The 144,179-nt window shown below is 43.5% G+C and overlaps 1 protein-coding gene across 2 annotated transcripts; it reads right to left on the reverse strand.

The window, feature by feature from the left end:
- Positions 1-10,455: 10,455 nt before the first annotated feature.
- Cdc5l (cell division cycle 5 like) lies at positions 10,456-59,563 on the reverse strand. Of its 2 annotated transcripts, none has more exons than XM_004653051.3 (16): positions 59,402-59,563; positions 56,398-56,501; positions 53,970-54,131; positions 52,872-52,999; positions 50,954-51,053; positions 47,976-48,194; positions 46,006-46,150; positions 42,235-42,423; positions 37,010-37,158; positions 35,815-35,977; positions 33,491-33,655; positions 32,690-32,770; positions 30,995-31,237; positions 25,736-25,933; positions 12,333-12,545; positions 10,456-11,205 (listed from the first exon to the last, which is right to left on the reverse strand). In XM_004653051.3, the coding sequence occupies exons 1-16, from the start codon at positions 59,444-59,446 to the stop codon at positions 11,101-11,103; spliced, it is 2,409 nt and encodes an 802-aa protein (XP_004653108.1). In that variant the 5' UTR covers positions 59,447-59,563; the 3' UTR covers positions 10,456-11,100. The 2 variants fall into 2 exon arrangements, with proteins under 2 accessions (XP_004653108.1, XP_045012361.1); XM_045156426.1 differs by lacking the exon at positions 59,402-59,563 and adding an exon at positions 56,958-57,295.
- Between the last annotated feature and the right edge of the window lie 84,616 nt (positions 59,564-144,179).

The following is a 144,179-nucleotide window of genomic DNA, read 5'->3' on the forward strand; positions in this document are numbered from 1 at the left end:
CCCTCTTTCTGTGTCAAATAAATAAAAATAAAATATTTTAAATTATTTGGGGGGGGGTGTTCAGATAGAAAGAATGGGTGTACCTTTGTTTTTTTGGCTGACCTGAAATTCACTATGTAGTCTCAGGCTGGCCTTGAACCCAGTGATCCTCCTCCCTCTGCCTCCTGATTGCTGGGATTAAAGGCGTGTGCCAACACACTCCACAGAGAGAAACAAAAGAATGGGTGTACCAGGGCCTCTGGCCGCTGCAAATGAACCCCAGATGTATGCGCCACCTTGTGCATCTGGCTTTACATGGGTATTGGGGAATTAAACTCAGGGTCCTTAGGCTTTGTAGGCAAGTGCCTCAACCACTGAGCCATCTCCCCAGTCAGCCATCTTTTTGAAGAAAGTTTGCTTGATTCTTCCTACCCCACAATGAAACCTGACAGGCATTCAGCTCCGAGGTTTATGCATTCATAGAGCCATGAGTGAAGAAGCAACTGTCTCTCAACACATTTCCCAGAAAAGGGCCTGGCATCCACATGTCCCCGCACAGAATCCCCTGGTTCCAGCCATCTTCTACACACCTCTTCCCATCCTCACACATGCACTCATTCCTGGGGTGTCCATCAGGATGCTCAGTTACAAGCAACAGAGACCCGTTTCAGTGGAAAGGGAGTGCACAGGCCATCTCAAGGGGGCGAGGAGAACCAAATGTAACAGCTACATCTCCAGTACCAGATGCACAAAATGGAGCATGCACCTGCAGTTCGTTTGTAGTGGCAAGAGGCCCTGATGTACCCATTTTCGCACCTTGTCTTTGCAAATAAGTTTTTTAAAGTGAATCCAGGCACAGTAGCACACACCTTTAATCTTAGCACTTGGGAGGTTTGCTAAGAACTTGAGGCCAGTCTGGGATTACAGAGTGAGTTCCAGGTCAGTCTGGACTAGAGAAAGACTACCTCAAAGACAAACAAAAAAGTAAAGATTGAAAAAACTAAGTTTCTGTGGGTCATATCTGTTGATATTTAATGTAGGAGAAATTAAATCTGAGAACATTTTCATTTTTATTTTTTAGAGAGAGAATTGGCACGCCAGGGCCTTAACCACTGCAACTGAATCCCAGACACTTGTGCCACCTAGTGGACATGTGTGACCTTGCGCTTGCCTCACCTCTGTGCATCTGGCTTACATGGGATCTGGAGGGTTGAGCATGGGTCCTTAGGCTTCGCAGGTAAGTGCCTTAACCACTAAGCCATTTCTCTAGCCCCTGAAAACATGTTTAAGGTACTCCATTCTTTGTAGGTAAGAGACCTGCAGGGAACTAGAATATGATCAAGAACAAAGAGAAAAACCACTCAACAGAAAGAAGACCCAGAAATGACAGGTGACAGAATTACCACATGAACATGTTAAAATGTCCATCTGTTACAAATATTCTGTGTATACTCAAGGATGAAAACATGGTGAGAGAAGTGGTGTTAAAATGAGCATAACTGGGCTGGAGAGATGGCTTAGCAATTAAGATGCTTGCCTGCAAAGCTTAAGGGCCCAGGTTCGATTCCCCAGTACCCATATCAGTCAGCTGCATAAGGTGGTTCATGCATCTGGAATTCGTTTGCAGTGGCTGGAGGCCCTGGTGCACCCATTCTCTCTCTTTTTTTTTCTCTCAAATAAATAAAATTTAAAAAGAATATATTTACTAATAACAGTTCAATATTTGCTGTCAAGATTTCACTATAAAGGACTGACAACACTACAGAAAATAAGTAATCCAAGTGTTGTGGGGAACAGAGACTGAGGAATTGCTGGGGCTTGTGATAAACAGCAAGATCTGGAATCAATGAGAGGCCTCATCTTAAGGAAAAACTGGAGGACAAGCAATGGAGAGGGATACCCCACATTCTCCGCTGGCCTCTTGCAGGTGCACTCAAGAGGCACTACATCAGTATACACACATGCACACACCACCCCCAACCCCAAGAGGCACTATATCAACATCCTCACATGTATACAGCATCACACACACACACCCTGCAATAGAACATACACAAAACAAACTGGGAGGGAATGAATAATTTTAAGGGCGTTTTTATTAACACTTTTCATACATATACATAATGAATTTTCATCAAAATCTCTTTCCATTACTTTTCTTTTGTCCCCTCCTCCATCTGCTTTCCCCTGAACCCCTTTTCCCTTCAAACTAGTCCCTCTTCTATTTTGATGTCTCATTCACCTTTTTTTTTTCCCTTGCCCTGCTACATCACCCATGACATGTCAAGGGACCCAATATTATGCATGTTATGTTCAGCTAACAATAGCCACTATGAGGCCATGAAGGCACCAGCCACTTGTTCTGGAAGACAGTATTCCAAAGCACCCCTCCCTGTTCTTCCTGCCACCTCTTCCACAGCGGTCCCTGAGCCTTGGAGGGTGTGATACACGTCTTATTTATTGCTAAACACAACTGTCTCTTCTTAGCACAGTGCTGGGTTCTGAGTTTCCCCAGTAGTTACCACCACCTTAAAAAAAAAAAAAAAAAAAAAAAGAATCTTCTCCAAGCAAAAGTGAGAGCAGCACTAATATACAGGGACAGAGAATGTTGCCAGTTACAAAAGCATTATATAATATTAAAGAGGGCAATTAACTCATCAAGACACAGTAATCCCTACTGTACGTGCAGACAGTGAAGCTCCTAAATAGATGAAGTAAAACCTGGCGGAACTGAGCATGCGCAAACTGGCAATTTATGGAACAAGTAGAGGGGAAAAAAAAAAAAACTGACATGGAAGACTTGGATTCTAGCCATCAATCCTACTCTAATGTACTTACAGAACACTGTAGTCTGCAAGAATACACATTGTTTTCAAGTGGACAGGACACTACCAAGACAGAACACAGGTGGATTATGAACAGAGTTTCAATAATTTGAAAGGACTGAGCTGGGTATGGTGGCTCATGACTGTAATCCCAGCATTTGGGAGGCTGAGGCAGGAGGACTGCAATGAGTTAAAGGCCAACCTGAAGACCCTGTTTCAAATAGAGCCTCCCCCTGCCCCTGAAAAAGAAGGACTGAAGATAAGTAAAATCATATAAAGGTAAGTTCTCAATCCAGAATTGGCCCAGAAATCAACAAGAGATTACTGTGCAGTAGACACAGAATGATTAATGTGCAGTAGACACAGAAAATTACCTAGGTGCAAACACCTAGGTAATTTTAAACTCTTCCTTCCTTATTCCTTTTCCTATGCTGTTCATGTTTGAGTGCAGGATCATGTGTGCCACGGTGTACACATTAAGGTCAGAGAACAACTTCTAGGTTAGTCCTCAATTTCCCCCTTGTTTGAGATGGGCTCTCTCATTCTTGTTCACTTCCTCCATTCACGAGCTTCTAGGGAATTCTCCCGTCTCCACCTCCCTTCTCAGTCTAGGCGGTTACAGTAACCCACCACAGCTTCAGGGGGCCTGAACCCCGGCATTCCACAGTTGTACAACAAGTACTTCATCTGCTGAGTCATATCCCACCACCCTTAATTTAAAATATTTTCTGCTATCCATAAAAGCAAGCAGGTGAACTTAAAATTTCTGTATTTAGCCTAGTATACCAAAATACTCATTTCAACAGGCAGACAAACAAAAGAATAAAAAAAAATTACAAAAGTCTTTTTCCCTACCAAGCCTTCAAATCCAGACTTTATAATTAACAACACATCTCGATCAAACCAGGCCTGCTCCAAGTTCTCAACAGCTCTATCACAGGGCTATACTGTACTAAACAGCATTAATTCAACATACAGTCAACAATCAGCTTTCACATTCTTTTTATTTGTGGTCCTAGGGATTGAACCCAGGGTCTCACACATGCTAGGTAAGCACTCCCTATTTAAGTTACATCATTAGCTCTAAAATAAGCTTCTTTTTTTTTTTTTTTTTTTTTTTGGGTTGTTCAAGGTATGGTCTTTCTCTAGCCCAGGCTGACCTGGAATTCACTACATAGTCTCAGGGTAGCCTTGAACTCACAGCGATCCTCCTACCTCTGCCTCCCAAATGCTGGGATTAAAGGCGTGCACCACCATGCCCAGCCAAAATGAGCTGTTTAAGAAACATGATCTTGTCTGAATTCCCTTCCTTGGCCCTATCTGTTAATGTGGGATAAAGGAGTCTCAAAGAAACGATGAAGACAGAAGGAAACACTAACAGGCAACTCGAGAGGCCAGGCTGCATTGAAAAGCACAGAATCTAAACCCCAGACTGGCACCAGAAACATCGCCCAGATGAAGTAAACAGCCCTGAATAGTGAAACAGTGTACAGCCTAGCGAAAGAAGGACACAGAAACAACTCCCTTACTGTGACACTGAGGAGCTACTAAAGGAATTCAAGGCGACTTCTGACTTGAGAGCGAATTCCAAAGCAATGGTTGTGGTGTCACGTTCACCCTTTGCTCTGCTATCACACTGGGGCTACCCCTCAAAAACACTTCTGCCTCATCAATGTCTCCACCTGCTTCTTGCTGCTGTAAGGAATACACAAGACTGAATATTCTGTGAATTTCTTTCTTATCCTTCTCAATGCTCCAGTCCTTAGGTGAAAGGGCTGTGGATGACAAGGGCCATCTCAAGAGGAGGTAGAAAGGTGAGAGGGCACACAAACTCACCCTTATCATGAACTCACTCCCTTGGCAATGGCATGGGCTCACTCACAAAGGCAGATCCAGACAGACCTTGCAAATCCACCTGTCCATGTTGGCACTGGGAATTAACATTTCCAACACCTGGCCAGTGCAGGGACACGCGCTACAGGGGACATGTCTGAGGCACCAATGAGCACTCTAAGTAGAAGGTCTGCATTCTTCTGAGCCAGACGACTTGCTGCCCACGTGTAGCTTCTCTGCAAGTGAGGCAGAGCACCCAGTGGGGCTCACCTGCCACAGGCTCCATGCGCATGTGAGATGCACGGCAGTGCTCAATCAGCAACGTGCCATACTGAATCTCCCGTGTTCAAACTGCTATCGGGATTTCATACAGATGAATGGATCCCCAACCCTGAATAATGCCATAATTATTGGCAAAGTCTATCAGAGGATGCATATTCCCTAAATCACAAGAAAACTAAAGCCAGGAAATTATAATCCGTTTGGGAAACAGACTAGTCAATGAGAAAGCATCAAAGATGATCAGGGCAGACTAGTCAGTAATTAACGGAAAAGCACAAGGATCCGACCCTATGAAGATGCAGACTCTCAAAGTATGCTGTCATGTAAGATACAAGAGGTGCCCTTGAAGACAAGGTTGGCAGGGTCAGTGTTCATGCTGCCCATTGAGAACTTGGGAGACACACAAGGTGGTGGGAGGTAAAGCATTTATTTTTATTCAAAGCCCACCCTGAAGAGACAAGAGACTATCTCCAAGCCCCATCTTAAAGGATTTCAGGGCATAAAGAGCTTTTAGAGGAGAAAGGGGGATGGACACAGGATGACATGGCAGAAAGTCCAGGGACTGGATGGGTCTGGGTCATGTTCACGTGACTCTTCTTTGCTCTCCAGTGGCAGAAACTCCTGGAGCCTCCCAACTCAGCCTGAAGAAGGGCTTCTCTTACGACAAAGGACTGGGGAAGGGCTCTAGGCCAAAAAGAAGGGAGGTGGCAAGGGACAGTCTCAAACCAACCCCTCACAAGTGGACTAAAATGAAAGTTAAAAAAAAAAAGAACAATTTAGTAAGCAAATATAAACAAAGAAAGAGAAATTCTCTTATCAAAGAAAATTAAATTCAAAGCAAAAATCAAGCAGAAAGATAAACTAAATGACAGAATAAAGATACACGAAAGGAAAAAGCTCTTACAAGCATGTCCTGCCTGCAACCTGTGGGCAACATGCATCCCCCAACAGGTATCTACACTTGTAGATTACATCACGTATCAAAATCAAAAGGATGAATACCCCTGACAGACAAACAATGAGCCTGAGAAATAACAAGTGTGACGAGAAGAGGGACTAGTCCGAAAGAAGGGATTCAGTAAGGGGGTTCTGCAGTGGGAAAGGAGGGTGGTGGGAGAGGATCACGATCATGGTATATTGTCTGTATGTATGGATGTTGTCAATAAGAAGTGTTTTGTTGTTGTTTTGAGGTAGAGTCGCACTTGAGCCAGGGTGGCCTAGAAATCATAGCAACCCTCCTATTTTGGCCTCCCAAGTGCTGGGATTAAAGGTACGCACCACCATGTCCAGCTAAGGATAAATTCTTTTTTTTGGGGGGGGGAGGTAGAGGGTTGAGGTAGGGTCTTGCTGTAACCCAGGCTGACCTAGAATTCATAATGTAGTTTCAGGGTGACCTTGAACTCAAAGGGATCCTTCCACCTCTGCCTCCTGAGTGCTGGAATTCAAGGCATGTGCCACCACATCAGACAATAAAATTTTTTTTAAGTTAGTTATGTACATAGTGTACATATATGTATATGTACAGCCATGATGGTGCCACTGCTAGTCTTCTCCCTGTCGTCCCCCCATGGGGATTGTGGCTGTTGCCTTGTGGGGGTGGCCATCAGTTACGGGGGAGAGGTAATGTCCCTGTTGTGCATCATGACCCAATTTATGGCTAACAATCTTTCAAACGTTTTTAAACAATTATAATGGTTAATCTCTGACTATCAACTTGACAGAATTTATAATCACCATGGAAACAAATCTCTTGGCATATCTGTTAGGAATTTTCCAGCTAAGATTAATTGATATGGGAAGACTCACCCTACGTGGGCAGCATTTCTTGGGCTGGGGTCCTAGACTATATAAATAGGAGCGAACCAGCTGAGCCACAGCATGCATTGCTCTGCTCCCTCCTCTTGATGTGACCGGTGACAACAGTGCTGTGCTCCAGCCATGTTTGCTCTGCCATCACTCTCTGGCACTGTAAAGCCAAATTAAACCCTTCCTCTCACAAACTGCTTCTAGTCAAGTATTTTGTCCCGGCAAAGGAAAGTAACTGACACAAATACCATAGGAGACTTTAAAATAAAATTATTTGTCCTACAGTATGTATAACCTCCCAACCCCTTGGAAAAAGTACATGCTTAAGTGTCACATGCAAAGTGAATATCATTTGAAACATCTATAGAATACCTCTTAAAAATGCTGGGTCCCCAACCTCAATAATTCTAAAAAGCAAAAATTACAGATGCACAAAATGGCACGTGTATCTAAAGTTCTTGTTTGCAGTAGCAAGAGGCCCTGGTACAGTTATACTCTCTCTTCCCAAAATAAATATTTAGAAAAAGAAAACAAAGCTATTGCACATCAAAATGGCCAAAATAACAACATTGTTTAGAGAAAAGCCCCCTCATTCTTCCAACAAAAACATTTGCTTATAGAAACAAACTAGACATCCCACTCAAAGTTAAGAAAAAAATTAGAAAACAAAATAAATAGCAGTAAATGAGAAACCTATTTTAAAACAAAACCACTAGTTTTCTGGAGGGAAAAGTGTTATCTTTAACAAGGCTAATTAAGCAGAAAATTGTGGAAGAGAAGGTACATTCTTTTTTGTTGTTGGGTTTTTTTTTTTTTTTTTTGAGGGAGGGTCTCACTCTAGCTTAGGCTGACCTAGAATTCACTACATAGTCTCAGAGTGGCCTCAAACTCACAGTGATCCTCCTACCTCTGCCTCCTGAGTGCTGGGATTAAGAGTATGCCACCACGCACAGCTGAGAAGGTAATTGAAAGTGTCAGAATTTACCAAAGAGAGATTTCTATTTAAATTCCTTAGTGACAAATGCTTGAATTTTAATAACATGACTTTTGGAAGAGTATAAATCACTTAAATTCTATAAATAATAAATGTAACAGTAATTTAAACTTGAAAGTTCCTGAAAATTAAAAATAGCTAAACCATTAATAACCATACAAGAAATGATTTCTGCCAGGCATGGTGGTGCACGCCTTTAATCCCAGCACTCAGGAAGCTAAAGTAGGAGGATCACTGTGAGTTTGAGGTCAGCCTGGTCTAGTCTGAGACCTTGCTTCCAAAATAGATAAAGATGGATTAGGCAGGGAGGCAGAGATAAATGATTTCTACACAGGGCTCTGAACTCAATTTTATAAGCACAGTCCTGCCATGCTTTACTTGCTCAATGCACAGAAAAATATATCCGGCCATCCTCCTTACTTGTAGAGCTAGTAAAGTCCGGGTGCCATAAATTGTGTAACAGCCCAAGACCTCTCTCGCCCATGTACAAACGTAACTTCCAGAATAACAGAGACACAAGCCAAACTGTCAAACAGCAACAACAGCAGGACAGTCACATTTAGGAGAAATGCAGGGTTGGATAGCATTAAGCTTGCAATCGGTGAGTTCTAGGTTTTCTTTGACATTATCCTTAATCTAGCACTACTTCTAACTTTCTAAAGAGGACTCTTATGCTTGGTGGTAGACCGATCCGATCATATTCCATTTCTAAACAAAAATGTAAGAACTGAACATGCTTTTCCATCAGTTAGGTAGCCCTAACCACTTAGGGAGTGTCCATGAGAGAGCATGATCAATGTGAATGCTAAAGGACTCGCTCACCAGTATCCCTCACACTTGTGCTGGCAAGGTACCCTGGGCTTCTGAGAATACCAACAAAGAATCATGGAATGTCCGTCCACCAGAAAACATGGCACTGCTATGTGACAAAAGCATCATAATATGTAGACTGCAATGAGACTGGCAGTTTTGAAACTGCAGTTCTTGGTGATTCTTCTAGTCTGTAAGTAGGTTCACTACTTCAAATTTTAAGGACAGTGGATTTTTTAAAATAGTATTAGATGGACTAACCCATATGATTTAAATCTACATAAATGCAAATGAAGTATAAATATCTTTCAATGAATCTAACTGGTTCTAGGAGAGCAGAGATGATTTAATATTAGAAAAATCTAATAACATAGGTCAACAACACACTAAATGAGAAAAAGTATACATTTTAACAGATGCCCAAAGAGTCCATTTAACAAAATTCCATACCTATTCTAATTCAAACTGTTTTAAAAACTGAAAACAGAGAAATACCAACATTCTGGATAGAGTATCTCACTCAAAATAGCCTACTTATAAGTACAATACAGTCCCTTAAACCAAAACAAAACACCTACTATTATCATGATTTAACATTATTCTAAACTTAGCCAACAAAATATGCAATAAAAATTTAATCAAACCATTAGAATATTATCATTATTCAAAGACGGTATCAACATATTTCTTAGAAAACCCATAAGAAATTACTAAAAAAAATTAAGTGGCTAGATGCCAGGAAAACTTCTCAACTGTTTGCTGTCCTAGTGTTGGTTGTGGATTACTGCATTAAGGCTACTGAATTAACTGGGCGCCCAACCTCTATGAAGTGAGACATTACACAGAGTATGGTCACAGTGATGGTTCTAAAAACAAACCTGACCTGTCCTTCCCTTGTTTAGGGACTTCTCATAGCTTCTCATCACACTTAAGTCAAAACCCCATGTTCTTTACCATGTGAGCAAATATAACCAGGATCTGCACTGATGCCATCCATGCTTGACTTGACAGTCTAGCCACAGGCCCCCTTTTCCTTCTATGCACACCACAGAGGCCTGGATCTCATAAGGACACCACTTTTGAGGAAAATATGTTACCTTGTATGTGCTGTCTTCACAGATCTCTCTGATCATTACTTTATAATGCCCTAACAAGTTCCAAAACTCATGGTCTACTATTTTTCCCTGTACATGTTTAGTATATCCTAATTAATGTGACCTCTGCCAGCATAAACTCTGTCATAATAAATGCTCATCTGTAACACTTCATATTTGGATTTTAACTATCTGTCACACAGAGAATGCCAGCTCACATCTGTCATGAACACTCAGGAGACTGAAGCAGGAGGAGCACTGCAAGCTCCAGGCCAGACAGGGTTACAAAAGCGAGTTTCAAACCAGCCTGGGCTACTGAGTACCTGGTCTCAAAATAAAGAGAACAGAACATGATTCATTATTCTCAACAGACTAGCTCCAGAAGAAAGAAACGAGCCTATTTTATTCAATGTTTTAGCTCTCAGAGTGGTGCAGAGCGTTTATTCTTAAATACCTGGTGAATGAATGAATGAGTGACTATATCCTTTCTCCCTTCTTCAGCTCCTAATAGTCTAAGATCGGGCAAATGTTTTTTGCTAAGTACTTATACACTGTTAGCCTATACTATGCTTGAAGCAATTGATATAATGTGCTACATCATTTTTTTTGTTAGCTTTTTGGTGCAGTTATTGTTGTCTGAGACAGTCTTAGTCTAGTCTGAATTGGCCTCAAACTCTTAGTCTCAAGTGATGGGATTGTAAGCATGTGCTACCATACCCAGCTACAATTAGGTCTTTCCACTTCTATCCATTCCCAAATTTTATGCTTACACAATTATTTACCCGTTAAACAAATAAGGACCTTTAATAAAAACCTGATGGCCTTGATAAGATTAATCTTTAAAATACTTTTTATTAAAAAAATATAAGAAGTCAAGAAAATTTAACTCCTTTAAATTATAATCCATGAACTTACATATAATTGGTAGAGAAAAGACCTTCCCTAATGCAATGGTGGGGGGGGAAGGGGAGGGTTATCCTTTAACAAGTCACTCTACCTTGTCAGTGTAGAGAAATGACCTTTCTGTGCCACAAAGGGCTTAAGACACCAACTATCCAAGAGTTACTCATTACCTGTAACACAGGGTACACAGCTGCTGGTTTGTGGGCACTCTACCTAATTGCTACTTCAAACAAAAGGCTAGATTCTCAATTGTTTACATTTACATTGTGTTTTTATTCAAGGGTTTACTTACAGGCAGTATTTCAGAGTTAGGCTTTTTAAATTAAAGGCCAAAACTGAAAGTAATTTTGCAAATATGACACTGGCAAAAGAATGATCGAGTTAATAATTTAAACCCTTATTCATCCTGGAGTTAAAAGTCTTTTAACACAGAATGTGGAAGATTGATACTTAAAATAAACAAGTGAAAAACCACAGATGGTAGGTAAATTTGTCAATGAAGATAAACATCAGTCTTAGCCTTGCAGAGTATGAAAACCAGCAATCAATCCTGTAACAGAACGTAAGCTGTGCTTCAGAATTTTGCCTGTAAAGTCTCTTTCTCCAGCAGCAAATCGGCGTATCTCTGCTGAAGCTCCTTTTCTCGTTCCTGCTGTCGTTGCACATCTTCTTTTAGACACTTGAAGACAGAAAAACATTCTAGGGTCACTTCACACCTAAGAGCACTGAAAATGAAAACCGCTGACAGCACGGTTTAACCTTACACAGAGCTGAGTCAATTCTTAATTCTAAGGCGGGGCTTGTCTCCCAAAGCGCACGCGCTCCTGTACTCTAGCACTACAGCTGTCCTTTGCTCTGGTCACGTGATGGCCATCTTGTAAAATCTCTGCTGCTATCTAAAAACACAAGCAACCACTGTCCTTTTGATACCCACAGCTGCACTGCAGTGAGCCTTGAGTTTCCTTTATCTGGGAAGGGACCAGAATGCATACTTGGGAGACATAACTAAATGAAACTTGGGGGTTGGAAAGATGGCTCAGTGGTTAAGTGCACTTCCTGCAAAAACAGGAGGGCATGCAATGACAGAATCACATCAATAGCTGGGCATGTCCTCCTGTTCCTGTAATTCTTTGTAGTTTTAAGGAATTATGTTTGATCTTAGCAATGGTATACAAAGTCCCACAGGGGAGAAAGACCAGAGGATCATTGGAGCCTGTGGTAAAAAGGCAAGCTCCAGAATCAGTAAAGGACTCTGCTTCAAAACAAGACCTGGCAGAAGAGCAATGGAGTGGGACACCTATTGTTCTGCTCCAGCCACTGTAGTAGGTGAGTGCTCACTCCCCCCGCCCCCGCTTATAGGTGAGCATATATATGCACATAGCCCCCCCCCCCCACATACACAGACAAAACAAAGTAAATAAAAGAAGCTTGGCCAAAGGAACCTGATGCTCTGGAATGACTGGCCAGGAACCAAGCAACGGGTTACAAAAAGGGACACTGCTTCAGTTCCCCAACAACTACATGAATGAGATGCAATGAAGCTTCAAGGGAAGAACTCACCAGGCTTACTTATTCTCCTACAGTGTTATTTACCCCTGTGTGCAAGACAGAAAATGCATATAGGAACAGCCTTTGCAGCCATCCTTTGCCTGTCTCCATCTCCACATGGGCAGATTGAGATTAGATAGTCTAACACTGGTCAGTACAATCTTCAGGAGATAAGCTACAAGGAGAATGGAAAGGAGCTAGGAGAATTCTTTGCAGCTCTCCTTCCAATCAATGCTTTGAGGCAATGCATGGTGTTACCTCTAGCCTCCGGGGAATAGCAGAATCTTCATGTTTCTTGAGTTCTTCAAAAGTACGTAACTCCAAGTGAGCCTGCTCAATTTGGTCCCACAAGTCGTTCAACTGTTTCATGAGTCCCATAGCACGAGACTGGTAACCTCCAAGCAAAATTTTCATCTTCTTTTCCATCTTTGCAGCTCTCTTGGCTTCTGTTGTCATGTGACCTCTGTTTATCTGGGAAATGGAGGAGACAGATCACATCAGCATACTTGTAACAGGGCTACAAAGTGGCCCTAGGCAAAAACCAACAGGGCTCCTCAACTACAATAACTCTACCACAATCATCTCCAATATAATAATTTTAACCACAATTCAATGTCAAAGCAGGTTAGAAGTTTACAATATGAAAAAATTGTTGTCTACTTTATGAAAATGACTTTTGGTCCATCTTCACCATTTGTATCTTAAAAATGTACTGCTGGGATGTGAGAGCAATCTGGCTGTGACATCTGTCACCCCGTTGATCACCAGGGTTGATTTGGTTAATTGGATGGTTCGCATTGCTGTTAGAAATCACCCAACCAAGAGCAGCTTCTAGGAAAAAGAGATTTATTTTGGCTTACAGGCTCAAGGGGAAGCTCCACGATGGCAGGGGAAAACGATGGCATGAGCAGAGGGTGGACATCACCCCCTGGCCAACATAAGATGGACCACAGCAACAGGAGGGTGTGCCAAACACTGGCATGGGGAAACTGGCTATAAAGCCCATAAGCCCGCCCCCCAACAATACACTCCCTCCAGGAGGCATTAATTTCCAAAAATCCATCAGCTGGGGAGCTAGCATTCAGAACACCTAAGTTTATGGGGGACACCTGAATCAAACCACCACAGATGGCTAGAAGGGTGACCCTTCCTACGTGTGACCCTCCCTAAAGTGCACTTGTTCTAAGAGGATGACCTCCCGAAGAGGAGGACTGGTCAAAAGTATACGAGTGGCTGCTAGAACCTCCCCACCAAAATTCACATGTATTCCATTTTTATACTAAATAATTTTCTACCTAGTTAGTATACCGTTGCTAAGATCAAACATAATTCCTTAAAACTACAAAGCTCCTGAATCCCAAGTCTTCCAAAATGGAATTCTTATCTGGAAAGGATTATACTAAGTCAGGTAACCCAGGCCCAGAAAGCCAAGCGCCACATGTTCTCCCTCATATGTGGATCCTAGCTACAGATGACTGGGTTTCTGTGTGAGAAGGAAAATACTTAGTAGCAGAGGCCAGTAAGTTAAAAAGGAGATATAAAGGGAAGAGAAAGGAAGGGAGGAGGGTACTTAATAGGTTGGTATTATATATATGTAAATACAATGATTGAGATGGGGAGGGGATATGATGGAGAATGGAATTTCAAAGGGGAAAGTGGGGGGGGTATTACCATCAGATATTTTTTATAATCATAGAAAATGTTAATAATTGAGAAAAAAATCCAAAAACCCCACAATTCTTAGAAACTACTAAGAGGAATGGTCGTCTCTCTATTGGATATGTATACTGGCATGGGTGGGCTGTCTTCTGGGATGGGATCATCCTAAAATTATGAGATAAGAACTAAAATTGTAAAAGCTGGGTGGGTATGGCAGTGCACAGTGCAATATCAGCACTCAGGAAATTAAAGAAAAAGGACTTTGCAGTTCAAGGTCAGTGTGAGACCATGTCTCATACCCCAGAACAACAAAACAAGTCCACAAAAACTCACCAAAGACCTACAGGGGAACAACTGACAGAGGAGTGATTCCAAGTAAATCCTGGAGCCTATGAACTGCGGCAGCAGCTCAGGGGCGCGGGACAAGGCGATGAGAAGGGAGCAGAAATGATGCAGAATCCATTTGCATGGCTTCTTTGGAAATACAGTCTGTGTTCTACAGTATTTTAATTGATCTGAAAAGTACGCCCCAACACCTAACACTTAGGATTGTGAGGTCAAAACCATAGGAATAATAATTCAGTCTACACTCATTTCTTCGTGCTAGCTTCACTTTCCTCCCTCTCTCTCTCAATGGGATTCCATCAAGTGACCTTTCTTTTTAAAAAGAAAACAGGTTTCTTTACTACACTGACTGGGGCAGTGAGCTGGGCAATAAGAGGACCACCTACCCAATAAAGTGATTTCTAAGCAACCAAAACTAGGAAGTTTCATGGTTATGATACCTTATAAGGTATAATACAAAATAATGTGTCTAAGAGTGCCTTACAATAAGGGAGACCATGTCATAATGTAAACACTTCTGTGTGATAGATAGAAATGTGGAGAGGGGGTTAAGTCAGCAGAAATGGCACCATGGGGTAAACTGTCCAAAGCAAAATACTGACACGGAAACAAATGCATGATTAGAAACAATGTGAACCAGAAAACATGGCCAGCTTTCCATGACAACTCTGAACCATCAATTTCAATGTACCACATCTGCTCTCAAAAGGCTTCACAGTATTATTTGTGAGAGTGCACTGAAGAGGACAAGCACAGTTCTACTAGGAAAGGAGCTTTTCACATCTATCTCCAGCTTAATCTGTTAAAAGTCAAAGTCAAACAAGCGGAGGAAGGGGCAACACTGCATGTAATTGCCTTGGAGTGTTAGGTGGAACTAAAATTCCTCTGTATAAAATAAATTCATTCTTTCAACATATTATATAAAGTTAAGCCGTTCTGCTTCTGAAGAATAAACCCATGTAAACTGCTGACCCTTTTTATAAAGAACCACCTTCCTCTAATGGGTAGAAATCAAGTACGTTCCATGGCATGGTACATCTTGTCAGAGGTCTGGGCAAAAACTCAAGGGCAGGCAGGCAGCATGCACAGCAGGTAGAGCCACTCTTCCCACCCAGCATACCACCCAGCTCTTTTGAGCTGCTGCACACTATCTAAGTTCTGTATTGCCATTTCTCCACCTGCAATGACAGGACAGTCACACCCAATGTTAAGAAACTTACATCAGATAACACACAGAAAAACCCTCAGCCACCTGGCACAGAATAAGACAGCAACAAATTGAGCTCTGGCTACAACAATGATGTTTGTATTCTTTTCTCTCATCACTAGAGGAGTGAGGAGGAAACTTTAAAATCTTTAAATTCCAACTTAAATAAGACTATGTGGATCCCCCTTCCTGGGGGGAAAAAGCAAGGAAACAGCTGTGACTTGTTTTAAGTGGGAAGTCTGCCTGTTGAGAACTACCATGTCAAATAAAACACACTGGACTTCTGTTCTGCAATGTAATGTTAGACCATGGATACCCAGTGTTGCCCAGTTTGATGAGAACCTTTTCTAACCACAAAGTTTAAAGGAGGCAAAGTGTCCAAACACATGAGCAGCAATTTTGCTCCAGTCCACAACCAGGAAAATAAAAACATACCCCAGCAAAACCTGTACACTGACATTGACAGCAACACTCTTCATAATAACCTATCCACTAGCAAATGGGTAAATGAAACATCATTTCTGCTATGGAATTCTACCAATCTAGAAAAGAAGTGAGGTATTACTAATCACAAATCTTGAAAACATACTTAGTCCAAGAAGGCAGTCACAAGAGCCGACATACTACATGATAATGTTTCTATAAAAATGTTCAGAACAGGCAAATCTATAGGTGCAAAAAGTAGATTACTGCTGTCAAGGGCTAGCACAGGTTGATGGGAAAGTGAGCGAGTGCTATAGGTTCAAGGCTTCTCTCTGGGGTGATGATAATGTTCTACAATTAACTGTAGTAATGGCCACACAGTTCTGAATACACTAAAAATGACCGAATTGTATATCTAATCATTGAGTTGTATGTTATGTAATATTGCTCAATAAGATATTATGAAAAAGAGTATCCATATAGTGGAAAGATTACTTAGGGCTGGAGAGATAGCTTAGTGATTAAGATGCTTGCCTATGAAGCCTAAGGACCCAGTTCGCTTCTCCAGGTCTTACGTAAGCCAGATGCACACAGTGGTGCATACGTCTGGAGTTCATTTGCAGTAGCTAGAGGCCCTGGCATGCCCAATCTCTCTGTCTCTAATAAGTAAATAAAAATAAAATTTTTAAAAAAGGTTACTTCAATGGAAAAATCCTTATTATCAGTTCTTAAGAGCTTTCCCTGCCCTTGAAAACCAACAGCAACAGTATTTTCTGATCTAGCCTCTACAAAGGTAGGATGAAGGGCTCAGCAGTTAAAGCCTTTGCTTGCAAAGCCTGCCTTGCCTGCCCAAGTTTAATTTCCTAGTACCCATGTGAAGCCATATGCAAAAAAGGAGTGTAGGCATCTGATGTTTGCTCACAGTGGCAACAGACCCTGATGTGCACGCACAAACACTTGCAAATAAATGCATAATTTAAAAAAAAAAAGGTGAAATGAAAAAAGTTGGAATTTATATCTTTTCTAACTTACAACACAATCATGGAGGAAAGGTAACATTATGAACTCACCTTCTCCCATTTCACATATGCCTGGAAGACGACTTTTTTAGACAAGTGGTTTTAAAGCTAACCTTGGAATGGCCTGGGGAGCTTTTCAAACCTACCAGTGGCAGTCCCCTACCCCCAGACTCTGATTTGATCATCTCGGACCTTGTGTCTTCCAACTCCCCAAGTAAGCTACGTCCCTAGCCACCCTTCAGCCCCCCTATAATGTTCTTTGGGATCACACGTGTCACTTGGCTACAAACTTCCAACTATGAGAAAGAGCCCACAGGTACATGGTCCTCTATGTCCGATATAAAACACCCCTACCTCGGTTTGCCTAGCAAAATGAACTTCGAGTTAGGCCTGTAATCCCAGCTACTAGGGAAAAGGATCCTAACTTTAGGGCCAGTTCAGGCAACTTAGTGAGATAATTTCTCAAAATAAAGAGGGCTAAGGATGCATGTATCTTGTAGAGCAGCTGCTTGGCACATACACAGCTCTGGGTTCGGTCAATCCCAGGACCAATGAGAGCAGGAGGAAGGAAGAGAGGGAGGGAAGAAGGAACTTCCAACAAAATTCTATCTTCCATCAGCCCGTTTTTAATTTTTTTAGTTTTTCGAGGTAGGGTTTCACTCCAGCCCAGGCTGATTTGGAATTTACTATGGACTCTCAGGATTACCACAATGCTCCTACCTCTCACTCCCAAATGCTGGGATTAAAGGTATGAGCTGGGCTGGAGAGATGGCTTAGTGGTTAAGCACTTGCCTGTAAAGCCTAAGGACCCCAGTTCAAGGCTCAATTCCCCAGGACCCACGTTAGCCAGATGCACAAGGGAGCGCACATGTCTGGAGTTTGTTTGCGGTGGCTAGAGGCTGTGGCATACCCATTCTCTCTAGCTGCCTCTTTCTCTGTCTGTTGCTCTCAAATAAATATATATAAATAAAAAGGTGTGAGCCACCACACCCAGCTGGTCAGCCTACTTTTTGAATACAGTTGCCTTTCTTTCCTCAACACTTTGTCATGTCATTTAACTGGTCTGTGGTGGGGCACACAGACAGACTTTTGGTCCAATAACAATAGAATTAAATATTTTGTTTTGGTTAGCAGATAGGACTTTCAAATATGGTTATGACAAAGTTTAGAAATGATTACTGTGCCTTAAATTAAATAGGTATTGGAACAAAATTCCCAGTGATTTTAAATAAAATGAAATTCACCATCTTTGTCAGAAATTTAAAGTAGACCAACCCCCGACAGGCCAATCAAAACTGACTCTATCAAGGATTAAAAAAAAAAAAAAAAAGATTTCAATCCAAGAACATATACATGTTCAAGACTAAACTTGGCATGGTGGCACACACCTTTAATTCCAGCACTCGGGAGGCAGAGGTAGCAGGATCGTGAGTTTGAGGCCATCCTGGGACTACATAGTGAATTCTAGGTCAGCCTGGGTAAGACCCTACCACAAGAGGAAAAAAACCCAAGGCTGACAAATTATGGACAGTTTTATTTTATAATGAGATATCTGGGATTTGCTTTCAAAATATAGCAAATGGGGAGAAAGGTGAAACCAGAGTGGCTATGAGGCTGGAAAGATGGCTCAATGGTACTTGTCTGTAAAACCTAAGGACCTGGGTTCAATTTCCCAGTACCCACATGAAGTCAGATGCACAAAGTGGCATGTGCATCTAGGGTTTATTTCTAGTAGCCAGAGGCCCTGGCACAGACATTCTCTCTCTGTGTGCCTATTCTATCTCACTGCTTATAAATAAATAAATAAATAAATAAACAAATAAATAAATAAATAAATGTTTTCTTCAAAAAAAGAGTGGCTATGATTTGAGGATTGCTATTTCTGTGTGATGACATATATTAATTATAGTAGCCTAATTTAAGATCTATTTCTAAATTCCTGCAATAAAATATCTTTAATTAAAACCCACAGCTACTCTAAAAGCTAATTATTTTATTAACTTAAGAAAAACCATGTACCAGACTAGGGGTGTAGTCCAATTGACAGAATGCTTGTCTAGCGTGCACAAAGTCCTAGAAGTGATCCCCAGCACTATATACACTGGACAGGGTGGTACATGTCTGTAATCATAGCACTGGGGAGGTGGAGTTAAGAGAACCAGAAGTTCAATGACAGCCTCTGCTACATAGTGAGTTTGTAGCCAGCATATACCACCAACCATGAAACATCAATATAATGAAAAACAATAGAAATTTATAAGCATGTTGAATAATAGCATACCAAAATGTATGTATAAAATGTTCAGCTGAAATCTACCATGATGTAAAATCTATTTATAATAACCAAATCTAAGCTTTAAGCTTTACTCAGTATATAACAGTATCTCTTTTTAAAAAATCAACCACATCTCAAATTTCAGACATTCATCAAACCTACAGAATTTAAAATTTAGCTACCCTGATGTTCCCCCCCCTCACCTTTTTTCGTTTGGTTTTTCTGAAGCAGAGTCTCACTCTATCACAGGCCAACCTAGAAGTCCCTGGGTAGCCCAGACTGGCCTTGAACTCAACATTTCTCCTACCTGTCTCCTGAGTGCTGCAGTTCAAGGTATGTGCCATGATACCTGGCCTTACTTTGAGGTTCAAGGTGAAGTTATTTCTTCATACATCACAGTATCTAAGCAAGTTTAGTCCAATTTATGTAACTGAAGTGCACAGACTTCTATAGATGTGTAAGAGAATAATTACTTGCTATTTGCTAGTTTCTCAATTTTACTAATATCTCACATGCAGACTTCCATTAAGTAACAGCGATAAGTCACCCAAATTTTACAGAGAAGGAAAGAAGAACCCAAAGTTAAGCAACTTGTCCTAGTAACGTAGCCACTAAGTGACGGTGTTACGCAGTTGTATTCTACTTTAAAATCCAACATCAGACCACACAACTTCTACTAAACCCAATGTCCTCCCTGCCTCTGAATCTGAAATACAAACATGACTGAAGAAATTTAAATTGAGGGACTGAATGACTAATATCATCAGATAGCTCCCTGAAAATCAAATGATTCTAGATATATGCATATAAGACCTTCATGAACTGCCTATCACTCTTTTCCTCATAGACATTAGCCTGTATATACCCACTTACAAAAATTCTCACTCCTGGGCTGGAGAGACAGACCCAGGCTCAAGTTCCCCAGGACCCACATAAACCAGACGCACAAGGTGGTGCATGTATCCGGAGTTTGTTTGCTATGGCCAGAGGCCCTGGTGTGCCCATTCTCTCTCCCTCTCTCTCAAATAAATAAATTAAAAAATATATATCATATATATATCTCAGCCAGGCGTGGTGGTGCACATCTTTAATCTCAGTATTCGGGAGGCAGAGGTAGGAGAACTGCCATGAGTTCAAGGCTACCCTGAGACTACATAGTGAATTCCAGGTCAGCCTGGACTAGAGTGAGACCCTACCTTGAAAAACGGGGGGGAGATCACATCTGAGAGGCATAGTGGCACACACTTTTAATCCCAGCACTTGGGAGACTGATGGAGGAGGATCACCATGAGTTCAAGGCCAGACTGAGACTACATAGTGAATTCCAGGTCAGCCTGAGCTAGAGTGAGACTGTACCTCGAAAAACCAAAACAAAATACATTCCAATATGTTTATTCTCAAGAAGCTATAAAATAAAAATAAAACACTTAGCTGGGTTTGGTGGTACACACCTTTAACGTCAGTACTCAGCAGGCAGAGGTAGGAGGATCACTCTGAGTTTGAGGCCAGCCTGGGACAACAGAGTGAGTTCCAGGTCAGGCTGGACTAGAGTGAGACCCTTGAAAAAGAAAAGAAAGGGAGGGAAAAACAAACACCTCTGAAAAACTTTATAGGATAGCAATGTTCCATTTAGCAGCATTTAATAAGTAAGATGAAACAGTGTTCATTTGGAGATTTCACCAAAGCTACACTTCACTACAGATTTTAAATGAGTGCAAGTGACCATGTCTCTCTCTTTTAAATTTCTACTTACAGTACATTAGTAAATGAAATACAGAGTATATGATGATACCAATTTAGTTTTAAAACCTTCCTCCCCAATGTACACATTGGAAAGCAAAGGGGGCAGTGGTGTGTGCATGTGTGTGTACATGTGTACAAAACGCCTGAGGTGATTATATCTGGACAGTAGGTTCTGGATAGTAAGAAGTTTCTACATTTTTCTATTTCTCTTAAATTTTCTACAAAGCACAGGTATTATTTTTAGAAAAACGTCTACAAATATTATTTTTTTAAATGCATAGAAGAGAAACTGTCTAAAAAAGACTGGCTAGAGACCAATGGAAAACTGATGGTCCCCAAGAGATGAATCAGGGGAACCGTAAGTGTTTCCTCGGGTCATTACAAAAAGGAGCTGTATGGGACTTATAAAAGTGTAATTGTTACTTTCAGGCTCACTGAGTTTGTTAAGGTTACGAAGCTTAAGTAATTCCAAAATAAACACATTATCCTTGGGTCTCCAATACTGTCCTCAGTTAAAAGACTGCAACAGTGAGATTCAAAAACATTAAGAGCATCTCTCACTGCAACTCTTGCTTAGGCCCAGAATATAATCTTCTACCACTGTAAAAAGAGGTTTAAGGATACCTAAAATAAATACACAGTCCACAGCAGCTCCACTTCCTAGTCTATCATTCAGCAATATGATCCTGTAATAGTAAAGCTGGGGTTCAACTGAACATTTGCAAACAAGAGTCATGAGTGACTGCTTTCATCTCCATACTCCTCAGGAGCATACACAAGATTTTTCAGTGAGTCTTCCCTCTACTGATGAGATGCAGGTCCAAGTGAGTGATTTCCATCAACATCCATCAGCCTTAGCAAGCATGAGCCACATGCATTCCAGTAAAGCAGTCTAGCAGTAAGTAAGGTTAAGACCTATTGAAAACCTTCTAGGAGCAGTTACATCTGGGTAGGTTAGGAGTAAAACACAAACTATCTGAAATAAATTCAACTTATGTGGAGGAAGAGCAAAAGCAACCTGGTTGTACCAAGATCATCTCTGGTCCACCTCTGCTGAGTTCTGCTGGAGACAACTAAGAAAACTGTTGGTGCCTTTAAAGGGATGACCGAGAGCAGAACTTGAGAAAGAGTACTCCCAAGGGCTGGGGACCCCTTTTCTACCACAGACCATCCATTCCAGCCCTCCCAGCCCTCCTCAGGGGAACAAAGCACAAAGCTGCAGAGACATTTCCAAAAGAGTACTTTAACCAGCACTGCCCACTAACTTAATCCTTACCCTAAGTTTTCACTCTCAAGGATTTAGGGAATTTTTTCCTGGGTAAAAATATCTTGCCTTTATAATGAAAATCACTGAAAAATGGCATCCACTGTGCAGCCAATTTTGCTGAAGTATGACCCTCAGGAAAGTCACGGTCCTCAGAGGGGTTTTACAAGTGCACGGGGAAGGGTTTAAATGTGTTATCTGTGTTATTTAAGTCACTTTATTCCCAAAAAGTCAGTGTTACATCATATTTCTTGACTACACTGACTGTGCCAGTAAAATACAGGGAGAAGTATTACTTCTGGACCCCGTTTCTACACTAAGGAAAGCCTTTCCATTTTTATAGCTAACATGACAAAATCTACTTTTCAGCCAAACTTCCTCAACACAGCAGTTTAGAGACTATTTCAAATACTATTAAACTTAATGGCAGGCCTAAATTCAGACTTTTCATTTCACTTTTGCACCTACTGGAAATTATTTCGCTGAAAATAATTATGTCTTCAGATGATTTCCTGTTTCCACTTCAAGTGGAAACAAATTAGAACCCTTCAAATTCTATTTGCACTTCCCAAATACAGAAATGACTCATTTACCTGGCATCATCAGAAAAGGAAATCCTCTACATGAGGCATTTTCCAGATAACTGAAGCCCACAAGAGTGGAGTGCTATCTGCCTTGTTCTCTGCTATGCCCCCTAGGGCCTAGAACAGTATCTGGAACATAGTAAGTACTCAGTCACAGTCACTAAACATGTGAATAAATAGTGGTAAGTTGCTTTTATTTTTAACCATTTGATGAGAATTTCCCTGCAATGAATTGTAGCCATCCATCCTTTTTTAAAAGTTATGACACTGAACAGAAATTAAGCCTTTCTCTGTTTCTTTCGGGGACACACTTTAACAAGGGCAAACACTCTAGCCTCCTACCAGATTCCTATAATGCCCTCAGCAGCCATTCAAATGCAAAGGACTTTCTGCTATCACGCTAAGATGCCTTCAACATACTATGTTTTTGTAAAGTGTTCTGACAAAGCTTTCCTTTCTGTTTGCTGCTGCTGTCCCTTTTTCCACACAAATGCCTGGCAAATTTCTGAAGTCCAAAGCAGAATGAAATACATACATGGATATACAAGTCAAAAGTCTTTTCCACTTACTTCTAACCTATAACTAGTCTTTGTATGCAACAAACTCCATAGCATACATCCATACCCTAAATCATATCTGAGATGGTTCTATTACTTTGTGGGTTTTTTTTTTTTCCTTTTTTGTTTTTTTGAGGTAAGGTCTCACTCTGGTCCAGACTGACCTCGAATTAACTAGTCTCAGGGTGGCCTTAAATTCACAGCATTCTTTCTACCTCTGCCTCCTGGGTGCTGGGATTAAAGGTGTGCACCATAATGCCCAGCTGGTTCTATTAGTTGTAAGTATCTTAAGGATGTTCAATTAAGCACTAAGTTTCAAATATTAATAATGAATAATGCCTCAAACACTAGCTGTATGTAATCTGTCTACATAGGAGACATCAGCTATAACAAAGCTGGATTTCATTTTGCCTGATGGGCTTGAATGGGGCCACAATTTATATTCACTATTCCAGAGTTCATGGCAGCAAATATCAAACACTGGCAGCAACAGTGTATGGTGCTTGCCCAGAAAGGCCTATCTCCCTAAACTGAGAGTGGAAAGGATAATTTAAGTTTAGCATTTAGTTTATACAATATAACTGGAGCTCCTTCCCCACAACAAACTTTGAATAATGTTTATAATTTAGTAATCAACTGAAATGATGAAAGAATTACCACAATTGAAATAAAATATTTATGTATGTCAAACCAGGAAGACTGTGTTTTCAAAAGCTAAGAGAAACCTAGTTCTGAATTAGGAATGGATACAAATAAAATGGAAGATTTGTTTATTTGGATCTTTGAGTTGCTTTTCTTTTTCTTAGAGGTTTAATAAACTTTCATTTGAAATAAGCATAGTTCACTAAATTAAAGGATTTGATTAAGTATTCCTTAAAAGCAACTAGCTGGGTAAACAATAAAGCAAGTTATCCAGGAGTCAAGAAGAGAAAAATTACTTCAGACTGTTTTATGAATATTCTTCCAAAATCACCAATCCTTCAACAAATACAGCTCTGCGGAAGATTTCAGTTCCTGGTACTGCACTGAACAAAGGGAACCATCTGTTTTTCATGATTGCTCATAAACGACCCAAATAAATCTCCAGAAGAACAGCAGTGGTTCTTTCTGTACTTTTCCCTTCAAAATTCACAAGACCAGTTCGACACAGAAATAAAATGACTGTACTTTATGGCACCACTCACTCTCTGACACATTTATTTGCTGTCATGAAAGTTAGTGCCTGAACAAAGTAAATGAGATTTAAGGAAAACCTTTTTTAAAAAAATCTTAAACAGCACAAAATGTCCTTGCCATTTGCAGCAGAAAGAGTTTACCCACCTCAAATGAGAAGACTTTCAAACTAAGTGAGAGATCGAAGTATGTATATATAAATGTTACAAGGAAGCTTTTCAAATGGCTTTCCAATCAATTATGATACTGACCTTAGATCAGGATTACACTGCTAACTAACTACCATTTATAAAAAATGAAACCTACACAACACAAAGTACAGCTTACAATTTAACCACTGATGTTCTATTCTTCTTGCACATTTACTCTGAATTAAAAGAGCAATAGCACACCCTGCTGGAAGTTAGCAATACAACTAGAGCAGAGTAATTTAGTCCTGAATAGGACTCTCAAGAAGAGAATTCTTCAGAAACACTAATTTCCCAACCACTGAAAAGAAAGGTCCACAGGCAGTAACAACTGCATGTCTATATCTGTCACCTTAAAGATTAAATTAAAACTCTGAGTAACTTTCAAATTAAAGACACTGCTTTTTCTTCTTCATTTCTCTGACACACAGCTCCCCAACCCTAATAACCACACCTGAAGTGATTTAAATACCTGGACTTAACCCTAAATAAAAATATCTTCAAATCTGCTTTTTGTACAGAAATATTGGCAGTCACATAAAAGAGGAAATTGAGGCCATTTTCTGCATACAATTGCTTGAAGTATCCCTTTTCCTTCTCATCCCTTCTTGGCCTCAGAAACATCCCTAAAGACCACCATTAAGAATCCACAAGGCAGCCTGGTGGTCTGTGGACCACAGTTTACATACCATTGGCAAAATGCCTACACAGATCCTGGAATTCAAAACATGCACACTATATTAAGAAACCAAATGCCAGGAAACTGCTAGTACATTTCAACATTTCAGTCACAGAAAGCCACAGAAGCCATTGTCTAGGTAACAAAGCTCTACTCTCTTAATTCAAACTTAGAAAAATCAGAGAAAGAAAGAAAAATATCAATGTTTTGTAGATGTATTGTCTACACCATGGAAAAGAAACTCACTGGCACTGGCTCAGCTCTCACTGATGTACACTGTTCCGAGTGACCAGTGTCAAGTTAGTGGCTCCTTGCTCCATCGTGCAGAGGGGAATAAAAGTAAACCAATGGGTGTGTTTAGAAGGCAGTTCTGAAAATCCAGTAAGGTCAAGAAAGATTAAAACACTTCAGCCCAGTTTTCTTCAAGAATCACAAAGGCAATCAGTAGCTCAGTCCTATGTTATGGAAATTGTCACCAGAGGTATGATGGGGATCACAGTGTCAATCAAAGCATATTTAAGTTAGAACTTCAATAGGATACCAACCTCAAGCCTCTTTTCAAGTGATTCAATTCTGTCCTTTTTGCTAGCTAGATTAGCTCGTGTGTAGCGACTTTGCCCAGGGAGATATAAAACTTGACTGTAGCATTCTTCCCATACTTGGTTATAAGCTTCACTGGACAGTTCTCCATGGCTCATTCCTTGTTTGACCACTTCCATCTCTTGTACCAAAACATCCTGGGCCTGTTTACAATAGTAATTTTGGTAAGTTTAAGTATTACAAATACTTGCCACCACTAGAGTGCTTAAGAAACTAGCTTATTTCCATTATATCCAAAGATCCCAGTTATCTTAGAAAGTAGCCATTATTAACTACATGCTTTTAAAAGAAACTTTATTTTATTTTTTTTTTAAATTTGTATTTATTTGACAGAGAAAGAGGGAGAGAAAGAGAATGGGGATGCCATGGCCTCCAGCCACTGCAGATGAACTCCAGATGTGTGTGTCTCCTTGTGCATCTGGCTAATGTGGGATATGGGGAATTGAACCTGGGTCCTTTGGCTTTGCAGGCAAATGCCTTAACTGCTAAGCCATCCCTCTAACCGAAGAACTTTAATTTTATACATTTGAGGGGGAGTGGGGAGAGAAAGAGTGAGGGAGGGAGGGAGAATAGGCAGTCCAGGGCCTACAGCCATTGCAAATTAACTCCAGACACATGTACCACCTTGTGCATCTGGCTTATGTGGGTGCTGGGGAATCAAACCTGTGTCCTTAGATTTCACAGGTGAACACCTTAACTACTAAGCCATCTCTCCAGCCCTTAACTTCATTTTAAAACAGATGAAACTAAGGCTCAGATTAAATAACTTAGCCAAGATCATACTACTAGTTAGCAGATGAGGCATGTGATGGTATAAATATAAAATGTCTCTGATAACCTTAAGCGTTTATGATTAAGCTTCCTAATTAATCTCTAGTTGGTGGAGTCTGGGAAACTGAACCTTGCTTTAGGAAGTACATTGCTGGAGGCAGATCTTGGAGTTGATTAGTCCAAACCACTGTGCAGAGCTAACTCATTCAAACTGCTTTTTGTTGCTGAAGAATGAAGATGTGAGTCAGTTCCTTTTTTCAACCATGATGACACCATGGAAAATAAACCTTTTCCTCCTATAATTAGCTTCTGAGCCCAACAACAAGAAACTGCTAAGAAAAATTGGGGCTGGGAGTAGGGCTGCTGTTGCCATGAAACTGACCATCTGGTTTTTGGTAACTGATTTTCAGGCAGAACATGGGATTTGTGACCTTGGACTGGAACAGTCTTGTAGTGTTGTAAGCAAAGCTTGATGGGCTATTCTGGTCAGAGCTGGAAAGACCTAAATGCAAAGAGAACTGTGGACTTATGAAAGCTTGGCTTACGCAGTTTCAGAGGGTAAAGAAAAGATTTTGTCAGAATTGGGCTACTGACAAAAAAGGCTGGCTGTATTCTACCCATGTTATGAGAATTTGAGTAGAGCTGAATTTAAAAGTAATGAATTGGGCTGGAGATATGGCTTAGTGGTTAAGCGCTTGCCTGTGAAGCCCAAGGACCCCAGTTCATGGCTTGATTCCCCGGGACCCATGTTAGCCAGATGCACAAGGGGGTGCACGTTTTTCATTAGGAGTGATTGGAGGCCATGGCGTGCCCATTCTCTTTCTCTCTCTATCTGCCTCTTTCTGTCTGTCACTGTCAAATAAATAAAAATAAACAAAAAAAATTTTAAAACGTAATGAACTGGTAGGCGTAATAAAAAAAGTGTAGAGCAAAAAGATATGAAAAATACGAGGCTGACACAGAAGAAATATAAGCCAATCTAAAGTCTCAGGCACAGAGACAAGTTTTAGGCTACTTAAGCTGCAACTGTTAAAGAGAATGCCAACGTTAAATATAGGCCAACTGCCCTGCATTGAACAGTGGAAAAGATGCCGTAAGGGTGAACCCTAACCTGCTGAGAGATCGAACTAGTAAGAATACAACTTCTTTTAAGAGGGCCTGATGGAAGAATGCTGAAGAAGTATCCTGCTCAAGGTCAAGCTTCACACCCCCTAACCTCTCCCCCAGCCCCCCGAGAACTTAAAAATCTGATGGCAAAGTCCACCTGGTACTAATTTGAGGAACATGAAAAATACAGAAAACAGGGCCATGAAGTGCAACTGTGGTTCCAGAAGCCACTGAAATAAAGGCAGGGTGAAGCAGGGTCATAATCCCTGCATGGAACCCGATGAAGGCCACTGCTGTAATGAACCATGATTTGCAATGAAGACCCCAGGATTTTAGAGGGGCAAGGCTGTGGAACAACTGCCAAGGCAAACTGCTTGCTCTTGCTCAGGTAGCTCTGCCTAGAAAGCAAGCAGCACAGTACAGAGGTAGAACTGGGCCTTTTGGAACCAGAGGACTTCATCACAGGTCCCCAGTGCTGGACTTGGAGCTACAGGATTTGAGGTTTGGCCTGCTGGTTTTCTGGTGTTCATGTTTTTAAATTTTTTCTTTGAGAGAAAGAGAGACAAAGAGAGAAAGTAAAGTTGTGCCAAGGCCTCTCATCACTGCAAACACCACACACACAAGTTCCACTTTGTGCATCTGGCTTTACACGGGTACTGGGGAATAAAACCCATGCTGGCAGGGTTTGCAAGCAAGCATTTTTAATCTCTGAAGCAGCTCCTACCCTGCCCAGTTGGTTTACTATCTTGCATTGGTCTACTCTGTTCTTGTTATGCCTTCTTCTCTTTTATTTTTAAATTTTATTTGTTTATTATTTATTTATTTGAGAAAGAGGGAGAGAGAGAGGGAGAGAGAGAGAATGGGCATGCCAGGGCTCCAGCCACTGCAAATGAACTCCAGATGCATGTGCCTCCTTGTACATCTGACTTATGTAGGTCCTGGAGAATCAAACCAGGACCCTTTGGCTTTGCAAGCAAACATCTTAACCACTAAGCCATCTTTCCAGCCCCTAGGCCTTCTTTTTGCAATGGGAATGTGTAGTGGTTTAGATCACACGTCTTCCATAAAACTGTGTGTTCGGAATGCTTTGTCTAGAGCTGGTGAAAATTTGGGAGATGGAGCCTTGCTGGAGTAGGTATGCTCTGAGGCACCTTGAACCTTGGCTATTCATTTCCCTCTGTCTGCTATGGATGTATAATAAAGTGAGTCAGTACCTGGCCAGGCCCTTCTATGTCTTAAGTGGCATTGGACATCACTCAGGAGAACCTACTACTCACACCAATAACTCATTCATGAGGGTAGAGTCCACAAAGCAAATCATTTTTTTTTTTCTTCAAGGTAGGGTCTCTAGCTCAGGCTGACCTGGAATTCACTATGCAGTCTCAGGGTGGCCTTGAACTCATAGCAATCCTTCTACCTCTGGGTCCAAATCACTTCTTAAAGGCCCTAAATCTTAATCCTTGAGTCTTAAAAGGGACAGTTAAGACTTCCAAATAGAAACTAATTTCTTTCAATTTTAAAAATTTCTGTGTGGAGCCGGGTGTGGTGGTGCATGCCTTTAATCCCAGCACTTGGGAGGCAGAGGTAGCAGGATTGCCATGAGTTCAAGGCCACCCAGATACTACATAGTGAATTCCAGGTCAGCCTGGACTAGTGTGAGACCCTACCTCAGGAAAAAGAAAAAAGTACGTGAGAGAGAGAGATGTTTGGATGTATATGATGTGTGTCTATGTGGAGGGGCATGTGTTCTATAGCCCACATGTAACCATCAGAGGGGAGAGCTGGAGAGATGACTTAGTGGTTAAAGTACAGGGCCTGCAGAGCCTAAGGACCCAGGCTTGATTATCCAGGTCTCATGTAAACCAGATACACAAGGTAGCACATGTGTCTGGAGTTTGTTTGCAGTGTTTAGAGGCCCTGGTACACCCATTCTCTCTTTTTCTTACTCTCCCTCTGCCTCAAATAAAAATAAAAAAAAATTTTTTTAAAGAATATTAGAAGACAACTTGAGTGTGTGTCCTCTCCTTCCTCCTTGCTGAGATAAGTTTTGACTGTTTCCCACTGCATGTGCACTGGCTTAGCTGGCCCTTGGGCTTCTGATTCTCTTGGCTCTGCTTCCCACTCACATAGAATCACTGGAATCACAGCTGTGTGTGCAACTCTGCACCCAGATTTACAGAGATGGTAGGAATTTTAACTTTAGCCAACAGGCTTCCAAGCAAGCACCTTTAACTGGTGAGCATTCTCCCCGGCCCAATTCTCTTATACTATTATTGAGATTTTGTTGTGCCACTAAAGTACAGAAAAAGTTTGGTAAATCACAGACTTTGTATGTGAAGTCACTTTTTTACTTTCACATCCAAAAGACTAGAGGGAAGCCATGTAAGGAAAGTAAATTCCATGCACAGTATTTATCTGACTAGGTGAATAGTTTAATCTACAAATATTAATGTAGATGGTTCTCAACTGATGATGGTTTGGCACTTTCATGTTAATAGCATCAGGCAGAAACTGTACTTCAAATATTGTAATTTGATCTATTCCAGGCAGTATATCTTTTGGAAAGCTAGGCAATACTACCAAGGTTCAAATCTCAATACCTCCTAGTCAGCCACATGACCATCCAACAGGGTGTTATTAAGCCCTAATATTCAGTTGGTTAGGTATATCTAATGCATTATTAACTTATGCTCTCATAAGCCCTTCAGAACTCAAGGAACATCTGTAAATTCATGCCTTTCATACTAAGTGGAAGTTTAAGTATTAAAAGCATTCAACTATATTCCGAGACCATGGGCTTGAACACAGGAAAATAGGAATCAAGGCAATCCACAACCAAGCCAATAAAAACCATGAGTTAAAAAAAAAAGCCGGGGTGGTGGTGGGGTTTGCTTGAGATGGCTCACTGGTTAAGGCACTTGCCTGTAAAGCCTAAAAACTTGTGTTCAATTCCCCAGTATCCACGTAAAGCCAGATGCACAGTTGTGTAAACATCTGAAGTTCATTTGGAGTGGCTAGAGGCCCTGGTGCAACCTTTCTCTCTCCCTCCCCCTCTTTCTCTAGCCTCTCTCTGCATCCAAATTAATTAATTAAAAAAATTTTTTAAAAAGCTTTGCCACTACATCCAACATATCTAATAAAGACAGGAATGAAGGCGTTTAAAGCCTGGCCTTTCCATGACATTTGTCAGGGACTACTATCTCCTAACCACATACCTCAGTTGTTTGAGTATTAATAGGACTAAAAAAGTTCATATTTTGTCCATGACATACAGTGTCTAACAAATGCTTACATTTTATGGTAGAACTCTTCTTGCTCAATCCTACCTTTTTCAATTCTTCTTTGGAAAACTTTTCATAAGGATTATGCTCCAAATAGGTAATGTGCTCCGAATTGTTGGTAGCAAATCCTACAGTTTTTCCCTTCTTATTTCCAGATGGTTCATAGGGGTGATGTAGAAGGTCATAATGAAGCATCGTAATCATTTCTTTCTTGATGAGCTCTTCACTTTTCTGTAAATCTGTTAGAGGTGGTTCTACATTTAAGGGTCTTAAAATGGTTTCATTTACCTAAAATTTTAAAACAGATACAATTATCAGACACATCTGCAACATATTAATGCTACTGCTTTTCTAGTATGAATTAAGTAAAAGTTTTACCCTTTCTTTATTATTACAATTTTTGGTTTTTCGAGGTAGGGTCTCACTTTAGCCCAGACTGACCTAGAACTCACGATGTAGTCTCAGGGTAGTCTCAAACTCATGGTAATCCTCCAACTTCTGCCTCCAAAGTGGTAGGATTAAAGGCATGCACCATCATGCCTGGCATTTATTTATTTTGTTCCTTCCTTTTCTTTCTTTTCCTTCCCTCCTTTTCTTTCCCTTCCGTTCCTTGCCTTTCCATTCCTTCCTTCATTCTCCTCCTTCCCTTCTTCTTGTTTTTAATGTTTGTTTATTTGCAAGCAGAGGGAGAGGGGTACTAAGAATGGGCATGCCAGGTCCTCTTGCTATTGCAAACTTCAGATATGTAAGCTACTTTGTGCATCTGGCTTTACATGGGTACTGAGGAATCAAAGGCTGTCAGCGCCTTTAACTGCTGAGCCATCTCTCCAGCCCCCAGTTTTAAATGTTCACAAGTAATTTCTTATTTTCTTCCAACTCCTAAATTCTTAATGGTATCAGCACAAAAATTCAATGATTGTATTTGGGAACTATTTTATTATATTCTAGAAAGTAGATGGAGTTTTATTTTAGTCTTTATGAATGAAATAAAAAACATCAATTGAGGGTTGGGGAGATGGCTCAGTAGTTAAAAGCACTTGCTTGCAAAGCTTAACCACCTGGGTTCAATTCTCCAGTACCCATGTCAAGCCAGATGCACAATGTGCTATAAGCATCTAGAGGTGGTTTGCAGTAGTGGCAAGAGGCACTGGTGCATGTATCCATTCATTTTCGTATTTTCTCTGTCCTTGCAAATAAGTAAAAAAAAATATTATTTTTTAAATTTATTTATATGAGAGCAACATAAACAGAGAGAAAGAGGTAGATTGAGAGAAAAAATGGGAGCACCAGGGCCTCCAGCTGCTGCAAATGAACTCCAGAGGCGTGCGCCTCCTTGTGCATTTGGCTAATGTGGGTCCTGGGGAACTGAGCCTCGAACTAGGGTCCTCGGGCTTCACAGGCAAGTGCTTAACTGCTAAGCCTTTTTTTCTTAAATTTTTTGATAAATACATCAGTCATACATAAGGAAACTTCACACTTGCAAGAAGTCCTAAAGATTTTATTTTTATTTATTTGAGACAGAGAAGGGGGGGAAGAAGAGGGAGGGGAAGAGAAAGAGAGAGAGAGAATGGGCACGCCAGGGCCTTCAGCCACTGCAAATGAACTCCAGATGCGTGTGCCACCATGTGCATCTGGCTCACATGGGACCTGCAAAATCAAACCCAGGTCCTTAGGCTTTACAGGCATATGCCTTAACTGCTAAGCCATCTCTCCAGGCCCCTTAATCACAAGTTCTCTTACTTCAGATGGCCGTGGCAGATCCTTCTGGACAGCTTTGTGCATTCGTTTCATTTCCTTCACACGCTCAGCATCTCGTATGGCCTAAAAAAGGATTTTATTACAATCATTACTGTAGCCACAGGGCATTTGGCACTTCTGATCAGGTATATGCAAAGGCTAAAGCTATGAAAATCTATGTAACTATACAGAACATGGTATCAAGACTGCAGGAATCAATCAATCCCTTCACTCTCATTACACAACAGAAATTCAAAACTCTTGATATATACTAGGGCATTCTCCAAATTTACCTGGCCCCATCCAGATAACTACTTTTCTTGTTTAAATGGCAATCATAAACTCAGGAGATTCATACACACACACACACACACACACACACAAACCCTTTTAATTTAAAATGAGCCATGTGTGAAGCGTGGCAACACACGCCTTTAATCTTAGGAGGAAGAGGTAGAATGATCACCGTGAGTTTGAGGTTACCCTGAACTACATAGTGAGCTGCAGGTCAGCCTGAACTAGAGCAAGACCCTGCCTTGAAAAAACAATACACATACATATTTTGAGAAGCTCACTAGGATATTCCAAGTAGTATATAATCACTTATGTAAGTACATATTAATAAGCAATATAATTTCACTTGGGAAATTTTGCTTAAATATTAGAAAAACCTCTAGTGATGTGTAACTGCCACTCTTCATTCTTACTATCTCCTGATAACCTCAAGTGAGTCCAGCACTTCCCGCTCTCCACATGAGCTCCCACCTCAGCAAGTCCAGCCCCGCTCTCGACACAAGCTCCCACCTGCTTTCGAGCATCCACGTCAGCAGCATCTTCAACGTAAGTGTCATCTAGTTCTCGCTCTTCCAGCTCCTTCTCAGCATTTTCTGGCAGAACAATTTCAAAGTCATTCTTAGGCGCAGGAAGGCCCATCAACCCTAAACGGAGATGTTCACGAGATTCTCGTTCCTGTATAAAAGAATTGGTCCTTCTCAATCCAGATACATTTAAGTATACAGGCAATATTCTAAAGGAGTTTCTGAATCAGCCCTGTATACTAGCACACAGCCGTTATTCCAGAACTCATGAGGCAATGCAAGACAATTACTGCCAAGTCCAAAACTAGCCTGACTCAAACACTAACGCCCACAATAAAAATGTTCTAAAACAATAATTAGCTTAATATTAACTGTAGAAAAATTGCCCCTGACTTGAAAGATAATTTTTTTTATTATTTTCTTTTTGCCAATAGTAAGACCAACCAAAACCTTTCTTTGTGATCTATCAATATATTCAACTCCCAATAGTTTATAAATTACTTCTGTAGGATAAACAAAAGAAAAATCTTTAAGATTTTCATTTGATAAAATAAGATAGGCTTCTACCACTGAAACTTAATATATGAAAAACACAAATTCAAGAGTTTCTTCTTGGATTAATAAAACTTACTCTGAAAGAGGTCTGAATTTGTGTGCTCACTTGCTTTTCTTCCAGTTTTTATTTATTTACAAGCAGAGAGAAATAGACCAAGAGAGACAGAGTTTGGGAGCTCATTTTTGGACATAAGGTCTTGCTACATGTAGCCCCATCTAGCCTTGAACGCAGAGATCTTCCTTCCTTATCTTCCATACTACCATGCCTAAGCTCAATTTGTTAAATTCTTATAGCCATTCAACTAGGGAGGGAGGGAGAAAGTGGGACAGATATAAGAAAGGAAAGAGGAAAGTACAGAACATTTTCTTGTTTTACATTAACCTACCAAATCCATACATGAAGTCAGTATCACTGGAACTCATTAAAACACACAATGAATGCCCAATAGTAAAATAACAAAAGCAGTGGGTAAGAGAAAAACCTTAACCTTGCTGATGAGCTTTCTAAACCATCTTGAAAAATGTACAAAAAAAAAAAAATCACTGAAATCAACAGCAACCATCAAATTAGCTTGGCTTTGAGATCTAGGCTGTCCTAAACATAAAAAGAAAACATGAGACTTTAGTTCAAAATTTGAAGTGCAAAGCTTGATTTGTAGGATAAAAAAAAAAAAAATCAAAATGTATTCTTTAAAAAGGGAAGTACAGGGCTGGAGCGATGGCTTAGCGGTTAAGCGCTTGCCTGTGAAGCCTAAGGACCCCGGTTCGAGGCTCGGTTCCCCAGGTCCCACGTTAGCCAGATGCACAAGGGGGCGCACACGTCTGGAGTTTGTTTGCAGAGGCTGGAAGCCCTGGTGCGCCCATTCTCTCTCTCTCCCTCTATCTGTCTTTCTCTCTGTGTCTGTCACTCTCAAATAAATAAATAAAAAAATGAACAAAAAAAATATTTTAAAAAGGGAAGTACACAGCCAGGAATGGTGGCGCACACTTTTAATCCCAGCACTCAGGAGGCAGAGGTAGAAGGATTGCTGTGAGTGCTAGGCCAGCCTGAGACTACATAGTTAATTCCAGGTTAGTCTTGGCTACAGTGAGATCAATCAAAAAAAAAGGGGGGGGGGTATGAAGTAGTAAATGGAAAAATTAAAATGATAAAGCAATCCATGGAGCATTACATTCAGCCTTACCCAGATTCACAAGCATATTAAGAGTAAGAAAACGCAGATTTATGAATCCTGAAGTCTTAAGAATTATCTCCCTTTACTGGAATCAAAACATGTACAGATTCCAAAGATGTATGTTATAGACCCTGGTGAGGGTATTAAGCTTGGTACTTGTGAGGTACTAGAAGACATATTTTATTACTAGGAGTATAACTTAGTGATAGGAGGCCACTGGGTTCAAAACCACCATCACCAAAAAAAAAAAAAATTTTTTTTAAGAATATTGTGGTTTAAAAAAAAAGGATACTGTGGGCTCCTGTGCTTGAACAGTTGGTCCCTGCTGATAGTACTGTTTGGGAAGATTGTGGAACCTTTACAAGGGAGAACCTTGCTGGAGAAGATGAGTCTTTCAGGTTTTGTAACAAGGCTCCACTTCCTATTTGCCATCTGCTTTCTGCCATTACCATATCTAACTCACCACAGAACTTCTTGAAGCCATGAGCTGAAAATAAACCCTCCCTTTAAGTTGCTTCTGGTCAGGTACATTGTTCCAGCAAGCAGTAAACATGGTCATCAAAAGAGAACTAATACTTACCATCTGCTTCATGTAAGAAGGATCACTGGAGTCGGCCATTCCATCCTCTGGATTAATGTTTAATTTGTCTCGAAGTGGAGTTCTGCCTGGGGTGGAGTTAGTAGCTGGTTTGGGGGTTGTTCCACTGCGGGGAGTCAGTCCTTCATTTCCATTAGAAGGAGTCCTAGACAAATAGGAACTCCAATTAATAAAACAGACACAGCACTCAAATGTTTTTCACATAAACTAAGTCACTAGAGTCGCAGAAAGGAACAAAGATTCCAAAACTTCTGGATTTATACTCTACAACCACTGGACCTTGTGGCATACACCTTTCATCCCAGCTCTCGAGAGGCAGAGGTAGAAGGATCATTGTGAGTTTGAGGCCACTCTGAGATGACATAGTGCATTCCAGGTCAGCCAGGGCTAGAATGAGACCCTACCTCGAAAACAACAACAAAATAATAATAATCTACAGCCTACTTTGACATGCCTTAAATAGTAAGATGGACTGCTACATAGATATGAGACAAAGCAAATACACTTTACTAAATGTTAACTATCACAGAGGTTAGGTGGCAAAATACTGATACTCACACATTAATATTCTTCTGAACATTTGAGATTTTCCTAACAAAAGTTGAGAGGGGAATAATAAAATTTACACTTATCATACCAATAACTGTGGGCTAACTCCACAATGCACGACCTATTTACATCAACAAGGAGGGTCCAATGGGAGGGGATAGATAATGGATGAGCCTAAACAATGGTACCAAACTGCCTGTATTTGTTGAAAAGAAAACTAATAAATTAAATTAAAAAAATTTATACAAAATTCACCAAATGACCACTACCAATGAGTTGATATACTCTTAATTAAAAATCAAATGCAGCTGGGCGTGGTGACACACGCCTTTAATCCCAGCACTTGGGAGGTAGAGGTAGGAGGAGCACCATGAGTTCAAGGCCACCCTGAGACTACAGAGTGAATTCTAGTCAGCCTGAGCTAGAGACCCTACCTCAAAAAAACAAAAAACAACAACAACAACAAAAAAGTCAAATGTGTAATATTCACATATTCATAGCATCTGTTACTATGAATAGGGAGAACTCCAACAGGCAAACTGACCCTTTATGGTCTGTCAACATTACTAAATCAAACATGCTTGCCAAGGTTCCTGAGAATCCCACAACAAGTTTATTCTTACAGTACCTGAATGGGGTAGAAAGAACTGTATTTGGAGTCTGTACAACTTGCCGCTGTGGAGTCACACCAGAGAAGTCACTCTCATGCAGTGGGGTATTAAGTCCTCCTTTTAATGGTGTGTCCACATTGGTCAAGGCCATGAGGTTCTGGGCTTCCTGATTAATGAAAAGTTAAAGAAGTGTGTTTAGTAGTTCAGCCAAACAAACAAAATCCTCTTCTTAGTATACAAGTTGTCACTGGTGAGTGGGCCATGGTGTTTTGCACCCAGCCCATTTTCTGTTTCCAGACTATGAATGCAAATTCACAGGCCCAGTAACCACCAAGAAACAACCCTCCATACGCTTCCATACCAGCCCTGCTTTCAGATTTTCCTAGAAGCTGCGAATCACCCACACCAGGACTAGTAACCTTGCTCTGATCCTTTTCAGATCCTTATTCCCTGGCTTTTCCTACAATTGTACACACATTAATTCCTTTAGCAAATTCCTAAGTGTATGATATTCTTAGTGGTTCTGTTCCTATAACTGCACTGTAAGATGTATCAGAGGAGGTCTCAAGAAGCAACAGCAAACCTTCCATATCTCCAGCAGCACATAACAGCAGCCAAAGGTAACTCCTGTATCACACGGAAGCAGACACCCAACCATAAAGCACAATGATGAGGACCAACTTACAACATTTCTGCATTAAATAAAATGCCTTTAATCCCAGCAGCATTCAGTAGGCAGAAAGAGGATGACTGTCGTGAGTTTAAGGTCATCCTGAGACTACATAGTGAATTCCAGGTCAGCCTGGGCTAGCGTGGGACCCTACCCAGCACTCGGGAGGCAAAAGTAGGAGAATTGCCATGAATCTGAAGCCACCCTGAGACTAAACAAAAAACAAAAACAAACAAAAAACTTTAAAATAACAAACAGTTAACTAGCCAAATTTTCAACTTTATCAGCTTATCCTAAGATTCCAAAGGGCTTCCACCACTTGGGTCATCTTTTATACTTGTCACCAAAACCTTTTCTCTTCCCAAAACTGACAGCTTGATGTTTTGCCAGGTAGGTAGGGTTTCTATGTGTCTAAATTCTAGCCAGTAACAAATGGAATAGAAACAAAAATGATATGTTAAGAGATTTTTTTTTTTTGGGGGGGGGGTCTTGAGACAGGCCTCACTATGTAACAAAGGTTGCCTTGAACTCACAATTCTCCTGCCTTCTGTCCTCATCTGCTGGGTAAAGAGATGTGTTCTTCAAAAAGAGAAAATTTCTTTCCCTGCCAGCTAGATGCAGATATGATGGCTGGCCCTGTAGCCCCTGTACCTACAAGGAGACAGAGAAGAAAGCCATGGGAGAGCACAAAACAGAAAGTATCTAAGTCCCTAACACGAGGCTGTCCCTAGCACATTAGTCTGTTTGGTTATCTCTCAACAGTTCAAACATGGAACAAAAATAAACTTCCATTCTAGTTAGGCTGCTGGTAATAATTTTCTGTTATAGTTAAACTTAATTCCAACAAATACAATGACTGCAGGTAACTGCTCAATGTCTTTTAGAAGAAAAAAAATGGCATGCCAACTAAAAATAAATAAATAATTACAAATCCTAAACTTACTGCATATGGGCCTAGCCTAGCCTCTATCCCAGTTTGATATTCCATCAATTAACATCCTCCCATTATTTCAGTCTTCCTTTTTAATAATAGCTTTTCAAAGCTATGCTGAGTTGTATACTTGTAACCTCAGCACTCAGGAGGCTGAGGCAGGAGAATCCCAAGTTTAAGAACTGTCTTACCCAAACATACCAAGAGTCTGTCTTAAAATAATACACGACAGTAAAACTGAGTTTGAGGACAGCCTGGAGCTACAAAGTAAGTTCCATACTGATCTGGGAGCTAGAGTAAAACCTTGAGGTGGCAGGAGAGGGTTGGGGGGAGGGAGATGTTCACAATACAGAAATCAACAGTGTGGCATTGACACAGGATATTTAGATCATGGATCAGAACTGAGACCAGATATAAAAGGTGCCATGACCACACAATGAGGAATATGCAGCAGTCTTTTCTACAAATGGTACTGGGAAAACTGAATCTCTACAAGGCACAAGATGAAGTTACACCTTACCTGACTGCACATAAGCAAAATTAACTCAAACCAAATGTAAAAGCTAAAACTATGTAAATGTAGAAATAGGAGTAAATGTTCATGACCTTGGGATATTCTTTAAGACTGAATGCACAAACAACAATAACAACAACAAAAATAGAAGAAAAAAAGAAGCTGGGTATGGTGGTTCACACCTTTAATCTGGGTACTAGGGATTCTGAAGTAGGAGTAGCATCATTGGTTTAAAGCCAGCCTGGGCTACAGAGTGAGAACCTACTTCAACAAAAGAAAAGAAAAAGCAGATATCTATACCACAGAAATTGAAGTTCTTTGTTTTGCTACCAAAAAGGACATCAAGAAAGAGGAAAGACTGGGATGGAGAATATGGCTTAGTGACTAAGGTGCTTGCCTGCAAAGCCAAAGCATCCAGGTTCAATTCCCTAGGACCAACATAAGCCAGATATACAGGTGGCACTCATGTGTTTGGAGTTCATGTGAAGTGGCTGGAGGCACTGGTATGCCCATTCTTCTCTATCTGCCATTCTCTCTCTCTCTCTCAAAACAAAACAAAACAAACAAACAAACAAAAAGCTTATTAAAAAAAAGAAAGAGAGCCGGGCATGGTGGTGCACGCCTTTAATCCCAGCACTTGGGAGGTAGAGGTAGGAGGATTGCTGTGAGTTCGAGGCCACCCTGACACTACATAGTCCAGGTCAGCCTGAGCTAGAGTGAGATCCTACATGGAAAAACCAAAAGTGAAAGGGAGAGAGAAAAGACAACAGGAAATATTTTCAAGTTACATATTATGTACCACATAAAGGACTACTTCTCTAGGACAAAGGATTTCTACAACTTAATAAAAAAGGAAAGCTAGGCATGGTGGGGCACACCTATAATCCCCACACTCAGGAGGCAGAGATAGAAGGATCACCATGAGTTCGAGGCCACCCTGAGACTACACAGTGAATTCCAGGTCAGCCTGGGCTAGAGTGCCACCCTACATCAAAAAAACCAAAAAGGAAAAAAGAAGATTAACTGCAATTTCTCAAAGTATACAAAAATTACTAATAAGCAAATAAAATAGTTCTCAGTATCTGAGTTATTAGAGAAATGCAATTCAAAAACAGTATGATATTACTTCACTCTTAGACTATATGATTTCAGCATGTCTTTTTACAGAGTAAAGCCAGTACTGGCAAGGATATGAAGAAATTGGAACTGTCACACATTCCTCACAGAAAAACAAAGTGGCATGATTACTTTAGAAAAATGTCTGTCAGATCCTCAAAAAGTTCACAGAGTTACCTAAGACCCAGAAATTCCATTCCAGAGTATATACCCAAGAGAAATGAAAAACAAGTCCACCCTAATACTTGCTTAAGGCAAAATTATTCACAATAGCCAAGCACTAGTTAGAGCCATCCGCTAATAAAGACAATATGGCCTAGGCATATAATGGAATATTACCTGTGGTATTTTAAATGAATGGCCCCCAATATATTCAGGATTTTAGTACAGTCTGTAATTTAGATCTGCAGCCACCTGGCTGAAGGAGGTGTCACTGGGAGGAACTCAGGGTCTAGCCCGAAGGTGGGATGGGGGATTTTAAGTTCCAGTATAAAAATATGCAGAGTGCCTGAGTTCCTCCTGGAGTTCCTGAACTGTGCTGCTGTGGCTTTTGCATTTTTTTTTTTTTTTTACTTGTGGCTTCTCTCTCTCTGTTTGGACCCGTGCAGGCAGGCCATAATCTTCTGCCATCATGGACCTTCCCCCGGATCTGTAGGCTTCAATAAATATCCCTTCCTCCATAATTGTGCCTGGTCTGGAAATTCATCTCAGTGAACCTGGAAGCTGTCTGCTACAGCTTATGCTTACATCAGCTAATGAAGACAATATGGCCTACGCATACAATGGAGTATTATTCAACAATATAAAGAAATGGTGTGCCCACACGTTATAATCTGGATAAACCTTGAAAACATACTGAATGAAAGAAGATAGTCTCAAAAGATAGTATATGATTCCATTTATATGAAAGGTACAGACTAAGGCACTGTGCAGAGACACAGTAGATGAATGGAAGCCAGTGAGAGAGGGACAAATAGAGAAACTGCTGAAAGGTGGGAGATTTCTTTCCAGGTTTTGAAAATACTCTAAAATTGATTGTGATGACAGATATACAACCCTGAAAGAAATCACCATGAGGAAGTTGTCAACAAGAATATTTAAAACCAACTTAATTTCCAATAAATGTTCACTAATTCTGATATAATTTTTCCCCAAAATAAAACAGCTTTATTATTTTTCTTAAAATTCTCAAGTGTCAATAATCGTAGATAGGGCTAATTTTCTCAACCAGCACTACTGAAGAGAAGGGGCAGGATCTTCCCATCTGCCAGAGAAGACAGAAAGGCAGGAGAATGGGAATGAGGAACAGCGCCCCCATGCCCAGCCAGAGCACCTCTCAGATCTGCATCCTCTAGGCTGCCAGGAGCAGCTGGCTCAGGGGGCTCACACCATGCCTACTATGAACAGATTTAGTTTAAGTACAATCTTGTCTGGATTCTGGACTGTGTGGGTCTCTCCATGTATGCTGGGTAAATGGTTAGTTTTTTTCTTTCCCAGTCCACGTGGACAAGCTTACCCAACAATCTCAGCTGGTCTGAGTACATTCTTATTTTGTGCTCAGAGTTCAGAGGAATAAATGCACAACCACAATATTATTCTTAAAACCTTTTGCTATGCTAGCAAATTTCCATACTTACTTGTGAAACTCTGCACCTAGACTCCTAAACTCTAACTGGCCAATAAGACACCTAATGCACAATAACCAAGTGGTTTTCATGAAAGAAAACTTAGCAATGTCAAATTATAAGATACTGTGTCTACCTGGCAGGTACAAAAGACCAATGAAAGCATAAGATGATATCAATTAACAGACATAACAATCACTAACATCTGCTTACTTAACTTCTCTACTACAGACATGTTCTGGGATCTGTGCATTCAGAACTCAGGTTTCAAAAATCTCAGCCTTAAGGAAACGCATAATAAATCTCACAATGTTTTCCTTCATGACACTTTTTAAAACAATCAACAACTTAAAAGGGGGAACTCACACCATAATGTGACAGCATACCTGTAGAATTCTGTCCTGGGAAGCTGGGGTCCGAGGCGTTCTAAGAGCGATGCTATTGTTGGTAACATGGTATTCAGACAAGAGAGTGCTGGAAGCAGAGTTTGTTATGCCAGATTCCTCGGCAGTTTGGCGTGCTATTTCACTTGCTTGGCCTACTTTCACCACTTCCTGGAGTTCTGCATCTGAAATCTGAAAGGACACAATCACCACATAAACATAACATGTTAACAAAAAACACAGACTACTCTCCTTACTTTGTGTGTCTTTAAAACTTCCACAAACAGCCAGGTGTGGTGGGGCATGCCTTTTTAACCTCAGCATGCAGAAGGCAGAGGTAGGAGGATCATGGTGAATTCGAGGCCACACTGAGACTACATAGTGAATTCCAGGTCAGCCTGTGCAAGACCAAAACCCTACCTCAACCCCCCCCAAAAAAAATCCTTCCATAATCAAAATTTTAAAAGCCCTCCCTACATTCTATGGGGGGGGGGATTTATAAATGGCATATAATTGAACGACAACAGCTATATTTCCATACTTAAGATTCTTTCAAACCGGTGTATTTGGGTGACTTACTGATGTGCCAAGAACATAAGATAAATATTTGACCAAAACTATCAACATCAGGCTAGAGGATGGTTTAGTGGCTAAGGCACTTACTTGCCTACAGAGCCCAAGGACCCAGGTTTAATTTCCCACTACCCATGTAAACCAGATGCACAAGATGGTGCATATGCCTGGAGTTTGTTTGCAGTAGCTAGAGGCCCTGGTGTGCCCATTCTGTCTGCCTCGGTATCTAATTTAAAAAAAAAAAAAAAAATCAACATGGAAAGAAAAAGAAGACTGAGGAGCTAGGTGTAGTGGCACAGACCTGTAATCTCAGCATCCAGAGGCTGAGGAAAGGAGAACTGCTATGAATTTAAGGCCAGTCTGGGCTATAGAGTGACTTCCAGGTCAGCCTGAGCTACTGTGAGACTCTGCCACAAAAAAGAAAAAAGACCTTTAATTCTAGCACTTGAGAGGCAGAAGTAGGAGGACTGCTGTGAGTTTGAGGGCAGCCTGAAACTACATAGTGAATTCCAGGTCAGCCTGGGCTACAGAGTCTTGAGACCCTACCTCAAAAAAGAAAGAAAGAAAGAAAGAAAGAAAAAACGGAAGCAAGAAAAGAAAAAATGGAGAGGGGTGAGAGAGACTGAAAACCAAATAAAATATCACATACAGCTGGGCGTGGTGGCACACACCTTTAATCCCAGCACTCAGGAAGCAGAGGTAGGAGGACTGCCATGAGTTCGAGGCCACCCTGAGACTCCTCAGTGAATTCCAGATCAGCCTGGCCTACAGTGAGACCCTACCTCGAAAAAGAAAATCATACAGTCCACTAAGCCACAGGATCTCTAAGAAAAATTTAATGTCACCTCAGCAATTTTACAAATATCCTGAGGAGTATAAATTTTCTTTTCAGGCAAAATAGAAAAGTTAAGTTATGCCCACTACAAACAGGAACATATGAACTAGGAAATGGCTAAGCAGATAAGAGCACTTGTTGCACAAGCATGAGGGCACAGAGTCTCTGAATTTGATCCCCAGCACCTAGGGAAAAAGCCACGTGCAGCCACAGATGCCTGGAGGCACAGGCCTTTGCCAGGGCACAAGCCAGATAATCATTTATGTTTATGCAGACAGTAAGTATCACTGGGGAGACTCAAAACTCATCAAAGTGCTAATAATATGTGGCTATGGAATGATCAGAGCCCCTCCCTAAGGCTTCAGGAACACTACAGAAGAGGAAGCTACAAGAATATAAGAGCCAGAGGATGAGGGTGACTGGGAAACTGTCCTGTGGACCAAAAATGGGTGATATGGGTGATACATTCATTAGCTGAGAGCAGCTATCACTCACTACCTACACAAGATCTGCACAATACTGGGTCCATCAACGCATTATTACAAATGATGGAAAGCATATATACAAAAAGACAATACAAGAGGGATTAGCTGGAAAAGGGGGGGGGCTCAGTTAAAGAGGCACAATATACACATATATATATGGATGTGTGTGCGTGTGTGTATATATATTAATTAGCTGGGCATGGTGGCACACGCCTTTAATCCCAGCATTTGAGAGGCAGAGGTAGGAGGAGGATTGCCATGAGCTTGAGGCCACCCTGAGATTACATAGTAAATTCCAGGTCAGCCTGAGCTAGAGTGAAACCCTACCTTGAAAAACCAAAAAAAGAAAAGTCAATTTTAAAGTTTTAAGAAGTCAGGTGCGGCGGCATATGCCCTTAATCCTTGCACTCAGAAGGCAGTACTGACACTACATAGTGAATTCCAGATCAGCCTGAGCTAGAGTGAGACTCTACCTCAAAAACAAAACAAAACAAAACAAAACAAAACAAAAAAGTTTTAGGGGGCTGGAGAGATGGCTTAGCAGGTAAGGCATTTGTCTATGAAAACTAAGGACCCATGTCTGACTTCCCAGATCCCATGTAAACCAGATGCACAAGTTGATGCATGAACAAGGTTGCAAATGCACACAAGGTGATGCAGGTATCTGGAGTTCAATTGTATTGGCTGGAGACCCTGGCACACCCATTCTCTCTGTCTCTCTCACAAAAAAAAACTTTTTAATATACTATTTTATTTATTTAACACACAGAGAGATAGAGGCAGACAGAGAAAGAGAATGGGCGCACCAGGGTCTCTAGCCACTACAAACAAACTCCAGATGCTTGTACCCCCTTGTGCATCTGGCTTACATGGGACCTGGGGAATCGAACCTGGGTCCTTAGGTTTAGCAGGCAAGCACCTTAACCGCTAAGCCATCTCTCCAGCCCACAAAAATTTTTTTTTTTTTTTTTTAAAGAGAGAAGCAGGACATGCAAAACAATAGAAACATTCACTCAAAAGAAATCTCCTTAAAGTCCACCAAGCTGAACCATGCCTACTTTGTCTACTACTAAAAAAAAGCTGCACAAGCATGAGAACCCAAGTTCAGATACACAACATCCATGTAAATATTGGGCATGACGTCTGTACTCCTAGCACTGGGCAAGGGGAGACAGAATTCCTGGGACTCACTGGATACTTTAGCCACATCAATGAGTTCTAAGTTCAGTAAAAGACAAGTTCTCAAACAATAATGGAGAATAATAGAAGATCCCCAGTGTCAACCTCTGGCCTCCACATGCATGCACACTCATGTGGACATGTACACACACTAACATACATATATACAAACATGTATACTACACATATACATCAAGGGGGAAATGGCCCAGAGCCCTAACCTGCTGACAGTTTCTAAATGTTAACCATTACTAAATCACCCAGGCACTTAAGACTTGACACCATAACTGATACAGGTAAGCTGCTGCTTATTTAACACACTATATCACAATCACTAGACTTCATGTAGCACAACCATTACACTGGAAGATTCCCACAGCAGTCAGCACAAGCTCCAGACACAGGAACTCATATTTGCTAAGCAGATGTTATGAGCACATAAATTCTTACAATGAGGGCTGGAGAGATGGGTCAACAGTTAAGGCACTTGCCTGCCAAGCCTATGGACCTATATTTCATTCCCCAGTGACTACATAAGCCAGATGCACAAGGGGGTACAGGCATCTAGAGTTCATTGGTAGTGGCCAGAAGCCCTGACCATTCTCTCTCTCCTCCACCTCGAGTAAATAGATAAATAAAAATAAAAGAGTATTTCAAAAAAAAAAAAAAATCTCACAATGAAGGCTGCTTCGATCACATTACCTGAGGTGCAGGAAGCACTAGTTTGCTTCTCTTTTTAGTAAATTCAGAAACACCACTAGTTTGAAGAATTGCTGATGGCAAATCAGACTCTTTTTTCCTTTTCAAATGCTGTTTGTCTTTTTTCCTATCTCTTCCTTCTTTTTCCCTGTTATGGATCAAGGGAAAGATTCATGAGTTACACACAATCAGTAACACTAAAACTCATATAAATACTCATATTCTTGGAACAAACAATCCCATTTCTAAGAAAACAACTTAAATATCAAGACAATTATCCTTGGAATAGTAATAGATAACAAAACAGAGTACACCAAGTGACCAAATATAAAATGTAAGCAAGCCTTGCATGGTGGTGCACGTCTTCAATCCCAGCACTTGGGAGGCAGATGTAGGAGGATTGCTGTAAATTTGAGGCTACCTTGAAATTACATAGTAAATTCCAGGTCAGCCTGGGCTACAGTGAAACCCTACCTTAGAAAAAAATAATAATAAAAATAAAATGTAAGCAAATATGTCAAAAGAAAAATATAGCAACTGCATTATGATTCTGTCCACATATAAATGTATATGCACACAGGAAGAGGATAGGTGTTAGTACACAGAGAAATAGATTTATGAAGAAAATTAAAATTTCATCATCATTAAACTTTTTTAAAATTTAACAGAGAAAGAGGGAGGAGAGAAAGAGAGCACGCACGCCGCCAGAGCCTCCAACCACTGCAAATGAACTCCAGACACGTGCGCCCCCTTGTACAGCTGGCTAACATGGGTCCTGGAGAATTGAACCTGGGTCCTTTGGCTTTGCAGCAAATGCCTTAACCACTAAATCATTCCTCCAGCCCTAAACTTATTTCTTCATTATTAAACTGTTGGGATTTTAAAAGTTAAACAAAATGTAAGCATATTTTCTTAATGATAAGGATGACAGGCAGAGATGCTGGAGCCTCAGAACAGTCTTTCTCCCCCTACCTCAGTCCACTCCTTCCAAGTGACTGGTTATCTTAATGTTTCAGAAGAGCCTGCTAAAGACAGGCCTCAATTTTGAAATGAATACAATAGAATAATTTCAGGAAAATCCTGTTTTGCATGGGTTGATAGCTGCTGAGTAAGAATTCATTTAACAGAAATGGAAAGTGAAGTGAGTAGATTCTTCAAATGTTCTCTCCACAATATGCTGACACAAGACCCATAGAAACTCATGCATCTCTACAAACGGGCAAAGAAGAAATAAGCAATGCAAAACGATTCACCTATCTCTATCAAGTGAAAAGATTGAGGAATGCATCTGTAAATTTTTTCATTTAATTTGTTTTAATGTAACAAAGCAAATTAGTAAGAACCTGATGATTCTGGTAACTTTCTGCAGGCCATCTAACCTGGTCACAAATGCACAGATGCTGGGATGTCATCAGTGAGGAAACAGCACACTAAAACACATGTACTATGATTCAAGAACTGAACACTGGAGATGGAGAGATGGCTTAGCAGTTAAGGTGCTTGCCAGCAAAGTCAAAGGACTTGATTCCCCAGCACCCACATAAAGCCAGGTACACAAGGTAGCACATGTGTCTGGAGTTCGTTTACAGTGGGTAGAGGGTCTGGTACATCCATTCTCTCTATCTCTCTCCCTCTCAAATGAAAATAAAGTATCAACTTAAAAAAAAATTATGGTGGCGCACTCCTTTAATCCCAGCACTCGGGAGGCAGAGGTAGGAGGATCGCCATGAGTTCGAGGCCACCCTGAGACTCCATAGTGAATTCCAGGTCAGCCTGGGCTAGAGTGAAACCCTACCTCGAAAACCAAAAACCAAAACACAACAACAACAAAAAAATTAACGTTGCATTCCATACTGACATGACAGTCAGGGTCACATGATTTCTGACAGTTTGTAAACCCATTATCAAAAAAGAAAGTAAAAACCTTGGTTCCTCAGAGAGGTGTTATTTCCAAAATAAGAAAGACAACTCACGATCTTAGCTCCCCATCGAGATCCTGTTGTCTTAATTTCCTGAAATCTGCATCGAGGGTTTGGTAATTTTCCTCAGAAGTGTCATAAAAACCAAGAGCAGGCTTCTTTTCAAATGGAATTTCAGCATTATAATCAACTCCTCTCTTCTTTTTTCTTTTTTTCTGAATTTCTATGCCAGCTGCTCGAAGTTCTCTTCGTTTTTGGAGGGCAGCAAGGCGTCTAAAGAAAAAATGTGAAATTACTTGAAAATCATATACCATAGAACAAGGATAAAATACCCAAGAGTTAAGAAAGTCATCTGATTCTCCATTTACCACATTCTAATCTATGTTTAAAAATGCACACATAGGCTGAAGAGATGGCTTAGTAGTTAAGGCGCTTGCCTGCAAAGCCTAAGGAGTCATGTTTGTCTTTCCAGGTCCCACATAAGCCAGATGTAAATTAACAAAAGCACGCAAGGTACACATGTGCACAAGGAGATGCACATATCTGGAGTTTGATTGCAATGGCTAGAGGCCCTGTCATATCAATTTGCTCTTTCTCTTTCCCTCTCCCATTAAAAAACAAACAAAAAAAAAAAAAAACAACAGTATGTTGGGCTTGCCTCAAAAAGAAAAAAAGCACACAGTAGGACTGGAGAGAAGGCTCAGTGGTTAAAGGTGCTTGCTCTCAAAGCCTAACACCTCAAGGTTGATTTCCCAGTACCCACATAAATCCAGATGTCCAGGGTGGCAAATACATTTGGAAATCATTCATTTGCAGTAGCAAGAGAACTGGTGGCCCCACCCTTGATGCACATCAACAGTCGCTGTTGTTTCACGAGCTCATTGGTTTGCCTGCACTTGCATGTCTGTTGTGCCGATTGAAGCTGGTGTTTGCTAGTTCTCTCTTAAAAATAGCTTGTGTTGAGAGAAAATATAATTCATGCTGTTAATAGTTTTCTCATGAATTTTTCATAAGATGTTAGCCTGTTTTGTATAAGTACAGGAATAATGACCTTTGTTTTCAAACTTTTTGTCCATGTGGTTTACACAGAGCTATTTTTTATGCATGTCTCACTAGCCTTAGCCTGAAGTCTAATGACATGTGTTAGCATTGTAAGAATCCAGCCAGTCAGCAGAACTGCTAAATTCAGTTGATCTTCACATGAATCAACTGATCACATTCATTTTGCTATCTACCCATATAAATAAATTAGGAAGAATTATTTAGTCTTCTTCCCAGACTAATAGTGATGTTCAAATATGATAGTTCTTTTAAAGGGTTGCACTTTCAAAGATTTTTAGTGAGGTCAGTCATTTTCTGCATTTATCATTTTATGCTACTGCCTTTTATAAAGAACTAATCTTTAGAATAGCACAAAAATGTAAAATTCATTAATTGTGATCCTATGACTAACTCAATGTCTTCAGATCTAATGGACATAAAAATATTGATACTCTTAATATTACACTATTCCCAGGAAAAAAAAATCTATTGTAAAAGGGAGGATTTTTGCATACATTTTTACTCTTTATATAAAGACACTTATACCATCATAATACCAATAATGTAACTCTTTGTGTTTTTTGTAATTCTATATAAAACAGTTTATTTTCTATTTTTACTCAGATAAAAATATTTGTGCATAAAATAGCAAATGAGAAAAATGAAACTATTATACAATTTTAAAAACTCAGATGCACAAAGTGGTATGCATCTGGAGTTCACTTGCAAATGACTAGAGACCTGCTGTGCCTATTCTCTTTTTCTCTGCAAATGAGTAATTTTTTTAGTATGAATTCATGCATGACAGCATAAAGAACTCCATAAACCTACTCTCCAAAGAAACTGATAAAAAGTAGACACAGCAAATGTATAAATATTAAAGAAATCTACTTAAATTTGATAAGAAAGGCAGTAAGTTGGCAGCAGCTGCAAAGAAACCCACTCCTTCCAGCCACCAGCTCTGGGAGGAGGGAACTACACTCCCGGCTAGCCAGCACTCCCAGGGTTTTCACACTCAGGAGAGCTAGGGCACCCCTGGCCTCCAGCAGACACCCAGCTGCAGAGGATCCCCTCTTCCACCTCAACAAGGGATCATCCTTGGGCACAGGGCAGTGCAAACTCACACAGCCCATGTCATAGCTTTGGAGATGAGGATACCCACTGCTGTTGCCTCCACCCCCACCCTAACTGTATGCAGCTCATTAACCATGAGTGTCACAAATGATACAGAGCCTTAGGAGAAAACAAGGACCAAAAACGACCTGGCACTTCAAAATTATAATAGGGGAAACCATCCCCATAACACTCCCCAGCAGGTCAGGAAGCACTCCCTAGTAGAATGGGGACCCTAAAAGGCTTGTGTACACTAAGGGGTTATTCCAGAACCTGAATCCCAAACACTAGCTAACGAGCTGTTTATTCGGTTCAGCCTCTTTAACCAACTTCGTCTTGCTTTCTGAGCATCAGGATGATATACATCATAGAGTCAGCAAAAAGAAGAAAGATGTTTGACATGGTAAAAATCTGCGTAAATGAAAATACCTCATATATTTCTCTCACTTCTAATGAAGATTTCTATGAGCCCCTAAATATATTTCAAGACCCATTAACTCCCTGTATGCTCACTGAGATTCCTATTTCACGCCCAGTGCCTTCCCACTACTAATCTAGGAGGAGAGAAACTGCAGTCATGCAAAAGTCATATAGCACTGTGTGTCCTCCGGCCACCTAAGGCCACAATGCTACAACAGATCAAATACAACATACTAGCTAAACAGCCCATTACTTCTACCAGGCCTCACAATTTTTTTAAAGTTGTATTTCTTTTCTCTGTAACTATTCTGAAATAGAGGGAAAAATACAATTTTTTTCAGAGTAATAAAAAGGAGTACTGGATTAATATTCACTAACCACAATTGATCAATCATTCAGTTTTACAGGGTCTAATGGTGGCCAAAGTAAGTAATGGATATGGAAGGAAGAATCCATACCTTGCTTCTTCCAACTGCTTTTCTCTTGCTTTCCTCTTGGCCTTTTTTCCCTGAGTATTAGCCAGGCGAGCTCTAGCTTCAGAAAGCATCTCAAGTTCATCTGTAAAAACAGAGAGGACAAAGTAAGTTCCCCCTCTAACATATGCAAGGTTTGTCAGACAAGACTAGTGCTTAAGACAAGAAAAGGCAAATACACACTACTGATACTGCACAAAGGAAACAGCTTAAGTCAGAGAAATCCAGGTTAAAAACTAAGCCCACTTACTGGCTGGCTATGTGAACTTAGTCACTTCTTACCCTCCCTGGACAAGCTTCCCTATAAAACTGGAACTACCATTTCTACTTCACAGAGATGCTGAGAAGACTTAAGAAAATGACTTATGTAAAGCAGATAGCAAGAATTCAGTAGAGTTCTTAAATATTATATCCCTTCTTATCACCAACTCACTGCCACAATACAGTGAAACACTGTAAAAACTAATTATGGGTAAACTGCTAGCCTTTATAATGAATGAATAAATAAATAAATAAATGTGTGTGTGTGTGAATTCTCCCCTCAGAATGAGTTCACTGAGATATTTTCCATGGTTCTCCAGAACACAACAAAAATACTATTATTGCTATCTTAGAACAACTCCTACACATGGCTGTCCAATGAAATCACATTCCACTATCTTCTTTTCATACTTCCCCAAGTTAAGAATTATTGACTCAGAAGGGTTGGAGAAATGGCTTAGTGGTTAAGACACTTGTTTGCAAAGCTTAACGACCTGAGGTCAATTCTTTAGTTCTCACGTAAAGCAAGATGTACAAAGTGGTGCATGCACCTAGAGTTTGCTTCCAGAGGCTGGAGGCCCTGGCGTGCCCACTGTCTTTGTCTTTCCTCTTCTATCTCTCTCTGCTTGTAAATAAAAATAAAATATTTTAAAAATAATTACCCAGACATGGTGGCACACGCCTTTAATCCCAGGACTTGGGAGGCAGAGGTAGGAGGATCACCATGAGTTCGAGGCCACCCTGAGACTACATGTGAATTCCAGGTCAGCCTGGGTTAGAGTGAGACTCTACTTTGAAAAGCCAAAAAAAAAAAAAAAATTACTAATTCAGCAGGGGCAACCCTGGTACCTGTACTTTTTAAAGTTCCTCAAATTGCCAGGCATGGTAGCACATGCCGTTAACCCCAGCATTCAGAAGGATCACCATGAATTCAAGGCCATCCTGAGACTATATAGTAAATTCTAGGTCAACATGGGCTAGAGCGAGACCCTACCTCAAAAGACTAGAAACAAGCTGGGTGTGGTAGTGCATGCCTTTAATCCCAGCAATTGGGAAGCAGAGGCAGGAGAACCACTGTGAATTCAAGGCCCCCTGTGACTACATACTGAATTCCAGGTCATCATGAGACCCTACCTTAAAAAAAAAAAAAAAAAAAAAACTAAAAAGCAAAGTCCCACTAGTCACAGGTTGAGTATCTGCAACAATCCTTCAAGGTCAAGTAGATATTATTCTCCATTCAGCAGAAAAAGAATCAAAGCTTATAGAGGCTTTGTAAGTTGTCCAAGGTCAAATAGCTAGTAAGTGTTAGACAAGGATATAAAAGTCCAATTCCTCTGATTCTTAGCTCCATGCCTCACAGAATCACCTATGTAAGTCTGCATGATAGTGTTTCCCACTGTTGACTTCTCAGAGATTAAATCACTGGCCTGAAGTCAAAGAAAGATAAGGACCAATGTCCTAACTAGTTGCATCTTTGAAGAATGGGAATGAGAAACAGGATGCTATGAGGCTCACCTCTTACCTCTGGGAAAATTTTCCAGTTATACTGCTTAATTTATTACTTGAAGAAAGAGGAGATAAAGGGATACTGTCCAAAAAGAACTACTGCTCCAGAAGAGAAAAGGAGTTTTAGATCACTCACCCTCATCCATATCAATTGGATCAGGCCGGGCTGGCTTTGTTTCTGGGTTTGGATCTATCTCCCCAGGTTTAAGTTTCCGAGGATCATCTGTTGTTTCCTCTTCATTATCCCTTTGGGCAGTTTTGTCCCTGGGGGGGGGGGGGAGAGAAGCCCAATCACAGTATTATCATAAGGTTTCCTAGCTCTGGCACTTCCTGTCCAAAAAAACAAAAACAAAATTAAAAAAAAACCTACTCAACACTCAGGCTGGGCATTAATGAAATAAAAATATGTCTCACCAGGCACGGTGTTGCATGCCTTTAATCCCAGCAATAGGAGGCAGAGGTAGGAAAATTGCTGCAAGTTTGAGGCCAGCCTGGAACTACAGCAGAGTCAGCCTGGGCTACTCTAGCTCAGGAAAACCAAAAATAAGTAAAGTATTTCTACTACTGCTTCATCCAAATGCAATGGCATTAAAATTCTCCAATTTCAGCATGTGTTTTCAATTGCTATTATAAAAAGGCACCTGAGGGCTGGAGAGATGGCTTAGCAGTTAAGGTGTTCAACTGCAAAGCTAAAGGACCCAGGTTCAATTCCCCAGGACCCACGTAAGCCACAGGCACAAGGTGGCACATGCGTCTGGAGTTCATTTGCAGTGGCTGGGTGCCCTGGCCCACCCATTCTCTCTCTCTCCCTTTTGTTTTTTTTTTACCTTTACCTCTTTCTCTCAAATAATTTTTAAAAATTAATTAAAAAAAACTAAAAATAAATAAAGCATCTGAGCAGCACCTTAGTCCTAAATGTTCTATTGGAAACAAACCAGAAGGCTCTATCTCATTAATTCTCAGCAGTTCTGATTATAGATGACCCTTATATGTTCTTTATCATTTTCCCTTTTCTATGATAAACATATATGATGTGCATACTTTTTAAAACTATTTCTTTAAAGAAACAAGACATAATTTGGATCAACCATGTGACATTTGCAATGTAGAATTCAAAAGCTTTACTTTCTCTGGTTTTATTCACATTTATGATTAATTTAAAAGACAGAACGGATGCACGTTTTCTAGCATTTTTCCACAAAACATATTCTTTCAAGTGTTTTTAAAGACTCACAGGAGAAATTCATAGTGCTCCAAGCACTGGGCCGCTGTTCTTCCAATGATTGGGGCAATGGTCCTCCATTGGGTTGGCATCAACTTGGCCAAGTGCAAAAGTTTTTCTTCCTCTTCCCTGGACCATTCAGTTTTTTTAATGCTTGGATCCAGCCATTCATACCTATTAAAGATACCATTCATATTATAATCAGCCACCTAGAATAAACATAGTTTAATGATTAGACATACTGATTCTACGGTCTAAAACCACATGCTCTCATCCTTTAGTTATTAATACTATTCTTCATGTTTCTCTTTAGATAGGGTCTTATGTATCCCAGTTACCTTGAACCTGACACGGAGCCAAGGATGACTTTGAACTCCACAGACCATCACACCTGACTTTTGTGGTGTTGGGGACTGATTCCAGGGCTTACTTCTGGCTAGGCAAGCACTCCGGACTGTTGGGCCTTGAGAGGCCCAGGCGTGAGGCTTAGTGGAACTTCCTGAGCCTAGCTAAAGTTTGGCAACCTGTCTCTGGCTAGCTAGGACTCAGTAAGACGCCTAATGGCTTCTTGCCGCTACTGCTGCCAGGAGTTGGAATTATCATTTCAATAGTCACAGTTTACTACTGGCCCTTATCTCTCCCCCATCCTAGAATCCCCACCTTTGTTCCCAACATTATACAGGCAACCGCCTGTAACAATAAAGGGAGTTCCTGCTTTGACAAGTCTCCACACTCCGGTGACTAGGAGAGGTTCTGAGTCGGACGTTTACCCCTCTTCCTCAACCCCTTGGGGGGAAACAACGGGCCTGGTCCCTCCTCAGCACTACCTACCCACCGGGCACCTGACTAAGCTATATCCCCAACGAAATCTTTTATTTTTTTTAACAAGACAATATACATTATGAAACTAAGTGTACACTAGTCACTATCCCAAACTCACATTACCCTTTTAACTATGCAAGATAAATAATGCCTAAGATCATAATATGACAAGAGCATAGTCATATACCTTCTTTTTCAACTAGCACTTAAATTGTTTCACTTTGCCAGAAGTTTGAAACAATCTGGAAAAGACTCTACCACCTGGTCGTGTTCAGTGGTGCAGGTTTCACAGTACCTTCTAGTGCTTTTATTCTCACAGCACTTTCACTTCTCTGAGCATTTGACTTAAAACCACAGAATGCTTTTCAATAGTGAATACTTGTATTTGCTATGTTTCTGAGTTTAAGTAAAATCACCATGGCCTCCACTATCTTTCCCAATGTCTTCCCAACCCACCTTCTCATCCACTACTTAGGTGGGTGAGGCTGCCCAAAAGGATCCAAGTCCTCACTACTGCTGGAGCAGAAGCTTAAAGCCCCAAGAGAAGCAGACATGAGAACTGCTCCAGCTGAGAACCACCTTCTCTATGGAGTCTAACCTCTGCATTCTGACCCTTCCCCTGTCCAGATGCCCAGAAAACTGGGTCACTGTGACTATCCAAACTTGGTGCCTAGCAGCAGATCGGCTGGTGCTGGGGCCAGTTCATTCATGCCACAAACACATGTTAGTGGCTTAAGGTGTCCTCTACCCTGTAACTTAATAATGTGATGCCACAGGTGTAGTGCTGGCTTAGGCCGTGTTTTAGTGTAGCAAATATGCAGCATTTCATCTGTAGTAGGCGCAAATCCAACTTCCATGAGCTTGCCTAGAACAAGCAATTTTATAAACTTTTACAACACAACCTATTTTTAAGTTGAGGCCATTTATCTCTACAGGACTTTCATACACAAACAACAACAACAACAACAAATTAACTCCAGAGCAGGGCATGGTGATGCATGCCTTTAATCCCAGCGCTCAGGAGGCAGAGGCTGAGAGTTGGAAGCCACTAAGACTACAGAGTGAATTCCAGGTCAGACTGGGCTAGAGCAGGATTCTATCTTGAAAAAACAAAACAAAACAAAAAAAATTAACTTGGGCTAGAGAGATGGCTCAGCCATTAAGAAGGCAATTACTTGCAAACCAGCAGCCAGGTTTCAATTCTCCAGTACACACATAAAGGCAGATGCACAAAGTGGTGCATGCACCTGGAGTTTGTTTACAGTGCTAGATGACCTCACGTACCCATATTCATTCATTCTGTCTCTCTCTCTGCAAATAAGCAAAATGTTTTTCTAAAATACATTAACTCATTTAGATGTGACATCACATCTCCCTCACTTAGTGCCAAGTATTATGCACATTGGGAAAAAGTAGGGCAAAGCAGAGGGAAAAGAAAGATGGTTTTCTTAAGACCACACAGGAAACAATTGGCAGCTAAGTCTAAAGAAGCCCATCCCTGCTCTGTCCTTGCTGGTGTGTCACAAGGCCTGCTTTTTTGGAGAAGACTCAAAGAGCTGACATTTCACTCATCACAATCAGGACTGCTTCTGTGTTCCACTTACTGTCTGGTACATACCATCTGGCTTTGCACTGCTTTGCTGATTTTCTGTGGAGCAGTGAGGCAATCCTAGACCACTGGTTTTTCCCATATTTCATTACCGCTGCTTTCAGAATTTCATCCTAAAAAAAATCGCCAAAGAAAAATCACATTCAATCACAAAACTCCAAGTGAAAAAAGCCAAGTATTATATTAACCTTGCAGAATGTTGTATACGTACATGCACGCACACACACATATACAGAGAAATTTCTTTAAAAAGAAAAATAAAGGACTACCTGCTTGGGAACCCTCCCAACCTGAGACCTTTTCAGCATTACTTTCACTTTATTTCAATAAAATAAATCTTTCTTAAAAAAAAAAAACATGAAAAACTTCATTGACTTTCAATATTAAATAGTATACAAGAATCAGAAAAAAAAATCACTTCCTTAAAACTGGAAGTGGGAACAGGTCGGTCTTAGAAACACTGCTTCTAAATAGAATTTAACAAACAGAATTGTCTAGTTTGTACTCTACAAATAAGTAAAGCTCATTCACTTATCAATTCACTCAGAAAAGATTTCCTGAATACTTACCTTCAATCAGTTCTTGTGTGTTTAGAGAAGGAGACTCAAAGAGGCACATCCAGGACTCAGAAAACAACTTGGAACTCTGATTATGCATGACATTTCCTGTCCAGTCCCCTAACCCTCAAGATGACCTTAAATTCTTATCTCCTCCAGCCACATCAGTTACTTTAGCCAGTTTACCCCAGTTTCTAAATAATATAACACCAGGGAACCCAAACCACTATGGAATGCGGCAAACCCAGGGCAGCCTGGCAAGTCAACTCAGACGTCAGAGATTGATAGAGCCACAGATGATGGTGATGCACATGGGCGTTTTACCTTTAGGCTTTATGTTCAATGCACTTGAGCCACAGGCCTTATACTTGGGCCTCTCCACTCCATCTCTTCTACCATAACCAGAGATTAAAACAATTTTAAAAAGACAGAACGAGCAATCTCACAGTGCCAGCCATTACCTGCACAATACTGGATCTATCACTATGCCATCATGGATGATGGATGAAGGCAGAGAGAAAAAAAAGACATACTAGAAGAGGGACTAGTGGGAAAGAAGAAAGGGTTAGTGTAAGAGCCACAGGAAGGGAGACAAAATCAATTAATGGGAAGGGATAATGATCAAAATTAAGTAAATGTACACAGGCATTATTGTTTTTTAAAAGGGGGCTGCAAAGCACCCAGTAGGTAAGCTGCTCACCACACAGCCTAAGGACCCAAGTTAGGATCCGCAGCTCTCACGTGAATGAAGTGTGGGCGTGGCCACCAGCCTTTGACCCCAGGGCTCAACAGGCAGACAGAGGGCATTCCCAGGACAAGCTGGCTACCTAGACCAGCTGAGTATGCAAGCCCCATTTCAAGTGAGACAACAATACTCAGTAAAGAAAGTGGAAGGCAATCAAGAAAGACACCAGGGCTGGAGGGATGGCTTAGCCATTAAGATGTCTGTCTGCAAAGCCAAAGGATCCCGGTTCAATTCTCCAGGTCCCATGTAAGCCAGATGCACAAAGGGAGCGAACGGGTCAGGAGTTTGTTTGCAGTGGCAGGAGGCCCCGGCATGCCCATTCTCTCTCTCTCTCTCAAATAAACAAAGAATAATTTTCTTTTTTAAAAAAAAGAAAGACACTAGGGCTGGAGAGATGGCTTGGCAGTTAAGGTGCCTGCCTGTAAAGGCCCAGGTTCAATGTCCCAGTAACCCACGTAAGCCAGATGCACAAGGTGGTGCATTCGTCTGACCTCGGGCCTCCACACACATCTTCACATACTTGCTACTGTTTTACTCCCCACACACACAGGCAGAAAAAACTTCAAGGTTTTGACCACTACACAGGAACCCTGCTGTTTCCAGATCCTGTGTATGCAGCTCTCTCTCCTTCAGCAGTCTTCTCTCTTCCAGCTGAAATACCTGGTTCCCTCACCAGCCGGGGCCATGTTCAGTGCTTCACTTGTAACTTTATTCAAGTTCTGCTACACCTCACCACATCTTCAAATACAGACACCAGGTATATGTTCTACTAGATTCGCTCCAGAACGTCACCAAGCAACCGCTTGTCATGCTGGCTACTGTCCTGGGTGCCTGGGCTACCAAAGCCTGCTCCCCTACAGCGCTGGCTGGTAAGGCAAATAGCAGCTGGTGTTTACTGAAGCCCAAGTGCCCGACTGCATTCTCCGTGTGCCAAACGTATCACCTCCCCGCATCCTCAACGGAAGTCCAACTAGTACCTCCTCCGGAAAAATAGGAAAACTTCACACAATGACAGGTGCTTGCAAGAGCGCAGAGCGAACTGTAAAAATGAAAAAAGAAGGCCACTGGGGGTGGAACACATTCTTGGAGTGACTGCACAAGGATCCCGAGAAGTGTTTCTGGGCTCGGTAGGCGGGAAGGACGCCAGGCAACGGAAAGCTCCTGGGAGAAGGCGCAGCGGGCAAAGCCGGCGTCCGTCCGTCCGTCTGCACGCGCGCTTTGTCTAGGTGCTGCCTCCGGGGCTCGGCGCGCGCCCGGCCTGACACACTGGACACCCCACGGGTGTCCGTCCTGCCGGCTTCTGTCCAGCACCGGCGCAGAGACAGCAACGCGTTGAGACGCGGGTCCTGATCGGCAGCAGGCAGGAATCCGACCCGCGGGGCTCCAGGAAGCCGCCGGCAGAGCCGCGGGCGGAGGGCGTCGCCGAGCCCCGCGCTGCGCTCCCCACGGCCGCGTCTCCCCGCGTCCGTCCCCGCCGCGTCCTCCGCGCGCCGGCACCACCCCCGGCCTCGCCAAGGGCGCCGAGCCGAGAGCTTCCACCGCGAGCCCGGCCCCGCAGGCGCTCGGAGGACCCAGGGAGGAGCCAGCCCGAGCCCCGCGGGGTCCCCCAGCACACCCCGAAAGGCCGCCGCGGCGCCCCGGCCTCCCCGCGCGTGCGCACAAGCTCCCCGAGTGGACGGCGGAGAGCGGACGGCGGGAAACGGAGACCCACCTCGGTGTTCCTCCACACGCCCCCCTTGATCATGATCCGAGGCATCTTGGCGGTGGAGTGTTCCCGGCAAAGGGCCGCGAGGAGCTTCGGGAAGAACTAAGGCCGCTTTGGTCCCAGAGCCTCAGCCGCGCTTCCTCCAACAGCCGCCGTAGGCTTTGAGGAGATCTGCGCAGGCGCGGGGAGGCCCGGAGCAAATCTCGCGAGATCTCAGCGCGTGAAGGGGAGGAGCGGTGCAAGGGCCTGTGGGAAAATGACAGAAACTCTTCGGACTGCGAGTCCTGCTACGTGCGCGTGACCCAGGCCGGTTGGAGGAAACGGTTCTCGGGAGGTTCCGGGAACACACTTGTCAGCGCAGGGGAGCGGCCGTCGTGACGTCACGGCGGCGGGAGGCGGGACTGTGTGGAAGATGAGACCCGGCAGTGAGGTTCCCGTGCTCAGCCCTGCACCCCGGCCTTACTCAGGAACCCCGGGAACACGAGCCCGGATCTCCGCAGCGCCAGGCGCGCAAGGTCGGGGGTTGAGATGTGAGTCCAGCCTCGTCCGCTGGCCCCCAGCTGCTGACAAGTGACCGGCGTAACCGGAAGAAGACCCCAGGCAACTGCCCCCTCGCTTGGAAGGGGACCCGAGGTGGCACGGGAACCATGAGAAAGTCACCTCAGCGGTTTTCGTTCATGCTGTCGGGTTACGGAGGGTGCTTGAGACAACCGCGATGGACACGTGCGGGCTGGGTTGACGTCCTGACCATTCTCAGGGTGGGCGTCTGGACGGTGGAGCCAAGCGGACACTGCCTCGCACATCTGGGCACAGGTGGAGATCATGCTGTCATGCTGTCGGCCGTCCCTCTGTTACAGCCTCCTTGTTCACTGCGCTGCCAGCGCGGGTAGCTATGGAAGCATTTACATGGTGGGCCGAGAAACACCATGAGCTTGTTTTGTTTGTTTATTTCCAAGCCGAGAGTAATGTGGAGAATGAGAGAATGGACCACCAGGGCCTCCTGCCACTGCAAAGGAACTGCAGATAGATGCATGTGCCACTTTGTGCATCTGGCTTACCCGGGTACTGGGGACTATAATAGGAACCCAGCCCATCAAGACGTTGTAAGCAAGCGCCTTTAACTACTGACCCGTTTCTCCACCTCCACCCTGAGTTTTTAATTGATGTCAAACTTGTTACTTGTAACTTGCCCTAAAGTTAGTCTTACAGCTATGTAATCCACCTGCTTAAATAATGTGACCAGGTTTCCTCTCCCTTATTGTCCAGATAACCAGTACTGACAAGCAATGTGGAAAGATGCTGACTGTTCTCAAGATAGGCTCTTTGCCTAATTTCCTCAGAGGCACGGTTGCGTTCTTGACTCAGAGCAAATATACCTACATTAAAAGTGCTGATCATTGTGTTAAAGACAGTCAGGCCCACGTATCTGTTGAAAGCCAGATGTGGGCTTAATATGATGGCTCTTGTGATCAGAGTGTATGTGTGTTTAGGATCAGCAAAATCCAGCAGGTCATACTCCTAAGTACCTTCCTTTAACAAATGTTTAAGTATTATCCAAAGTTAAGTTCCTTACCCTTTGCTCATACAATGTAGGACTTGTTCACATATTACTGCTTTTTTGCTGTTAAATAAAGCTGCCACTGAGTACCTGTATGCAAGAGAAGCAGCCAAAACCATAGAAACATGGGAACAGTGGTGACAGCAGAAGCAACAGGTTTATTAACGACCCAAACTATCCTTGTTTTCCATTTCCTTCTTCTTCAGGCTGCTGCTAGAGACAGCTAGCCCACTCCTGGCATGGGCATACCAGGGCTAGCTTTCTCACCCATCAGACTCTGTCCTTATAAGCAGTTTGTTCACTTCTGGTAGGAAAGTTCAGGAGGTTAGTCTCCTATAAATAATCGGCTATGTCCCCCAAATAGGGCAACAGAGGTAGGCTCTGTCTACTCCCCTGGATCCAGTATAAAGAGATCTGGGGTCTGGGAAGTGGCCCAGCAGATATAACACTTGCCACACAATCAGGAGAAGCTGGTAGGACTTGAATTTGATCCCCAATCCTCATTATTAAAAAAAAAAATAGAAAATCCAAGCATGTTCACACATACCTTTAACCCCAGTTCTTTGGACTAAAGACACAGGAGAATCACTCAGGCTCACTGGTCACTAGACCAACAGAAAATAGCATGTACAGGCTGAGAAAGAAACTCAGTATCAAGGAAAACAATGTGAAGGACAAGAGACGAAGTAACATGATGTTCTCTTGCATAAGCTGGTGTGTGCCCAAGCTACACATGCATATGCACAAATAGTATACATACACACATGCACATATATATGTATGTATGTATGTATCACACTACATACATGCCAAAAACCAAAGAAATCTGTTTTCATATTCTCTAAAAGGGATATAGTGAAATCCTAACCCCTGGCCCCTGTAAATGTGAACTTCTTGGGAAATACCATAGAGTTTAACAAGTTAAGTTGAGGTCTTCCTGGAATAAGGCTAACCTTAGGTCCAATGACTGGTTCTTGGACTAGAGTTAACCCTGTATCCAATGACTGTGAAGAGGAGCCACAGGTGGAGGTATACCAAGAATTGTCAGCAGCCACCAGAAGCAGGAGAGGTGTGGGACACGCTGTTATTCCCTTGAGCTTTTACAAGGGAACCAACCCTGCTGACAGTGTGATTTCAGACTCCTGCCTCCATGTGCATGAGAGAACTAACGTCTCTTCTTTTAAGCTACTCTGTGCTACTAGTTTATGGCAGCCCTAGGAAGCTAATAGACTTCTTTTTTTAACCATGTATTTCCAGGGACTTTGGAGATGACTCAATCAATAAACTCTCCGCCTTCATGCCTCTGGACATGAATTTGATCCCCAGCACAAACATAAAATGCCTGCCAGGATGGTGTGCACCTGTAACCTCAGCACATGGGAGGCAGAGACAGAAGGATGCCTTGGACTTGCTGGCAAGCCAAGTTAGCTTAATGGATAAGTACCAGGCTAGTGAGAGACCCCTCTCAAGGACAGTAGGCACTGTTCCTGAAGAACAACACCTAAAGCTGTCCTCAGACTTCCACACACATCACACACACATCAACACACAAAATCAGACATGCACTTATAAAAGAAGGTAGGACTGGGGAGGTGGCTTAATGGTTAAAATGCTTGCTTGTGGAGCATACCTGCCTGCCTGAGTTCAATTCCCAGTGCCCACGTGGAGCTAGATGCACAAGGTGGTACAAGTGTGCTGGGATTAAAGGTGTGTATCATCATGCTGCCTTGTAATTAATAATATTTTAATTTTTTGGTGTGTGTGTGCATGCATGCATATGTGTGTGTGCTGCATGGACATGTGTGTACACATGCACATGCCCCATGCTCACACATGGGTAGACCAGAGGACGACATTGGTGTCCACCTGTTTTGCTCCTGGACCTGATTTTCTTCAGACAAGGTATTATTGATCCTGAGTCTCACACCATGTTTTGGATGATTGGTTGACTAGTGAGTTGATTGGTTGATTAGTGAGTTCTGATGAGACTCTGTCCCTGTCCCCCTCAGCCCTGGGCTTACAGTCATGTGAGCCACACCAAGAATTTTTGACAAGTGTTCTTATGCCACAGCCATCTCCTGTCCCGTAATAACCTATTCTTAAATGTGGCTTTGTCCATCTAGCAACTGTTGGATGTCACAGTGTGGACTGTGAAGTCAGTGTACCAGGTCTACGACACGCTGCTGACATAGTTATATGATCGCAATCCTCAGTGCTGAATGTCAGTATGAGCTGAAACCTTTGCCAGTTTAAGCCACACATGCTTAGTGATTAAAGGATAAACACTTTTTTGAGTATTGGACGATACAGTCAATTCTTGCATGAAAGTTATGGTATACTAGCCACTGAATGCTGTCCCTTCAACTAAACTGGTTAATATTTTTCAAAAGTTTTGCTTAAAAATTTCTCCTTTCAGATTCTATACACATATTATTTCATAATATCACTCTATAACTTCTGTATTAAATTCCTCTATCAAATATTTTGCCTTTAAATATTTTCATATATATGTATATACGTGCCTATAAATTCTTTTCATGGCTTCCTCCTCAGCCTGTCCTTTACTTGATATTACCTATGTCAATACCATAACAGTCTTTATTTTGAGACAGACTTTCATTCTAGCTGAGGCTGACTTAGTACTTACTCTGTAACCCACTCACACAGAGACCCCCCTACCTCAGCCTTCCAGTGCTGGGATTAAAGACATGAGCCTTTTATAACACATATTTTGATATGAATTGGGTTCTGTATATGGAAATGATTAGCCCAAGAAATTTTGAATGAATCAGAAAGATTAAGATGTTTTGAGGCCTTCACAAAATAAAGTGTGCCTATCTTTTTTTTTTTTTTTTTCATAGTAAGGTTTCACTCTAACCCAGGCTGACCTAGAATTCACTGTGCAGTCTCAGGGTGGCCTTGAACTCGCAGTGATCCTACTAAGTGCTGGAATTAAAAGCGTGCACCACCATACCCAGCTAAGTGTGCCGATCTTTAACATACATTCCCTCTCTTAATTTTTTTGAAAGATGCATTTTTTTCAATATATTACATGTATATGTTTTCTATTGAGGTGAAAGTTCATAAGATTGACTACTTTCCTTGATTCGTCAGTGTTCTGGCAACTCTCTTGTACAGCTGAGTTATAGAAGCTCAAGGATCAACAGGGGCCAGATCCCATTCTTCCCAGTTCCCCGTGGGTTTGCTAGTAATTGAAGCTGACATAAACAACAAAGAGTGTACAAAGTAAAGGAAGTAGACAGAAATGACAAGAATGTGCACAGTAAAGGAAGCAGAAATAAATAACAGAGTGTGCACAGTGAAGGAAGTAGACAGAAGTGACAGTATGCACAGTGAGGGATGTGAGCAGAAGTGACATAGAGTGTGCACAGTGAGGGATGTGAGCAGAAGTGACAGAGTGTGCACAGTGAGGGATGTGAGCAGAAGTGACAGGGTGTGCACAGTGAGGGATGTGAGCAGAAGTGACAGAGTGTGCACAGTGAGGGATGTGAGCAGAAGTGACAGGGTGTGCACAGTGAGGGATGTGAGCAGAAGTGACAGAGAGTGTGCGCTGTGATGGAAGTGGACTGAAGTGACAGAGTTCACAGTTAAGGATGCAGACGTAAATGAGAATGGTTAGGTTGACCATATTCTGTTACTATTATATGTCAAAACATAATTAGATAGAAATAATTCTTGTGTCTGTTATTAAATCCATCGTCCTAGGAAAATGTATACATTATCAAGGATAAAATCCTATAAATTTCATGATAAATGTAGAATTTCCTCATGTGGACCTGTGGGAGTTCAGCTAGGCTTGAGAGATGGCTAGAAAGTGCTCTCAGGTTGGGGAGATGGCTCTGTGGTTAAAGTTGTTTTCTTACAAATCTTGCCAGCCTATGTTCAGTTCCCCAGTACCCATGTGAAAGCCAGTTGCACAATGTCAGGTGTATCTGGAGTTCTTTTGCGGTGGTGAGAGGCCTGACATACTCATACTCTTCCCCTCTCTCTCTCTGTCTGTCTGTCTTTCTCTCTCTCCCTCATTATCTATATATCTGCTATCATCTATCTTATATAAATAAAATAAAATTTAAAAGAAAGTGCTCTCAGCTGGGTTTGGTGGCACACACCTTTAATCCCAGTAATTGGGAGGCAGATGTAGAAGGATTGACAAGAGTTTGAGGCCAGGTTGGGACGACAGAGGTAGTTCTAGGTGATCTAAATAAATATATAAGTAAAAGCAACTAAAAGGGGGCTTGAGAGAAAGCTAAGCGGTTAAGGTACTTGCCTGGGAAGGATAGGGACCAAGGTTTGAATTGAGGGAGGAGAGAGGAGTCCAAAGTATGAGTAATATAATTAACAAAAGATTAACTGCTTCTTGGTTTTATGTGAGAGACTTTGATCTCTAGGATTCAGTTTTAATCTTATGTCTCAAGAGTAAAGATGCGAGCAGTATAAGTGCAGACCCAAAGTTTGAAGGTGGAGGGTAGATCTACCGAAGCCTATGGTAAATTAAGTAGAAACAAAGATGCTTTGCTTTCTTTACAAAAGATTTAAGCTTTTAAAGCAGGACTGGTCTAACCAATGGGAATAAGGTGCATTTTTAGGGCTTCATAGGGTTTATTTCTGGATAAAGGATTGCAGGCACATGTTTCAGTTGGAAGTGAATTACTAGGCAAACTGAGAAGCCAGGAAGTTAGGACAAAACCCTGAGACTGAATTGATAATCATGATGTAACAGTTTAAAGGGGACATACTTTGGAAAATCTGGGTTATTAAATTGCATTTAAAAATCATTAGTAACTTCCTATCACATAATAGTTCAGGTATAACCACAGCCATACACAGTGAAGTTATGTCTTTGTACACCCCTCCACACTTGAACTGCAAAAGCACAGAGGTGACATGACCAGGCTGTCAGGCTAAGGAGTGAAAGACACATTTTGTGGACCCAATCATGGGGCCCAAAGTAGATGCTCTAAGTTACAGTCTCCACTCATCACTCCATCAAGATCATAAGACAAGTTCTAGCTTCCCAATGTATATCTAGAATAAGCCAGTCCTGCAGAGAGCACAAACCCTGTCATGGGCACCAAAGGGAACATCTATGAATCTGCCTGTGGATATTCACAAGTACAAAGCATTTAAAAAATATCCCATCTGCTTCTGGTCAGATGACAGGTTCTGAAAATGGGGGACACTACATTGGAACACCTGGGGATGAGTGTCCTAACTAGGCTATTCCTAGATGTGTCATTCCCAGAAGACTGATTAGTGCTTTCACAAGGTCTAGTGCGTGGGCCCATTGGTGCAGAAGAAGCAGATCCTGTCCCTTTGGTCCTTGACATCTTGCAGCAGCCCCTTCACGTCTTCCTCTGCCCTCTCTAGTCCTGGTTTCAGTGGGGTGTAGACATCATCATGAGTCCAAAGGAGCACACAGTATGTCCACTAAGAACTCAAATCACCACTTGCTTATTGATCTGTGCTCAACCATTCTTGTTACAGAACATTTTTTTGGGGGGGGAGTTCAAGGTAGGGTCTTACTGTAGCTCAGGCTGACTCACTATGTAATTTCGGGTGAACTCAGTGATCCTCCTACCTCTGCCTCCCAAGTGCTGGGATTAAAGGCATGTGCCACCACACCAGGCTTTAGCAAAACATTTTTGAGGGTGACAGCCTCTGTATTCACAAAAGTACTTCGTCACTGATGGGCAATCTCTTTGTTGACCATGAGAGCACAGGGAGCCAATATCCTTGATGGACACATATATTCAGTATTTCAAAAAATGACTGCATGACATTATTCCTAAAATAAAGAAAAAAAAATGCCTTGTGTGTCAGTGTCTATACGTTGGGCCTGGTTTGGGGAAGGATATGGTTAAAAGGACCTAGGAAGGGCTGCTAATGTAGCTCACCTGGTAGAGCGCATCCACAGCATGCACAGAACCTGTGCTAGGATTTCTTACAACTAGTCACGGTAGCACAGACCTGTAAGCTCCTGCTTCTGGAGGTGGATGCAGGAGGACCACACAGTTCACATAGTTGGAGAGAGGCCAGCCTGAACTAAAATCCCTGTTACAAAAAGCTAGAGCTAGGGGTGTGCATAAAGTGCTCTTAGACCTCAGGGTCTGAGGATGGCAGAGGAGCTGGTCAGGAAGAAATGGACATTAATGAGGAAGGAGAAATCAAGAATGCTCTCAGGGCAACTGCATCATAATTCTGCTCTGAGGCAAACTTGGGCCAAGACACCCAGACAGTAGCTGAGGTCAGTTCTCTCCAGCAAACTGGTGTGCAGACACAGGCCACTGAGGCCCTAAGTCCCAGGGCAGCTTTCTGTTCAGTTCATGCAGAGGGAGGGCTTATGCCAGCCTGACAATTCAAGGGGAGTTTCTTGTTTATCCCCATCTTGTGACAAAGGCTTAGACAATGGGAGTCTGGGTCACTGGGGAAGACAAGCAGGCACTAATCTCCTCTCAGGATAGTTATCTACTGTCAGAAACTCACTGAGAGTCAGCTGACAATAAATGATGGATTGCACTGTGTCCTGTATACAGAACTATGAAGGATTAAGCTGGGCTTTGTGGTACAAGTCTTTAATCCCATCATTCAGGAGGCTGAGGTAGGAGGATCACTGTGAGTTCAAGGCCAGCTTGGGACTACACAGTGAACACAGTGAGTACTAGATCAGCCTGGTCTAGAATGAGACCCTGCCTCAAAAAGGAAAGGAAATCTATGAAAGGTTCTAGATTAAATATATATATGTGTGTATGTGTGTGTGTGTGTGTGTGTGTGTGTGTGTGTGTGTGTGTTTTGAGGTAGGGTTTCACTCTAGCCCAGGCTCACCTGGAATTTGCTATGTTGTCTCAGGATGGCCTCAAACTCATGGTGATCCTCCTACCTCTGCCTCCTAAGTGCTGGAATTAAAGGAGTGTGCCACCATGCCTGGCATTCTAGTTATATCTTTATATATTGAATGTGCTAACTGACCTAACCCATCAGTAGAGTTACATACACAGAATTTGAAAATGTATTTGAAGTCAACTTTGGTTCTCTTTGACATGACCCAGAGGAAAGTTGTGGTTGAACCCACATGAGCTAGTGTGGCTTTGCCTGGTGCAGGCAGGAATTAGTGAGTTCGTTATTTAAATATTTAAATGTGTCTCTCCTGTCTTTTCCAGAGGAGGACATGTTTGTCTCCCAATTTGTGGAGGCCATCATTCGATGCTTAGTAAGACATCTATTCTGCTCCACGTGACCTTCAGGGAGACACTAGCAGGTAGGTAACACACAACTCCTAGTCAAGCCAATGAATGCATCGTTTGAACATTCAAAATGCACAGCATGGTGTTGGGAGTTCCCCCAGACTGATGATGTAGATCCTGACACTGAGCACTGTGCATACAGTCCCTGCAAGCGCTGTGACCTTCAGAACCATTGGGGATGCATCTGGTAGTAACATCGTTCCTGGTTGAGCCAATGGCTGTTTTTGTTGAGCAGCCAAAATGTCGAGGATGGTCTTGGGAATTCCCCCAGACTGCTTCTATAGGATGCCTGCGGTCAGAGCCCAACGTGACAGAAACAGGAGCAAAAAGCCTGCCTAGCTTGATGCCGCCTCCACTGTCCCAAGCTACAGCTGTGCTGGAGGCAGCCCCTGATGGTCTCCACATTGTGCATGAGAGGACACAACCTCCTTGAAAGGGTTTGTGCCTTCTACAAAAGAAGCCACATGACCTTAACACTAGACTTATTGTAAAGTCACTCCTTTGTGCAAGTCTTTTTGTCCAGCCAGGCCAAATGAGCCAACAAGTACAATTGTGGCATGTCTGTTGTGAGGGAAACCAACTGCTCTGTAATTGGACTGGAGGCCCACTCCATGGGAGGCAATACATGCCTGATACTGAAAACCTATGATGGGAAGTCATGAGCCCTAGAAATGTAATGTCTGCTGGTGTCTGGCTAAATGTATATATTATGCTCACCAAACTGCCCAGTAAGTACTTCTCTTAATGTTCATACCCATGTATTAATGCTACTCTCACTTTGGATAGAGAAGCTTCTGTTTTCAGATGGTGGTGATCTTGGGATGACTCAGAACGCACCATAGTGCTGAGATGAAATGACAGAGGAGTGCTCAGGACTGAAACATTTCTATCACACCTTCCAAGGCTCAGGGTCCATTGCAGAAGTGGTGGTGAAAAGAATGCAAGAGCCAAAGGAAGGGTATGACTGCTTACAATGCACTCTTCCAGACACAAAATGGCCTGGATATCCATGATCTTGCAGTGCCTGACACAACCTACACAAGACCATTGTTGAAGTCAGGTTTGCATTGCTGGCAGAAATTACCCAGCCAAGAGCAGCTTTTGCGGGGAAAAGGGTTTATTTTGGCTTATAGACTCAAGGGGCAGCCCCATGATGGCAGGGAAAATGGTGGCATGAGCAGAGGGTGGACATCACCCCCTGGCCAACATAAGGTGGACAATAGCAACAGCAGAGTGTGCCAAACACTGGCAAGGGGAAACTGGCTATAATACCCATAAGCCTGCCCCCAACAATACACTGCCTCCAGAAGGTGTTAATTCCCAAATCTCCATCAGCCAGGAACCTCGCAGTCAGCCATACCTAAGTTTATGGGGAACACCTGAATCAAACTCCCATCACTATCATAATAGGAGGAAAAGTAGATGACATCAAAATAAAAGAGAGACTGATTGAGAGGGGCAGGGAAGATGATGGAGAGTGGAGTTGCAAAGGGAAAGTTGGGGGAGAGAATTACAAGGGTTTATTGTCTATAATTATGGAAGCTGTCAATAAAAAACAAACAAAAACAGCCGGGTGTGGTGGCACACACCTTTAATCCAGCTCTTAGGAGGCAGAGGTAGGAGGATTGCTGTGAGTTTGAGGCCACCCTGAGACTACGTAGTGAATTCCAGGTCAGCCTGAGCCACAGTGAGACCCTACCTTGGAACACTAAAATTAATTAATTAATTAATGAAGTCATTCCTTTGATATGGGTTTTTACTATTTAAAGACGTAGCAAATTTAAGGAACACAAGTGTGCATTAAGGACTAGAAATATTAAAAAATTAAGACAATGTTGGGGTTTTCATGGCTCATGCTGCACATAGATTATGATCTGTTTTATAGTTTCTTCCACACAGTTTGTAGAAAGTATGATAAGATATCATAATGGGGCTAGAGAGATGGCTTAGCAGTTAAGGCACTGGCCTGCAAAGCCAAAGGACCCAGGTTTAATTCCTCAGGACCCATATAAGCCAGATGCACAAGGTGGTGCATACATCTGGAGTTCATCTGCAATGGCTAGATGCCCTGGCACACCCATATTCTCTCCCTCTCTCTCTCTCTCTTTCTCTCTCTCTCTCTCTCCCCCCCTCCCTCACCCTCTTCCTCCCTCTTTCTCTCTCTCTCAAGTAAATAAATAAAAATATTTTTAAAAGGATATCATAATGTATACCAATTTACAAACTACTTACCAAGCATTGTAAGCATGCAAAAAGTGGATTCTTCAATAACAGAGAGTAACTGCAGTTGATGGTGAACTACTGTAGTAATCGCAACATCTCCTCCAGGCACTGTTACACAAAAGGCAAATATCCCAAACTATCTCCTTATTATTCCTTTGCGATACTAATCACTCCCATGAACTGCTGATCTCTCAGGTAAACTACACTTTACCGCAAAAGTTGGTCTCAAGTAGCTCCCCTAATCTCAGTGCATATAACATGTGTGACATTCTGATTGTTTTGTTTTACTATGTATTTATGTTGTCAATAAGGCTGTTATTATCAGTCAGCAGTGAGACATTAGCAGTAAAGGGTTTTTTTATATTAAGCAGAAACTTTATATGGAAGCAATAAAAATTTTTAAAGTCAAATACTCTATTTGGGATTTTTTTTAATTAATTAATTAATTTATTTATTTGCATGAAGAGTTGCATCCCTTGCCTATTGAGTTTTTCAAGGGTCATCTGTAGTTGTCATGGTTTAAATTTTAAAAATGACTTGAGCCTCAGCCGGGTGTGGTGGCACACACCTTTAATGCCAGCACTCCGGGGAGGCAGAAGTAGGAGGGATTACCATGAGGTCAAGGCCACCCTGAGACTACATAGTGAATTCCAGGTCAGTTTGCACTAGAGTGAGACCCTACCTTGAAAAACAAAAATTAAAAACAAAACAACAACAACAAAAAGACCTGAGCCTCAGAGGACTAAAATCGTTTTATTTGTAAGAATACTGATGCACCTGGAGATGATCATATGACGTGAATTAAGTCAGAATGAGAATCAGAACTGTCAGGTATTCTCTCATCTGTGCATCGTAGACTTGGTATGGATGCATAATTGTCACAGTCAGGTTCTCATTGCTGGTAGAAATCACCCAACCAACAGCAGCTTGTGGGGAAAAAGTTTATTTTGGCTTACAGGCTCAAAGGGAAGCTCCATCTTGGCAGGGCAAATGATAGCATGAGCAGAGGGTGGACATCACCCCCTGACCAATATCAAGTGGATGACAGGAACAGGAGAGTGTGCCAAACACTGGCAAGGGGACACTGGCTATAATACCCATAAGCCTGGCCCCAACAATACACTGCCTCCAGGAGACATTAATTCCCAAATCTCCATCAACTGGGAACCTAGCATTCAGAATACCTAAGTTTATGGGAGACACTTGAATCAAACCACCACATTCCACCTCTGGCCCCCATAAAATGATAACCATCCATGATGTAAAATGTAGTGCATTCATCCAACTTTAAAAGTCCCCATAGTTTTTATCAACTTCAATGATGTTCATACATCCCCATAGTCCAAGATCATCTAACTGAGCCATAATAGTAAAAAATCACCCCACATCCCATAATGGCACAGAATAAACATTCACACTGCAAGAGATGGCACTGGGCATAGCAAAGAAATACTGAAGCAATACAAGATTTAAACAGGGCAAGCATCAAACTCTAGTTCCAAGTCCAACAACTCTAGTCAATGACAAATCTCCAAGTCTGATAATTCTAACCAGCAACAAGTCTCTGGAGTTCCAATTCTCCCCCTTCAGCTAGGCTACTCACAGTCCTGGAAAACTTCATCCTAGGCTGGAAGCTTTCCTTAGCAGCCGTCTCATAGTCCCAGGAACTCCAGTGGATTTTCACTGCAATCCATGGTTCATCCTCATGGCCTGATGGGGTCTCCATGCAGGCATCCAGCAAACCTGCCCATGGCCGTTTCCAAAACACAAGACCATGTTGCAAACTTAATGACCCTCTCTTTCCTGCATTTCTTATACTCCTCAATACCAGGTAGGGTGCCAGATTGTTAATCCAGGAGAGAATAAAGCAAACTTTGAAGAACAGGACACTCCTTGAGCACTCAGACCCCTTCCAAAGAGTCTATGTTCTTCCTGTTATCACAGTGCAAGTTAGCTGGCCCAATTTCAAAGGTTGTAATCTGTCAACTGCAGCTGAATGTGCAGCAGTTCACCCAAAGATTTTTATTTTTATATTTTATATTTTATATTTTATTTTTATTTTATTTTATATTTTATATTTTATATCCCTCTGCTCACATCAGTTCATTTCGATACAAAGCAACCCTGCAATCTTTTCAGGACATGTGCATAAAAGCAAGCTTCTCACACAAACTGCTTCTAGCCCAGTCCAAACAAAGCTGTCTCACCCTCAGAAGCCAAACCTCACTGTCCATAGTTTTTACTGCATTTGGGCCTTTGAACTCTGACCAGAATAGTCCATCAAGCTGTACTTACAGCACTTCAAGGCATCTCTTAGGCCATGGTTTCAAATCCTTCCATATTCTTCTTGAAAGTCAGCAACAAAAGGCCAAAGCCACACAGTCAGGTGTCCAGCAGCATTCCCACTTCTTGGTATCATTTTTACTGTTGCAGTCAGGTTCACATTGCTGGTAGAAATCACCCAACCAAGAGCAGCTTGTGGGAAAAAAAAAAAGGTTTATTTTGGCTTACAGGCTCAAGGGGAAGCTCCATGATGACAGGGAAAATGATAGCATGAGCAGGGGGTGGACATCACCCCATGGCCAGTATCAAGTGGACAACAGGAACAGGACAGTGTGCCAAACACTGGCAAGGGGACACTGGCTATAACACCCATAAGCCTGCCCCCAGTAATAACACTTCCTCCAGGAAACATTAATTCCCTAATCTCCATCAACTGGGAACCTAGCATTCAGAATACCTAAGTTTATGGGGGGACACCTGAATCAAACCACAACAATAACCATATGTATACATGTGTGGCCTGAAAGGAAAAGGAAACCTTTCTATGGAATGAAGGGGGCTGGTTGAATAAGGAAAAGAGAAAGGAAGGGCAGGGCATAAAGGTGGAGAACATGGTCAAGATTCATTTGACACTTTTATGAAAATGTCCTTTTGAGACCCAGTCCTATGCAAAATAAATACAAGCAACTTGTAAAGAGGGATGTTTTATGTGTCACTATCTGGGGTTTTTGTCAATGTTCCATGTGAATGTGAGGCATGTCTACTTTGCTCTTTAGCATACATTAATTCTAGAAATGTTAGTACTTGGTACTTGATGTCTACACACATACCCAAATTTCATGTCTACCAGCTGGCTCTGCCAACTCGTCATTTTACTTTAAAACATGGAATTTATAATTGATTCATTTCTTCCATAATGCCAATATCAGAAGCTAACATAGTCCCTCTTTTTTTTCATAAAGCTAACTTAATGACTATTTTTGGAGTTTGACATTTTGTCCAATATGTAAATAACAAGCTACTTAATATTATAAGAGCAGGACTACCGTGATGTGACAAGGCAGCTTTATACATGAAGCCTTCGACAGCTGTACATTCAATGCAGTTTTTATTTAAGCAAGGGACCCCTACTTGTTCTAAAAGATGGGACATGCTACCCCTGTAGAAAAGCAAATAAGAAGACAGATTTTTTTTCGTATCCACAGCTGGTTGGGTTCAAGTAAAGCCATTAATGTCATTACCAGTATGGACTGCTTTGACATTACCACTTTATTGATGTTTCTTCTTTTCATTTTATAGTTTTGAACTTAATGAATACCCTTACAGTATATCCCAAAACAAAAAGGTAGTGGTGAAGACAGTCTCAGACAACTTTTACTTTGCACTTGAGACTAGACTTCCCTTGTTCACAGACCAACATTAAATGCCTTCAGCATACAGCTTAGATACACATAAATTTTCTAAACACATAAAACTGCCAAGTTGTGATTGTTTATACTCACTAACCTTTGGTTTTTTTAAATTTCTACATCTATCTAACTAACCAAATATAAATAAAATTTAATATTACTAGGCCAAACCATAGTAGTCTAAAGTTATTAAACATTTTGCTCTGGTGAGTGTTTGGTTAAAGTACATCATTTTACTCCATGAGAAACTTCACATCAGACCATTTAACTCACAGACACAAAACAAATGGGAATTAGATGGAAATTTATTTATGTATTTGTGCGTGCGCCAGAGTCTCTCACTGTAGCGGATTCTGCAGTCTGAGAAGAAATGGAGCACATCTTCCATAACATGACACACACATTCTTGAGGGCCAGTGAGAACATATCACCCACTTCTCCTCCTAACATGGATGAGCTCAGGGCACTTGGGGTAGCAGTGAAAGGTCCCCCAGGTGGGATGATGTGGGCGCTGAGCTGAAGCCTTGCCCTGCACCCCCCCCCTGCCCACCAGCAACTGAGGAGAGGCACACAGGGCAGTAGGGAGTGCAGGAGGGCTCAGCAACTGGGAAGCTAATGCCAGGGGGCCCCAGGTGCGCAGCCGAAGGAGGAGGAGGCCCCACACGCCAGAAGGAAAGTAGGTGCCCACATGGACAAGGGCAGGCAGGTGGCCCTAGTGTCCAGGCAGCTGCTGGCAGTGCCCCAGCACCCAGCTCCAAGCCACATTGTTTTCAGATTCCTATTACCTAGAAATCCGAAACGCGGCTCTTCATCTCCCGTCCAGGCCTCCCTTTGCCTTTACTTGGTTGGTTGGTTTTCATCAGCAGTGCACTTGTCAGTTAAGTACACAGTCAGGACTGGCCATATGGACTCAGTCCACAGACCTTTGTCTCTATGAAGCAAAAAACCCTGGGTAAATAATGTGTAGTGCCCTGAGCTGACAGTTGTTTTTGCTCTTCTAGTTACATCTTTTGAAAGGGAAGGTGAATCCTCACATAATTACATCCAGGTAAGATAGCCTTCCCTTCTTCTAAACTAGAAAGGTTACTTTCAAGTTTCCTGTGTGTTCAAGTGGGTATTGCAACTTTGATCGAACGTTACCTACACTATAGGCTTCAGAGGGTTTACTTACAAAGAGGAGGACATGGAATGTGAACTCATGGGAGAATCAGGTGTGACAGAAGCTTCTGAAGTCCACTATGGGGAACTGAGGTAGTGAGACCTCTGGCACGTGAGGCCTAGCATAGAAAATTGGAACAGTTAAGACACTTGCCTGTGAAGCCTAAGGACCCAGGTTCAATTCTTCAGTATCCATGAAAGCCATTTTGCATCTGGAGTTTTGCAGTGGCTAGAGGCCCTGGTATGCCCATTCTCTCTGTCTCTTTCTTTTGTTTTTCCCTCTCTCTCTTACTGTGTCTGTTTATTTCTGTGTTTCTCACATAAGTAAATTCGATACTTTAAAAAAAGAGAGCAGAGTATAAAGGTTCTCTGCCATGTTGCCATGGACCTTACAAAACCTTCAGTGGAAGCCAGACAGACAGCATTGCTAGGTAGAGACCTGAAATTGGCAAAGGTGCGAAAAATAATTTTTTTGTTCACAAACTATGCAGTCTTGAGTGTTTTGTGAGAACAGACTAATGCAATCTATGACTTTTTCTGTCTTTTCATTGTGGTACCATTATGACAAATCTCTGGGAGAACAAAACACTTGAGTAGACAAAATTCAACATGATCAGTGCCTCACAGTGTTTTCTTTTCTCTGAATTTCAGGTTGTTCCTGGAAGGCAACATTTGTGTATCTTGCTATCATTTCCTAAAGAGTATTTTCTATAAGAATTGTGTAAATAATGGTTGTCTTTTGTAGGGTACACCACTGTGATCTGAGCCACCTGCTGAGTGTAAGGAAAAGGAGTTTAGTCTGAAAAAAAGCAGTGATTTTCTAAGTAACAAATTCTGACCCATTACCTACAGTCCTTACATCCAGCTGTTATCCTGTTAGCTAGCTTGGGATTTTATGAAGGAGGTAGTGTCTACAACTATGTCTCCACCAGACATAAAATTCAAAGGGAAATTTCTCAATTTAAAAAAAATCACAATACCTTATTTACACTGATTAGCTCCAAATCAGTCACAGCCATGTACAGGGAATTTCTGTATTCTGTATATGAAGGCACATTGGTTTACGTGACCAAGCTCTGAGGCTAAGGAATAAATGACTCGTGTTGTATATTCCAACAAATGGTCCATAGTTGATGCTCTAATTTGCAGCCTCTACTCGTCACCCCACCAAGAGATCACAAGATACTATATAGAGTTCTGGTTTCCCTGTATGTGCCTGGAGTAAACCAAGTCTTCAGCAATTAAGACGCTCTCATGAGTACCAGAGGTAGCACCTGTGAATCCGCCACTAGACATTCAGAAGCACAAAAGGTAGAAAAGCCTACATGCATCTGGTTATCAAAGGTTCTGAAAAGGAAGTGGGGGCTACAGTGAAACATGTGGGAGATGAGTGTCATAACTGAGTTCCTTCTAGACATGTGTTGTTTCAGGAGGGCTGATTGATGTGGTAAAAGCAGACAACATGCTCAGTGGATGCACATATTGCACATAGAAAAGCTTGGCTGAGGATCACGATTTCTAAAATGTGCTGCGCATCATGGTGTGTCTGTACGACTGTGTTCGGTTAAGCAGTGTTTGGTTCAGAGGCGCGAGGACAGGCTGGTAGGTTGTTTGTTTGGTAGAGTGCTTGCCTATCAGGCACAAAGACAGTGCTAACGTTTCCTAAAACTGGCCAAGTTAGCTCAGGACTGTACACCCAGGCCTCAGAATGTGGGGAAGCAGAAGTTCCAGGTCAGTATTGGTTTACATGGTTCGCAGATGTCAGCCCGAGTTAGGGACTCTGTTCAAGTGTATGCGTGCACATATATGAGGAGGCGCTAGGAGAATAAGGCACCCTTACCTCTCAGGGTCTGTGGATGGAAGAGGAGCTGGTCAAGTAGAAAAGAAAGTGGGCATTGATGAGGAATGTGTGAGCAAGCACGTGCTAAGTGCTACAGCAGCCACTGCCCTGAGCCTGGACAAGCTTAGGCCAGGACATAGAGACAGCTATTGGTGTCACAGACACGGTTCATTGACTCACTGAAGTTCCAGGACTCTTCTCCGTATAGTGCGTATTGAGGGCTTATGGGGGATTAATCAACTGAAGAGCATTTCTTGTTTATCCCAGCATCATGTGACAAAGAGTTTACACAGTGAGACTCTGAGTCACTGAGCACACTAACTTGCTCACCCTACTAATCAGAACCATAAACTGAGAGTCAGCTGACATTGTAAAAACATGGGTGGAAGAAGCCACACATTGCTACTAACCAACATCCCTTCAGCTAACTTTTGGTGGGAAACTCTTATTTCCAGTCAGGAATTGAAGGGTGAGCTTATTTACCTTTTCCTGCCAAATGTTTTTTTTTTAATTTATTTTTATTTATTTATTTGAGAGAGAGAGAATGAGTGCATCAGGGCCTCCAGCCACTGCAAACAAACTCCAGACATATGCACCACCTTGTGCATCTGGCTTACATGGGTCCTGGGGAATCAAACCTGGGTCCTTTGGCACTGCAGGTAAGCGTCTGAACTGCTAAACCATCTCTCCAGCCTCCTGCCAAATAATTTCATCACAGTTACAAGAAGGTGACTGACAGAGTACCCATGGGTAAAAAGTCTTTTGAATAGATATCCTCCTCCCTGTGTACCTCGCTGATGGTGACTCCAGGCATTCTCCATCACTGTGCAATATCACAGCTAGCTAAATAATGAAACACACAACCCTTTTCCAGTCTGGAGACATCCAAACACACCCTGTGGACTCAACCACTTACATCTAGCTCATTCCTCTGGCATTTAACTAACAGCATGAAGAACTTCAGAAGTGCCAGCCCTTATGTCCCAGGAAATTCAATTATTTATTTTATAGACTCTTAAATGGCTAAAGACTGTCCTTCTGAAGGTTTTAGTGCGGTATTGCAAAGAACTGAATTCATGAATCGCACTGTGTTGGTGTGGAATGTGGATGTGAAGCTCTGAACTCCATGATCTCCGTGAAGCTCCATCTTCAGTGAAATGATGATACTTGGAAACAAGTGATTAGATCAAATGTTTAAATAATGAATGATTATTAATTTTACAATATCCTGCCATTAAGATGACATAATTATATTTTGAAGGCATCCACAGTTCAAACCAGAAGACATAGATTTGGAAGAAGAAATGATCTTGTTGTTATACGTCGTAATAAGATTCAACCAGCATCATTTAAAGGCGCTGTGAAAATTCAGTGAACAGCTAAATTTATGAACAGTAAATGAAGATTATATTGCATCCCATATGTAAAGCTATGAAGGATTCAAAGTGTATTTTTATGTTGTTGCTGTTACCTTTGCAGGAACTGGTGAGAGGCTGGGGATGGGGGTAAGTGAGGGGAGGAAGATGGTGCCAGGGCAAGTTAACTTGGCAGAAAGCTTGGTGTTCTGAAGAAATGGTCCTGCATTACTGTGAGCTTGCATGCATTTCCATAATCCTGAAGTAGTGAAAATGTATGACAGGGAGTGTATGGTATGTGCCGTGATGCCACTCCACAAGTCACATTTTAAACAGATAGGTGATTTTATTTATTTAATTCCCAGGACAGAGAGGGGAGAGGGACGGAGAGAGGACAAGAGAGAATGAGCATACCAGGGCATCTAGGCACTGCAAACAAAGTCCAGATGCGTGTTCCACTTTGTGCATCTGACTTTATGTAGTCACTAGAAATTGAACCAAGATTGTTAAGGCTTTGTCATGTCACCATCCTCGACAAGCATATGTTTTTAGAATGTGCTTGGATTACAGTCCAAGGGAGCTTTTCCTTGAGAGTTAGTAATAGATGCCACACAGCCCAAGTTAGAGCTCACATTGGTTCATGTGGTCAGAACCCCATTAATGTGGCCTACAAAACAATTACAAGTGACGGGACACTGGTATCATTTGAGAAACATTCCTGTTTGTCTTCCAGGTCTCCAGTTTTCATTTTGTTCCTGCTCCTCACTTACTCCACACTCTCTCTGAGGTCCCTCATTCTAGCATCCATTCCGCACGGGCATTCCAGCACAAACACACAACATGGTGAGTGCTCCTGAGCCTCAGTAGCAGTGACAGATAGTTTCTCTGTGTTCCCAACAGACAAGAACTTCCCATGTGAAATTGAGTGGAAGGCGAAGGTAAGACAATCTTTTTGTGCCTGACATAGATATGCTTCTTTTTAATTTTTTTTAAATTATTTTATGTTTGAGTGAGAGAAAGAGGCAGAGAGAAAGAGAGAATAGGGAAGGGTGTGCCAGGCCCTTTAGCTGCTGTGTATGAAGTCCAGATATGTACAGCCCATTGTGTGCATTTGTGACATTGCACAATTGCATCACTGTGTATCTGACTGTGTGGGACCTGGAGATTTGAACATGCATTCTTAGGCTTCAAGGGTCAATACCTTAACTACTAAGCTGTCTCTTCAGCACTGCTTTCTAAATTTTCTGTTTTCAGTTGAGTTTGGCTATTAAAACATAAAGCACACATTACAAATATTAGACTCTGGATTTTGAATATACCCTTACCAATTGTTCTCTTATGCAAAAGGAAATTTGCAAATGGCAGCAGAAGGTTCTGTGGGTGTGCTAGGCCTCGTTCGCTTTGGACACAGTGTGTCCCTGTGCATTAAGTATTTTACGGTGATGACTAAGACAGGCAGTGCTCCAGAACTTCAGAAAAGAGCATGCCTCTCCCAGTGCCACATCATCCCGTTGATTCCTGAGCAGCCAGCCAGTGTCAGCATCCCTGAGGGCTGCAAGCACTCAGGAAGAGAATGAACCCCTCAGACAATGTCAGTGTGCATCTGCACTCAGGAAGAGAATGAACCCCTCAGACAATGTCAGTGTGTATCTGCACTCAGGAAGAGAATGAACCCCTCAGACAATGTCAGTGCGTATCTGCACTCAGGAAGAGAATGACCCCCTCAGACAATGTCAGTGCGTATCTGCACTCAGGAAGAGAATGACCCCCTCAGACAATGTCAGTGCGTATCTGCACTCAGGAAGAGAATGAACCCCTCAGACAATGTCAGTGCGTATCTGCACTCAGGAAGAGAATGAACCCCTCAGACAATGTCAGTGCGCATCTGCACTCAGGAAGAGAATGAACCCCTCAGACAATGTCAGTGCGCATCTGCACTCAGGAAGAGAATGAACCCCTCAGACAATGTCAGTGTGCATCTGCACTCAGGAAGAGAATGAACCCCTCAGACAATGTCAGTGCGCATCTGCACTCAGGAAGAGAATGACCCCCTCAGACAATGTCAGTGCGCATCTGCACTCAGGAAGAGAATGACCCCCTCAGACAATGTCAGTGCGTATCTGCACTCAGGAAGAGAATGACCCCCTCAGACAATGTCAGTGCGTATCTGCACTCAGGAAGAGAATGAACCCCGCAGACAATGTCAGTGTGTATCTGCACTCAGGAAGAGAATGACCCCCTCAGACAATGTCAGTGCGCATCTGCACTCAGGAAGAGAATGACCCCCTCAGACAATGTCAGTGCGCATCTGCACTCAGGAAGAGAATGACCCCCTCAGACAATGTCAGTGCGTATCTGCACTCAGGAAGAGAATGAACCCCTCAGACAATGTCAGTGTGTATCTGCACTCAGGAAGAGAATGACCCCCTCAGACAATGTCAGTGCGTATCTGCACTCAGGAAGAGAATGAACCCCTCAGACAATGTCAGTGCGCATCTGCACTCAGGAAGAGAATGACCCCCTCAGACAATGTCAGTGCGTATCTGCACTCAGGAAGAGAATGAACCCCTCAGACAATGTCAGTGCGCATCTGCACTCAGGAAGAGAATGACCCCCTCAGACAATGTCAGTGCGCATCTGCACTCAGGAAGAGAATGACCCCCTCAGACAATGTCAGTGCGTATCTGCACTCAGGAAGAGAATGAACCCCTCAGACAATGTCAGTGCGTATCTGCACTCAGGAAGAGAATGAACCCCTCAGACAATGTCAGTGCGCATCTGCACTCAGGAAGAGAATGACCCCCTCAGACAATGTCAGTGCGTATCTGCACTCAGGAAGAGAATGAACCCCTCAGACAATGTCAGTGCGTATCTGCACTCAGGAAGAGAATGACCCCCTCAGACAATGTCAGTGCGTATCTGCACTCAGGAAGAGAATGACCCCCTCAGACAATGTCAGTGCGTATCTGCACTCAGGAAGAGAATGACCCCCTCAGACAATGTCAGTGCGTATCTGCACTCAGGAAGAGAATGACCCCCTCAGACAATGTCAGTGCGTATCTGCACTCAGGAAGAGAATGAACCCCCTCAGACAATGTCAGTGCGTATCTGCACTCAGGAAGAGAATGACCCCCTCAGACAATGTCAGTGCGTATCTGCACTCAGGAAGAGAATGACCCCCTCAGACAATGTCAGTGCGTATCTGCACTCAGGAAGAGAATGAACCCCTCAGACAATGTCAGTGCGCATCTGCACTCAGGAAGAGAATGACCCCCTCAGACAATGTCAGTGCGTATCTGCACTCAGGAAGAGAATGAACCCCTCAGACAATGTCAGTGCGTATCTGCACTCAGGAAGAGAATGACCCCCTCAGACAATGTCAGTGCGTATCTGCACTCAGGAAGAGAATGAACCCCTCAGACAATGTCAGTGCGCATCTGCACTCAGGAAGAGAATGACCCCCTCAGACAATGTCAGTGCGTATCTGCACTCAGGAAGAGAATGACCCCCTCAGACAATGTCAGTGCGCATCTGCACTCAGGAAGAGAATGACCCCCTCAGACAATGTCAGTGTGTATCTGCACTCAGGAAGAGAATGACCCCCTCAGACAATGTCAGTGCGCTATCTGCACTCAGGAAGAGAATGACCCCCTCAGACAATGTCAGTGCGCATCTGCACTCAGGAAGAGAATGACCCCCTCAGACAATGTCAGTGCGTATCTGCACTCAGGAAGAGAATGACCCCCTCAGACAATGTCAGTGCGTATCTGCACTCAGGAAGAGAATGAACCCCTCAGACAATGTCAGTGTGTATCTGCACTCAGGAAGAGAATGACCCCCTCAGACAATGTCAGTGCGCATCTGCACTCAGGAAGAGAATGAACCCCTCAGACAATGTCAGTGCGCATCTGCACTCAGGAAGAGAATGACCCCCTCAGACAATGTCAGTGCGTATCTGCACTCAGGAAGAGAATGAACCCCTCAGACAATGTCAGTGTGTATCTGCACTCAGGAAGAGAATGACCCCCTCAGACAATGTCAGTGCGTATCTGCACTCAGGAAGAGAATGAACCCCTCAGACAATGTCAGTGCGCATCTGCACTCAGGAAGAGAATGACCCCCTCAGACAATGTCAGTGCGTATCTGCACTCAGGAAGAGAATGACCCCCTCAGACAATGTCAGTGCGTATCTGCACTCAGGAAGAGAATGACCCCCTCAGACAATGTCAGTGCGCATCTGCACTCAGGAAGAGAATGACCCCCTCAGACAATGTCAGTGCGCATCTGCACTCAGGAAGAGAATGACCCCCTCAGACAATGTCAGTGTGTATCTGCACTCAGGAAGAGAATGACCCCCTCAGACAATGTCAGTGCGTATCTGCACTCAGGAAGAGAATGAACCCCTCAGACAATGTCAGTGCGTATCTGCACTCAGGAAGAGAATGACCCCCTCAGACAATGTCAGTGCGCATCTGCACTCAGGAAGAGAATGACCCCCTCAGACAATGTCAGTGTGTATCTGCACTCAGGAAGAGAATGAACCCCTCAGACAATGTCAGTGCGTATCTGCACTCAGGAAGAGAATGAACCCCTCAGACAATGTCAGTGCGTATCTGCACTCAGGAAGAGAATGACCCCCTCAGACAATGTCAGTGCGTATCTGCACTCAGGAAGAGAATGAACCCCTCAGACAATGTCAGTGCGTATCTGCACTCAGGAAGAGAATGAACCCCTCAGACAATGTCAGTGCGTATCTGCACTCAGGAAGAGAATGAACCCCTCAGACAATGTCAGTGCGTATCTGCACTCAGGAAGAGAATGACCCCCTCAGACAATGTCAGTGCGTATCTGCACTCAGGAAGAGAATGACCCCCTCAGACAATGTCAGTGCGCATCTGCACTCAGGAAGAGAATGACCCCCTCAGACAATGTCAGTGCGTATCTGCACTCAGGAAGAGAATGACCCCCTCAGACAATGTCAGTGCGTATCTGCACTCAGGAAGAGAATGACCCCCTCAGACAATGTCAGTGCGTATCTGCACTCAGGAAGAGAATGAACCCCTCAGACAATGTCAGTGCGTATCTGCACTCAGGAAGAGAATGACCCCCTCAGACAATGTCAGTGCGTATCTGCACTCAGGAAGAGAATGAACCCCTCAGACAATGTCAGTGCGTATCTGCACTCAGGAAGAGAATGAACCCCTCAGACAATGTCAGTGCGTATCTGCACTCAGGAAGAGAATGAACCCCTCAGACAATGTCAGTGCGCATCTGCACTCAGGAAGAGAATGACCCCCTCAGACAATGTCAGTGTGTATCTGCACTCAGGAAGAGAATGAACCCCTCAGACAATGTCAGTGCGTATCTGCACTCAGGAAGAGAATGAACCCCTCAGACAATGTCAGTGCGCATCTGCACTCAGGAAGAGAATGAACCCCTCAGACAATGTCAGTGCGTATCTGCACTCAGGAAGAGAATGACCCCCTCAGACAATGTCAGTGCGTATCTGCACTCAGGAAGAGAATGACCCCCTCAGACAATGTCAGTGCCTATCTGCACTCAGGAAGAGAATGAACCCCTCAGACAATGTCAGTGCGTATCTGCACTCAGGAAGAGAATGACCCCCTCAGACAATGTCAGTGCGCATCTGCACTCAGGAAGAGAATGAACCCCCTCAGACAATGTCAGTGCGCATCTGCACTCAGGAAGAGAATGACCCCCTCAGACAATGTCAGTGCGTATCTGCACTCAGGAAGAGAATGAACCCCTCAGACAATGTCAGTGCGTATCTGCACTCAGGAAGAGAATGACCCCCTCAGACAATGTCAGTGCGTATCTGCACTCAGGAAGAGAATGAACCCCTCAGACAATGTCAGTGCGTATCTGCACTCAGGAAGAGAATGACCCCCTCAGACAATGTCAGTGCGTATCTGCACTCAGGAAGAGAATGACCCCCTCAGACAATGTCAGTGCGCATCTGCACTCAGGAAGAGAATGAACCCCTCAGACAATGTCAGTGCGCATCTGCACTCAGGAAGAGAATGACCCCCTCAGACAATGTCAGTGCGCATCTGCACTCAGGAAGAGAATGACCCCCTCAGACAATGTCAGTGCGCATCTGCACTCAGGAAGAGAATGACCCCCTCAGACAATGTCAGTGCGTATCTGCACTCAGGAAGAGAATGACCCCCTCAGACAATGTCAGTGCGTATCTGCACTCAGGAAGAGAATGAACCCCTCAGACAATGTCAGTGTGTATATGCACTCAGGAAGAGAATGACCCCCTCAGACAATGTCAGTGCGCATCTGCACTCAGGAAGAGAATGAACCCCTCAGACAATGTCAGTGCGCATCTGCACTCAGGAAGAGAATGACCCCCTCAGACAATGTCAGTGCGTATCTGCACTCAGGAAGAGAATGAACCCCTCAGACAATGTCAGTGTGTATCTGCACTCAGGAAGAGAATGACCCCCTCAGACAATGTCAGTGCGTATCTGCACTCAGGAAGAGAATGAACCCCTCAGACAATGTCAGTGCGCATCTGCACTCAGGAAGAGAATGACCCCCTCAGACAATGTCAGTGCGTATCTGCACTCAGGAAGAGAATGACCCCCTCAGACAATGTCAGTGCGTATCTGCACTCAGGAAGAGAATGACCCCCTCAGACAATGTCAGTGCGCATCTGCACTCAGGAAGAGAATGACCCCCTCAGACAATGTCAGTGCGCATCTGCACTCAGGAAGAGAATGACCCCCTCAGACAATGTCAGTGTGTATCTGCACTCAGGAAGAGAATGAACCCCTCAGACAATGTCAGTGCGTATCTGCACTCAGGAAGAGAATGAACCCCTCAGACAATGTCAGTGCGTATCTGCACTCAGGAAGAGAATGACCCCCTCAGACAATGTCAGTGCGCATCTGCACTCAGGAAGAGAATGACCCCCTCAGACAATGTCAGTGTGTATCTGCACTCAGGAAGAGAATGAACCCCTCAGACAATGTCAGTGCGTATCTGCACTCAGGAAGAGAATGAACCCCTCAGACAATGTCAGTGCACATCTGCACTCAGGAAGAAAATGACCCCCTCAGACAATGTCAGTGCGCATCTGCACTCAGGAAGAGAATGAACCCCTCAGACAATGTCAGTGCGTATCTGCACTCAGGAAGAGAATGACCCCCTCAGACAATGTCAGTGCGCATCTGCACTCAGGAAGAGAATGACCCCCCTCAGACAATGTCAGTGTGTATCTGCACTCAGGAAGAGAATGAACCCCTCAGACAATGTCAGTGCGTATCTGCACTCAGGAAGAGAATGAACCCCCTCAGACAATGTCAGTGCGCATCTGCACTCAGGAAGAGAATGACCCCCTCAGACAATGTCAGTGCGTATCTGCACTCAGGAAGAGAATGAACCCCTCAGACAATGTCAGTGCGCATCTGCACTCAGGAAGAGAATGACCCCCTCAGACAATGTCAGTGCGTATCTGCACTCAGGAAGAGAATGACCCCCTCAGACAATGTCAGTGCGTATCTGCACTCAGGAAGAGAATGAACCCCTCAGACAATGTCAGTGTGTATCTGCACTCAGGAAGAGAATGACCCCCTCAGACAATGTCAGTGCGCATCTGCACTCAGGAAGAGAATGAACCCCTCAGACAATGTCAGTGCGCATCTGCACTCAGGAAGAGAATGACCCCCTCAGACAATGTCAGTGCGTATCTGCACTCAGGAAGAGAATGAACCCCTCAGACAATGTCAGTGCGTATCTGCACTCAGGAAGAGAATGACCCCCTCAGACAATGTCAGTGCGTATCTGCACTCAGGAAGAGAATGAACCCCTCAGACAATGTCAGTGCGCATCTGCACTCAGGAAGAGAATGACCCCCTCAGACAATGTCAGTGCACATCTGCACTCAGGAAGAGAATGACCCCCTCAGACAATGTCAGTGCGCATCTGCACTCAGGAAGAGAATGACCCCCTCAGACAATGTCAGTGCGCATCTGCACTCAGGAAGAGAATGACCCCCTCAGACAATGTCAGTGCGCATCTGCACTCAGGAAGAGAATGACCCCCCTCAGACAATGTCAGTGTGTATCTGCACTCAGGAAGAGAATGACCCCCTCAGACAATGTCAGTGCGTATCTGCACTCAGGAAGAGAATGAACCCCTCAGACAATGTCAGTGTGTATCTGCACTCAGGAAGAGAATGACCCCCTCAGACAATGTCAGTGTGCATCTGCACTCAGGAAGAGAATGACCCCCTCAGACAATGTCAGTGTGTATCTGCACTCAGGAAGAGAATGAACCCCTCAGAAAATGTCAGTGCGTATCTGCACTCAGGAAGAGAATGAACCCCTCAGACAATGTCAGTGCGTATCTGCACTCAGGAAGAGAATGAACCCCTCAGACAATGTCAGTGTGTATCTGCACTCAGGAAGAGAATGACCCCCTCAGACAATGTCAGTGCGTATCTGCACTCAGGAAGAGAATGAACCCCTCAGACAATGTCAGTGCGTATCTGCACTCAGGAAGAGAATGACCCCCTCAGACAATGTCAGTGCGTATCTGCACTCAGGAAGAGAATGACCCCCTCAGACAATGTCAGTGCGCATCTGCACTCAGGAAGAGAATGACCCCCTCAGACAATGTCAGTGCGCATCTGCACTCAGGAAGAGAATGACCCCCTCAGACAATGTCAGTGCGCATCTGCACTCAGGAAGAGAATGACCCCCTCAGACAATGTCAGTGTGTATCTGCACTCAGGAAGAGAATGACCCCCTCAGACAATGTCAGTGTGTATCTGCACTCAGGAAGAGAATGAACCCCTCAGACAATGTCAGTGCGTATCTGCACTCAGGAAGAGAATGACCCCCTCAGACAATGTCAGTGCGTATCTGCACTCAGGAAGAGAATGAACCCCTCAGACAATGTCAGTGCGTATCTGCACTCAGGAAGAGAATGAACCCCTCAGACAATGTCAGTGCGTATCTGCACTCAGGAAGAGAATGAACCCCTCAGACAATGTCAGTGTGTATCTGCACTCAGGAAGAGAATGACCCCCTCAGACAATGTCAGTGCGCATCTGCACTCAGGAAGAGAATGAACCCCCTCAGACAATGTCAGTGCGCATCTGCACTCAGGAAGAGAATGACCCCCTCAGACAATGTCAGTGCGTATCTGCACTCAGGAAGAGAATGAACCCCTCAGACAATGTCAGTGCTGTATCTGCACTCAGGAAGAGAATGAACCCCTCAGACAATGTCAGTGCGTATCTGCACTCAGGAAGAGAATGAACCCCCTCAGACAATGTCAGTGCGCATCTGCACTCAGGAAGAGAATGACCCCCTCAGACAATGTCAGTGCGTATCTGCACTCAGGAAGAGAATGACCCCCTCAGACAATGTCAGTGCGCATCTGCACTCAGGAAGAGAATGACCCCCTCAGACAATGTCAGTGCGTATCTGCACTCAGGAAGAGAATGAACCCCTCAGACAATGTCAGTGCGTATCTGCACTCAGGAAGAGAATGACCCCCTCAGACAATGTCAGTGCGCATCTGCACTCAGGAAGAGAATGACCCCCTCAGACAATGTCAGTGCGCATCTGCACTCAGGAAGAGAATGACCCCCTCAGACAATGTCAGTGCGCATCTGCACTCAGGAAGAGAATGACCCCCACAGACAATGTCAGTGCGCATCTGCACTCAGGAAGAGAATGAACCCCTCAGACAATGTCAGTGCGTATCTGCACTCAGGAAGAGAATGACCCCCTCAGACAATGTCAGTGCGTATCTGCACTCAGGAAGAGAATGAACCCCTCAGACAATGTCAGTGCGTATCTGCACTCAGGAAGAGAATGAACCCCTCAGACAATGTCAGTGCGTATCTGCACTCAGGAAGAGAATGAACCCCTCAGACAATGTCAGTGCGCATCTGCACTCAGGAAGAGAATGACCCCCCTCAGACAATGTCAGTGCGCATCTGCACTCAGGAAGAGAATGACCCCCTCAGACAATGTCAGTGCGCATCTGCACTCAGGAAGAGAATGACCCCTCAGACAATGTCAGTGCGTATCTGCACTCAGGAAGAGAATGACCCCCTCAGACAATGTCAGTGCGTATCTGCACTCAGGAAGAGAAATGAACCCCTCAGACAATGTCAGTGTGTATCTGCACTCAGGAAGAGAATGAACCCCTCAGACAATGTCAGTGCGCATCTGCACTCAGGAAGAGAATGACCCCCTCAGACAATGTCAGTGTGTATCTGCACTCAGGAAGAGAATGACCCCCTCAGACAATGTCAGTGCGTATCTGCACTCAGGAAGAGAATGACCCCCTCAGACAATGTCAGTGCGTATCTGCACTCAGGAAGAGAATGACCCCCTCAGACAATGTCAGTGTGCATCTGCACTCAGGAAGAGAATGAACCCCTCAGACAATGTCAGTGTGTATCTGCACTCAGGAAGAGAATGAACCCCTCAGAAAATGTCAGTGCGTATCTGCACTCAGGAAGAGAATGAACCCCTCAGACAATGTCAGTGCGTATCTGCACTCAGGAAGAGAATGAACCCCCTCAGACAATGTCAGTGCGTATCTGCACTCAGGAAGAGAATGAACCCCTCAGACAATGTCAGTGCGTATCTGCACTCAGGAAGAGAATGAACCCCTCAGACAATGTCAGTGCGTATCTGCACTCAGGAAGAGAATGACCCCCTCAGACAATGTCAGTGCGTATCTGCACTCAGGAAGAGAATGACCCCCTCAGACAATGTCAGTGCGCATCTGCACTCAGGAAGAGAATGAACCCCTCAGACAATGTCAGTGCGCATCTGCACTCAGGAAGAGAATGAACCCCTCAGACAATGTCAGTGCGCATCTGCACTCAGGAAGAGAATGACCCCCTCAGACAATGTCAGTGCGCATCTGCACTCAGGAAGAGAATGAACCCCTCAGACAATGTCAGTGCGTATCTGCACTCAGGAAGAGAATGACCCCCCTCAGACAATGTCAGTGCGTATCTGCACTCAGGAAGAGAATGAACCCCTCAGACAATGTCAGTGCGTATCTGCACTCAGGAAGAGAATGACCCCCTCAGACAATGTCAGTGCGTATCTGCACTCAGGAAGAGAATGAACCCCTCAGACAATGTCAGTGCGTATCTGCACTCAGGAAGAGAATGAACCCCTCAGACAATGTCAGTGCGTATCTGCACTCAGGAAGAGAATGACCCCCTCAGACAATGTCAGTGCGCATCTGCACTCAGGAAGAGAATGACCCCCTCAGACAATGTCAGTGCGCATCTGCACTCAGGAAGAGAATGACCCCCTCAGACAATGTCAGTGCGTATCTGCACTCAGGAAGAGAATGAACCCCTCAGACAATGTCAGTGCGTATCTGCACTCAGGAAGAGAATGAACCCCTCAGACAATGTCAGTGCGTATCTGCACTCAGGAAGAGAATGAACCCCTCAGACAATGTCAGTGCGTATCTGCACTCAGGAAGAGAATGACCCCCTCAGACAATGTCAGTGCGCATCTGCACTCAGGAAGAGAATGACCCCCTCAGACAATGTCAGTGCGCATCTGCACTCAGGAAGAGAATGAACCCCTCAGACAATGTCAGTGCGCATCTGCACTCAGGAAGAGAATGACCCCCTCAGACAATGTCAGTGCGCATCTGCACTCAGGAAGAGAATGACCCCCTCAGACAATGTCAGTGCGCATCTGCACTCAGGAAGAGAATGACCCCCCTCAGACAATGTCAGTGCGCATCTGCACTCAGGAAGAGAATGACCCCCCTCAGACAATGTCAGTGCGCATCTGCACTCAGGAAGAGAATGAACCCCCTCAGACAATGTCAGTGCGTATCTGCACTCAGGAAGAGAATGAACCCCTCAGACAATGTCAGTGCGTATCTGCACTCAGGAAGAGAATGGACCCCCTCAGACAATGTCAGTGCGCATCTGCACTCAGGAAGAGAATGAACCCCTCAGACAATGTCAGTGCGTATCTGCACTCAGGAAGAGAATGAACCCCTCAGACAATGTCAGTGCGCATCTGCACTCAGGAAGAGAATGAACCCCTCAGACAATGTCAGTGCGCATCTGCACTCAGGAAGAGAATGAACCCCTCAGACAATGTCAGTGCGCATCTGCACTCAGGAAGAGAATGAACCCCTCAGACAATGTCAGTGCGCATCTGCACTCAGGAAGAGAATGAACCCCTCAGACAATGTCAGTGTGTATCTGCACTCAGGAAGAGAATGACCCCCCTCAGACAATGTCAGTGCGCATCTGCACTCAGGAAGAGAATGAACCCCTCAGACAATGTCAGTGCGTATCTGCACTCAGGAAGAGAATGACCCCCTCAGACAATGTCAGTGCGTATCTGCACTCAGGAAGAGAATGAACCCCTCAGACAATGTCAGTGCGTATCTGCACTCAGGAAGAGAATGAACCCCTCAGACAATGTCAGTGCGTATCTGCACTCAGGAAGAGAATGACCCCCTCAGACAATGTCAGTGCGCATCTGCACTCAGGAAGAGAATGACCCCCTCAGACAATGTCAGTGCGCATCTGCACTCAGGAAGAGAATGACCCCCTCAGACAATGTCAGTGCGCATCTGCACTCAGGAAGAGAATGAACCCCTCAGACAATGTCAGTGCGTATCTGCACTCAGGAAGAGAATGAACCCCTCAGACAATGTCAGTGCGTATCTGCACTCAGGAAGAGAATGAACCCCTCAGACAATGTCAGTGCGTATCTGCACTCAGGAAGAGAATGACCCCCTCAGACAATGTCAGTGCGCATCTGCACTCAGGAAGAGAATGACCCCCTCAGACAATGTCAGTGTGTATCTGCACTCAGGAAGAGAATGATCCCCTCAGACAATGTCAGTGCGCATCTGCACTCAGGAAGAGAATGACCCCCTCAGACAATGTCAGTGCGTATCTGCACTCAGGAAGAGAATGACCCCCTCAGACAATGTCAGTGCGCATCTGCACTCAGGAAGAGAATGACCCCCTCAGACAATGTCAGTGCGTATCTGCACTCAGGAAGAGAATGACCCCCTCAGACAATGTCAGTGCGTATCTGCACTCAGGAAGAGAATGACCCCCTCAGACAATGTCAGTGCGTATCTGCACTCAGGAAGAGAATGAACCCCTCAGACAATGTCAGTGCGTATCTGCACTCAGGAAGAGAATGAACCCCTCAGACAATGTCAGTGCGTATCTGCACTCAGGAAGAGAATGACCCCCTCAGACAATGTCAGTGCGCATCTGCACTCAGGAAGAGAATGACCCCCTCAGACAATGTCAGTGCGCATCTGCACTCAGGAAGAGAATGACCCCCTCAGACAATGTCAGTGCGCATCTGCACTCAGGAAGAGAATGACCCCCTCAGACAATGTCAGTGCGTATCTGCACTCAGGAAGAGAATGAACCCCTCAGACAATGTCAGTGCGTATCTGCACTCAGGAAGAGAATGAACCCCTCAGACAATGTCAGTGCGTATCTGCACTCAGGAAGAGAATGAACCCCTCAGACAATGTCAGTGCGCATCTGCACTCAGGAAGAGAATGAACCCCTCAGACAATGTCAGTGTGTATCTGCACTCAGGAAGAGAATGAACCCCTCAGACAATGTCAGTGCGCATCTGCACTCAGGAAGAGAATGAACCCCTCAGACAATGTCAGTGCGTATCTGCACTCAGGAATAGAATGAACCCCTCAGACAATGTCAGTGCGCATCTGCACTCAGGAAGAGAATGAACCCCTCAGACAATGTCAGTGCGTATCTGCACTCAGGAAGAGAATGAACCCCTCAGACAATGTCAGTGCGTATCTGCACTCAGGAAGAGAATGAACCCCTCAGACAATGTCAGTGCGCATCTGCACTCAGGAAGAGAATGAACCCCTCAGACAATGTCAGTGCGCATCTGCACTCAGGAAGAGAATGAACCCCTCAGACAATGTCAGTGTGTATCTGCACTCAGGAAGAGAATGAACCCCTCAGACAATGTCAGTGCGTATCTGCACTCAGGAAGAGAATGACCCCCTCAGACAATGTCAGTGCGTATCTGCACTCAGGAAGAGAATGAACCCCTCAGACAATGTCAGTGCGTATCTGCACTCAGGAAGAGAATGAACCCCTCAGACAATGTCAGTGCGCATCTGCACTCAGGAAGAGAATGAACCCCTCAGACAATGTCAGTGCGCATCTGCACTCAGGAAGAGAATGAACCCCTCAGACAATGTCAGTGCGCATCTGCACTCAGGAAGAGAATGACCCCCTCAGACAATGTCAGTGTGTGTCAGTACTGATGAAGGAAAACAACCTTACTGTTGACAACTTTCAGGACATTATTTATAATATCTTTATTTTGGTCACTGTAGATGTGCACTGAAATATCTGATGCCTGTAAGTGTCTACACTTCCTTGGTGGAAAAATGCAGATACAGAGATGGTTATAGCATCCTAACTGGTTTCTCTTTATTTTTTTAAATTTTTTGTTATTTATTTATTTGAGAGTGATAGAGGAAGAGGCAGATACGGAGAGAGAGAATGGGCGCGCCAGGGCTTCCAGGCACTGCAAACGAACTCCAGATGCGTGTGCCCCCTTGTGCATCTGGCTAATGGGGGTCCTGGGGAATCGGGCCTTGAACCAGGGTCCTTAGGCTTCACAGGCAAAAGCTTAACCACTAAACCATCTCTCCAACCCTGGTTTCTCTTTAAAGGTCACCTGATTCTGTGTTTCTAGACTGAAAAAGGATAGAAGACAGAGGAAATAAATATTGACATCCTAGGTAAGAGTGTGTAGTTAGGTTTCTCCAGTTCTTGGAAAAAGTTGCACTCACCTTTCATTTCTGGGGGAGTCTGCACCTCAACACTGAGAGAGTCTTGGGGGTCCTGTGTGTTGTGATTGTGAATGTTTGTGTGAATCTGTGTGAGGGTCTGTCTTTCTCAGGAAATACTGGATTCCTACGCAAAGCACAATTGTTCTCAACCACTTCATTAAAATCTATCACAAGCTTTCCATGATCTTGGTATGCACTGCCTATTCCAAGGTTTACTACTTTTGTTGAGGGTGTTTGGTTGTTTCCACCCCTAGTCTAAGCCCACAGTGAGAGCCCGCATGTGTGGGCCACTGATGTTTCTCTTGGGTTCTGAAATTTCTGACTCAGTTGTGTGGGCAGAGAGTTTAGCATTTTCTTTTTTTAAAGATATTTTTGGTTCATTTTTATTTATTTATTTGAGAGTGACAGAGAGAGAGAGAGAGAGAGAGAGAGAGAGCAGGTGAGAGGGCAGCAGATAGATAGAGAATGGGCACGCCAGGCCTTCCAGCCACTGCAAACGAACTCCAGACGCGTGCGTCCCCTTGTGCATCTGGCTTACGTGGGTCCTGGGGAATCAAGCCTCGAACCAGGATCCTTAGGCTTCACAGGCAAGCACCCAACTGCTAAGCTGTCTCTCCAGCCCTAGCATTTTCTTGTAATCCTGGAGTAGTCTGGTCTGTAGTTCATAGTTTCCCATGAATAGAAAGCTGTTTCCTTTGACTCATCAATGACAGGAGTACCAGGAAAATGTTCCATTGACTTTGACATAGTTACTCTGCGGAAAAGCATAAATATGCCCTAATATTCCTGCTAAGTTCACAGATCTTTGGAGATAGTAGCAATAATGTAGAAAAATATAGCCTTCCTATGTAAGTCAGGAGTCAGCAAAACTCAAACACAAAGTGATATACAAGACGCTGGATTAGGTCACCATGATGACATCGTGTTCTCAGCTGCAGAACTGAAGAGGGCATCAGGAACTGGCCCAGGTGGCATCTGCATGAAGAACCTGCCAACAGGGATGACCTGATGTGCCCTGTACAGTCAGCAGCTAGAAATAGAGAGCATCAGGGGCTAGAGTGATGGCTTAGTGGTTTATGAGCTTGCCTACAAAGTTTAAGGACCCAGGTTCAATTCCCCATTGCTTGTAGTGGCTAGAGGCCCTGGTACACCCATATTCCCCTCCAATAGGGATGGCCTAATGTGGTCTGTACAGTCAGCAACTCAAGGTGCAAATATATGACATGGAAACTGAAGGAGAGGAGGAGAGATGAATTAGTGGACATTATCAGTTAGGAGAGAAACAGTATTTTCAAATCTTGTATATATTGTTGCCTTTCTGGCCTAGAGGTTCCCAATTTTCACAGTAGCGTGTACTGCCTAAAATCAACTGCAGGAAGTAAGTAAAAGTTGCTTTCAGTGAAGTGGGCTTTGTTTCAAATGGCTAAATGCTGGAGGAATGTTGGCATCAACTGAAGTTGGTGTACATCAAGAAGACAGCGCCAGTTTATTGGACTTGCACGTGACAGGAGCAAAAACGAGACTCTCGCTGAGTCACAGCGTGTGGCTTAGGGCCTTGTGTGGACTCACCATCACGTCACAGACTGTGAGCTCTAGGTGGACATGCAAGGATTGTTTCTCACTTATTGTCTGTTCGTCTTTGCCATCCTTCTTCAAGAAAGGAATCTATCCAAGTGGAAAGGCCTGACCGTGCGCATCTGATCTAGATGTTCATAGTGCAGTTTGTTCAGTTCAGGATGGGAGAGCTGCGAGTGTGGGGCAAGGACTTCAGCAAAGACTGGAGGTGCCATCTCTGACTCCCCATTCCCTCCCCCCTTGGTCTTGAAGTTCCCTGAAGGCTCAGAGTGACCACCACCTCCAGCAGAAAAGCACCTAAATATCAGGACACCAGGCTGGCAAAAGAGCCCTCAGGCCTGTGTCTAGACTCTCCCCTTACGCCCTCCACCACAGTCCTGCCAGTGAAGGTCAGTGGAGAAGACTAACGGCCACAGCAGCCGCCTGAAGCGTGTGAGGGCTGCAGGGCGCCGCAATGACCTGCAGGGTGCGGGCTAGGACCTCCAGCACCCACCTGCTTCCAGATGCTTGGCAATAGGGCCTTTGGGGGTGAGTGTGTGAAGGTGAGCCTCCTGGGCGCTCTGGAGTTGAAGCTCTGGAGTGATCAGACAAGAGCGGGGTCCAAGGCCAGTCCTGTCTCCACTCCCGGTCTGCTTAGGCAGGTTCTCATGTCAGGACGGCCCCCCCGTTCCTCCACTGGCTCCCCCAGAGTGCTATTCTGAACGTGGCCAGCTGTAGGGCAGAGACAGGGGCATCTGCTAGGGGCCAGGTCAGGTGAGACCCTCAGCGGTGTCTCCTTCTCCCCTGCTTTCCAGGGCTGTTGGCTGCACCCCTTTTCCGATGGCTGTGGGGCAGCAACATGAGCACTGGGAGCCGACCACATCCTCCTGCTCAGGGCTCGCATCTCTGATGGCTTTGCCCCAGGATGCAGGTGCCCCGTGAGTCTGGAGGGACCCCAGTGAGGGGCCGGGAGGGTGTTGCGGAGGGAGGAGGGAGGGAAACAGGCAGATCAGGGCGGGAGCTCAAGAGGACTGGGGAAGGGAGCCTGCCCCCCATATTGCTGCACAGAAGGTTCGGGACCTTCATAGTCAGGCTCTGACTCCTCTCTGCGGGCTCTTCGCAGGATTCTCCATGGAACCCTGCGCTTCTCCACGGGGTCCGAGGGCACCACCTGGCTTTCTAGGCGGCCTGGCAGGAACTGGTCCCTCACCCTGGCCTCCCTGGGTCCTTGGGAGCCACCACTTGTCCCTGACAGTGCCCCAGCCGAATGGCCAGCCCAGCACCCCATCCCGAGGCCAAGAGAGCTGGACTTGCTCTCGAGGAGGAGGTGGGAGCAGCCCTGGCGGCTGAGCCTGTGACCTTGGGATTCTCTTCTGCCTCTATCAGAGGCCACCCTGCCACGCTGGGAAACCAGGTTCCTAGCTGAGTCCCACCGCAGCTCCTCCCGTCTCCGTGTGTCCGGGGCCGGCGGCCCTCCATGCAGGGCGGACTGTTTGCCCCCCACGACTTCTGAGCTCACCACCTGCCCTGGGAGCTTCAGGAAGTCGGCCCAGGTCCACTGCGCCTCGACGTGCATGCGCAGAGGGAGCTGAGGCGCCGAGGGGTACCCCAACTGATGACACCCCTTAATACAACTACTGTCTGCATCCCAGTGGGGAGTATGGTGAGAGAGAGCACAAGCGCCCTTGCCATTGACCGGGAGGGAGATGGTGGCCTCCTGTCTCCTGCATTCCCCACAGTGACCAGCAGGTGTCGCCGTTTCACCTGTGTGGAAGCACTCCTCGCCCACCCTGACCCCAGCCTCTGCCTTAAATCCCAGACCTTCATGGAGCATCCCCAGACCCTGCCTAGCACTGATGACCCTTATGCTGCCTGGCAGTTTAGCCTCTCTGAGGCCCATGCGTTCCGACTTTATTCAGAGGACAAGACAGCTGTAGCCTCCGTGGAGGTAGGACAACGCTGTGGCCTCCTCTTGGACAGGATCACCATCTATGCTGCTCAAGGGGTCAGACCTCAGACCATGGCTATTTGGTACAAGCAAGGCAGCTGGTAAGTATCCCCCTCCCCAGACTGAGGCATATGGGGGCTGGCTTGAGTCTGGGTGGGGCGACGGGAGACACAGCTGTAGGCAGTCGCTCTGCTTTGTTGATCTTGTCTTCTTCCCCCAGGACATGCTGTTTCCTGTGGCCAGGGCCCAGGTGTGGCCTGCTCCATGAGCTGATGGCCCTGAGCTGCTCTGGATACTCTGAAGCCTTCCCCCTCCCCAACCCCACCCACACCCAGAACGATGGGTGACAAGTGTTCCAGGCCTGGCTTCTGGGCTGCATTGAGAAGCACATGCCACCCATCTACTGAACTGGGTGCTGCAGCAGATCGTGGCTCCAGCACCAGCCAATCCCAAGGGGTTGCGCTTTGATGTGCCTACCCAGGTGAGTCCAGCACAGAAAAACAGGCTCTGTGAGTGGCCACATGCTTCCAGACAGGCAGGCTGGTGTTGAGGGGGTTACCAGTCACAGGAACTGGGCTGTGGGCCAGAACCACCACTTGGGGCTCTCAGCAAGTCTCCTCCCCTCAGCTCCTTCCAGTGAGGGGCCAAACTGGAAAGTAGGACCTCGCTCACTGTGATACTACCTTCACCCCTAAACACCAACCTTCATTAGTGCTGACACTCAAGCCCAGACTGTCTGCCCCTTCCTCTGCCACCGCCCCCCTCCACTGAGGACATCTGCTCAGTCCTTCCTCCAGGAAGTGCTGTCTCTGATCCCTCCCTGATGTCTTCTGGCTCCAACAGCCCCTATACTGGATTTCTCTCCCCTTGGCTGCTCCTGATGACAAGATCTCCGAGGACAGAGAGAGAGCGCGAGTGTGTGTGTTTCTGCCAACTTTTGTTGCTCAGTGAAAGGTCTGCCGGTTACACAGGCTTAGCTCCCAGATGCCTTTTTCTTTGAGACAGGGTCTAGTGTAGCAAGGCTGGCCTCAAGCTCACTGTGTAGCAGAGGCTGACTTTGAACTTCTGATCCCCTTCCCCCAGGTGCAGGGATTGTAGGCACTACCACCACGCCTGCTTTACCCAGTGCTGGGGACCGAATCCTGGGCTCTGTGCATACATCGAGCATGCGCAGAAAGCACTCTCTCAGCTGAGCTGCGTCCGCAGCCTTCTCAGGTGACTTTCTAAGGAACCACTGTTCTTCAGCATCGCTCAGTGACCGTCACCTTACTGCGCCCCCTAGAGGCTTGGGGCTGATAGTGTTGCCCTCTCCATTTCACCCCAGGCTGCACTGACCTCGCCACAGCTTGGTGTAGACAACGGCGCAGGAGGCCATGGGAACAAGATGAGTCCGCGCGCATGGAGCAGGAACTGCTGGCATTCACTGCCCACGTCTCGACTGCACTGCCTGGAGAAGCTGGGTGGTCCTCCTGGTAAAGATGCAGAGATGCCCTTCAGGCATGCGCAGGGGGCCTTCGCTATCCGTCATGGGCAGCTAACATGTCTCCCTTGTCCTCAGGTCTACCCAGACCCTGTGCAGGTGGTGTGCCTTTGGGGGTGCCCTTGGCCTAGGCACTGACACCAGCCTCTCAGGCTACTGCAGACCTAACAGCTCTGCTATGGGGCATGAGTGATGAGTGAGCCCCCGCCGCCCTGGACCCTCCACCATTATTGGTTTCTGGCTGTGTGTGTGCCTGTCAAGTAGCTCTGGTGAGGGAATAGGAGAACCCCACAATAGCAGGCCTCTGCCCAGCTCTCTGATTCCTTTTCTTCCTCCTAGACAGGGGAGCAGAGGGTGGGGGCAGTTTATATATTCCAAGAATACAGCAATCTCCTGGTCCCTAAAGACACAGCCCCCCCACCAAAGATGATCTGGTGGATAAGCTCAATAAAGGTCATATTCTACCCCACCCCCCAAGACCATCTGAATTCCAACTGTCTGCATTCCTGTTCCCCTGTGTCAGAAGTTCCCTAGACCCATTCCCTACCTGTCCACGCCCCTCTAAACCCCCTCACCCCCCCTTGCCCCCTCTCAGAAAACGTCAGACTTCTGTCTGAGGGTAAGGGTGACACCAGTCTGGCTGCTTCCTTGTTGACAGGGAGAGGTGAAAGGAAAGAGGAGAGATTAAGGAAGAGCTCCTGCCCATAGAAGGCAGGAGGAGGTAAATCCCCCTAAGTATACATATTTGTTTGTTTTTGAGGTAGTCTTACTGTAGCCCAAACTAACCTGGCAGTCACTCTGTAGTCCCAGGCCAGTCTTGAACTCACACAATCCTCTCACCTCAGCCTCCCGGAGTGCCAAGATTAAAAGTGTGCCCCCAATTTTTTTAAAAGAATATGAAAGCTGAGCATAGTGGCCTTTAGCCCCAGCACTTGGAAGGCAGAAGTAGGAGGATCGCCATGAGTTCGAGGCCACCCTGAGACTACATATGTAGTGAATTCTCCAGTTCAGCTTGGGCTAGAGTGTGACTACCTTGAAAACCAAAAACAAACAAACAAAAAATATGAAGATGATTTTAACAAAATATGTAGCCAGGTGTGGTGGTACACATCTTTAGTCCCATCACAGAGTGAGACCCTACCTCAAAAAATAAAAAATAAATAATTAAATAAAAATAAAACAGGCATAGTGACACCTGCCTGTAATCTGAGCACTGGGAGGCAGATGTAGAAGGACTGCTGTGAGTTCAAGGCCAGCCTGGACTACATAGTGAATTCCAGGTAAGTCTGGGAGTGAAAGCCTACCTAAAAAAAAAAAAATAAATAAAAAATAAATAAAAAAGATAAGAAAGCTATTATTTTTATCATAGTCTTTTTGGGGTGGGATCAATTTAGGCTTTTTTCTTTTCTTTTTTTAAATTTTTATTTTTATTTATTTGAGAGTGACAGAGAGAGAGAAAAAATGGGTGCACCAGGGCCTTCAGCTACTGCAAACTCCAGATACACGCATTCCCCCTGTGCATCTGGCTTACATGGGACCTGGGAAATTGAGCCTTGAACTGGAGTCCTTAGGCTTCACAGGCAAGTGCTTAACCACTAAGACATCTCTCCAGCCCTGGCTATTTTTTTTTAAATATTTTTATTTATTTATTTGAGCAAGAGGCAGAGAGGGAGGGAGAGAGAAAGAATGGTTGTGCCGGGACATACAGCTGCTACAAACGAACTCCAGATGCATGCTCCACCTTCGGCATCTGGCTTACATGGGTCCTGGGGAATTGAACCTGTGTCCTTTGGCTTATTTGAAAGAAGGAAGGAAGGAAGGAAGGAAAGAGAGGGAGGGAGAGGACAAGGGAGGGAAAGGAGAAAGGAGAGGAGGGGACACTGCTGTAATTGCATAGGAAAGGCAGGCATGCTGCAGGCTGGTGTGCAGGAGACAAAGTCAGGTGCTTTTGGAATTGACACCACTGGGAGGGCTGGATGCAGGTCTGAGCAGGCGAGGGTAAGCCACGACCTGTCAACAAAACACAAGCCAGCTTCATGAGATGACCAACCGCCCTGGTCTAACCAGGATCCAGGAGCTTCCCAGGATGTGGGAATGTCAATGTCAAAACTAAGATGGGGACTAGAGAGAAGACTTTTGAGAAGCCCAAGGACCCAGGTTTAATTTCCCAGTACCCATATAAGCTAGATGCACAAGGTGACACATACATCTGGAGTTTGTTTGCAGTGGCTAGAGGCCCTAGCATGCCCATTCTCTCTGTTTCTCTATCTGCCCCCCCTCTCTAATAAATAAAATTAAAAACGTTAAAAACTAAGATGGTCCCTCACATACAAAATAAGTTGATCATCCTACCCTGAGATCCCTGAAGCTAGAATAGGCCTCGACAATGGTCCCACCTGGGGAGAAGGATGGTATGTTGTACCCCTACATCCACAGCCCAGTAGATGGAGTGCAACCTTGTGGGTACTATAGAGCTGACAGTCATTGTTGGAGAGGGATGACAGCTGAGCTTTGTCACTTGGATAGAGGTCCAGCTCCAGCACCTGGGGGATTTGATCATTTCACTCTGGAGGGATTTAGATAATAAGGCAAAATGGCATCTTCCATAATGAATCCCTGCTATTGCTATAGCAAGTTAACTTATGAAGACAACACACACATACAAATGCATATGTAGTCATATCATCACACCTGTAGAACACCACAAAAACCAAACTGGAAAGACTGATTGGCTTCAAACAATGGCAATTACAGTGATCAGAATTTTCATCAGCAATAAGAAATGCCAGTTGGGCATGGTGGCACAGGTAGGCGCTTTTAATCCCAGGCCTTGGGAGGCAGAGGCCACCCTGAGACCACATAGTGAATTCCAAGTCAGCCTCGGCAAGAGCAAGATGTTACTTTGAAAGACAAAAAAAAAAAAAAAAAAAAAGAAAAGAAAAGAAAAAAGCCAGAAATGGGGGCTGAGGAGATACGAATCAGCAGTTAAAGGCACTTGCTTGCAAAGCTGATGAGGCCAAGTTCCACTTCCCAGTACCCGGGTAAGCCAGATGCACGAAGTGGAACATGCATATGGCGTTTACTTGCAGTGGCTGGAGGCCATGGTGTGTCCTCTCTCTGTTGCTCTCTTCTGTCTCTCCCTCTCTCTTTGCTTGCAAACAAATAAAAAATTAAAATTACTAATCTGTGAATATGTATAAACAAGGTAGAAATATATTTTAGAAAACAGTAATGTAAAATATGATAGAGGGGAGAAAGGAAATAAGTCATTATAAGATTTTATTTTGTAGGAAAACAGTAATACAAAAATGCCAAATAACATTTTATTATATCAAGAACACATTAAAATTCTAAATTTGAAGAGGTAGGAGGATCATTATGAGTTCGAGGCAAGCCTGAGACAACATAGTGAATTCCAGGTCAGCCTGGGCTAGAGCTAGACCCTACCATGAAAAAACAAAACAAAAATTTCTAAATTTAACTGCAACGAAAATAAAAATGAGTTATTTGAGTAAAACTTAATGAAAATAATAGCAGTAAAATGAAAAAAAGAGTCAGAATGGTAAAAGAAAATGACTCCAAATAGGGTCAGCATCATAATAAATTGCAAAGATTAAGCTGAGGGCTAGAGATGGCTCACAAGTTAAAGGCACTTGCTTGCAAAGCTTGATGGCCCAGAGATTGATTCCCCAGTATAACGTAAAGCCAGATACACAAAATGGAGCATGCATCTGGAGTTTTTTGCAGTGGCCAAGAGACCCTATTGTGCCCACACACACACTCTCATTTTCTCTTTTTCTCTCTCTTACAAAGAAATAAATTTAAAATATATAAATAAAATAGTAATTTTATTTAAAAATTAAGTTTGCCTGCTAATAAAGAAGCAGACTGACGTTAAAATAAAAATCTAATTGTATTCCTTTTTTAATTTTCTTAAATATTTATTTGCATGCAAAGAGAGAAGAGACAGAAAGAATGGGTATGCTAGGACCTCTAGGCCCATAAATGACTCCAAATGCATATAGCACTTTGTGCATGTAGCTTTATGTGGGTATTGGGGAATTGAACCCAGGCTATCAAGCTTTGCAAGCAGGTACCTTTAACCCCCCAACCATCTCTCCAGCCCTTGTATTCCTTTTAAAAATATTTTTTTGTTCATTTTTTATTTATTTATTTGAGAGCGACAGACACAGAGAGAAAGACAGAGGGAGAGAGAGAATGGGCGCGCCAGGGCTTCCAGCCACTGCAAACGAACTCCAGACGTGTGTGCCCCCTTGTGCATCTGGCTAACGTGGGACCTGGGGAACCGAGCCTCGAACCGGGGTCCTTAGGCTTCACAGGCAAGCGCTTAACCACTAAGCCATCTCTCCAGCCCCCTTGTATTCCTTTTAAAGAGACAAAGCTCAGCTGGAAAGATGGCTTAGTGGTTAAGGTACGTGACTGCAAAGCCAAAGGATCCAGGTTTGATTTCCCAGGACCCACGTAAACTAGATGCACTAGGGTGGCACATGTATCTGGAGTTTGTTTGAAGTGATTGGAGGCCATGTGCGCCCATTCTCTGCTTCTTTCTCTCAAATAAATTAATTATACACACACACACACACACACACACACATATATAGAGAGAGAGAATGGGCACAACAGCCACTGTAAACAAATTCTAGACACATGTGCCACTTTGTGCATTTGGCTTACATGGATGGGTCTTAGGGAATCAAACCTGGTTCCTTCTGCTTTGCAGGCAAGCACCTTAATCTGTAAGCCATCTCTCCAGCCTTTGTTGGTATTTTTCTATGTGGAAGAGGCATATTCTGTAGTGTCAGTTAGGGCCCCAATGGTGCTCCCTGTTTTTAGCCTAGTTTCTCAGCTTTGACACTCCTGGCATTTGAGACCAAGCCAATAGTTTGTCATGGGAACTATTGTGTACATGACAGGATATCTAATAGCATTCTTTTTGTTTGTTTGTTTGTTTGTTTTTGTTGTTTGTCGAGGTAGGGTCTTAGTCCAGCCCAGGCTGACCTGGAATTCACTATGGAATCTAAGGGTGGCCTCGAACTCACGGCAATCCTCCTACCTCTGCCTCCAGAGTGCTGGGATTACTAATAGCATTCTTGGTGACTCTGCCTAGTCATGACAACCAAAAATGTTTTCAAACATGACCAAATGAATAGGGTGTGATCATGGTGCACATCTGTAATCCCAGCACTTGCATCCTAGAGACAGTAAGATTAAGAGTACATGGCCCACCTTAGCTACATACCTAATTCAAGGCCATCTTGGCTTCATGAGACCCTGTCTCCAAAAAATAATTAAAAAAAAATGTTGCTGAATAGTCACTGCAGGAGGTGCAGGGAAATTGCCAATCAATAAGAATCAGTAATGGCCAACAAGACTAGTTGTCTTGGATTAATTCTCCAGCACATTTTTAAATTTTATTTTTATTTATTTGAGAGTTAACAGGCAGAGAAAGAGGCAGATGGATAAGGCCAGGGCCTCCAGCCACTGCAAACAAACTCCAGATACATGTGCCACTTTGTGCATCTGGTTTTTGTGGGTCCTGGGGAATCGAGCCTAGAACTGGGGTCCTTAGGCTTCACAGACAAGCACTTAACCACTAAGCCATCTCTCCAGACTCGTTTTTTGTTTGTTTTGTTTTGTTGTTTTTTCGAGGTAGGGTCTTGCTCTAGCTCAGGCTGACCTGGAATTCACTATGTAGTCTCAGGCTGCCTCTGAATTTATGGTGATCCTCCTACCTCTGCCTTCTGAGCGCTGGGATTAAAGGCGTGCGCCACCACACCTGGTATTCTAGCTCTTCTTGAACTCTGTACCTATCTTACCCTGCCCTGGCGTTCTACTGCTCTTGACAAAAGCCAATCCACATGAAATTATATGTTCAAATGTTTTCCCACCAGACAGTAACTGTAATGCTGTAACGTTATAGAGCATAGGAACCATAGATGATGTCTTTGCTGTTGGGAGGTGGCCATTCCTGAGCACATTCCGTGACAATAGCCAGCCTGGAAGAAGACAGTATGCAAATGCCTAGTCCAGTGCTCAACTGATGCTTTCCCCGAGGCGAGAAAAGTGACACCTACTACTGCATGCTGTTCAATGACGAGGTTCACAGCTATGAGCAGGTGATGTATACTCTTCAGAAAGCTGTTAACTGCACACAGAAGGGAGCCACTGGTTTACAACTACAGTCGACTAAGATGTAATTAATTTCATACTGACATTAGATAAGTGACATCAGACAGTTCTAGAGGATTGAGTTAAACGTATATATGTCTAGATTCTTTGACGCTTATGTGCCTGTTTTGTTAGGCATATATTGCCATATGCACACACAGCGAGGCAGGAGTGTCTGTGACCTCTGTCACTCTTCTGCTGTATTTTCTGTACACAGTCTCTCACTGGACCTGAAGCTGCTGTTTTTCAGTCAGAGTAGCTGGGCCGGTGAGCTCCAGCGATTCTCCCATCTCCATCCCCCTCAGCCCTGGGCTTACAGGCACACACAATATGAATGAAAACCGCCGAGGCGACATTTCTCATGTTTCCAGATCCACCTTGGGTAACTTCAGAGCGAGGTGGCGTTTGCCTTGTGCTGTCCTCCAGTCCTAAGAGTCAACGATCAGAGAGCGAGGCTGGACTCGCATCTCAACCCCTGACCTTACGCCTGGCGCTGCGGGGATCCGGGCTCGTCTTCCCGGGGTTCCTGAGTAAGGCCGGGGTGCAGCGCTGAGCACGGGAACCTCACTGCCGGGTCTCATCTTCCACACAGCCCCGCCTCCCGCCGCCGTGACGTCACGACGGCCGCTCCCCTGCGCTGACAAGTGTCTTCCAGGATCTCCCGAGAACCGTTTCCTCCAACCGGCCTGGGTCACGCGCACGTAGCAGGACTCGCAGCCCGAAGAGTTTCTGTCAGTTTTCCCACAGGCCCTTGCACCGCTCCTCCCCTTCACGCGCTGAGATCTCGCGAGATTTGCTCCGGGCCTCCCCGCGCCTGCGCAGATTTCAAAGCATGAGGTGGTTCTTGTAGCAAGCCCGGCTGAGGTTCGGGACTGAAGTGACCTTTTCCGGGAACACCGCACCGCCAAGATGCCTCGGATCATGATCATGATCAAAGGGGGCGTGTGGAAAAATTCGAGGTGAATCTCCGTTTCCTGCTATCCGCTCCCCTTGGTTTCTACTAAAAAAAAAAAAAAAAAGCCTTTAATCCCAGCATTCAGGAGACAGAGGTACGAGGATGGATTTAAATTCAAGGCCACCCTGAGACTACATAGTGAATTCCAGGTCAGCCTGGGCTGGAGTGAAACCCTACCTCGAAAAACAAACAAAAAAACAAAAACAAATAAAATATTTCTAGGGCTGGAGAGATGGCTTAGCGATTAAGACGTTTGCCTGCAAAGCCAAAGGACCCAGGTTTGATTCCCCAGGACCCACGTTAGCCAGATGCACAAGGGGGCACACGTGTCTGGAGTTCCTTTGCAGTGGCTGAAGGCCCTGGCGCTCCCATTTTCTCTCTCTCTTCCTCTCTCTCTGTCACATAAATAAGTAAAATATTTCTAGTCCATGATGTACCCTCCTGTGTCTTAAACTTGGCACATATCTGTGAATAGTAAAATCCCATATCGAAAGAGTGACTTTATGACAAGTCTGGTGGTGTGGCAGGTGGCTTCTTTTGTAGAAGGCACAAACCCCGTCACATTTCAGGGAGGTTGTGTCCTCCCACGCACAATGCTGCAGAGGGCAGGCAGAGGCTCAGCCTCCTCTGGGAGAGTAACAATTACCAGCTGTCACTTGCGCCCTAGAGCAGGGGCACAGCTGGTGCCAACTGGGAGATAGTTGTAAAGACCAGGGAGTTTAGGCCACCCTCCCATTCTGGGGAAGAAAGGGTGGGCCCTTGAGGAGGCAGGTGCACAGTCAGATGGATGACTGGAACAGAAGAGCAGTCTCTCCTTCACTTGCTCTGATCCCTTTTCCCTCCTGGCCATGCACAAGACTGGGTCTGGGATTTTGTAATTGAGTACACTTGTACTGAGGAAAGGCCATGCCATGCTGCTACCCTCTAATCCCCCTCAGCCACATCATCAAGACCCCCTCCTTTGCAATGTACTTCCCATTGTGTCTTCCCAGTAACCCTTACAAGCCCCTTCCCTCCCTCTGCTTAGCATTCTGGAGTGCCCATCTCCATTGCTTTGGATCATGCCAGTTTCTCCTATTAAATAAAATTCTTGGGAGCCAAAAGGTTTGTCTCAGATTCTCCATCTCCTGAGACCCAGAACGTGACACTGACCACAGGGCCAGAGTCAGCTGGGTCTAGAGTAGGATGGGGAAGCAGGCAAAGATCACCTACCAATGTGGCCCATCTTTTCACAGGGCTATCTCCCACCCTCCTCCCCAGGGGAGAGAGAGCTCAGGGCTGGCCTGCAGGGACCCTCTTCCCTGTACCACCAGGAGACGATCATTTTGGCAAACTCTCCACATCCGGGACAAGAGGCTTCTCAAACAGGTGTCCCTAGGGTCACTGACCATCCTCAGGGAGCTCAGCATGGATGCTCACAGGGGACCAGGACTGGCTGAAGTATAGGCTCTGGCAAGGGCACATCTCTGCTGTCCACATTCATGTCCCAGGTCTGGTGTGTGCTCACCCCACTGCCTCCCATATCCAGGGTCTCCAACACTGCTGGACTACACATGCACGGCATAGGGCACATTTGGTTACCCCAGTCCAGGTACCTGCGAACAGAAGCCCCCGTGAGTTAGTGCTCTGACTGAAATTACCACCCAACCCCAAATCCTCCTAAGACCTAACCCAATGAGGTAGGACAGAAGAGGGTATTAAAACAGGGGAGGCAATTGATGGGAGACTGAAGGGCTCTTCCGCTCCCTGCCTTCTCCTAGTGTTCCTGTGCTCAGGGCTCTGCTGAGACTATGTAACCAGAGAAGTCCTGGATGTCGTGGAAGGCATGGGTTATGCATGCATGGCCAGCTGTGACCCTCTGCATGCAGGCATTGGGCAATATGCAATGAGCTCTCACTATGGCCATGGTCCTGAGCTAGGTGATGCTGGGCACACAGCAGCCTCAGGTCCAGATCTCATGAAGTGTCCAGCCCAGAAGAACAAATGAACAGTGACTGCCCAGAGGGCTAAGTGTGAGGTAGGGTGTGCAGAGGGGTCAGGCTGGGACTTTAGACCCTCTAATCAGGAGGCCTGAACCATGGTGCCCCCCAAATACCACCCCTACCTTTCATTCTAGCACTGTGGAGGCAGGAGGATTTGGAATTTCAGGCCAGCCTCAGCTTCATGACAAGACCTTGCTTCAAAACACAAAATGCTTAAGTCAGGCATGATGGTCATGCCTGTAATCCCAGTGTTTGGGAGATAGAGAGGATTAGGAATTGCACGTTATGCTCAGCTACATCACCAGTCTGAGGCCAGTCTGGGCTAACTTGAGACCCTGGCTCACAAAACAAAAAGTCCAATAAACAGAAAAGGAGGCTTGTTTAAGCCTGTCAAGTGCCAGGAAGGGATGGAATAGAACGATCTCCAATGGGACACCGTTGCCTGGTGCCACACGCACTCCAGACTAATTCTAATATTCTAACTAATATTCTCCAGACTAATCCAAGCTAGCAAGTGTGAGGTCGTGATGACCCGAGCCATCCTGTGAGATCTTGTGCCATAGGATGACCTCATGGGTATCATCAGCTTCCCATTGTACATCACCACCCAGGCAGAGGTGTTGGGGGTTAGGCAAAAATGGTGAGGGAGTGATGCTGAGGTCCAGGTAGCTGGTAGGTCTGAAGGTATCCCAGGCCTGCTGAAATCTGCATGTGCACAAGCACTGGTGCAGCCAGTCATGTGGACATTCTCTGTACTGGACCACACAGCATCGGTGCTCCTCCTGAGATACACATATGACACTGAGAACCAAGACTTCTTGTTGTATGTGGCATTCCTAGCATGCAGGAGACTGCCTCATTGTACATGGTAAGCAGCATCGTGTAGTTGGCCATCGTGCTGAGTCAGAGGACAGCATCTTCCAACCTCAGCAAGACCTCTTAAAGGTTAGAAGGTTGCTAGGAATCTCCAACATCTCGAGTTACAGGAAATAATCAGAAAGGCACGCAGGTACACCTGCAATATACCCCTAGAGATGTAGAGGTAGGATAGCAAGTTTAAGGCCAGCCTAGGCTACCTAAGCAGACCCTGACTCAGAAAACAAAACTAAGCTGGTCATAGTGATGCATGCCTGTAATCCTAGTCCTTGGGAAGTGCATGCAGGAGGATCAGAAGATCAGGGCCAAGGTTGTTCATGGTTTTTACTTACTTGGTCCAAAGATCAAAAACTCTTATCTTTAGGAGAACTAATGAAAGTATGTTAGGCGGAAAAGCTGAAAGTTTGATTAGTGTTGATAATTTGTTATCACCAATTGTTTATTTTATAAACATAATGAATTTATGTTCTATATATAATTATATTGGTTATATAATACAATGAAACGTATTTATATAATTAGGCTCAGTCTTATTTATTAGGATAAGTTTACAACAAATAAATAAGTCTTACCCAGCTGAGCATGGTTGCGCACGCCTTTAATCCCAGCACTCTGGAGGCAGAGGTAGGAGGATCACTGTGAGTTCGAGACCACCCTGAGACTCCATAGTGAATTCCAGGTCAGCCTGAGCTATAATGAGACCTTACCTCGAAAAACAAAAGCAAAACAAAACAAAAGTCTTACCCAATAGGAAAACATGTAAGTGTAGAACACTTAAGAAACCTATTGTTAAACCAGGCGTGGTGGCGCATGCCTTTAATCCCAGCCCTCAGGAAGCAGAGGTAGGAGGTTCACTGGGAGTTTGAGGCTGGCCTGAGACTCTATAGTAAATTCCAGGTCAGCCTGGGCTAGAGTGAGACCCTACCTTAAAAAACAAAACAAACAAACAAGAAACCTATTGTTAGGCCAGGCGTGGTGGTGCACACCTTCAAAATCCCAGCACTTGAGAGGCAGAAGTAGTGAGTTCAAGGCCACCTTGAGACTACATTGTGAATTCCAGGTCAGTGTGGGTTAGAGTGAGACCCTACCTCAAAAAACCAAAAGGAAAAATAAAAAAAAAACAAAAAAACCTATTGCTATAAACAGGTGTCCTATGTAACAAAATAAAGGCTTACTTTTTATATTTATGTCACACTTAGAGTTTAAATAAATAGACAAAATATTTAAACTATTACAATAGCTTGATCTTAGGCTGGAGAGATGGCTTAGCAATTAAGCGCTTGCCTGTGAAGACTAAGGACCCTGGTTTGAGGCTCAATTCCCCAGGACCCATGTAAGCCAGATGCACAAAGTGGCACATGCATCTGGAGTTTTAGGCCCTGGCACACCCATTCTCACTCTATCTATCTGCCTACTCTTTTTTTTTTTCAAATTTTTATTAACAACTTCCATGCTAATACCCTCCCTCCCCCCACTTTCCCCTTTGAAACTCCATTCTCCATATATCACCTCCCCATCTCAATAGTCTCTCTTTTATTTTGATGTCATCATCTTTTCCTCCTATTATGATGGTCTTAACCTTGATATATTTTTAAATATTTTATTTATTTATTTATTTATGAGAGAGTGAGAGGCAGATAGGGAGAAAGAGAGAGTGGGTGTGCCAGGGCCTTTTGCCACTGCAAACAAACTCCAGATGCATGAGCCCCCTTGTGCATCTGGTTTATGTGGGTCCTGGGGAATCCAGGGTCCTTAGGCTTCTCAGGCAAATGCCTTAACCACTAGCCCATTTCACCAGCCCCATCTTGATACTGATTGAAACTAAGGCTTATCGAACTGGCACCAGAGACAGAGTGAGAATCAGTTTTTTGTTGTTGTTTTGAGGTAGGGTCTCACTCTAGCACAGGGTGACTTGGAATTCACTCCATATTCTCAGGGTGGTCTCATCACGGCAATCCTACCTCTGCCCCCCAAGTGCTGGGGTTACAGGCATGTGCACCCACATCTGAGGAGAATCAGTGTGAGTCCCGGGGAATCTCTTCCAAAGCCTGAAAAAATGGTTAATTAGAGAGATAGCTGTAGCTGTGTTGTGGAGTTAAGAAGAAATACAAGGGTTTGTTACAGCATGTGCATCAAGGCTATGAAAAAGATCTGTGGGAGAACATTGAGGACTGAGAATGGCCCTGCATAAAATGAACTCTGAAAACTGTACCATCTAGAGTGCTCATGCAATTAAAAAACAAACTATTGATTTGGGATCTTTTGTGCTGTTTTCCTGATGAGCCGGATACCAGCACAAAGGGGAAGGAGACCAACACAGAGAAAAATCAACTCCTACCAAATCAGAGAGCCAGAGCCTCAGAGGCCCCAGCACCTCATCACTGAAGCAGACCAAAAATGAACCCAACATGGCTCAGGGAAATTTTGTGGAAGAGAGGGCAGAAAGAAGGTCAGAGTCACATGTTGGGTCATGATATGCAGAGACATTTATCGTACCAATAACTGTGGACTAACTCCACAATGCATGAACCATTTACATCAACAAGGAGGGTCCATTGGGAGGGGGAAGATCATGGATGAACCTAAACAATGGTACCAAACGGCCTGTATTTGCTGAAAAGAAAACTAATAAATTAAATTTTTAAAAAATAACAACAACAACAACAAAAAACCCACAAACAAGGAGGCACTAAGCCTATTCTGACACTGCTGGTCTGTAGTACCGGAATTTTGTTTTGTTAACGGAAAGTTTAAGTAAATTATATTGTAATAAAAAAGGTAGATAAGGGCTGGAGAGATGGCTTAGCGGTTAAGCACTTGCCTGTGAAGCCTAAGGACCCTGGTTCGAGGCTCGATTCCCCAGGACCCATGTTAGCCAGATGCACAAGGAGGCGCACGCATCTGGAGTTCGTTTGTGGTGGCTGGAAGCCCTGGCGCACCCATTCCCTTTCTATCTGTTTCTTTCTCTCCCTCTCTCTCTGTCACTCTCAAATAAAGAAATAAAAATGACAAAAATATTTTTTTTAAAAAAAGGTAGATAAACCATTGTACAACAGTATTCTAGGCCACCAACAAAGTATGACAGACTCACTAAAAGCCCTCCAACTTTGACTTGTTACATAGCTTCATTCTCAAGGCTGACTTCTTTTTTTCTTTTTTCCTTTTTCCTGAGTGTAGTACAGTTAAATTTCAAATAGTTCATTGACACTGCTTTTCATTTCCAAACCAGCCATTTTGTTGTACTTTGGTAAAGGACCTCTTCCCCTTCCTCCCCTGCCCATATAGATACACCCACATACAAATTGATTCTCTTTCTCTCATCCCCCAAGGTCATGAGTGAATGATGATTAGTTTAGATACCTGTGTGGATACCAATTACCCCATAAATGAAGCAAAACTGCAGCGTTTAAGATCACTTTTCTAGAGGAAGGTATATGTCTTATCTATAAGCAATGAACTTAAGATCCAAGAAATGAAACAAGTACTTGAGTAAAGCCTTGACTGAGACTGATTATACATAGCTTAAGAAGAAAGCCAAGCCTTGTCATTGTTGAGCTAAATTAGTCTGATTTTAACAGACATTATGATAGACATAAAGTGATTTCTTTATTAACTACCTTTAATCATTGAACCATTTTTAAGTTTAACATAAGGCAGTATTTATGATTGGTAGAATATATGAAGCCTAGACAAACTATATTAACATTGTTTGTATGTTGCAGCCTTTCCTAGGACAGGAGGACTTTCCTCAGTTTCCCTAAGAACAAAGTCATAATGACTAAATCACTTTTTATAAGACTTAGACAATAATCTCAGTGATAATCACCCAGTAAAACAGCATGATCAAGATAGGAATGACTTTAAGGTTACAGTGATTTTTTTTTAAGATATAATAATCTTCTTAAATAGTAAAAGGCTGACAAATAGAGGAAACCTAGCAAACTTGGTCGAGACTTTAAAGCCAGTCTTTTGCAACCATTATCATAACCAGATTAATATCAAGGAGTTAAAGTTTTTAAGTTTACAACCTGAATACCATAGTATCCTGTTACCAGCCAGAGCTGTCCTTTGTTAATCTGAAATAAACACTAGGCTAATAGTCATCTTCTATATCTCAAGGAGTCTGAAATCTGATCAATTACTTTAAGACTTAATCAGCTCTCTTTGACCCTCTGCTTACGCTTACTCATACCTTCACCCACATACTTTACTCCTATCTTCATCTACATACAGTCTTACAGTCTATGTAACCACTCTGTGACAATCTTTTTCATCAAACATTGACCAACATTTAAAGTTTCCTCTCCTGTTTATCTTACTTAGTCAGTTCATCTCATAACTACCAACAAAAACTTTCATTGTCCTTATCATAAGACTTTCTTTTTTTTTTAATTTTTCAATTTATTTATTTGAGAGCGACAGACACAGAGAGAAAGACAGATAGAGAGAGAGAGAGAGAGAGAGAGAGAATGGGCGCGCCAGGGCTTCCAGCCTCTGCAAACGAACTCCAGACGCGTGCGCCCCCTTGTGCATCTGGCTAACGTGGGACCTGAGGCTTCACAGGCAAGCACCTAACCGCTAAGCCATCTCTCCAGCCCCATAAGACTTTCAATATGACTATTTAAGTTTTTTTCCCTCTCAAACTTCTGCTTTTACAGTTCTTTTTTTGTGTGTATATGTCCTTATGGCTAATTATAAATAGACTGTCTAGATTCTAATTGTCTTCCCATTTCTCTGGGTCAGCAGTTCCCCCAGGCTCCGCTCTTTCTTTGAATATTTAGAAGATCAGTTAATTTCATATTTTTTACTTTTATGTTACATTTAGATAAGGTTGAATCAAACAAACAAAACTCATTAAAAATGAATCTGGATTTTTTTTTTTAAAACATTCAGGCTTTTGGTCAGAGTTTAACAGTGGGAAATATGGGTATAGCTCAAATTTAACTTTGATTTGAGACATGGCAATATGAATAAATTGATCAACTAATTACAAAGAGTCAAGTCTGACCTATATGAAAATTAAGGTGAGGAAAAATATTGGGAATGAAACGTTTTAAATTATCTCATTTTACCACAGAGAGCTCAAACCTTCTTCAGTTTAACTCCCACAAACTTTCTATATAATTTTCATATCTTTTTGTTTGTTTGTTTATATTTATTTATTTGAGAGTGACAGAGAGAGAAAGAGGCAAAGAGAGAGAAAGAGGCAGAGAGAGAGAGAGAATGGGCACGCCAGAGCTTCCAGCCATTGCAAACGAACTCCAGATTCATGTGCCCCCTTGTGCATCTGGCTAACGTGGGACCTGGGGAATTGAGCCTTGAACCAGGGTCCTTAGGCTTCACAGGCAAATACTTAACCACTAAGCCATCTCTGCAGTCCTTCATATCTTTTTAATAACATAGTTTACAACAATCTTTTACCTTATAAAGTCTTTTCTGATCAAAAATATATATCTTTCTGTAGAGGCAGGATTAGAATTTGGTATACAAATATGTCTGTTGTTGTAGTGAGCATGAATAAGCACACTATCAAAAACATAGGGGTTAATTATTTTAAATATATTTTAAACCTGGTTTTAAAAATTTGTTATTATTATTATTATTATTATTATTATTATTATTTTGGTTTTATGAGGTAGGGTTTCACTGTGGCCCACGCTGACCTGGAATTAACTATGTAGTCTCAGTGTGGCCTGGAACTCATGGTGATCCTCCCGCCTCTGCCTTCCAAGTGCTGGGATTAAAGGCGTGCACCACCACGCCTGGCTATTAACAATTTAATATCATTTAAAATACATGAGCATCATAACATTTAATGACCATAAGCATTGGAGAAATCAATGACCATAAATCCAGTCATATATAAAGACAGACTACATGAAACATAGAACATATGACATGACATGGTTGGCCGACATTAGGCATGACAATAAAAAACATAACGAGACATCACTATTTAAGATTTTAGTTGTATTTTAAATTTTTTATTTATTTATTTGAGAGCGAGAGACACAGAGAGAAAGACAGATAGAGGGAGAGAGAGGGAATGGGCGCGCCAGGGCTTCCAGCCTCTGCAAACGAACTCCAGACACGTGCGCCCCCTTGTGCATCTGGCTAACATGGGACCTGGGGAACCGAGCCTCGAACCGGGGTCCTTAGGCTTCACAGGCAAGCGCTTAACCGCTAAGCCATCTCTCCAGCCCTTTTAGTTGTATTTTAAAGTGGTGAAGACTCAACAGGACAACAGCCAGTGGTTTGAACTTAAAGTTGACAATTTTTCTTTGGTGACTTGTAACAAAAAGAAGGGGGAAAGGAAAAAGAAAGAAAACCACCCTAGAAGCTGTACAGTGATTTTAACTTTTTTTTTTTTTTCTTTTTAGGTTTTCAAGGTAAGGTCTCCCTCTAGCCCAGGCTGATCTGGAATTCACTATGGAGTCTCAGGGTGGCCTCGAACTCACAGCGATCCTCCTACCTCTGCCTCCCGAGTGCTGGGATTAAAGGCGTGAGCCACCACACCCAGCTAGACAAGAGTTTCTTTCTTTCTTTTTTTTTTTTTTTTTTTGAGGTAGGGTCTCACTCTGGTCCAGGCTTACCTGGAATTAACTCTGTAGTCTCAGGGTGGCCTTGAACTCATGACGATCCTCCTACTTCTGCCTCCCAAGTGCTGGGATTAAAGGCGTGCGCCACCACGCCCGGCTAGACAAGAGTTTCTTGAAGAAGGCAGAGTTTGTATTTGATTTAGTGAGATGCCTTGAGTTTGGTGTGAGAGGGAGAGACCCTAGAAAGTCATAGCCAGATGGCAGAACTGTGTGTGAGAGATTTTTAGAAGGGGCGGGACTTCTTCACTCTTTAGGGTAATCTCTACCTCTAGCACTCAAAATCCAGTATCTTTTTTCTCTAATAGTGTGGATGAAATTCTTGTAAAAGGCAAATCATATTAGATAAAAAGAGTCGAGAAAAAATAACAGAAGAACATGAGAAGACGGATGACCTCAGTATGCAGGGCCGGGTGGTCAAGGTTGAAATACAGGCACAACTGTACTACACTAATCAACTGTTTAGTGGGGATTTTTGTTGTTGTTGTTGTTTTTGATTTTCAAGGTAGGGTCTCTCTCTAGCCCTGGCTGACCTGGAATTCACTATATAGTCTCAGGGTGGCCTCGAACTCATGACGACCTTTGTACCTCTGCCTCTCATGTGCTGGGATTACAGGTTTGTGCCACCACGCCTAGCTTAGTCAGGACTTTTAAAAAATATTTTATTTATTTATTTAACAGAGAGAGAGAGTGAGAGAGAGAATGGGTGTACCAGGGCCTCTAGCCATTGCAAGAGAACTCCAGACACATGAGTTACCTTGTGCATCTAGCCAGGGGTTTTTAAATTTTATTTATTTATTTATCTGAGAAGGAGAGAGAATGGGTGCCACAGGGCCTGTAGTCACTACAGACAAACTCCAGATGCATGCACCACCTTATACATCTAGTGTTACGTGGGTACTGGAGAATCAAACTCCGGTCCTTGGGCTTTGTAGGTAAGTGCCTTAACCACTAAGCTATCTCCCCAGCCCTAGCCAGTATTTTTCTTTCTTTCTTTTTGAAATTTTTTTTTTTTTTTTAAGAGAGAGCAAGTGGGTGCACCAAGGCCTTTAGCCATTGTGACTCCAGATGCATATGCCACCTTGTACATCTGGATACTATGGATCTTTGGGAATCAAACCTGGCCTCTTTGGCTACACAGGCAAACAACTCAATTGCTAAGCCATCTCTCCAGCCCATAGCCAGTGTTTTCAAATCAAAACTTACTACAATTTAAGCATTAAGATGAAAGTTAATCTTTATTCATTTATTTATTTATAGATTTTTAAAAATTTTTATTTATTTATTTATTAGATACAGAGAGGGGGAGAGAGAGAAGGAGAATGGGCATGCCAGGGCCTCTAACCACTGCAAACAAACTCCAGACGTTTGTGCCACCATGGACATCTGGTTTATGTGTGACTTGGAGAGCCAAACCTGGGTCCTTGAGCTTCACAGGCGCCTGGAGAGATGGCTTAGTAGTTAAGGAACTTGCTTGCAAAGCCAAAGGACCTCAGTTTTATTTTTGTACCCACGTGAGTTAGATGCACAAAGTGGCAAATGCATCTGGAGTTTGTTTACAGTGGCTGGAAGTCTTGGTGCGCTCATTTTCTTTCTCTCTCTCTCTGCTTCTTTTCCTCTTTCAAATAAATAAATAAAAATAAAAATATTAAACTAAAAAAGACAAACAAAGCAAAAAGAGAATTTAAGCTGGGCATAGTGGCACATGCCTATAATCCCAGCACTCCAGAGGCAGAGGTAGGAGGATGGCTGTTCAAGTCCACGCTGAGACTACATACTGAATTCCTGGTTAGCCTTGGCCAAAGTGAGACCGTACCTAGACCCTCCCTCACCCCCCACAAAAAATAGTGGGGCATGGTGGCACATGCCTTTAATCCCAGCACTCAGGAGGCACAGGTAGGAGGATCACAGTGATTTCGAGGCCACCCTGAGACTCCATAGTGAATTCCAGGTCAGCCTGGGCTACATTGAGACCCTACCTCAAAAACAAAACAAAACCAATAGTTGGCTCGTAAGGTAGACCATGAGCGTGGGCACATTTGGCCCATGTTCTTCTTCAGGTCCCTGGTTTCCTGCCTGCCTGCCCTACGAATTCCTATAGGTGGGGGGTTCAACTCCCCGCTCCCAGCTGTACTTTGGGCACAGGGCAGCTAGAGTACTGGTACTATTTGTGTTCAAAAGTTTCTAAGACAACACAGAGAAGAGTCCTGGTATCCTAACTTTAAACTCTGGAACTTTCTGCAGTTTTCCGTTTGGTTTGGAATAAGGAGGAAGCTTTTATTTATTTATACATTTATACATTTAAGGGTTGAGGTATGGAGGCTCTCTACTTCTAGTTTGGGGAACCAGAAAAAACCCAGGGCTTTGGATCACCAGAAAGTGTTGGCCAATGACTCATAGCTCTTCTTTCCTCTTGTGATGTGTGTGATCAGATGACTGGCATTGAACATAGGGCCAGAGCTTGAGGACGGGAGGCCGCATGGGCTTGCTGCTTGCCCAGGTTCCTCAGCAGAGAGCCTTGCTCCGCTTACTCTTGGAAGGGGATCTGTGGTGCAGAAGGGTTCCTAGACACTGACCTCAACCCTAGCTCGTGTGCTGAGCAGATAGGTAGCAAGTGGGGCACCAAGAGCTTGGTTCAAGTAATCCTCATTAAACCATCACGGTTTGGTGTATTTATTTCTCTCCCTGAAAATGGAGCTGCAAAGGAAGTTAGCTGCGATGACAAGTGTGAGAAACTGCTTTGGTTTTTGAGCCCTTTTTTGTTGTTTAAATCTTTCAAGTTAGGGTCTCACTCCAGCTCAGTCTGACCTGGAATTCACTGTGTAGTCTCAGGGTAGCCTCGAACTCATGGTGGTCCTCCTATTTCTGTCTCCTGAGTGCTGGTATTAAAGGCACGTGCCAGCACACCCGGCCTGAGGCGTGTTTTTTCAAAGAGATGGGAATCATTATGGTGAATCTGACTGGTGATGCTCTCCCAAAATCACTTTCTTCCAGATTCTCTTTTTCTTGAATCTGTTTATGGTCACCAGAACCTTCATTTGGACTTGCACAAGGTGGAGCATACATCTGCAATTCGTTTGTAGCCCCTGAAGACCCTGGTGTGCCCACTCTTTCTCTTTATCTGCCTCTCTCTCCCTATAGCTAATCAAATAAATAAATAAAAATGTTAAAAAATTACCTATAGAATGGGGAGTTGTCTAAGTGGTTCAAACCATTGCTTGTAGAGCTGGCAAGCAGGTTCAATTTTTTTGATATTTCATTTATTAATTTTCAAGTAGATAGAAACAGACAGAGAGAGAGAATGGAGTGCCAGAGCCTCTTTTTGTTGTGACTGAAGTCCAGATGCTTGTACCACTTTGCATACCCAGCCCCACATGAGCATAGGGGAATTCAACCCAGTCCATCAGGTTTTCAACCAAGCACCTTTAAACCCTGAAACCTTCTCTCCAGCCTCCCCACACCATTTTTCCAGGTAGGAGCCCAGGCTGATCTGGAATTCAGCATGTGCTGTTAGGGTGGCCTTGAATTTACAATTTACAATGATCCTCTTACCTCTGCCTCCCTAGTGCTAGGATTAAAGGCATGCACCACTGTGCTTGGGTATTTTTTTTTATTTTATTTATTTGAGAGAGAGAGAGGCAGATATATGTATATATATATATATATGGAGAGAGAGAGGAGTGCCAGGGCTTTCAGGGATTGCAAACAAATTCAGATATATTACCACCTTGTACATCTGGCTTACATGGGTTCTTGGGAATGGAATGGAACCTGGTCCTTTAGCTTTGCAGGCAAGTCATCTCCCCGATATACATATATATATCTGTGGTGGTGTGATTCAGGTGTCCCCCATAAACTTAGGTGTTCTGAATGCTAAGTTCCCAGCTGATGAAGATTTGGAATTAATGCCTCCTGGAGAGAGTGTATTGTCATGGAGCTTCCCCTCGAGCCTGTAAGAGAAAATAAATCTCTTTTTCCCAGAAGCTGCTCTTGGTTGGGTGATTTCTATGAGCAATGTGAACTGGACTGCAACAATATCAGTCTGGAGAGCACATATTATATATATGTATTATATACATAGATATTATACATATATGCTGGAATTAAAGCCTTGGGTCAATATGCGCAGCATAAATTCTTTTTATTAACAGGCCCAAGTGCATACTGTTAAAAAATTAGATCATTTTTAATATTCTTTGTGTTTTTGTTGTTGTTGAGGTAGGGCCTTACTCTTGCTCAGGCTGACCTGGAATTCACTATGTAGTCACAGGGTAGGCTGGAACTCACGGTGATCCACCTATTTCTGCCATCTAAAGCCTGGGATTAAAGGCGTGTGCCACCATGCACAGCTTGTTTTAAAAACATTTTTAAACTGGGCATGGTGGTACATGCCTTTAATCCTAGCCCTTGGCTGGCAGAAAGAGGAGGCTCACCATGAGTTCCAGGCCACCCTGAGACTACATAATGAATTCCAGGTCAGCCTGAGCAAGAGTGGGATCCTCCCTTGAAAAACCAAAAATAAATAAATATTTTTATTTATCAATGTGGGTGATTGTGCCAGGGATAGAGTAATACCCTACATCAAAAAAAAAAAAAAAAAAAAAAAAAAAAGCCAAGTGCAATGGCACGCACCTTTAATCCCAGCACTCAGGAGGCAGAGGTAGAAGGATCACCATGAGTTCAAGGCCATCCTGAGACTAGTGAATTCCATGTCAGCCTGGGCCAGAGTAAAACACTACCTCAAAAAACCAAATAATAATAATAATAATATTAAAAATGAACTAAATTTCTTTAGTCAAATGAACTTGAGATACTTAATAAAAAGAATATGTGCCAGGCATGTTCACCCACACCTTTAATACCAGCACTCAGGAGGCAGAGGTGGGAGGATTGCTGAGAGTTAGAGGTCAACCTGAGAGTACATAGTACATTCCAGGTCAACTGAGACCCTACCTTGAAAATCCAAAATAACATTAAAAAAACATAAAAAAAGCAGAGCTGGGCGTGGCAGCTCCCACCTTTAATCCCAGCACTTGGGAGGCAGAGGTAGGATCACCATAAGTTCTAGGCTTCCCTGAGATTATATAGTAAATTCCAAATTAACCTGGGCTAGAGATCCTTACCTTGAAAAAAAATTAAATAAATAGAATTTAAGGGCTGGATAGATAGCTTAGCAGTTAAGGCTCTTGCCTGCAAAGCCAAAGGACCTCAGTTGGATTCCACAGTCCCTATGTCAGTCAGATGCACAAGGTGCTGCCTGCTCCTGGAGTTCCTTTGCAGTGGTTGGAAGCCCTGGCTTGCCCTTTCTCTCTGCCTCTTTCCCTCTCTGAATAAAAAAAGGGCTGGAGAAATGGCTTAGCATTTAAATCACTTGCCTGCAAAACCTAAAGACCTGGGTTCGATTCTCCAGGTCTCCCATAAACCAGATGCATATGGTGACACAAATGTTTGGAGTTTGTTTGCAGTGGCTGGAGGCACTGGCGTACCCATTCTCATTCTCTCTTTTCCACCCACCTCTGTTCCTAAGAAATAAAAATAAATATTTATGAAGTACTAAAATAGAAAATAAGAAACAAAACAACAATAAATAGAAAGAATTTAAGCCAGGCATAGTAGCACATGCCTTTAATCCCAGCACTTCAGAGGCAGAGGTAGGAGGATGGCCATGAATTCAAGTCCACCTTGAGACTACATACTGAATTCCTGGTCAGCCTAGGCCAAAGTGAGATGGTACCTCAAATGCTCCCACCCCCAAAAATTCATAACAATAAAATAGCTGAGCATGGTGGTGTATGCCTTTAATCCCAGCATTAAGGAGGCAGATATAGGAGGATCACTGTGAGTTCAAAGTCACCCTGAGACTACATACTAAATCCCAAGTCAGCCTGGGCCAAAGTGAGCCCGTACCAGGAAAACGCCCATTCCCCCCACCCCAAATAATAATAAAGTAGCCGGGTGGGGTGTTGTATACCTTTAATCCCACCACAATGGACGCAAGGTAGGAGGATCACCGTGAGTTCAAGACCACCCTACGAATTCAGAGTGAATTCCAGGTCAGCCTGGGCTAGAGTGAGACCCTACCTCAAAAACCCAAAAGTAAATAAATAAATAAGAATTTAAAGCTGGGTGTGGTGGATCACAACTTTAATCCCAGCATTAGGCTGAGGGAGGAGGATTACACAGTTCCAAGTAACTCTGGGCTAGAATCACACCCTACTTCAAAACAAAGAAAACAAAAATACAAAATATAAATAATGCACTACTTCTAAATCATTTCAAATTACAGTTTGTTTTATTGAATGTCTTTGCCACAGAACAGGTTCACACTGAGGACACCAATATCAACTTCAAACCTTCCCCTCACACCCTACTTTCCCAGAGGAGGTCAGTCTTCATGAGGGAACCGCAAAGACTCAAACGCCTCGGAAAGGGACTGTTCCTCAATGCCGCTCGCACTTAGGGAGGCAGCCAGAGAAGGGTCCCACTTGTACAGTAGCTGCCTCCTGAGGTGGTCGCCTTCGGTCAGGGGCCGTCTTCTGACCTGCAGCAGCATCTGCATGCCTGGGGAGGGGATGTGGAGCAGAATTGAAACAGGGCCCATGAGGAAGACCCTGATCAGGAAACGGTGGGGGGCGTCGGCCCAGTGTAGGCCTCCCTGGTGACTCCCCACTTCATCCCTACTGCCTCTGTTCCCTCCTTGGCCACAAGGAAGTTGGACTAATCTGTTTTGGGAAACATCTGGATTCCTAAGCACTGGGCAATTCAAGAATTTATGCTTCCGGGGACTGGCGAAATGGCTTGGCGGTTAATGCTTTAGCCTGTGAAGCCTTAAGGACCCCGGTTCGATTCCCCAGGACCCACGTAAACCAGATGCAGAAGGGGGCGCTGGCAGCTTGCAGTAGCTGGAGGCCCTGGTGCACCCATTCTTTTTCTCTCTGCCTCTTCCTCTGTCTCTCACATTAAAAATAAATAAATAAATAAATAAATACATAAACACAATAAAAAAGAATTTATTCTCCCAGGCAATTATCCTTGCGAATGGCATCAAGTCCTTACAACAGTGCAGTCAAGGGCGCCTACCTCTGTCCTCTAGTTGAGAGTCCTTACTCCACAAAAACCTCATCATGTCCAGCAGCCACTCCCTTCCTTCGCGTGGTCCCACGACAGTGACGCGAGTGTGCCCCGCGACCGTGAACCACTTCTCCAGCTGCACGAGGGTTTGGCTGTGCACCTCGATGCTTCGAAGGTATGTGTCTACTCGACCTGTGGACAGAAGAAATGGGAGGAAGGACAGACAGGTGAGCTGCCTGAATCCGTGGTTGCCTTGAGGTTCGGGCTCTGGGATGGGCCGGGGAGGCTGTGGAGGGGAAGGTTGGGAACCGGGAGGAGAGGGATGGGGTGATGTGGGGAAGAGCCACCCACCGAATACAAGGCTCTCCAGCTCGGCCTCAATGTAGAAAACCAGGGGCGTATCGAAGTTTTCAGGCACATCCCACCATGGTTGATTGCCAAGAGTGCCCATGTCTGCGTCGGGCAGGGAAGCTCCTTGCTGAAGAGCAGGCGGAGTCCAAGCAAGTTGCTGGAGAAAGCGAGGAAGGAAGGAGGCCCTGGCTTATTTATATGTCTCCCTCCAGCCAGCCCGCTTTGACCCGCCTTAGGGAGGCGGTCCTCGCCCTGGAGCTCCTCCCATGAAAAGCCAATCAATCAAGTGTCCCTTCTGCAATGAGACTTCCATGCGAATGACAGAACTTTATTGAGCGTTTTTAAAACTTTTAAAGTATTTATTCTTTTTTGTTTATTTTTTATTTTTATTTATTTGAGAGCAACAGACAGAGAAAGAGGCAGAGAGACAGAGAGAGAATGGGCGCACCAGGGCCTCCAGCCACTGTAAATGAACTCCAGACACATGCGCCCCCTTGTGCATCTGGCTAAGGTGGGTCCTGAGGAACAGAGCCTCGAACCGGGATCATTAAGCTTCGCAGGCAAATGCTTAACCGCTAAGCCATCTCTCCAGCCCTATTCTTTTTTGCTTTTATTTATTTATTTTTATTTAGCTGAGAAAGGCAGATAGAGAATGGGGTACCTTCAGCTATTGCAAATGAACTCCAGAAGCGTTGTGCATCTGACTTTCATTGGTACTGGAGAACTGAACCTGAGTCCTTTGGCTTTGTAGGCAAGTGACTTAACTGCTAAGCCATCCCTGTGACCTTTTTTTTTTTTTTTTTTTAACTCACAGTGATCCTCCTACCTCTGCCACCTAAGAGCTGTGATTAAAGGTGTATGCCACTACACCCGGCTATTAAAAATATTTTAAAGATGCGTATGGTGTCACATGCCTTTAATCCCAGCCTTTGAGAGGCAGAAATAGAAGGATCTCCACCACGAGTGAATTCCATGTCAGCCTGAGCTAGAGTGAGACGTACCTTGAAAAACCAAAAATGAATAAATAAATAAATAAATAACTTTTATTTATCACAGTGTGAGGTTTACCCTAACTCAAAAAAATATTTAGCCAGGTGTGGTGGCACACAACTTTAATCCCAGCACTCAGGAGGTAGAGGTAAGATAGCCTGAGAGATGGCCCAGCACTTAAGGCACTTGCCTCCAATGTCTAATGATACAGGCTTGATTCCCCAATCCCCACATAAAGCCAGATCCAAAGTGGTACATGCATCTGGAGTTCCTTTGCAGTGGCTAGAGGTCCTGGGGCACCCATTCTCTTTTTCTCCTTACAAATAAAATATTAAAAGAAATAAGCAGGGTGTGGTGGCACACAACTTTAATCCTGGCACTTGGGAGGCAGAGGTAGGATCATTGTGAGTTCTAGGCCACTCTGAGAGTACATAGTAAATTCCAGGTAAAGCTGGGCTAAATGAGACCCTACCTCAAAAAAAAAATCAATAGAAAGAATTTAAGGGCTGGAAATACAGCTTAGCAGTTATGGGTCTTGCCTGCAAAGCCAAAGGACCTCGGTTAGATTCCACAGTATGCCTGTCAGTCTGATGCACAAGGTGGTGCATGCACCTGGAGTTCATTTGCAATGGCTGGAAGCCTGAGACTACATAGTGATTTCCAGGATTAGAGTGAGAGCCTACCTTGAAAAACACGCAATGAAAGAAAGAGATAGAGGGAGGGAGGGAAGGAAGAAGAAAGAAAGGAAGGGAAAATCAACCAGAACACAGTCCTTCTGATTTCATCTGACAATTACGTATGTACTTGCCACCCAATTGTTGGGATTAAAGGTGTGCACCACCATGCCCAGCTATTAAAAATATTTTAAAGGCCGGGTGTGGTGGCGCACGCCTTTAATCCCAGCACTTGGGAGGCAGAGGTAGGAGGATCGCATGAGTTCAAGCCCACCCTGAGACTACAGAGTTAATTCCAGGTCGTCCTGGACCAGAGTGAGACCCTACCTCAAAAAAAAAATTTTTTTTTAAAGATGGCATGGTGTCACATGCTTTTAATCCCAGCCTTTGGGAGGCAGAAATAGAAGGATCGCCATGAGTTCCTGGCCACTTTGATACTACATAGTGAATTCCAGGTCAGCATGAGCTAGAGTGAGACCATCCCTTGAAAAACCAAAAATGAATAAACAAATAAATACTTTTATTTATCACAGTGTGTGGTTGGGCCAGGGCTAGAGTAATACCCTACCTCAAAAAAAAAAAAAAAAAAATTAGCCAGGTATGGTGGCACACATCTTTAATCCCAGCACTCAGGAGGTAGAGGTATTATAGCCTGAGAGATGGCTCAGCACTTAAGGCACTTACCTCCAATGTCTAATGATCCAGGCTTGATCCTCCTGTACCCACATGAAGCCAGATCCAAAGTGGTACAGGCATCTGGAGTTCCTTTGCAGTGGCTAGAGGTCCTGGGGCACCCATTCTCTCTTTCTCCTTACAAATAACATATAAATATATTTTTTGTTTTTACTTTTTTGGGGGGTTTTTGAGGTAGGGTCTCACTGTGGCCCCGGCTGACATGGAATTCACTACGGAGGCTCAGGGTGGCCTTAAACTCACAGTGATCCTCCTACCTCTGCCTCACGAATGCTGGGATTAAAGGCGTGGGCCACCACACCCAGTTTGCTAATTTTGTAAATATTTTATGTGTAGCCGGGTGTGGCCTGCAACTCCTGGCAATCCTCCTACTTCTGCTTCTTGAGTGCTGGGATTAAATGTATGTGCCACCATGCCTGTTTTAAATAGTCTTAATTTTTATGAGTTCATCATATGTTGCTTAGGACGTTTCCTCTGGGAGACCACTCCTGAATGATAACACCATGGGCCAGAATGATGAAAAAATTCATCACACTTGGGATCTCATGTTAAGAAAATAAGCATATCAAAGCCAGGCATGGTGGCACATGCCTTTAATCCCAGCCCTGGGGAGACAGAGGTAGGAGGATCATTGTGAGTTTAAGAGTTTGAGGGCAGCCTGAATTCACATACTGAATTCCAGGATTAGAGTGAGACCCTACCTTGAAAAACACACACTGAAAGAAAGAAAAAAAAAAGAGAGAGAGAGGGAGGGGGGGAGGGAAGGAAGAAGAAAGAGAGGAAGGAAGGAAGGGAAAATCAACCAGTACATAGCCCATCTGATTTCATCTGACAATTACATGCATGTATTTAATATTTTTTTACAAAGCACTTCACTCCTCGGGTTGATCTCTACCTCTAGCACTCATAATCCAATATCCTTTTTCTCTAATAGTTGATCAAATTGAAAAGGGCAAATCATATCAGATAAACAGAGTCCATGAAAAAAAAAAAAATAGAACATGAGAAGGCAGATGACCTCAGTATGTGGAGCCGGGTGGTCAGGCTGAAAAACAAGTACAACTCTACTGCACTAATCAACTGTTTAATTAGAATTTTTTGTTGTTGTTGTTTGTTTGTTTTGTTTTTCAAGATAGGGTCTCTCTAGTCCAGGCTGACCTGGAATTCACTGTGTAATCTAAGAGTGGCCTGGAACTCACAGTGATCCATCTACCTCTGCCTTCCAAGTGCTGGGATTAAAGGCCTGTGCCACCACGCCCGGCTAGGAATTCACTGTGTGGTCTCAGGGTGACCTTGAACTCTCAGCGATCCTCGTACCTCTGCCTCCTGAGTACTAGAATTAAAGGCGTGTGTCGCCACTCCTGTCTTACTCAGGACTTTTAAAAAATATTTTATTTATTTATTAATTTAACAGAGAGAGAGAGAGAGAGAGAGAGAGAGAGAGAGAGAGAGAGAGAGAGAGAGAGAATGGGTGCACCAGGGCCTCTAGCCATTGCAAGAGAACTCCAGAAGCATACACTATCTTGTGCATCTTGCCAGGGTTTTTAAAGTTTTATTTATTTATTTATTTATCTGAGAAGGAGAGAGAAAGAGAGAGAATGGGTGCACCAAGGCCTGTAGCCACTACAGACAAACTCCAGATGCATGAGCCACCTTATACATCTACTGTTATGTGGGTACTGGGATATCAAACTTTGGACCTTGGACTTTGTAGGCAATTCCTTAACCACTAAGCTATCTCTCCAGCCCTACCCAGTATTTTTCTTTCTTTCATTTTTAAATTTTAGTTTATTTTATTTAAGAGAGAGAGAGAATGGGTGCCCCAAGGTCTTCAGCCATTGTAAATGACTCCAGATGCATGTGCCATCTTGTCCATCTGGATTTTGTGGGTCCTAGGAAATCAAACCTGGGCCCTTTGGCTTCACAGGCAAACAACTCAACTGCTAAGCCATCTCTCCAGGCCATAGCCAGTATTTTTATTTTTTAAAGGATTTATTTATTTATTTATTTATTTTTCAAAATTTTAATAACAACTTCCATGATTATAAAAAATATCTTATGGTAATACCCTCCCCCCCCACTTTCCCCTTTGAAACTCCATTCTCCATCATATCCCCTCCCCATCTCCATCAGTCTCTCTTTTATCTTGATGTCGTGATCTTTTCTACCTCTTATGATGGTTTGTGTAGATAGTGTCAGGCACTGTAAAGTCATGGATATCCAGGCCATTTTGTGTCTGGGGGAAGCATGTTGTAAGGGGTCCTACCCTTCCTTTGGCTCTTACATTCTTTCCACCTCCTCTTCTGCATTAGACTCTGAGCCTTGGAAGGTGTGATAGAGATATTACAGTACTGAGCACTCTGGTCATTTCTTTCCAGCACCGTGATACCTTCTGAGTCATCCCAAGGTCACTGCCATGTGAAGAGAAGATTCTCTACCAAAAGTGAGAGTAGCATTAATATAAGGATATGAACATTAAGAGAAGTTCTTAGTGGGCAGTTTGATAAGCATAGTATATACATTTAGCCAGACGGCAGCAGACATTACACCCCTAAAGCTCATGACTATCCCTGCTTTAAGTTTTCAGTATCAGGGATGTATTCCCTCCCATGGAGTGGGCCACAAGTCCAATTAGAGGGCAGTTGGTTTCCACCATGACAGACATGCCACTGTTGGCACCCATTGGCTCATTTGGCCTGGCTGGCAAAATATAAGGCTTGCAGTGTCCACTGTTGAGTATCTTCACTAGTGATTTCCCATTGAACTGCGTGCAGAATGGCTTCTTCCAGCTTTCTGTCAGCTGGTCTACATGGAGGAGGTTATCAGGTCAGTTCCAGATGGATTTCTCAGTGACCTTGAAGCTCCCATATGTGGAGGCTTCAGCAATAGGGTCTTACCATTTATTCCTGGTGGGAAACCAAGGGCCTCCGCAATGACCTATAATGATTTGGGGGCATCAGGGACCTCCCTGGCCAACAACTTACTGGAAGGTATCCCATTCCTGGCACTGAAAATTTTCTAGCAACAATCTATGGCTCTTGAGTGTTCCATTGTCCAAAAAAGTAGGATTCCATATGACTTATTTATATCCTCTTAGATTTTTATTAGCTCTCCCTCCACATTTCCTTTACTCAATCTCTTCCCTTGACCTCACTTTGGGCATTTTCACCCCTATTAATCTATTCTTCTACTTATATATATATACAACACTATGCTATTAGGTACCCCCTCCCTTCCTTTCTCTTCCTTTTATATTTATTTTCTAGTTTACTGGTCTTTGCTATTGAATTTTCTTCCTACTTACATGGAAGTCCAATCATCTGTGGCTGGATTCCACATATGAGAGAGAACATGCGATGCTTGGCTTTCTGATCCTGGGTTACCTCACTTAGTATAATCCTTTCCAGATCCATCCATTTTTCTGCAAATTTCATAACTTCACTTTTCTTTACCGGTGAGTAGAACTCCATTGTATAAATGTGCCATATCTTCATTTTCCACTCATCAGCTGAGGGACATCTAGGCTGGTTCCATTTCCCAGCTATTGTCATAGCCAGTGTTTTTAAATCAAAACTTATTATAATCAATTTAAGCATTAAGATGAAAGTTATTCTTTTTTAAATTATTTTTTAGTAAACAAATTCCATGATTGTAAACAATATCCCATGGTAATGCCCTCCCTCCCTCCACTTTCCCATTTGAAATGCCACTCTCCATCATATCCTCTCCCCCTCTCAATCAGCCTCTCTCTTATTTTGATGTCATGATCTTTCCTCCTATTATGATGGTCTTGTGTAGGTAGTGTCAGGCACTGTGAGGTCATGGATATCCAGGCCATTTTGTGTCTGGAGGAGCACATTGTAAGGAGTCCTACCCTTGCTTTGGCTCTTACGTTCTTTCTACCAGGTCTTCTGCAATGGGCCCTGAGCCTTGGAAGGTGTGATAAAGATATTGCAGTGCTGAGCACTTCCCTATCACTTCTTCTCAGCACTGTGATGCCTCCTGAGTCATCCCAAGGTCACTGCCATCTGAAAAGAAAAAGTTCTCTACCAGAAGTGAGAGTAGCATTAATAAATAGGTATGAACATTAAGAGTAATGTTTACTGGACAGTTTTATGAGCACAGTTTATATGTTTAGCCAGACAGCAGCAGATGTTACACCCCTAAGGCTCATGACTAACCCTGTTTTAAGTTTTCAATATCAGGGATGTATTCCGTCCTATGGAACAGGCCTCCAGTCCAGTTAGTGGGTAGTTGGTTTCCACCATGACAGATGTGCCACTATTGCACCTGTTTGCTTATTTGGCATGGTTGGCAAAATAAAAGGCTTGCATTGTCCACTGTTGAGCATATTCATTAGTGATTTCTCTCCCATTGAACTGCATGCAGAATGGTTTCTTCCAGTTTTCTGTCAGCTGGTCTACATGGAGAAGGTTATCAGCTCAGTTCCAGCAGGAATTTTTAGTGGCCTTGCAGCTCAAGTATGTAGAATCTTCAACAATAGGGTCTTTCCATGTATTCCTGGTGGGAAACCAAGGGCGTTGGCAATGGTCTGTAATGTTTTGGGGGCATCAGGGACCTCCGTGGACAGCTCCCTGTAAGGTATCCCTGAAAATTTTTTAGTAATAATCTATGGTTCCTGAATGTTCCATTGTCCAAAAAAATAGGTTTACATATTATTTATTTATAACCTCTTAGATAAAGCTAATCATTTTAATAGATTTTTTTATTTTTATTTTTAAAAAATTATTTATTTATTTATTTGAGAGCGACAGACAGAGAGAAAGACAGAGGGAGAGAGAGAGAATGGGCACGCCAGGGCTTCCAGCCTCTGCAAACGAACTCCAGACGCGTGCAGCCCCTTGTGCATCTGGCTAACGTGGGACCTGGGGAACCAATCCTCGAACCGGGGTCCTTAGGCTTCACAGGCAAGCACTTAACTGCTAAGCCATCTCTCCAGCCTTTTTTATTTATTTATTTATTTATTTATTTATTTATTTATTTATTTATAAGAGACAGACAGGGAGAGACTCAGAGAGAGGTAGAAGGACAATGGGTGCACCAGAGCGTCTAGCCACTGCAAATGAACTCCAGATGCATGTGCCAACTTGTGCATCTGGCTTATGTGTGACTTGGAGAACTGAACCTGGGTGCTTAGGCTTCACAGGCATGCACCTTATAATCTATCTCTTCAGCCTGAAAGTTAATCCTTTTTTTAATTTTTTATTCTTGACAACTTCCATAATTATAGACAATAAACCATGATAATTTCTCCCTGCCCTTTCCCTTCCCTTCAAAACTCCACTCTCCATCATATTGCCTCCCAAAAGTTAATTTTTTTTTGTTTGTTTGTGTTTATTTAAAGTAAGATGCACAAAGTGACACATTCATCTGGAGTTTGCAGTGGCAAGAGACCCTGGTGTGGCTATTCTCATTTTCTCTCTCTCTATGCTTGCAAATAAATTAAAACAAAAACAAAGCAAGAGCAACAAAAACGCATTTTTAAAAATTACTCCTTTGGTCTTTGATGCCCTCTAGAGGCCAAAGTTTCAAGGTTCTGAATCATCTTTTTTTTGGTCCTGGTTAGTTTTACTGTGAAATCAAAAGAAAGACAAGCCAGACATGATGGTGCAAGCCTTTGATCCTAATACTCTGAGTTCGAGGCCACCCTGAGACTACACAGTGAATTCCAGGTCATCCTAGGATAGAGTGAGACCCTAACTTGAAAAACAAACAGAAAAATAAAAAGAAAGGGAAAGGCAACATTATCTTGGGTATACTCACACATTGTCAGAATTTATGTATAAATATATATTCTAAGGGCTGGAGAGATGGCTTAGAAGTTAAGTCTCTCACCTGCAAAGGCAAAGGACCCAGGTTTGATTCCCCAGTACCTATGTAAAGGGCTGGGATTTGAGGTATGGGCCACCATGCTTGGCAATGGCAGGTTTTTTTGTTTGTATGTTTTGTTTTGTTTTGTTTTTGGCTTTTGATCTTTTTTTTTTAAAATTTTTATTAACATTTTCCATGATTACAAAATATATCCCGTGGTAATTCCTTCCCTCCCCACCCCCACACTTTCCCATTTGAAATTCCATTCTCCATCATATTACCTCCCCATTACAGTCATTGTAATTACATATATACAATATCAACCTATTAAGTATCCTCCTCCCTTCCTTTCTCTTCCCTTTATGTCTCCTTTTCAACTTACTGGCCTCTGCTACTAAGTATTTTCACTCTCACACAGAAGCCCAATCATCTGTAGCTAGAATCCACATATGAGGGAGAACATGTGGCGCTTGGCTTTCTGGGCCTGGGTTACCTCACTTTGTTTAATCCATTCCAGGTCCATCCATTTTTCTGCAAATTTCATAACTTCATTTTTCTTTACTGCTGAGTAGAACTCCATTGTATAAATGTCCAAATCTTCATTATCCACTCATCAGTTGAGGGACATCTAGGCTGGTTCCATTTCCCAGCTATTATAAATTGAGCAGCAATAAACATGGTTGAGCACGTACTTCTAAGGAAATGAGATGAGTCCTTTGGATATATGCCTAGGAGTGCTATTGTTTGTTTTTTTTTTTTAATTTAATTTATTAGTTTTCTTTTCAGTAAATACAGGCAGTTTGGTACCATTATTTAGGCTCATCTGTGATCTACCCCTTCCCATTAGACCCTCCTTGTTAATGAAAATGGGTCGTGCATTGTGGCGTTAGCCCCCAGTTATTGGTATGATAAATGTCTCTGCAAATCATGACCCAACATGTGACTCTGACATTCTTTCCACCCCCTCTTCCGCAAAATTTCCCTGAGCCATGTTGGGTTCATTTTTGGTCTGCTTCAGTGCTGAGGTGTTGGGGGCCTCTGAGGCTCTGGCTCTCTGATTTGTTAGGAGTTGATTTTTCTCTGTGTTGATCTCCTTCCCCTTTGTGCTGGTATCCGGTTCACAGGAAAACATCACCCTTGCTTATTTCGCCAGTTGTCCTTAGTTTCAGTTGGGCCCCTTCTGAGGTATGTTGGGGCAGCTCTCTTCTTAGGATCTTCATCTATCTGGAAAAGAGAAGCAGATTCTCCAACGGAGAGTAAGTTAGCACCCGGAAAATTGAGATAACACTTACTTTTTTGATAGACAGTTTGATAGGTGTAGGCCCTCTTATACCCCGTGATTGATGGTAGCTTGATATTGTAGAGTGGGCTTGTGTTTGGGTATGGTTCTGACTTGTTTCGCAGCTCCAGCTATGGGTCTAGTACCACTGAGTGGATCAGTTAGCCAAATCAAGAGCAATTGATTCCTCACCATGGCTGTGTACCACTATTGCCCTTGTGTGGGCATCACATCCGGTTATTTGTTGCTAATTAGGTTAAACAATGTGTTGCTTGGACAGATCTTGGTCATTTCCCCCAGTCGCCTATGTAGCGCCTTCTGGCACTAGACACGCTGACTGTCTGGGGACTGACTCTCTCCTGGTTTCCAGCCATGTCATTCCATTTTACGCGTCAGCTGTGTATGGAGTCTTCAGCAATAGGGTCTTATTATTGTTTTGTTTTTAAGGCAAGTCTTTCTTGTTTGTTTCTTTCAGTCTACAACTATTGTGTCATTTTTTCTTTTTTATTTATTTTTTATAATTAATAACTTCCATGATTGTAAACAATGTCCCATGGTAATTCCCTTTCTTCCCCTACGTTCCCCTTTGAACCTATACTCTCCATCACATCCCCTCCCCTCTCAATCAGTCTCTCTTTTATTTTGATGTCATTATCTTTTCTCCTATTATGATGGTCTCGTGTAGGTAGTGTCAGGCACTGTGAGGTCATTGATATCCAGGCTATTTTGTGGAGGAGCACGTTGTAAGGAGTCCTACCCTTCAGATATTGCAGTGCTGAGCACTTCCCTGTCACTTCTTCTCAGCTCTGTGATGCCTCCTGAGTCATCCCAAGGTCACTGCCATCTGAAAAGAGAAAGTTCTCTACGAAAAGTGAGAGTAGCGTTAGTATATGGGTATGAATGTTAAGAGAAGTGCTTTCTGGACAGCTTAGTGAGCATAGTATATATACATTTAGCCAGGTACCAGCAGACCTTACAGCCTTAGGGCCCATGACTACCCATGTTGTAGGATTTCAGTATCAGGGATGTATTCCCTCCCATGGAGCAGGCCTCCAGTCCAATTAGAGGGCAGTTGGTTTCCCTCATAACAGATGTGCCACTATTGCACCTGTTGACTTATTTGGCCTGTTTGGTCAAATATAAGGCTTTCAGTGTCCACTATTGAGTATCTTCAATGGTGATTTCTCTCTGTACCGTTGAACTGCATGCAGAATGGCTTCTTCCAGCTTTCTGTCAGCTGATCTACATGGAGGAGTTATCACTCAGTTCCAGCAAGATTTTTCAGGGACCTTGCAGCCCAAGTATGTGGAGCAGTAGGGTCTTACCATCTATTATTTGTGGGAAACCAAGGGCCTCAGCAATGGCCTGCAATGTTTTGGGGGCATCAGGGACTTCACTAGCCAACAATTTACTGTAAGGTATCCCATCCCTGGCACTGAAAATTTTCTAGTAATAATCTATGGCTCCTGGGTGTTCCATTGTCCAAAAAAGTAGGTTTACATATGATTTATTTATAACCTCTTAGATAAAGTTTTTTTTATGCAATTGTTAATGGGAGTGATTATCTGATTTCATCCTCTGTGTGTTTGTTGTTAGCATATAGGAAGGCTACTGATTTCTGGGTATTTATTTTGTATTCTGCTACATGGCTATAGGTGTTTATCAGCTCTAACATTTTGCTGGTGGAGTCTTTAGGGTCTTTGATGTACAGAATCATGTCATCTGCAAATAATGATAACTTGACTTCTTCCTTTCCAATCTGTATCCCTATGATGTGTGGCTCTTGCCTTATTGCCATGACTTATGCTAAGACTTCTAGTACTATATTAAATAAACAAGGGGACAGTGGAAACCCTTGTCTTCTTCCTGATTTTTGTGGAAAAACTTCAAGTTTTTCTCCATTTAGTAATATGTTGGCTGTAGGCTTGTCATAAATAGCCTTTATTTTGTTGAGACATGATCCTTCTATTCCCAGTCACTGTAGGACTTTTATCATGAAGGGATGTTGGATTTTATCAAATTATTTTCCTACATGTAATGAGATAATCTGTGATTTTTGTCCTTCAGTCCATTTATATAATGAATTATATTTATCGATTTGTGTATGTTGAACCATCCCTGCATCTCTAGGATAAAGTCTACTTGGGTTGGTGTGAATGATCTTTCTTTCCTTTTTTTCAAACATTTTATTTTTACTTATTGATTTGAGAGAGAGAGAGATACAGAAATAGGCAGGTAGAGAGAGAAAGAATGGGCATGCCAGGGCCTCCAGTTATTGCAAACAAACTCTAGACACATGCGCCCCCTTGTGCATCTGGCTAATGTGGGTCCTGGGTAGTCAAACCTGGGTCCTTTGGCTTTGCAGACAAGTGCCTTAAGTGCTAAGCCTTCTCTCCAGCCCCGTGATCTTTCTGATATATTCTTGTATTCTGTTTGCTAATATTTTGTTGAGAAATTTTGCATCTATGTTCATGAGGGAGATTGGTCTGTAATTTTTTGTTGTTGTTGTTCTATGTTTGCCTGGTTTTGGTATCAGGGTGATGCTGGCTTCATAGAAGGAGTTTGATAGGATTCCTTCTTTTTCTATTTTATGGTAAAGTTTAAGAATCATTGGTGTTAGTTCTTACATGAGAGTCTGATAAAATTCAGCAGTGAATCCATATGTGCCTGGGCTTTTTTAGTTGGGAGATTTTTGATAACTGCTTGGATCTCCATGCTTGTTATACGTCTATTTAAGTGGTTAATCTCATCTTGATTTAATTTAGGTAGGTCACATAAATCAAGGAAATCATCCATTTCTTTCAGATTTTCAAATTTAGTGGAGTATATTTTCTTATAGCATGTCCCTATGATTTTTTAAAATTTCTCTGGTATCTGTTATGACAGTAACTTTCTCATCTCTAATTTTATTTATTTATGTCTCTTCTCTCTTCCTTTTGGTCAGATTTGCTAGGGGTTTATCAATCTTGTTTATCCTTTCAAAGAACCAATTCTTTGTTTCATTGATTCTTTGGATTGTTTTTGTCATTTCTATTTCATTAATTTCTGCCCTAATATTTATTTCTTCCTGTCTACTGATTTTTGATTTGCCTTGTACTTTTTAAGGTAAAGCATTAGGTTGTTTACTTGTGACTTTTCTAATTTCTTTCTTTCTTTATTTTATTTTATTTTTTGGTTTGTTTTTTGAGGTAGGATCTCACTCTGGTCCAGGCTGACCTGGAATTAACTTTGTCATCTCAGGGTGGCCTTGAACTCATGGCAATCCTTCTACCTCTGCCTCCCGAGTGCTGGGATTGAAGGTGTGCACCACCACACCCGGCTTTTTCTAATTTCTTTTTCTTTTTTTCTAATTTCTTAATTTAGGCACTTAAAGCTATAAATTTACCTCTTAGAACTGCCTTCATTGTGTCCCAGAGATTTTGGTATGTTGTGTTCTCATTATCATTGACTTTAAAAATATTTTGATTTCCTTCTTGATTTCTTCATTGACCCATTCATCATTTAGTAGTGTATTGTTTAGTTTCCATGATTTTGTGTATGATCTATAGCTTTTCTTGCTATTGATTTGTAGTTTGCTCCCATTGTGATCAGATAGAATGAAAGGAAGTATTTCAATTATCCTATATTGTTTAAGACTTGCTTTGTGTCCTAATATATGGTCTATTTTACAGAATGTCCCATGTGCTGCTGAAAAGAATGTGTGTTTTGTAGCATTTGGATAAAATGTTCTGTATATATCTGTTAGGTCCCTTTGTTCTATGACCTCATTTAATCAAGATGCCTCCCTTTATTTTGTGCTGGGATGACTTGTCAGTTGATGAAAGTGGGGTGTTGAAGTCATCCACTACAACTGTGTTTGGTGTTATCTGTGACCTTAGTTCTAATAGCATTTGATGAAGTTGGTGGCCCCCATGATAAGTGCATATGTGTTTAGGATTGTAATGTACTCCTGTTGGAGTGTGCCTTTAATCAATATAAAGTGACCTTCCTTATCTTTCCTAACTAACGTTGGGCTGAAGTCTACATTGTCAGATATTAGGATAGCAACCCCTGCTTTTTTTCTAGGCCCATTTGCTTGAAACACCATTTTCCAACCTTTTACCCTTTCACTATCAAAGGATAGTGTCCATCCTTTGTAAAAAGATGGGTTTCTTGGAGGCAACAAATTGAAGGATCCTGCTTTTTAATCCAGTCTGTGAACCTGTCTTTTGGTTGGGGCATTGAGGCCATTAATATTAAGAGATATTATTGAAAGGTATGTATTTATTTTTGCCTTTTTTGTTTTGTAATTATCCGGCTTTACCGTTGCTCACTTGTACTAACTGGTATTTGAGTATGGTTTGTTTTTTCCAGGTTCCTTATATGTGTGTTTTTCTTTCTTTTCAGCATGGTGCATCCTTTCAAGTATTTTCTGTAGAGCTGGTTTTGTCTGCAAATATTCCTTCAGTCTGCTTTTGTTGTGGAATGTCCTTATTTCTCTGTCTATTTGAATTGATAGCTTTGCAGGATAGATAACCTTGGTTAACAATTATCCTTAAGAACTTGGAATACATCATTCCAAGCCTTTCTGGCTTTTAAAGTTTATATTGAGTAATCTGCTGTGATCCTGATGGGCTTGCCTTTGTATGTGACTTGACTTTTCTCTAACTGCTTTCAATATATTTTCTTTGGTTTGTATGTTTGGTAATTTAATTATAATATGGCGAGGAGAGGTTCTTTCCAGGTTTTGTCTGGTTGGTGTTGTAAAGGATGCATTGGCATCACTTTCCTAATTTGGGGGAAGTTTTCTTTTATGATTTTGTTGAAAATACCTACTATGCCTCTTGAGTGAAATTCTCCTTTTACTATACCCTTAAATCTTATGTTTATCTTTCATAGTGTCCTGAATATCTTGAAATTCTCACTCATACTTTCCTATTAGTTTGTCTTTCTCTTTGTTGGACTGTATTTGATCTGCCACCTGCTCTTCTAGGTTAGATATTTTGTCCTCTCCTTCATCCTTTCTCCTGATGAGATTTTTTTAAAATTATTTATTTATTTATTTGAGAGCGACAGACACAGAGAGAAAGACAGATAGAGGGAGAGAGAGAATGGGCACGCCAGGGCTTCCAGCCTCTGCAAACGAACTCCAGACGTGTGCGCCCCCTTGTGCATCTGGCTAATGTGGGACCTGGGGAACTAAGCCTCGAACCAGGGTCCTTAGGCTTCACAGGCAAGCGCTTAACTGCTAAGCCATCTCTCCAGCCCCTGATGAGAGTTTTTAGAGTTTTTTTTTTTTTTTTTTTTTAATTTCAGCCTGTTTTTCATTTCTAGTAATTCTGACTGGTTTTCTTTTTCTTTTAATTTTTTTTAAAATTTTTATTTATTTATTTGAGAGCGACAGAGAGAAAGACAGATAGAGGGAGAGAGAGAATGGGCACGCCAGGGCTTCCAGCCTCTGAAAACGAACTCCAGATGCGTGCGCCCCCTTGTGCATCTGGCTAACGTGGGACCTGCGGAACCGAGCCTCGAACTGGGGTCCTTAGGCTTCACAGGCAAGCGCTTAACCGCGAAGCCATCTCTCCAGCCCTTTCTTTTAATTTTTTTTTAATTTACTTTTTATTTTTTATTTATTTGAGAGCGACAGGCACAGAGAGAAAGACAGATAGAGGGAGAGAGAATGGGCGCGCCAGGGCTTCCAGCCTCTGCAAACAAACTCCAGACGCGTGCGCCCCCTTGTGCATCTGGCTAACGTGGGACCTGGGGAACCGAGCCTTGAACCGTGGTCCTTAGGCTTCACAGGCAAGCGCTTAACCGCTAAGCCATCTCTCCAGCCCTGGTTTTCTTTATTATTTCTATTTCCTTATTTCTGTCTTGTATTGACCTTCTTATTTCATTAAATTGGTTTCCTGTGTCTTCTTTCATTTCTGCTTTGATTTCTTTGAACATATTTGTAATCATTCTTTTGAAGTCTTTCTCAGGTATTTCCTCTACATCAGTCTTACTTGAGGTCATTTCTGATGCTTTAATAGTTTTGGGTGGATTTATATTAATTTAATGCTTGGATTTTCTAATTATTTCAAGTATTATTAGATGTATCAATCAATCTGATGTTATAGATCTTCAGGTAAGGAGCTTAAGGTGCTAGGTGTGACTCTTAAGACTCTCAGAGTATCTACTAAAGTGACCCTAGATGTTTGGTGTGCTTGCTGTGATAATATTCAAGTAGATTGAGTGGAATAAACTACAGGCAGAGTTTTTTTTTTTTTTTTTTTTCTTCAAGGTATGGTCTCATTCTGGCCCAGGCTGACCTGGAATTAACTATGTAGTCTCAGTGAGGCCTTGAACTCAAAACAACTTATCTCTGCCACCCAAGTGCTGGGATTAAAGGAGTGCACAACCATGCCCAGCTCAGCCCAGAGTATTTATGTAAGAGTACGTATTATGACAACTAGATCCTTTAACAAAGTCACAGTTCCTTAGGATGTGTGTTGCCCCACACCTGTCAACTAGGGGGCTAAGATTTCTGGTCTGTTGAGGGTTCCAAGTCAGCTTGTTACCAAGTGAGGCCCTTCCCTAATGAACAACAGAAGAGAACACAAAGACACTGTAAATCAGGAAGCAACAAATGACAAGCCCCAAATATAGCTTATTTAAGAATAGCAGCTCCAACTAGCCATTAGATTTAACATATACTTTGTCCTTTAATGGAATTTACAATTAACACTTCTGATTCAAGCCTATATATCAGGCTTATTTGGCGGGTACTGACCTGGTGTAATCCCAGTTACCTTTTGGGATTGTTTTGGTCTCAGCTATGCTGCGCTCCGGCTTGGGTCCCTCTTTGCTGCACTGTGGTCTCAGGTAGGCTGGCTGGGTCGCTGCTCTGGTTGCCAGTGCCAGGTGTGTGTATGAGCGCTCCCTTCCCCAGGTTTCTGGTATTGGCTGGCACTTGTGCTGGCAGTGGGGGAGGGGGGGGGGCTGTGGATGGTGGCTGTAGTTCTCCTGTTGGTCCGAGTGATTTTCTATCTCACAAGCTCCTCGGTTGGCCCCTGCCATGCTCACTTTTTTTTTTTTTTTTTTTTTTTTTTTTTAGTTTTTTAGTTTTTGCGTAGGGCAGTGTGAGTAGAGAATCCCCTCACTTGGTTTTTCCTGCAGCTCAGGCTGAACCTTGTGGCTATGGCCATGCCGACCTGGTTCCGCAGGTGTTGGAGCCACTTCTGCCTGCTTCTGTGGGCTCTAGATCCTCTGGACCTCTCCTACTTCTCTGCTGCAGTTTATAATTTCTTATACACCTCACTCTTTAAAGAAGAGTGTGTTTTGCTGGGTTTTTTTTTTTTTTTTTTGGCTTTTTCTCCCCTGGCCTGCTTTGGTGTGGTTCCTATGCCACCATCTTAACTGGAAGTCCTAGTTCATTTTTTAATATTCTTTTTTTTTTTTTTGAGGTAGGGTTTCACTCTAGCTCCTGCTGATCTGGAATTCACTACATAGCCTTAGGGTACCCTTGAGCTCATGGTGATCCTCCTACCTCTGCCTCTCAAGTGTTAAGATTAAAGGTGTGCACCACTATGCCCAGCTTTTTAAAAATGTTTTAAGCTGGGCATGGTGGTGCATGATTATGGCATTTGCCTGCAAAGCCTAACAGTCATAGTTTGATTCTCTGGTATTTTGTAAAGCCAGATACAAAGTGGTCAATGCTCATGGATGGAGTTCTGTCGTAGAGGCTGTAGCTCCAGTTGCACCCATTCTCTATCTCTTTGCTTGAAAATAAATATAATATATGCACATATATTATAGAATAATAAATAAAATTATATATATATATATATATATATATATATATATATATATATATGGCCTGAGAGATGGCTCAGTAGTTAAGGCACTTGCTTACAATGATTTATGGTCCAGCCTTGATTTCCCAGTACCCACATAAAGCCATATACAAAGTGGTACATGCACCTGGAGATTCTTTGTAGTGGGTAGAGGTCCTTGCAAATAAAATGTTAAAAAAATAAGAACATTAAGCCGGGTGTGATGTTGCACACCTTTAAACCCAGCATACAGGATACAGAGATAAGAGGATCACCATGAGTTCGAGGCAACCCTGAGACTACATAGTGAATTCCAGGTCATCCTGGTCTAGAGTAAAACCCTACCTAGAAAGAGAGAGAGAGAAAGAATATTAAAAGTGAACTAAATTTGTTTTAATCGAATTAACTTGGGCTAGTTAATAAAAATAATTTGTGTTGGGTGTGGTGGTGCATACCTTTAATCCCAGCACTCAGGAGGCAGAGGTAGGAGGATTGCTGAGAGTTCAAGGCCACCCTGAAGTCACAGTGAATACAGTGAATTCCAGGTCAGTCTGACCCTACCTTGAAAAACAAACAAACAAAAAAATTAAATACAAAGAACTTAAGTGCTGGAGACATGGCTTAGTGCTTTGAAGGCCCACAAAACCAAAGGACCTGGGTCAATTCCACAATACCCACATCCATCAGATGCACTAGGTGGCACATGCATCTGGAGTTCATTTTTAGTGGCCCTGGCTTGCCCATTCTCTCTGCCTCTTTCTGTCTCTCAAATAAATAGGACTGGAAAAATGGCTTAGAGGTTAAGGCACTTGCCTGCTAAGGCTAAAGATTCAGGTTCGATTCTTCCATTCTTTCCACGCAAGCCAGATGTACATGGTGGCCCATGAGTCTGGAGTTGGTTTCCAGTGGCCACAGGCCCTGGAGCTCTCATTCTCACTTTCTCCCTCTCACCCCACTGTCTTTAATAAATAAAAACAAATCTCTAAAAAATAATAATAAAATATTAAAATAAAAATCAAGAAAAAAGAATTTAAGCCGGGTGTAGTGGCACACGCCTTTATCCCAGCACTCCAGAAGCAGACGTAGGAGAATCGCTGTGAGTTCAAAGCCACCCTGAGACTACATACTGAATTCCTGGTCAGCTTGGGCCAAAGTGAGACTGTACCCCAAAATGTACCCCCTAAAAAGTAATAACAATAAAATAGCAAGGCCTTTAGTCACAGCACTTGGGAACCAGAGGTATGAGGATTTCTGTGATTTCGAGGCCACCCAGAGACTACATAATGAGTTCCAGGTCAGTTTGGGCTAGAGTGAGATTCTAACTTGAAACACCAAAATAAATAAATCAATTAATTAAGAATTTAAAGCTGGGTGTGGTGGAGCACAACTTTAATCCCAGCACTTGGGAGGCTGAGGTAGGAGGATTACACAGTTCCAGGTAAATCTGGGCTAGAATCACACCCTACCTCAAAACAAAACAAACAACAACAAAACACTACTACTTCAAAATCATTACAGATTACAGAGTTTGTTTTATTGGATGTCTTTGCCACAGAACAGGTTCACACTGAGGACACCAATATCAACTTCAAACCTTCCCCTCACACCCTACTTTCCCAGAGGAGGTCAGTCTTCATGAGGGAACCGCAAAGACTCAAACGCCTCGGAAAGGGACTGTTCCTCAATGCCGCTCGCACTTAGGGAGGCAGCCAGAGAAGGGTCCCACTTGTACAGTAGCTGCCTCCTGAGGTGGTCGCCTTCGGTCAGGGGCCGTCTTCTGACCTGCAGCAGCATCTGCATGCCTGGGGAGGGGATGTGGAGCAGAATTGAAACAGGGCCCATGAGGAAGACCCTCATCAGGAAACGGTGGGGGGCGTCGGCCCAGTGTAGGCCTCCCTGGTGACTCCCCACTTCATCCCAACTGCCTCTGCTCCCTCCTTGGCCACAAGGAAGTTGGACTAATCTGTTTTGGGAAACATCTGGATTCCTAAGCACTGTGCAATTCAAGAATTTATGCTCCCAGGGACTGGCGAAATGGCTTGGCGGTTAATGCTTTAGCCTGTGAAGCCTTAAGGACCCCGGTTCGATTCCCCAGAACCCACATAAACCAGATGCAGAAGGGGGCGCTGGCAGCTTGCAGTAGCTGGAGCGACTGGTGCACCCATTCTGTTTCTCTCTGCCTCTTCCTCTCTGTCTCTCACATTAAAAATAAATAAATAAATACATAAACACAATAAAAAAGAATTTATGCTCCCAGGCAATTATCCTTGCGAATGGCATCAAGTCCTTACAACAGTGCAGTCAAGGGCGCCTACCTCTGTCCTCAAGTTGAGAGTCCTTACTCCACAAAAACCTCATCATGTCCAGCAGCCACTCCCTTCCTTCGCGTGGTCCCACGACAGTGACGCGAGTGTGCCCCGCCACCGTGAACCACTTCTCCAGCTGCACGAGGGTTTGGCTGTGCACCTCGATGCTTCGAAGGTACGTGTCTACTCGACCTGTGGACAGAAGAAATGGGAGGAAGGACAGACAGGTGAGCTGCCTGAATCCGTGGTTACCTTGAGGTTCGGGCTCTGGGATGGGCCGGGGAGGCTGTGGAGGGGAAGGTTGGGAACGGGGAGGAGAGGGATGGGGCGATGTGGGGAAGAGCCACCTACCGAATACAAGGCTCTCCAGCTCGGCCTCAATGCAGAAAACCAGGGGCGTGTCGAAGTTTTCAGGCACATCCCACCATGGTTGATTGCCAAGAGTGCCCATGTCTGCGTCGGGCAGGGAAGCTCCTTGCTGAAGAGCAGGCGGAGTCCAAGCAAGTTGCTGGAGAAAGCGAGGAAGGAAGGAGGCCCTGGCTTATTTATATGTCTCCCTCCAGCCAGCCCGCTTTGACCCGCCTTAGGGAGGCGGTCCTCGCCCTGGAGCTCCTCCCATGAAAAGCCAATTCATTAACTGATCCTTCTGCCTTGAGACTGTCATGCCCATGACAGCACCTAACAGCTTTTCTGTTTTGTTTTGTTTCAGAAGTAGGGTCTCACTGTAGATCAGACTGATCTAGATCTCACTGTGGAGTCTCAGGCTGGCATTGAACTTACAGAAATGCTCCTTCCTCTGCCTCCCAAGGGCTGAGATTAAAGGAGTATGCCTGACCAATACTTTAAATTAACATTTTAAACGGGTGCACACCTTTAATCCCAGCTCTGGTGAGGGAGAGGTCTAAGGATTGCCAGGAACTTGAGGTCAGCCTGAGACTACAGAGTGAATTCCAGGTCAGCCTGGGCTAGAGTGAAACCCTACCTCAAAAAAACAAAATAATATTTCACTGCAAATATCTCAATAATGAGCAACCAATTATTGCTGGAACATGGGTACTGGGGAATTGATCCCGGGTTGTTATGCTTTTTTGGCAAATGCTGTAACCATTACGCTATCTCTCTAGCCCCCTCATACAGCTTTTGAGTCATGATGTTCATTGTCTGGGTTTGAAATCCACACCGTTGACTTTATAATTTGTCAATAAGATTAGTAGGCATTTTGTTTCTAATAATTATTTGTATTTGATTCCTGCACTGTAGTCATTGTATTAGACATGTATATAACTCTCACTTTACATCAAAAGGTCCAGGAAGAGACTAGGTACACATAGCTGAAGATGCTGTGCTCTGAGAAAGCTTGTGATTAAGGATGCCTGTAATGGTTGGACTTGAAGTCTGCCCAAAGACCCAAGACTAACTTTATCTGTCTTTGGTTTAAAAGGGACCCTAGGAGGCTGGACAGATGGTTTAGAAATTAAGTTGCTTGCTTGCAAAGCCAAAGGACACAGGTTCACATTCCCAGAAACCACGTAAGCCAGATGCACAAAGTAGCACATGCATTCAGAATTTGTTCACAGTGGCTGGAGGCCCTGGTGCGGCCATTCTCTCTCTATCTTTTCCCTCCCATCCCTCCCCGCCAAACAAATAAAACAAAATTTAAATTTAAAAAAGGGGAGACTTAGGGCTAGAGAAATGTCTTAAGGTGCCTGCCTGCAAAGCCTAAGGACCCAGGTTCAACTCGCCAGTACCCAGATGCACAAGGTGGCTCATGTGACTGGAGTTATTTGCAGTGACTGGAGGCCTGGCTCACCCATTCTCTCTCTCTCTTAAATATATATATATATATATATATATAGGTTTTTTGAGGTAGGGTCTCACTCTAGCCCAGGCTGACCTGGAATTCACTCTGCATTCCCAGGATGGCTTCAAACTCATGGCGATCCTCCTACCTCTGCCTCCACAGTGTTGGGATTAAAGGCGTGCACCACCATGCCTGGCAATAAAGATATTTTTAAGAGGGCTGGAGAGATGGCTTAGCAGTTAAGGTGTTTTCCTGCAAAGCCAAAGGATCCTGGTTCAATTCTCCAGGACCCATGTAAGCCAGATGCACAAGGGGTACATGCATCTGGTGTGCCCATTCTCTCTCTCCCTCTTTCTCTCTCTCAAGTAAATAAATATAATATTTTTTTAAAAGAGAAAATTCCCTAAATTTTTTTTTTAAAGGGTGTCTTAATGAAAACAATGAGTTTGCACTTGGAGGGTGACAAGTAAACT

Source organism: Jaculus jaculus, chromosome 8 (assembly GCF_020740685.1).
Source record: "Jaculus jaculus isolate mJacJac1 chromosome 8, mJacJac1.mat.Y.cur, whole genome shotgun sequence".
Taxonomy (NCBI): Eukaryota; Metazoa; Chordata; class Mammalia; order Rodentia; family Dipodidae; genus Jaculus; species Jaculus jaculus.

Bases quoted from the DNA above. Each gene is read 5' to 3' on its own strand.
- Cdc5l (XM_004653051.3), bottom strand. From the start codon at position 59,446: ATGCCTCGGATCATGATCAAGGGGGGCGTGTGGAGGAACACCGAG. The intron at 51,054-52,871 runs GTGAGTGATCTA...CTGTTTTTACAG, and splicing joins TCCAATTGATATGGATGAGG to ATGAACTTGAGATGCTTTCT. The intron at 48,195-50,953 runs GTATGGATTCTT...TTTTTTCTTTAG, and splicing joins AAGCAGTTGGAAGAAGCAAG to ACGCCTTGCTGCCCTCCAAA.